At 42.9% G+C, this 144,179-nt stretch overlaps 1 long non-coding RNA gene across 1 annotated transcript; it reads right to left on the bottom strand.

The window, feature by feature from the left end:
- Window positions 1-49,407: 49,407 nt before the first annotated feature.
- On the bottom strand, window positions 49,408-108,708 carry LOC142601287 (uncharacterized). Its single transcript, XR_012834889.1, has 3 exons — window positions 108,653-108,708; window positions 67,224-67,424; window positions 49,408-49,507 (listed from the first exon to the last, which is right to left on the bottom strand). It is a non-coding gene; the product is annotated as an uncharacterized LOC142601287 (long non-coding RNA).
- Between the last annotated feature and the right edge of the window lie 35,471 nt (window positions 108,709-144,179).

Here is a 144,179-nt window from a genome sequence, read left to right as displayed (position 1 = left end):
GGCCAGTGATGGTCTATTAAGAAGTTCTGGGACCAGAAAGGCATTTAGTATAGATCTGGAAAAAGCCTCTACTTCAAATCCTTCAGACTCAATGGAGCAGAGACACAGTCCTTTGGCTGGTGGCAGCAGAGCACTGGCAATATTGAGAAAGTCAAGTAACCATTCATCACTGTAGCATGAGAGAAGTTTCATAAAGGATCTGAAAAGCCCTCCAAAGCACCCTGAACCCAGGCAGTAATTATGTCAAGTGTTTGACCCACTGAAATCACTATTAACCTCTAACAGAGGCACAGTTGTACAGCCAAACATTCACAATGTTAGTCATGTTTAAACAGCTTCCAGTAAAGATGACACAGGCCTATTAAAGGAATTTGCATATTCCCTCTGGAATTGATGGGATTCTTTCAAGTCTTTATCCTCAGCCTGGGCTGCCAACTTCATCTTTACAGTTCTTATCCCTTATTTTCCCTGGAAACGTAATAAATGAAATAGTGTCCCCATAGATTTATTCTTTCTTATTAAAGGAAATTTAGGTTGGTGAGGGTGGGCTGACCTGTGCTATGAATTTCCTAAATGACTGATTTATATATGTATATTTAAAAACTTGGCCATGAACCTTAGTTTGGGGTAAAAAGGAAACATTCTGTTCTCCTATTTTCCCTTTCAGGCACATCAAGGAAAAGATAGCAAATGTCATACAGAATGCACCGCCAATCCCAAAGAGTTTTCCAATACCCTGAAATTCCCATATCTCCATGTTTGTGTCTTCCCTTCTTTAATGTTGACATGTCACCTTCTCTTTTCTCCAGCTTTTCTCTATGTAACTCCATGTATATGCTCAAGGGATGCCAGAAGGATAAAGTTGTCCTTCCCCATACAGGAAGCAATCCCAGCAGACCAGGCTCCTCTCTGGCTCTGAAGCTGCCTAATGCCGCTGAAATTGATAGAGTTGTCCTCATTTGCAGCAATCAGAGGCAGTGTCAGGTCCTTCCCTTCCTCGTCAGTCTGCAGCTCTGACACAAAGCTGTGAATGAAATGACTTATCCTACGTGCAGTGAACTAACACTCTGCTGCTGGCCTAGTGAGTGGTGGGACCAGCTGGAACCCAGACAGGCTGGAAAGAGATAATGCAGCAGGAGGAACTCCCTCTCACACACACGCTCACACACACAAAAGGTTGACAAAGTTGTCAATCTGTTGATTTGACCATCTTAGTTCTTAAGAGCCATAACCACTGAAATGCATCATTTATAAATCAAAAAGGGGCCATAAGGACTATTGTAAGATATTTATTTTTTTTTAAATCACTGCTCTATCATTTCAGAATAACTTCACTGTATTTAACTGAAATCAGTGGAATTACCCTAGCATAAAATGGAAGTAATCTAGAGGTGAATCAAGTCTTTCAGGAATAAAACACAAGAACAGGAGTGTAGGAGACACCACATACCCAGCTTAACAGGAGTGGACCGGGGACAGAAATAAACACAGTCTTTGTAATTTTCTAGGTGAAGGCACAGTGATGACCATTAGCTGGATAGCTGTTTGTGCTGCTCCACTTCATATTCTAGTATTTTATAGCAAAATGAAACTAACTAAATTAGTCATTATGTTCCTAGAATTTTTGGAAGTAAGTTCTGTTTATAACCTTTACCTAACATCAGAAACATTTGAAGGTGTTTCAAACAAGGCATGAAGTAGACTGGTTTTACTCCTTCCCCTTCTCAGACCTCAGCACTCTGATTTTTTGGCAGAATCTTTTTATTTTCTTGTAGAATTCAAGCAATGCTACTCACAAAAGCATACCAGAAATTAGCACCCCTACATATATTTCAAAGAGACCAAGCTTACTGTATAGCATCTGCCTGATCCTAGATCTCTTGGCTAGTCTTTCTTGATTACCTGAATTGTGCCCTGGGTACCTACAAGTAATCAGAGGCACATTTCTCCTGCAATTTTGCGTTGTATTCAGAATAATCTTGTCTCCAGTTCCCCAAAGACTTCTTTATGATGTTTTAATTCAATCCTGACACTGCAGCCATGAGGTCTTGATGAGGAGCTGTGTAATGCAATAGAAAGAAGAATTACGACCGTGGCACTGTAGAGTCAGCAGCACTAGCACATTCGCTGTACCTCAGCAACCACATGTGGGCTGCAGGGAAAAAAATATGGAAAGACTATCACATAAGAACTTCACTTTCAAAATGACCAGCCCTGTAGCGCAGCCATGGTGAGTGGGCTTCTAAGTGTTCTCCTGAGAGTGAGGTTTTGACCTAAGAGTTACCAGCCCAACCCCTGCCTCTAGCAGGGTCAGGTTTTTTCACTCTTTGCTGAGACGTTTCCTTCAGCTTCTTTCATACAAGCATACCATTGAATATCTCAAAAGTCAGGGGAAAATTGAAGTTCTTGGCCTACATTGATTCCATAGCTCAATGCTTAACCGAAGCCTGAAGGCTCTCCTCCTCTTCAGCAACTATTACTATCCTTGTTCCCACTCTTTTTTTGCAACCATTGGGTATGTATGTTAATACAGCAGACTGGCAGCACTGAAGGCAGAGATCATGCAGGCAGAGCTAAATCTTTAAACCAGGCAGCTCATATACCCCTAATGGGTGAAGCTGATGTAGCATACATCTAAGTGAGAGCTACTTCAGTACCTCCAGCCTGAGGTGCAATCCATACCTTGCTGTGTCTTGCTGCAGCTGCACTGAACAGCACCTGAGCTTGGTAATGTAAAGCTAGTTTATCTGTGCTATATCTACAGCAGTAAGGCAAATGACTACCATACTGCACAGTACTCATTGAAGTGTAAACCAGTCTTCACACTTCTCTAGACGCCCTTTATCACCACCTTTAACAAACCTATTGCTCACTGTGTCTTGTGGTACTGAAGTATCCTCAGCACCCTAGCTGCCGTAGAAGGTGGCATTTGGATACAATGGCAGGCAGACCCCAGTTAGAGACTGTCAGAAGATCTGGGTTCAGCAACAGGTTCTTCAGAATGGGGGAAGCTGGTCCTGAAATCATGGGTTGGGATTTTGGAGGAGGTCCCATGCAACTTATGAAGGCTAAATTTCATTGTATCCTGTGAGAAAAGCACCATGACGGAAAGAACTTGGCAAAATGTCAAGCATGAGTAGAGACCTAATAAGACTCCTATAAAATTAATGTGAAATAACTTTGGTTTCATTTCAGTGCTGAGAGAAGGTTAGGGTCAGTTTTTTCTCTCCTGAAGTGATGCCCTGATTCCTCCTTACATTTCTATAATAAGCTTCTATGAATTCCAATAAAATAATCACCTGCAGGATTCAGTTTTATTGCCCTAGACAAATGCATCATCTTTACTCCAATTTACAAAAAGTATTACAGCTTTTGTGTAATAGTCCAGATCCTCTAAAAAATGGAGCAGTCATTTATTTTAACAGCAAGGCTTTTCTCCATCAAAAGGCTAGAGACATCACCATTATCCAGGTTTTTCTTAATTACAGCATATGGCAGGAAAAATTCTAGATAATCATGCTTGCACTGTAGTTTGAAAGTTGTCATTTCCCACTGGCTATATGTACCTCCACAAAAGAATCTAGTACAAATGCTGGAAAAGGAATTGAAACATTGTCCCACCTCAGGCATACTTTCCTTCCCATCTCCTTAGGACACTTACCCAGGAAATGGGATCCAGGTTGAGATCCTCTTCACTTAAAATGGTTCAATCTCATAGCTCCCACTTCTGAGGAAAGATACCTAGCCATGTTATCTAATACTAAGCTTATAAGCAGGCCCGTGCTGTGGAGGCCACTAGATTGTCACCCAGGTATAAAGTGCCTTTTGAGCTGAAGCTGTACTCATGGACTCCACCATTAACACTGACATAGCCATCATACGTATCCTCCTCATTAATTGAGTAGAGAAAAGACCAGGGAGAAAAATGAATGAGATCTGATTTTTATTACTGCTGAACAGTTTTTCACTTGATTTTGAATCACACACATCAACACATTTTTCTAGGAAGAAACACAAGTTAATGTTTTGCATCACCATGTAAGATAAAAGCCCATAAGAGAGAGTTTGAGGAGTTTGAGTCAGCATGCAGTTCCCTTGTTTCTGGGTCTCTGGCTCAAACCAAGTCCACAATAGTCAATATTTGTTCTCTTGTGAAATGCTCTGTGTGAAGGTCCCAACTACTTGTAGGTCTAACTGATAAGGCCAGTGCCTGCAGTGCCACCTCTTGCATGTCAGAAAAGCATACTGTCACATCAATTGATTGATCAAGTGGTTTCTCCACTCTGGCACACAGAAATAATTCCCTGAGAATGTCGACAAAGACCTCATGTGTTCAGCAACACCTGATCAGACAGATGAAATGCCCAACTCTCCTCAGCTCTGTTCTCTCTGAAGGTGGGTGGAACAGCCTCTTTGTTTTGTTTAAGCCCCCAAATACAGTGAAGTGTGTTGAGACCATCGTCATTCACTCAATGCACACACCTCATGTAATAACAGCCAGCCTAATGCATTGGGAATGGGAGAAGTCTGATCCAAGAACCTCCTTTTCAGTTTGTGGAAGAAGAATCATAATACCTCTGTATACTTAAATCTGAAATGCTCCCAAAGCCCTGAGGACAAAGCAGCAGATGTCATCAGGAAGAACATGGGCTGCCATGCTTTATACAGTTCCCTGACTTTACTAAATCTGCCAGCAACGCCCCGAGCACCACAGCAGAAATTCCCTGTGCAGACAGAAAGCCCATGTTATATTGGCCACAAATAGCTATCCTTCTCTGGTAACTTTCAAGATCTATCCATCTTTCTAGGACTGGATACATGGGCATAGCCAGTGTATATATCATTCAGTTCAAACCTTCATGAGACTGTTCTTTTTATACTGCTCCCATTCAGAATGAATTTGGTGCTTTCAAAGTTGGGCATTAATTGTTCCTTAATAAGATATCATCATAAAACATGCAATTTAGTGCTTCGTTTCTTCCAATTTCCATATAGGAATCTGACTGTGCTAAATTCAAGCTTTAATCCCCCTGGCCTTTCTTGTAACTGGTGCTATAGACTATGAAGGGTTACCGACCCATAACAAATAAATTAATAAGCTTGTGTAATTATATTTGGGTCATTTTATTTCAAACCATGAAATCAAAAGCTCTGTTCACATTAGTGCAGGAATTGCTGTAACTGGCCATTGGGGCTCCCTTGATACACCATCTGTGAATGCAGCAAACTGGCACATGTTGGACAGAAAGAATCCATGCTCATAGCTAGCGTGCATGATTTTTTCCATTACCTTTGCTGGACATAGACCTCAAAGTCTATTTCTCTCTGTTCCCTGTCTCCAAAGAGTAATTCTGCCTTATACCATGATCTTTGTCTTTTGCAGTCAACAGTTGCTGAAAAGTCCTCACATCGCTACTCATTAGTAGATCAGATTATCCGGCCTTCGACTGTCTTGGGATGAAGTGTAGAACATATGGGCACAGCCACAAAGGGGACTCCTAGAATGCCTAGAAAGCAGGACTGTGCTTCCCATGGGAAAATGTATCATAGCACTGCTGCTTATCCCATTCCTCTTGGCCTCCTATACGTCTTCTGGTAGAAGGACAGGCTCTTTCTGACAGCTTGAGTCACTGGAGGTTCTTATTTGGCTCCCTATGTTGCACAACTCCCTTCTTACCTTCCTGCATCCCCCACCCTCATTGTTGCTTTGTCTTTGGAATTTTTGCTCTTGGCTCTCTTTACCTCATTAAAAGTAAATTAGAAGGCTGGGGAAGTTCTGCAACTTGCATTGCTGCTGTCCTCAGGAATCTAACTGAGCTTGAAAAACATTTCTAACTTCCAGACATTGTAATGTGGTCACACAAGATAAGGCTGGTAGAGTTGACTTCTAAGTTACTATGATCATTGCTATAGCCACCTTGACCTGCAGCATATAGATATGAAGCTGCTCCTGCTGCATGCTTGAAGGGCCAAAAGAGGACAGTCATTCCATACATTTCCTCACTGCATAGCCTCCTGGAATATTATTTCTGCCCATAGCTAACAACATTCTGGACGGTCTGTCAATTGACTGACCACCTGGCATCTCTTGAAAAGACAGCTGCACACAGATGCCTTCTGAGGTAGGTCAGCCAGCATTTTCTGGGTGTGAATTGTCCACACACCATGCCGAGGAAGAAGGGGAGCACGTGAGGATCCTAGTTGTGGAAATAGAACGGGAAATGGCTCCAGAATGGAAGATTAGTTCACTGCATTGCTTATGATGTATTAGTCAAAAAATGGTATCTATGCCTGCATGGACTTTACAAAGTTAGCAGGGCTACACGTGCATGTGCATTAATAACACAGCAACTTTTAGACAATGAGTTAGTCCATCAGTAGCTATAAATGTGACAGCCCTTATGCAACCTCTGTGTAATAAGCCTTAAAAATGGTGGCTCCTGGATAGTAAGAGAATGCACCAAATGAAAGATCTATGTGCCCTGTGCTTATATACTTTTCCTAAGCATCTGCTAGTAGCCCTGTCAACCTCAGTGTGTTGAGCTAGGTGGCCCTCTAGTCTAGGAGAAGAGTTCTTCTGTCCTTCTAAAGAAGGATCTATGGGGAGATAAGTTACAGTGGCAGAAAAATGACATATCTTTTCCAGCTGCTTTACAGCAGAAATACTTCAATTCTGCCCTCAGTATGCTAGCTGGAGTTCCCACCTGCTGCAGTGCAACTTGTACTTGAATAGCTGAGGGCAGACCTTCTTGCATTCACATTTCTACATGCTTAACCTAAACTGAGAATAGTTTACCTATCTGGAATTTTAAATACAATTGCTTCATACAAGGTGATTTTTAGCAGATGTAGCCATTTTATGCTTATAAAGTTAGCAATGATTTTGCCACAAGAGGTTGTGTGTGCAGGAAAGCCACTGAAAGAAAATATGAACCAGAAATGAAAGTAAATCTAACCAGAAACAAAAGTAGCTGCCAGCTTCCAGCACAGTATCCCAAAAGTTTAACTGTGTGATCATCACCCTTTTAAACTATACAGAATTTGGCAAGAGGAAAGAAAAAACCAAAACAAACCAAAACAAAACACTTTGTGTCACATTAAGGGAAACAGAAAAAGATGATTGTGTCATTTAGTGATGACTTTCCTTGAACTTCTTTTTCCTTTGTGTCCAGCCCCCTGCAAGTACTGTAAGACATGGAGGACTCCAGGTCCATGGCAGACTTGGTGGATCAGCCAACAGGGGGCAGCCAGAGGACAGGAATTAGCCTCAGCGCCTGACACCCCTTTATTTCAGAGCCCAGAAAAGCAACATTCAATCAGCCTACCAGGAGCCTGCTAGTTGGTCTCTAGACTGATTCATTAGACAGACACCTCCCTCCCTGGCTCATCATTTCATTATGACACAGGAAGATGTCAGCCTTTCATGGGACAAAAGGACATTCTTAGGAATGCAAAGGACTGAAATATCATCTCATACCCTGGCACGCTTCCAGGACACCAAGGATGCGCAGTCTCCTTAATCACAAGTCCTTTTTTGGTCCTGCTGCATTTTAAGAGACTAGTCTGACTCAAAGACGATATCAAGTTCACCTAAAGTAGCCTGGAGGATTTGCATTTGAAAGCGATCCAGCCCAAGCTTAACTAAACTGGCCTTCCTTAAATTAAAAGCAAAAAGAAGGGTCTTGCTTGACAGTACTATCTTTTGCTTCTTAGCTTTGTCCTTGGGAGTGCTCACTGCTGTCTGCCTTCAAGATAATATTTTTGGAAGGTACATTCCTTTTATTTGGACCAGGACACTAAGCAGACCACCAAAAGGACATACACAAGCTATTTTGGAAGGCTGTGTTTTTTCTTTGCAGCCGTAGTCACACAAGTACACCTCTGCTTCATAGCACTGTTCCTGCGTTGAAAGCCAGTGTTCCGGGAGGACCAAATTAAACTGGGCAGCTTGGCATTGCAACCGGGCCAGTCGCTGGGTCCCAGGGAAGGTTAGACTGCCATGGCATAATGTTGTCAGAGGATAATATTAGAGGCCTGACAAGCGGAGGGTTTCTCATAAGACCCTATACCTGTGGTGAACTCCAGAGCCAAACACGACCAGCTCTCATTTTCATCTCACACGTGGGATAGTTACATTTTAAATATAAATAAATGATAGATTATCCTCCTCCCTGTGAAACAAGAGAAGGAGTGAGGAAAGGAATATTACCCAATGAAATCACCGGAGCCTAATCTTTTCAAAACACTGTTATTGAACTCACCCTACTGTCATTTCTCCTTGGCTGCCACAACTTTCTAGACCCCTTTTTCAATGATTTCCTATCCTTGAATTTTAAACTCAAGTCTTCTACCTCTGTTTATGATGTGCAGCATTTTTTTTCCCCACCCACAGGACTTCCTTTCTTCAAATGCTGCTCCTTCCAAGGCACCTTATTTATTCACCTATTCTCTTTTACTTCTATCACCCACAATTTTCATATTCTTTGATATTCTTAAGTAAAAAGACTTTTCCACTTCTCTCCTGCCTTTACTTTTCTCAGACTCGGTGTCAAAAACTCATTCCTACCCCATAACACTCTTCATTGTTGAACTCCATGTTTCTTGACACCTTCTAGCTCTGTTATTTGCCAACACACATGACAAAGAGCAGGAGCCACAGGGACATTCAGAAACACAGTAATTGGAAAAGAAAATTTTAAGATAGTGGCATTTCAGCATGGATGTTGCTTCAGTTCTGTCCCCACCATTAATTCTAAAGGAGTCTTTCATCCCTGCATTATTGTGTTTTCAAACTCTATATAGGAAGTTTCTTAAAATGCTTAAGCGATTCAGAGCACATATCCTAGTCAAAAACCAATCATGTCTCTTAAAAAAAATTGCTGATCACCAAGGCATATTTGGAGGGTGGTTTCCTCTATTCACTGCTCAAATTGCTACATGCTAGCTGAGCCATGAACGGATGTCAGCTTCCTGGAAACCCACTTTATAAGCAAGTCCCATTGCCTGCCCGAAAACTGTTCAGTCAGTCAGCCAAAGCAACCGTTCCACTTTCTTTCTATACTCTAAGGGGCACAGCTGGCATCTCCTATGCTCCCTTAAGTATCTCAGATTTGTGTATAGATAGAAGGAGACATGCTCAGTAGATTCTAGAGGAATTTGTTAACAGCATTAAAAAAATAAGAGTGAGATACTCAAGGTCTGCCAACCTTAAAAGACTGAGATGCCCCTAGCCCTGGAAGGGTGAAATATGTGTTTCTTTACATATTGCTGCTTCAAGCCAGCCCCAGTTTATTGTCCATCAAAGTCAATGGCTGTCCATCCACCTCAGTGGGCACTGCACTGGGCCCCAAATCAATAACATGTTTCAGAAATTCTCCTGAGAAAGAGCAGGAGCATTAGGGAAGTAGCACATGAATTAAAGTAGGCTTGATCCGCTTTAATGTGTGCTCTGAGCCTGGGGGCCACTAAGAACCTTCTGATCACATAATCTGCCTATCTGGAGGATCTGTATATATACAATGAGATAATCCTGGTAATCAAGAGTGTGGATAATAGCATTATTATTTTATTCCCATAAATATTCGAAAAGATAGGTTTTCTTCTTCAGTGCAGTCTGATAGGTAAAATTCCCACACTCATTGAAAAAGAAAAAAGATCTGCCAGAAAATCACAGAAATTAAAAGCAAGGATAAAGTGTCTCAGAAAGCAAAACACACAAAGTGGAAACATTTTGACTGTATATGTGTTTTACAAATCTTCAGGTGTAATCAAAAATCACTGAGAAACAACATACAGTTGATACTGTTTTATGAGAAGTGTCAGAAAAGCATAATTGTATTCACCAAGGCCTTGATCACATGTTGTAGTTGTGTACCAGGAACCCTTGGACCATGGCAGGTAGGGGCAGAAGGCAAAAGGAGGCTAAGGCATAGCCAAGACAGATGCAGACAACTCCTTTTGTCCAAGGGAAAGGGAGCTGGGAATTGGGGCAGCGGGGGACAGAAGAGAAAGCGTTTAGCCAGTGAAGGGCAGCCCAGGTCCGTCATGCTGGTGAGTGATCACAGCAGTTGCAGTCCTATTCTGGTGCCCCTGTAGAAATGCAGTATCTGCCTGAGCCCTACTTAGCCCATTATGTCACTACTAAAGCCAAAGAAAAATGTTGACAACTCAGAGCCAGGACTAAAGGATGGAGTGTTACTAATATAGTTCAACCAGTCAGAGCAGAAAGCCTGGTCTTCTCACAGGGCAGTAACAACACCTGAGCAGGAGCCACTTCTGTTGATTGGGTGAACTGCTTCTCCTAGCTGTTGCTTCTTTGAAGAAATAGACCCTTCATCTCTCCTAGTAGGAATTAGGTAATTTCTTTCTCATCCTAAGGGAACTGCAGCAAGGACAAGAGGTCACTGCTATGACAAAGCCATTGAGGTTTAGGAATAGCAGTTATTGACAACCATCTATCCAGTGAGTACCAGAATAACCCCCTAAGCCATCGAGGGAAACTCAGGTCACCTTCCATTCCATACATCTCTAGCTGTGGTTTATTAATGGTCTGAACATGTTTGCTATTTCTACATAAGGGTAGTCTGTGCTAGTAAATTTGTTTTGGAATGGTTTTTTATAGTAAGATGAAACGATACTTATTTTGTAAAAAAAAAAAATAATAAAAAAAATCTCTGCAGTGTAGCCAGTTTCACAAACTTCTGCAACCTTGGCCCACGTGGTGTAGATGAGGCTTGAAAGGGATGAACTTCCTCTACAGTCAGACATTCCTGTTTCTTGTTGGTTTTAAATTGTAAATTAATAGTGAGGTATATATCCACAAAGCAACTGGATTTATTTCAAAATTAACACTGGGAACTGGCTTCTCAGAGTTCCTGCCATCAGACTACAGCAAAACACTTTGTGATAAACCACAGTGCTACAGCTTGAAGTTGGACTTAAAGAATCATCTACATCATATACCATCTGCAGAGCAGGTATTACTCACCAGGAGCTCTTGAGCTACAACAGCAAAATAAATGTATAAGTTTCTGCCAGAAGGATTGTGCCAAAAAGAGCAGACTAACCATGGAATATTTTTTGCTATATGGTATTTACACAACTCTTATTATTGCTGTATTCCCCCAAATGACTCAGTTTTGAATACCTTCTGGAAAAGCATTCAGGACACACAACATGAATCCTTATCCTTATTTCATTCACAATTAAGTTTTTTGTTTAGGTTATGGTTTTGGTTTGATCCACAATAAAGACAAGGGACCATTTGCAAAATTTGGATTGATTTTGCTTTTCAAATTCTCATGACATTCAGTGAAAGCTTAATCCAGCACTATTGAAGTCAGTAGAAGTTGTGCCAATGACTTCAATGGGGAGTAAGAATTTAACTATGCACTACTGACTACTGTCAGCATTTAATTCTGATACTTGTAAACACAGGATATGGGCCTAAACAGATTATAGTCGGTCCCTGAGTGGCAGTACCATGGATTAAGCCCAGCTCAAGGGTCTTTTTTTCCAAAGGATAATTTGTTTCTAGAATCCAAACCCCAGGAGACTTGCCTTCTGTTTCCAAAGTATTCCCTTGATCTGCAGGAGATTAATACCCGTGCCCCTTCTTCTGTAGGAACATTTTTTGGGAATAAATTCTTTCCTCTGAGTCTAGGTCACTGACTTCACAGGATGAAATAAAAGGTTATTATTGTCCTTTTAGCTGATACCTCCAGTTTTGTTTCCCAACCCTGCAGTCCCCTCCCTGCCAGCACCACAGGAGGATCTCTTTTATGAATCTTCTTCCTTCCCTGGGGAGTCCCGATAAGCACTGTTCAGATATGTTAGATTTTCTTTAGTATTTAATTTCATTAGGCAATTGAGTCTTTTATAAATGTCAAGAGATTGTCTGGTTTGGTTTTTTGTTGGTTTTGTGGTGGGTTTTTTGCAAGACAGGATGTTTACATTCCCGGCTTTCACCTAGTTTTCCAGGTTATCAAGATTTCTGTCAGGTAGGATATTACTTTTTTCTGCTCCCTGCTCTCTACACAATTATCTAAAGTGCTTTGTGTTTTCCCACATGGGACCCACTTCTGATCTCCTTCACACAGGTTTTAATCTGCCTGCTCTAATGGAGTTACTTCTGATTTAGTTCACTTTGGTGAGGAATCACGCCTTGAGCTTCCACAGAGCTGTATCAGGCTTTGACTCCCTAATTGTGCTGCATAATATTTTTATCTTCCTTAAGGGCCCTTCTGGCCCCAAATCCCCCCTCTCTGTGAAAATTCCACCATCAGGCAGTCCTCATGTCACGGCCAGTAGGGGAACAAAGAGAAGGAGTGTCAGGATGATAGGAAACATGGGCTGTTTGTTATCTTCCATTCCATTTTCTTGTCAGCTCTGGCTTTCCCCCGCTGTAGGAATAGGAAGACACAGGAGTTTTGCCCAAATCCATTTCTGCTGGTGTTTACACTGAGTTGAGAGATTCTAATCTCTCCTGTCCAGATTCACTCTGCTCATCCCATCTGGATCTTTCATGGAAAGAATGATCTCACCTGCTCAATAGCTATACATTGGTTTGTTAGGGAAAAATCAAATCTGGTAAAGAGATTAAAGAGGTAGTACCAGAGACAGATGAGATATGTGGAACAGTTTCTTCTGGATGCATCAATTTTGCATCTAATTACAATCAATAAGCACCACAATGATTTTAATCCATTTCATGAACACGTGGACTAAGAGTTCATTTTTAGAGCCAAAAGCAGTTTATTCCCAAAAGTTACCACCCTGCCAAAGAAGATAAAACAGATGAAAGATACTGAGCAGGAAGTCAAATGCATGTATTCTCTATTAAAGTTTTCTATAATTGCATTTTGCAGGCCTTAAGTTAGAATAGATGTTGTGTTTAAATAAATTAAAAATTAAACAGGGATACACTATTATTAAAATCTGTATGCTTAATATCTGAGACAACCACTGAGGCTTCTTCTCTCTGTTGATTTATAAGATATATGGTTAGTTTTACAATCCAGAAACAGTCTCTAAAACAATGCACACATTTTACTAGTAGCATAAAATGTTCCTGATATTAGTATAATAAAATATTTTACTTGCAAATAAGCTTATAAATGTTTTTCTAAAGCAAGCAGTAAAATGTGGCTGCAAATGTAGTACAACTTCAACTAGAATTTCTCCACATAACCATTCCTGGTTCAATCCACCACCCAAACAATGATTACATTATACAGACATATTTGGCAAAATAACAGTGAATGTTTTCAAAGGAGGAATAACAGGATAATCTGTCTGAATACCTATTCAGATAACATATCACAAGAAATATTCCAGAGTTATCTTTAAAATAATCTTGGCTAAGAAGTGTTGCTCAAACTTCTTAATGTGAAATTATTAGTGAAGAAGTCTACAAGGCTACTGAGGTAGAGTCCATGAACAGAAATGTTCAGAACTCTCCTCAGGAGGCAAAGTAATTGGTTTTGTAGCCAACTTCTGCTCTTTAGAAGACAGAGGTGGAGCAGTATGCCCATTTTGGTGCGTAGACCCTCAATAACTGGCCCCACGTTTGTTTGTGTAACCTGACTGAACATCTTCATTCACAATAGCCAGATGAAAATTCAGGTTAACTTTCCCACTCTACCAAAAAGTATGAATCTTTTAGCGCAGTGGAGGCTTGAAATCAGTATCATCCATTATTGACTCTGTAGCTAACTAATGGCTTTGCACATTATTAGCATTACTAGTATGAATACAGCTAATGGATATTAATATGATATGAAAAAGTGCTCATTAAAAAACTGTAAAATGCATTTGGTTAGTAATTAGCACTTTTGAAAGCCTAACTTCTTAACTAATGCATTTATTTCATGTATTTATAATTGCAAAATTATATGTACTCATTTTTATAGATTACAGTTTCAAAAGAAATATGCTCAGTATAATTCCAATATAGTTTTTCATCCTTTTCTTTCTCTTTTGCATGTTTACAGAAAGTGCAAAGGGGGAAAATTTCATCAGTAACTCAGTGACGGAAAGCTAGCAGATGCAGCTCCTGCATGAAGCATTCCCCTGACAGGAAGGGCAGGATGAAATAGAGCAAAATGCCACATGGGAATGCCGTGCTCCTGAATGGACTCCAAGGTGCCAGGTCCTCTCTGTCCCAAGTGCTCTCACTTGGAGGAGCCACTGGGTTCACCGATATACTCAGGGTCTGCTGGTTGAGCATCATGCATCGATAATGAGCTTCATTTTAAATATAGCTTCAACAGAAAGACTTTTACTTCAGAGAAAAAAATATCCCCAATTCCCAAACACCATCATGGGGAAGATCCAGTTTCCTGATATAGACAGTCTGCTAGAAAGTGGTTGAACTTATCATATCCTGGAGGGGAAAAGAAACAAACAAAAAAAAAAACCCAACAAAAAGCAAGCAAACAAAAACCACAAAAAAACCCAACCAAAAAACTCAACAAAAATCGATCTGAGATAGCCAGGGAAAACAGAGCTGAAGGAGTGTTAGAGCTAGGAGATGCCATCCCTATATCAAAGTCTCAACTGGAGAAAGAGGAATAAAATTACAACAAAGGTTCCTACATCTTTATACTGAGTTTTAATTTTGACCAAACTAGAGATATAGTTACATTTTTCGGTTTGTGAATGGGTCATGTGAGACCACTTGAGACCACTCATCTGCAGTGACACTCCTGCGGGCCACGGGCAGCAGAGGCCTTGTGACTCCCTGTAAGGTCACCGTCCAAGTTACACGAGCTCTTGGTACTGAGTGGTCTGCCCAGGCCCAGTAAGGCCTTGCAGTTGTGGCCCTTTAACTTGGCATCTCCATGAGCAGAGGATTCAACAGGAACACTCGGCTTTTCTAATCCTCCATCTCTGAAATGCTGTGGTCTCTGAAACCACCTCCACCCCCAGCAGAGAGGGGCTGCCGCCATGCTGGCTGGGGTAGAGCATGCTCCCGAGCTGCTTAGCAGCAGGCCGAGGCCGCTTATATTTGTATATCGTTAGCACAGAGACCCTTAAGCAGGAAGCTTTCCTTTGTTTTTCACAACATCCTTTAAGCAACTTTTCAGGTTCCTATGGAAAAAAATCTCCTCAATGCCTTATTGAGTTCATTTGAAATTCCAAAACTAATGAGGCTTTTGTCTCCCTCTTAACCTAAGAACTATTGTTACCTCTAAAAAATAAAAGACATAATCTGCTAAAGAGCTAAAAATACTGAACTCTGACAGCCTTTTCAGACCTTTAGAGAGAAGATGATTGACACACTTTCACCTTTAATCTTCACAAAGAAAATGCTGAGGCAGGAGCTCCTATGCTCACCTCTCAGCAGCTCTTTCACCAGCTGCCTGCTGGTGGTTCTCACACCGTTCGGAGGGGACATGCACAGTTCGGGTAGATGGTTAATGGTCAGAAGGTGACATTCATGAAGAAGCTGTAACAATCACCCCAGGATGCTTATGCAACACTGGTTTTTTTAGTAGGAAAAGAAGGGAGTGCTTTCAGATAGGAGTGCCAAGAAGTCCAGCTACATGCCCTCTGCCCAAATCCCCACAGCTCCAGGACAAACAAAAGCTCTCCTGAAACACAGTTGGATCTAGGGTGCAGACTGGTGAGTCACTGCATGTTTTGAATTGAACAGGACAATAAAAAAAAAAGTAGACCTAGTTAACAGTATGACAAAGCTCTCCAATTTATCATAAAGAAAGTTTGAATAGTCACAGTGCAGTGAGCAAAAACGTCCGTTTTTCCAAAGCTTGCTGGTCAAAAAACACAGTCAGACATTTGCCTCACTTTACTAATAGCAAAATTGCATTGGGTGTCCACAGCAAGCTGCTGGCAGTGGCAGGGTTACAGGGTTAAGAGACCAGGAGCTGCCTTGTTCCAGACACGGTCAACTCCATCTGGCTCCACAGACCCACTGCAGGACATGGATGAGCCCATCGGATGGTGCCTCTGTGATAAGGTATCACAGAGAGAGACAGAGCGAGCACCAGAGGGAGAGGAGGAGGGAACAAAAAGGAATGAGAAACAGCAGAGGGAACACCAAGGTAAGAGGAGGAGCTCCAGGGTGGAGCAGATATTCCTGAAGGAACTGCAGCCCCTGGAGACCCTGCAAAGGAGCAGGTATTTCCTGAAGGGTGGCAGCCTGTGAGGAGAGTCCACATCAAAGCACAGGAAAAGTGTGAGAGGAGACACTAGGAGAGAAAAATGGCTAAACCACTATGTTCTGAACATAACTGCCCCCCAGCACCACTTGGGTAGCAGGTACAGGAGTCTGGAGTGAAGGAGTGAAGCTGGGCCTGAGAGAGAGGAGAGGAAAGGTGTTGTATATCTTTGTGTCTTATTCTAATTGGCAATAAATTAAATTAATTTTCTCCGAGTTGAGTCTGTTTTCCTGCAAAAGTAACTGATAAGCAATTTCCCTGTCTTAATCTTGACCCATGAGCTTTCTCATCCTATTTTCTCCCCCTGCCCTGCTGAGAGGGGTAGTGGGTGAGCAGCTGGTGGGAGTTCGTCTGTTTGCCCCAGCTAACCCACCACAAAAGGGAACCAGTCACAATGTGTCCAGCATACAGAAGCATATGGACTTTCTTAACCTGGAGCCTCTGCAAAAGGATATATTTAGTTTCAACCAAAGGAAATACTGGGAAAGGTAAGGGCTATTTAACAGAGTTCTTCTACAGACATAAAAAAAAATTATGATTCCCTAGGGGAAATACCAGTTCCAGCCTTTGCTGATTACTTTGGAGGAAGAGGAGGTGTCTGCATGCTCCCTGAATCCCCTGTCTTTCTGCTGTCCATCTTTTAGAAATGATTGGAGAGTGGAGGACAATTGAAGATTCTCCAGCAATGACACCTTATGGAGGATCTTTTTGATTCTAACAATATCCTGTTCACTACAAGTTGTATTCTTTCCACATAAGATGTAAACCTGCTTCTAAGTCCTGATTTCATTTCTGTGAGTATAGCAAGCTTTCCTAGCTCTAACTACAGTGAGACATTCTGGTCACTTCTCCCAGCAGAAGAGGACACCTAAACCCTGTTTCTTTGGCCAGCTGTATTTAGTTATTTTTAGTCTAAAATCTTTTAAATGTGAACCTGCCTCTTTCCTGGGTTCTGGGTTCTTTTTATGACACATGATATGTTCTCCAAAGCTTGCAGTACACACAGGGATGTCCTTCACCTTCTCCAATGGCTGTGACAATAATGAGGCTGCAGCGGGAAGGACGGTGAATCAAGAAAGATTCCCTCCCCTAAACACTCATTCTGGGGAGTGAAGAGAGGCTGAGAGAGAACATTTCTCCCATCCAGCAGATTGCTTGTGCTGCAGAGCTGTTTCCAACACAAAGAATTCCCCAAGCCTGTACAAGGTGCCATGAATTAGTCTCTTAACTCATTTGTACTCAAGGATGTTTCCATCCATTTAGGCTATCAAGGGATTTGGTATGCTTCTAATGTGTCATTACAAAGTCCTTTAAAATATTTCAATCCTGCTTTAAACTTAAACTCCTCAAAGAACTTTAACTGTGCAGTGTAAATTTATGAAGACCATATGAAAGATGTCAAGCTCATGATAAAAGTCAGAGATAATCCAGAAAAGAAGAAAGAATTAATTGGAGTACAAATTACTCTTCAATGTTCCTATCTGTTCCCAGCTGAAGAAATATCTCTAGCATGCCTCCAGGACAAATCTCCTAACAAATGTCAGACAACCTACCTCGTATGTCTGTGTACATTCTTAAGTCAGTGGTCACTTCCACAAAACCCTGCATTAAAGCCTTTCTGCTCTTCAACATGATCTTGTTGAGTTTTACAAGATGCAAAGAGCTGGAGTTAGTGTTAGACCAGACTGTCTTTGGAAAACCAGGTTGTTTGTCCAGGTCATGTTCCAGCTGATGGAGCTCTGCCTTTTGAACCAACACTGAGTCAATGGCAAATCTTGTCTGTGGCTGGGCACCAGCTCTGTGGCTTTTTGCAATAGAAATTAAAATCAAGTTTTAGTTCTTCACAGTTGACAGAAACTGTGTGGCACTAATGCATGAGTTATATCATACCAGCTACAACCTCCTGTTTAAATCATACTTCAGATTGTACTTCGGCCATTCACACTCCTTATTATCTCAAATCAACTAAATAATCTCTAAGCTGTAGACGTTGCTGTGGGTTGTCAGAAGAATTGGGCTGGCCACTCCCAGCATGGCTACCTGACATACATGAAGTACAACATTTATAAATGTTTTGAAAGTGCAGGATATTGGTCAATATAGAATTATTTCTACATTCTATCTAATTTCAACATTCTATTTCTATTGTGCTAGCAGAGTTGTAATAAAGACTAAATCACTTGTTAAAGTTTCACGTTACTAATATTGTATCCTGGGCTCTGTAATTAAAGGGGAAAAATTAATTCTGACTTGCTTCTTGTATCCTTTTTGATAATATGATGATGATTTTGGAAAAAAACTTCAGTTCCACAGAATGGGAATGCATTTCCCCAAACCTGTTATTTCTCTCTCAAATTAAATGTTTGTTCTCATTCTCATACAAGAATCATGCAAATCCCTTGTTTTCCTGAGTCATTCCTGTGGACTTCTCTCCATTAAACAAAGACTAAATGAGGTGGACAGCTTATCTAGAGTACCTCTACAGCATGGTTATCTAAGCAGGTTTAATCTCGAGGCCTCATTAAACAGCACGCAGTCTTGCAGGGCAGGAGTTGTTCTCCAGTTGTGTGGTTACTAACGCTTCCATGAGCCTGTCCTCTAATCTCAGGGCTGTGGTACATGGCTTGACATGTGTCCCGTAGCATCACCCTTTATAGTTCTTCTGAGTCTTCCAGGACTTTCTCTGCTGGCCTTCAGGTCCTCTTTAGACCAATTTGTAAGCTGACATCAGAGGAATGCTGTTCTTTCTCTCATGCTCTCCAACTAATGATTTTTTAAAGCCATCCATTTCACTTTGCATTTGACATGAAGGCAAGGAAGTACATTTTTAAAATCACCTATTTGGTGAGTAATAAAAGCCTCGAGCCATTAAATTCATACACGTTTTTCCTTAGCCTTTGCCAAGTTATGTGCAATAAAACAATTTGACTGTCCTTGACCACACTTGATTGTTGACTATCAGAGTAGCATAAGATATCCCTCAGACAGTCTGATTACATTATACAGTGAGATTATATTAAATGTGTCCTACATTTTTGGCTGGGACAGCGGCTAACCGTGAAGATAGTGGAGCCTTTGATTGTGAGATATTTCTTTTCTCCATCCTATTTAAGAGTAAGGTCTTGTGCAAATTCTTCATAAGATCTCCTGACAGTTCACATTTATTGTTTTCTTTAGCCTACATTTGTGTGCTGCATTTGTGGGCAACCCTGCCCGACAGTGACCCTCGCTCCTAAACAAACTCTGTTTAAACATCACACTGCTGGCTGTGTGAAACAGAGTGATTTTAATAGGCTTTCTCAGTGACAAAAATCCATTTCAGATCTTCTCTGGCCCACCCCTTTTTCATTTAATCAGTCAATAGAGTGCAAAGGGCTTATATGATGTATCCCTAGGAAAGGAATGCACACTTATGCCCTGCTTGATTTTTATTTTTTAGATGCTTTTATAAAACTATAACAAAAAGATCTTTCATTTGACATTCATCATTCACATTCATTTGTCCTTAACTCACTGATATTGAGAACAATCATTGGCTCACAAAATAGAGTAAAATTCACCTTAATAACATCTGCAGGAAAATTGTATCCCTGCTGTAATACCTACATTTCTGTTTAACAACGTGAACCAAGCCATAGAAGACACACACATATTTCTGATTTTTAAAGACAGAAAAACAAAATCATCCTCTCCTGCTGATGAAAAACTCAGTCATTTCTTTTTCTGAGCCATGACCTTCAGGGAATCTTCATTCATAACCAGCAAAAGACAAATAGTGGTAATGCTGAAGATGCACACAGGAATTTGCAAAGGTTGAGCCAGGTTCACCCTGGAATTTTCTGAAGGTGTCTTCTGATAAAGGCAATCATAGTGGGAATTATGAAGAAGAGGAGTTTATGAGGGCAAAAAGTAGCTCTCCCCCCGCTCCTGCTGCACACACCTCCCTCAGGTCATAATTACAGAGATATAAAAGGGCCAGGACATTCTGAAAAGTGGGGAATGTCTGCTGAAAAGAGAGTGCCAAGGCAGGAACAGTGTATAGACCATATCAATCCAGCACATTCCTCCTACAGCCTCTTCCCATGAAAGCTGCAAAGCCGTGGCTGTTTGGAAGATGTGACAGGACAACTATCTGTTTGCCTTCCCAGAGAATCTCACAGGTAGTCCACCACGTTTGTTTGGACAAGGAAACTTATTTTACACCTTCCCACGCTGACAATGTGACCTAAACTACTAGAATGACTGAAAGTTTTCCTATTGATCTCGGTATGCACCAAAGTGCCTCCTATCAATGAATGCTTCATTGAAACGTTCCTGTTAATAAATCTTGCAAGTCCAATGTTATTTTCATTTTACCAAGGAAGAAGTGAAAGTGAAGTTGAAGGACCTTTGGTCAAGGTTATGGAGAGTTTCTGTGCCAGAACTGGATTTCAGAAGCTTGTGTATTTCTAACCTCATTATTAAAAAAAAAAAAAATATCCCTCCAGATCCATCCATCTCTTAGGTGTCTTCTTTGCTTTCTTGCCTGGAGTTCAACCATCATTATGAAATTAAGTGCAAATTAAAATAAATAAAGCAGCTTAACAAATCCAGCACAAATGGTTGCTTGGCCATTCTCATTGTTTGGCTGAACGTGATCGGTCATTCACGTCACAAAGTCTAATGCTGAGAATCAGTTGCAAAGATAGGGAGGATTTTCTGCCCACTGACATCTGACCTTGGAGTTTTGAGTTGCTGAGTAGGAGCTGAAACCTGACTGTTCATACATTCCCAGTGCCCAAATTATATAGAGAAGAATGGAGTTTGCAATAAGAGTGGGGTTGAGAAAGACAAACGTTAAGTGTCAAGCACTACATTGAAAGGACATGCATCTCATAAAATAACGGTCTGTTGATGAAGTAGCAGACAACATTTTGTGTATCTATCTGCTCTATTTTTAACATGCACATTTTAAATGAGACTGTACCAGTTTGAGCACTTTTTTTTTCTCTCAAAGACTCATTATTACCATAATTTGTTCCACAGTAAAATCAAATATTCACTAATGTTTTTCATGTCAGAATGACAGGGGGGAATACTATTTTAGCACCACAGCAAATTCCATTAAATACAAGAAGAGTTTAAAGTCTTGTTGTGCATCTCAAGCTCCCGTTTTTAATTAGATCTCTTGTATCCTTATTTTCCACCGGGTGTGGGAATCCTTCAGAGCCAAACCCGTCTGGCAAAAGCACAAATCTTACTCACAGCTCATGGCTTTATTCGATTTATATGGAATTGTTACATATCATTATGGACATAATGCAGCATCTGGACTGTTTTTCACTCTCTTTCACTGTTCTTTTTCCCATTAGCATTAAGAAACAGTATTTTCCTTTTTGTGTATGTCCGTATACCAGCTTCTCCCCCCTCCCCAGCTCCCCAAAATGGAACTGCTTTTGAACTGCGGGCCTAGCACACAGAAGTCTGCAGAGATAATTTTTAATTTTATTTCTGTTCCACTGATGATGGGGGTTGCATTTATCAAAGCAGAAACATACAAGAAACACCTTTCAGAGATGATAGGATACCATTTCTGATTACAAAATAAAAAGAGGGTATTATTTTGCCTTGCAGAAGGAGAGCGATAAGGCCCGATATAGTAACTACTGAGAGACTGCAGTACTGCAGAAGCAGTGAAAGTCCTTGCTTTTATGTGATGGCTTGAATCAGCAATGCCTTTTGTGGCAAAGGCCAAGGTACTTAGCATGCCTTTACATTTAGCCATTCCACTATCCAGCACATCTTCTTTTGAAATTGTGTTTTGAACAGATATTTGAGTTTAACCAATTCTGCTCAGTAATTTAAAAAAAAAAAAAAAGACTCAAAAAAAACCCCAAAACCGAAGAAATGAAACTTTCATCATTCCTTTAATTCCAGTCATCATGTGGAATCTCATAAATCAGCTTGGCCTTTTGGAGAAGATAATGCTAATGATAGAGTGACTAGGTCTTACACAGTGCAGTGCTAATACTTCACTGACCTCAGGACCCAAGCTAAGACAACACAGCATCATGCTGTATCAGAGAGGGACTGTAGTGCCTCAGGAATCGCTGCATCATCTTCACGGCATGCAGGAACTACACTCTTGGACATGGAGAACAGCAGAGACTGCAGGGATGAGGCACCATTCAAGCAAGTAACTGTCTAGGTTAGCAGGCAGCCAGAAACAGCAAAGTAGCCATGACCCCTGCTTTGCCTACAGCAGAGTCCTGGAAATTCATGTTCTTGATGTGAATAGAAGGGAAGACCAGAATACCTATGGTGGCAACTACTACTGTGTTGGCTGGGCAAGAAGGATGAACTCTTTTCTTCTGCTTTCCTCAGTGGCTGTGGCGGCAGCAGCAAACCAGTTACAGGAGGGGTCTCTGTCCTTCCCCACTCAACCTGTCTCCTTACAACAGAAGAAGCTGGCCCAGGCCACACTCCCTGTTAGAGCTGATAGTTGAGGTTTTCCCGGACAGGAAACCTTGAGTAGTACACAACTAACTAGCTCAGTCCATCACCTTTCAAGCAGTAACCCCTCTGTTGAGGTCAACAGTCACTGCTTGACTAAAGCATCATACATTTATTTCCCCTGCAGAGAGATATAACCAGGACTGATCGGATTGACAAAGGCACCATCTTTCTTCATATTTGGCCAGGTGGTCGGTTACCCATTCTCACTGTTAAATAATAAAATTGCATCCAGTTTGCATTTGATTTTTTCCTGGCTTGGAGCTTCTTGTCTTTGTTCTTGAAAACAAACCCATTTTTTAAAGTTGCCTAATGGTAGCTTTCACAGTCTGACTAAGAGGTAATGGTTTCTTCAGTCAGGTTTTGGCCACTTGCTCATCTTTTCACTTTAGCATAGCACAGACATTTCTTTTCCTCTGATCCACCTTGTGTTTCCTGCACACAGGTTGTGCTCACAGCCCTAATGAACTCTGTATCTGGAACTGTATCAGGTGCTTTAAAGGCTAGACGGATTCAGAAGTGTGCTCTGTGGTGGCCAGTGCAGCACTGCTGTATCTGAACAAATTGATTTTGACTCAACGTGCTTGCTACAGGCTTGGGCTCACAGTAAAAAAATAGCTTAGGTGCCAAACAGAACAGTTCCCAGTCCGGTGTCCTGGATGGAGCTCAAGCTGTACAGAATTGAGATATCAGACTGCTTTAGCTGATCACAGTTCACCACCCTTCACAGAAAGGACACAGTACTGTTTCTACCAGAGGAGATATTACTGTGTCCAGTGGGGAGGCACACTTGGAATTGGAGACCCAGAATTCTGCTCCTGGAAAGCACTTTCCAGGTCATCTGAGAAGTTACCTCAGATGTTGGTGATTCTGTGCATGTGGGAATTGGAACCTGATAGATCATGTCCTTTGTAGACATTACCTTGATTGAAACAGAGAGAGGAAAAAGGTAGAGGGTTACCCAAAATATTTGCACAATAATTTTTCATAATTTAAAAATTATGAAGCTTCCAAATAACTAGGTTCAAGTCTGAGGAAGTAAAAGGAGCAGAATCACAACAGGAAGACTCCTGCCTGTGAGGAGCCGTGATCTAGACATCCTCTCTTGTCACTGGACACGTATGTTAAGGAGACTGTTGCAGTACTGCAGCTGCTTGAGCCTCTCTGTGCTGTATATAGTTACAAACCTATTTGACTTTTTCTTATTTTATTATATAGACTAGCTAAGTGCTGTTTTATGTAATGCAGGGAACCAGGGGTCTAGCTAAGCATGTGCAGCCATTTGCACTTACGCTAAAAACCTAATCCCCTCAGTCTGCCATATATGAACTTAAATGACTCAAAAAAAATCAGCCTTCAGCTCAACTGCTCCAAATCACAATTTATTTTACATTATCGAGGACCATGCTGAGGATCACCTAGAAAGAATAATAATTACCTCACTGTAAGCAGTGCTCTCAGAGCTCTCTACCATGCACTTATTTTGTCTTATTTAGTATGTATCATTTTGATCTAAAATCCTTTCTAAAAATACAGTCATTGCCTTTGGCTTTCATTCTACTTAAACTATCACATAATGCTGCACATGAACTGTTTTCTTTCATTATCCCAGGCCACCCTGAGATAGACAGCATGCATTAATACTGCACCTCCTATAGCATAACACATCTAAGCCACGGACTAGAACGTAGGACCCGGTGTTCCAGCAAGGGAGCCACATTTGCATTTATATGCTTGGCCACAGTGATGCTGGGGGACAGGGTAAGCAGAAGCTGTCACTTGACTCAATCTCTCCAAATAAATGAAGGGAAAAAAGACTTGATAAATGCATGATAATCACCACAACTGTACAGTGAAAGAATTATGGCAGGGAGGGTAAAGAGGAAACAGACATGTCTATTTGTAAAATGCCATCCTAACAAGGAGAGAGCAAGAGTTATAAGATCACTCACCTAAATACCTCCCAGGATGTCTTCTCTGATTAAGGATTTGTGAGAGTTATTGAGTTTTGAATTAGATGCACTTTAATAAAACAGTAGAATGTTCTTATCTGATTGCACCTGTATTGATTGTGTTAAAGAGGTCTATCCTCGGATCAAGGTCAATGATTTTACATAAACTGACTAGCTAGATGGAATCGCTAGTGGTATTTAGGACTCCCATAGTTTGTCCACCCTTTCAGTGTATGATACTTAACTGTAAAACTGAGACAGAAGAACTCAATGTTCATTCCGTATTCTCTCTGTCTGCTAGCAGTACAGTACTTACTTTAGTTAAAGTATAAAATTAATTTAGAAAAGACCATTCATGCTAGTAAACTCTCTAGCAACTCTCTTATCAGCTAGAAAAGGAAATTTTTCATTACACATATTTAAACAGCAATGCTTCACAGTTTTAAAAAGAAATGTTGACCGTTCAAAAATGCTTCTTTACCCAAGTAAAATGGGACATTAATCTGATTCATTGTTCCACTGACTTCAGTAGAGCTGATCCAGCTTTCTACTGTGGTCTTCTAATTTGGATGGTTTCTGAGTGATACAGTTCTTAGTAGCTATACGTGTGTGTGTGTATATATATATATTAATTTTTTTTTAAGTATTGTGCATATAAATATATATAAAACTTAAAATTGCACATATCCACCTACTCACTTTTAGTCTCTTAGCTTGCCCTGCTTGGGAGCATGGGTGCAGATCTCAGAAACTCAAGAAGTAAAGGCTGCCAGCCAATCTCCAGCTTTATCTAGGAGTGGATAACAAGCCCTTCAGACCTTAGCTAGACCAGGGAGCTACCACAATGAGTGAAGGTCCTAGCAGGCTGCTGAGGCTAGCAATAGTGTATGAGTGTGTAGATGTACCTTGTGGGATGACCTCAGCTCCACCATCAGCCATGAGAAGAGATCAACTTTGCGCTTTCAGACCTGGCAGGCAAACCTCTTCCTAGCCACCCTTACCTGCTCCTGACCCCACGGAGGGTGAAGCAGAGGAAGGGGGCTGTTCAACAGGCTGCTTCCTGCTGATGGAGACACACAGCAAAGCAGAGCTGATACCGAAGCTGAGGATAAGAGCCTTTTGCATGGGCACAGTGAGCCTGCACTGTAGCTGAGAAGGGAAAGAGGCAGCTCTAAGCTGCTCCTTCAAAACTCAGTCTGAAGAAACACTTGGCTTGCAAGTTTTGCAGATGAGTGATGGCTTGTTACCAATAAGCAGGTGGAGAGATATCCAGGTAAATCTGTACCTCCTCAAATGCTGCAGGAGCGTTCTGCACTTCATGGCAAGTGATGGAAACTGAACATTGACAGCAAGTGGAGAAAGCTCCCATCACATTTATAGGCTGGGAAAAAGGGCTGGCCAGGATCCACAAGCTGGTTGCTATTGGAGAAGCTGCTGACAGGCCAAGGAAGAGAGTCTGAAGGGTACAGCTGCAGGGGAAGAGATGGGCTCGCTGCTGAGAGAGGCGAGGGAGCGTTAGCGGTGCAGGTGTTGAGGCTGCTGCTAGAGGCCCAGATGGCAAGAGCTTTCCTGAGTAATATTTCCAAATGTCGCAATTGAAACACATGAAGGGGAGAGGGATCGCAATACCCATTAAAAGCAAGTTTTGGTCATGACAACATGAAGTCTGTCAGCAAGGCAAGGAAAACCTGCCACCGCAACTCCAGATGGAAATGCATCCTGTCCGTGTGACATACAGCTTAAGAGCCTGTTAGGTAACTGCTAGTCTTTCTGGGCAAAATTCAGCCCCAGACACAGATGCAGCAGGGAAGCAGGATTTAGGGGAAACAAAAGTTTGCCAAGGGCATCTGGAGCCTTCTCTGGAAAGTCTCATACTTCTGTACATCCCAAGCTTCAGAGACCACCTGGCCAAGCTGACAAGCACCCAAAGGAGGAAAAAATGAATAACACTCGCTAGCTACCTTTGAGCCAAAAAGAAGTCACATTTGCTATCTATGGTGAAGGACACAAGTAAGAATCCTGTCTCCTCTTCAGCTGGCACATTTTCACAAAGGGTGGGATTTCATTTGGATGATGCATTGACTTCCATCTGCTTGCCTTATTTTCCGGGTGCTGCTAAGTGCTGGGGAGGAGTGAGTGTGTTCATTTGTGAGTTTTCTGCTCCCTGTATCCTCCCATTGGAGTGAGTGCAGAAGGGAATTAGGAGATGGTGCTTCTCAGCCAGAAGCAAGTGGTTCAGGCAGAACTGTGTCCAAGCACTAACTGGTCACACAAGTTTCTCTGGATTAGTTGTTATCACATTTGCCTCAACAGCTGAACGTTCTCTGTCCATCAGTAGGTAAAACACACAGTGAATTTTGCTCAAAATTGAAGCAAGGATAAAACACTTATTTCTTATCAGTGACAAGATCCCTTTTCCTTGCAATTCTGCTGAGCTACTAAGATACAAGATACCTAATCCTTTTCTTTCATGCGTTAGCTGCTTGTTTCATTTCTCACTAATTAACTTAATGCAAGAAAGAATCCGTAGGCTTTTGAACAGGCTCAGCTACTTGTTTCCCTGCTGTAGCAGTTACAGGGCCTAATAAGCAAGGAGCTCCTGATGCAATTCTAGGCAGCGACATTGCTCTTTCACTGCTGCTCAGCAAGGATTTTGATTTTCTCTCATTTGCTAGGAATGAGCAGAGATCTCCTTCCAACAGATGAGGTAGTATGCTTAGAAAGGTCTGTGTTCTGGGGCTTGGAGGAAAACTAAATGAGAAAGTGAGGCAGTGGCTTCACAGGAATGTAAACCATCAGATCAATTCACTAAATGAAACATAGTAAGTATGTTGCTTCAAAGAAATTTGTACCCTGACAACCGCAGATTTTTCAGGCTTGAAGTATGATGTTAGCCATTTCTCCTAGCCTCATTTTCACTTCTAGGAGCTTCAGGAATGAGGTACAAAAGCTAAAGACCGACTGTCTTCTCATCCTATGAGGCGAAGACCTGCATTTGTGGGAATCCTCAATGATTTTGAGAACTTGTCCATGCTGCCTTTAAATCAGGAGGCATGGGTATTGCTAGCAGAGACCCCACAGATGCTCAGGCAATGTGCAATGGAGAGGCCAGAGGTAAACTCCTGGGCTATTAACCTATACTGAGTGGCATGCTACAAGAGTTGCACTGCCGCTGGTACCCACGCTAGAGGATTTTAATCTAGACCACTTTTACCCATATAAGCTGCCTTCATTTTCAGAGCAGTCAAACCACTCAGTGCCTTAAAGGAAAGTCAGAGCAGCAGCCCAAGTACATCAGTCAAGAGAGAGCAATGCTGAAGAACTGGAGTAGAGTCTTTGACTCAGTTTCTGTAATGACAGAGGCAAGTTCTTCAGTGTCAGCAGATACTCATATTTGTCCTTTCCCCCTGCACTACTCAGACAACGGGACATGGTCAGGACTTCTCTGCTAGGAGTAACATTTGGGCTGCCGGAGAAATTCGCTGGTGCTCCAGAGATGCAAATGCAAAACAACCTCTCCAGCCATTTCCTCTCTGGATAAGGCTCAAGGAAACTGTCCCAAACCTCCTAGACCCAGGGCTTAGGTCGAATTTGCCCAGCTGGACACAAATAAGGGGCTGTGAGTGGGGGGTGTCAGGCGCGATTTTGCTTTGGAATTGGCAAAGCTTTGAATTCAGACTGGTTATCCTTCGTGGTTTCACTTCAGCGCTTTATCACTAGTTTAACCCAAGCAATGGCAAGCACTTATTTTTCGCAGCCTTCCCAGCACAGCTCTGCACACTAGTGCTGTGGGTCGCCAAGGGCACCTCAGAGAAGGACAGAGAAGACAGAGTGAATAAATGACAACTTTTTAGAGCTCACAGTGACACACTTTCAATCTCACCAAACAGTCTGCATTACATATTTGTGTCTGTCTTCACAAGCAGCAGAGCTGGAGACATGCCTTTTTTTCCTTTTTAAATGAAAGGGAAGACAGAGTTATCCCTCAGGATGTCTGTCTGCAATCAATAAAGATACAGCAGTAGGCACTGTGGTTGCAATAAGCCAGAACTAGAAATAACAAGCCAACTCAAATCAAGTATCTGTCAAGTTCCCGTCTTCTCCTAAACTAGGAATGCAAATGTCTCCAGTTTCTATAAGCACACATTGGAAGCAATCACCATATGTGTTAAAAAAAAAAAATAATCTGAAGCCAGGCAAAGAAAGTTCAACGTATGCGCATAAAAGGAAATATTTCAGATCTCTCCTTGGAAAGCTTTCAGGTGTGAAAACATACGGCATGCTTTCACATCCAAAGGACTAAGTCCCCATTCCAAAAATCAGCATTGTCTGTGACGCACCCTCAGCAGCCCAGCTGAAGGGGCAAATGAACATGGGGCCGAGGAGACACAGTACTGCCCACCCAAACGGTGTCTCGGCTGGCCTCTGACACTGCCACCCATGCTGTGCCTGCTGTCTGCATCCACTGAGTACTTATCTCCAGGCAGCTGTTAAATAGGCTGGCACCTTTTGTCAACAGCGACTTCAATATGAAAAAATCAAAACACACTCAAAAAGAAAAATAGAGGAAACTGGAAAGTACATTAAACCCCAACTGGAACAACAAAACATAAACCCGGGGCGGGGGAGGAAGAAATAGAAGATGAGGAAATTTATAGCAGCTGTTGCTGGAGCTGCTCACTGCAAACAGCAAATGCTTCCAGGGCCACCCGTTTTACCTTGTGAGACGTCCGCCTCTGTTGTGGCAGGCTTGCTCAGGCTCAGTTAGCAAACCCAGACACCCCGCTCAGGCTTATAGAGAAGCATCATATGCAGAGGTGCATAGTATGTTTAAACTTTCCCCTCTCCTCTTTTAGGAGTTTGCGTGTTCTTCCAAACAAAAAGAAACAGGCAGAACTGGAGTCATCAGAGGCAGATAAGGCAGAAATCTCTGGACCCAGGTGGCTGGGTAGACTGGGACCCAGTTTCCCAGCTGTTCTATATCTCCACAACCCTTGGACATAACTTCATGCAATGAACCACCTCTCCTTTCCTCCCACCTCATTCTCAGGTGAATTAGTAGAGAGGAGGAAGAGGACTACTTCCAAAAGTTGACCTAAGTCTGGCAAGGATAATCTGTCAAAGGCTTTCTATAGTTACAAGGGAGAGACAGGCATCATCTAAAGTAGGATTTGGAACAGGAGCCCAACTTGGCTGATTTAAATCACTTCTCTGTGATTCAAGCCTGATTCCTCTTCCTGCCATGTGGCCTGAAGGGGAAAACTGCAATGAGAACGAGAGCCCAGCCAGGAGGCAAAGCTACAGAGCCGCGAGCACCAGGAGGCTCCAGCTGCTCCTGGAGCTTTTTATACAGTTTTGACTGGGCTGTCAACTTGTGCTGGTGGGCTGCTTCCTCCAGCCTCCTGCATGATTTTCTTTTGAGCATCTGTCTTTCCCGGCTTCTCTTTCTCACTTCATTTTCCCTCCTTTTCCATTTCAGCTTCGCTTCTCCTCAGGAAACCTCCTACATCCAGCCCTTCCCAAGCCTCAGCACCAGCACACTGGCTGCTGTGACCGCGCAGTTGTATCCCGCTGTGCGCTTCATGTCTCCCTTCTGCCATGCATGGCCAGGCCAGTTGCACGGCACGGGCTGCAGTGCAGAGGGCAGGACCTGTCTGCTGGCTTGGTTGTGCAGCGCCTGGGATGGTGGACCCTGTTATTGGCAGCTTGTAAGGCACAACTGTGGCAAATGGGATCCCCAGAGAGCAGCACATGCAGAAAACCATGCAATCATTAACTCTAAAACATGATCATTCCAGGCATCAGAGTCTTAAGAAGATGCTTGGGGAGTCCACAGAAGGAGACATGAGCATTGAACTGAACACCTTTTCAACTCCACTTTGTATATGTTCACTTTATGAAGGTCACACACACACACATACCCTGATTGTTTGTTTTTCATGAGACTCGGGTAAACACGAGGCAATGCTGCTTTATGTCAGCAAGAGTGAGTAAGAGCAATAACAAAGGCAACAGGATAAGGAAGCCCACATCAATAAGATGAAAGCATCGTTTTTCTACTTTCTGGAACTTTCCTACTTTAAATGCCTTGCTTTTATTTTTCATGTGTGTTAATAATTATAAGCCAAGAAACTCAAGCCTAATACATCCAGGTTTTGTGCCAATTTAGCTCCTTAAGGGTGCATGTTTTAAAAAACATTGAAGTTATGGTATCAATACAGATAGGGAGGCATTATGAGCTCCTCTGCATTTGTGGGATCAGGCAAGACTGACATAAACATCCTGATAATAACACAGCTGCATATAGGGTCTATATACTGCTTTCAATACGTTAGTTTCAAGCCTATATTTAAAGCAGTACAAAAACTGCATGTAGGCAAACCCTTGGGAATATGTTTTTACTCTTCAAACAATTGTAATCAAAGGAACAATACTGACCCCACTGCAGTCAGTGGGAGTTTTACTGCACATTGTTTTCAGAAGTTCTTTCAGCTCCTAGAGAAATTTCTGTTAAGTCAACAGGCTCTCATGGTACAAACAGCTTTTCAAGGTTAAAAAAAAAAAAAAGGAAGGAAAAAAAAGGAAACACCAACTGATCAAAGGCAAATCTATGACTGCATCGCCTACATACACATTAACACCTCATTAACACTACTTGTACCTACAGAAGAAATCAAGCTTAGGAACAGCTCTGGCACAAAGTAAACAAGTCCTAGGTAGAAATCATAGAATCATAGAATGGTTTGGGTTGGAGGGGACCTCAAAGATCATCTAGTTCCAACTCCCCCTGCCATGGGCAGGGACACCCTCCACTAGACCAGGTTGCCCCAAGCCCCATCCAACCTGGCCTTGAACACTGCCAGGGAGGGGGCATCCACAACCTCTCTGGGTAACCTGTTCCAGTGCCTTCACCACCCTCATAGTGAAGAATTTTTTCCTAATATCTAATCTAAATCCACCCTTCAGCTTAAAGCCATTACCTCTTGTCCTATCACTACACGCCCTTGTAAACAGTCCCTCTCCAGCTTTCCTGTAGGTCCCTTCAGGTACTGGAAGGCTGCTGTAAGGTCTCCCCGGAGCCTTCTCTTCTCCAGGCTGAACAACCCCAACTCTCTCAGCCTGTCTTCATAGCAGAGGTGCTCCAGCCCTCTGACCATCTTCGTGGCCCTCCTCTGGACTTGCTCCAATAGGTTCATGTCCTTCTTATGTTGAGGAGCCTAGAGCTGGACGCAGTACTCCAGGTGGGGTCTCACGAGATCAGAGTAGAGGGGCCAAATCACCTCGCTCGACCTGCTGGTCACACTTCTTTTGATGCAGCCAGGATACTGTTGGCTTTGTGGGCTGTAAGCATGCTACCGGGTCACACTGACCTTCTCATCAACCAACACCCCCAAGTCCTTTTCTCCTCAGGGCTGCTCTCAATCCAGTCTCTGTCCAGCCTGTATTTTTTCTTCCTGCTTTTTTCTTCTGATAGTACCAGAAGTAGCAGGTCCTTGATTGCAGTAACTTTGTTCTTACTATTTATGAGAACAGAAATGAAAGATTTCAACATTCTGTGATAAAGAGTTCCCATATGAGAACTCATAATGATCATGATAAAAACAACAGCAGCAAATTGAAGATAACAGGATGGGGGTTTTCTAAACATAGTGCCAATTTTGGTAACCAAACCAGTATGGTTAAAATATCAGAATAATCTTTTGCGGAAAAAAGCATCAAAAGAATAATCTAACTTTGCAAATGGTTCATAGTCCTGAAGGTGAGACAGCATGAGAAATTAGTCACATCTTGAAATTCTCCATTGATAATTCTCAGCTCTCCTTGCACTTCCGTTTTCACAATATAGTGCCTTACCTCTGTCAAGAAGCAGAGTTCCTGCTTCCTCTTCCTACCTCCACCTGCTCCCAGCCAAACTCCCTAGACACTTTCCTTGCCATATCTCCAGCTCAGCCATCTTTGCAAACCTCTTTAAAACACTAACCTGGCAAAAAACAAGTCCATTAAAAATACATGGAGCAAGACCAAGATGTTTTGCTCCCTCAGCAGCCTGGGGAACCACAGCCTGGGCAAGGCAGAGTTAGCAAGCTCTTAGCTTGCACCTCGCTTGCTGCTCCCAAACCTACTCCACTGGCCAGTGTAGTCAGGGTGAGGGTGTGTTTGTGCATATGTGCACAAGTTGCTGGGAAGAGAATCTTTCATTCAGGTAACCCCTTGTATCTCTCTTTCTGTACATTTTATTTCACCAGGACTTAAGATTGAGATAGGATCTGCTGTGGCTGTGCCCTGTCTGGGGTTTTACTGGGACATCCTCTTACCTGATTGTTAGCAGGCAGAAAGAGAAAGCCTTCCTTGGGCCCATGCTGAACCCGCACCCATTTCACTTCTCTAAAACAAAATTTTTTAAACCAGATCAGATGTTCTTATACTGACTTAGCTAAAATCAATTCCTAATTGATTAAAGCTAACTTGAAATAAAATTGCCTAGGCTATAATAAAGGGTGTCCGCAGCAATTTACTTGACTGGATGTAAAATAACGCCATCAATTAAGCAGCTACAACTGTCGAGGTTTTCATGACTGGGTTTGCTTCTTTCTCTGTGCTCAGGAAGCATTAAGTGCAATGGGGACCTAATCCCAATTAGTGCAGCAGAGTGCTACTGTGGGAAAACAGTAAGCAATCCGGAGAGAAGCTCATCATGCAAGGTGCCGGGCTGGAAATCTGGGTTCTGCTCTCAGCTTTCCAGTTAGCCCCTTGCATTGCCTTGAGCACGATATCCTCCCTCCATGCTGGATATGAACAGAGAAGGCAAATTCCTGAGGGCAGGAGCTGTCTTGTACCTTGCATTTGCAGTCTTGTCTGGGTCTTTGGAGTGCCAGCATTAACCACATATCTAAACAATAACCAAATATCTAAACAATAACCAAATAACCAAATGATGAACACCATGCCTTGCAGTTTCTCAACAGCACAGTCAATTTTTTTAAACTTGCTTGTGTCTGTGGGTGAGAGAGAAAATGAAGCCAAAGGTTGCTTTTCTCCTTTATAGAGGCTTCTGTCCTGCTCTAAAGTCACATACAGATGGGGAAAAAAACAATCTCTAAAAAACCCCTACCCCCAAAACCTGCTGATGAAAGTCAGATCCTGTGATTTGGGGTGCTAACTATACATTTGGGTACTCTCGTAGGAAGAGATTGCAGTACAGCAGAGGTTTAGCACCAGCTTATAGACGAGGGTTTGGGGAGGCATATAACACTTGGCTGCTTTCCCTGTTTTTCCTGCGTCAGCTGGAGCCCCCCTCGCCAAGCTGGAACCCGCACCAGGTTCAGAGCACTCCCAGTTTTTAGGAGACAGCTCTAATATGCTCCTAAGTTATTTAAAACCCTTGTAAATAGGGGTTTGAAGCACTGAGCACCAAATATCTTCCCTCTGCGAGAGCAGCACTTTCTGCCTGGTACTGGGAATGAGGGTGGCTTAACATTGGTACCTTCAGGGAGATGCATCCGCACAGGCTAGCAGAAGTTAAACAAATTGTCTCCTTCAGTCCTCTGTGCTGCATATCTTTTCTCTGCCAGCCCACAGGGAACTGAAAAATACCCAAACTGCTTAACTGCTTATTCAGAACAGACGTGAGCCAAAGCTGGAATTGGTTATGCAAACGATCCTGAACGCTGGATTTGCTGGTAAAACAGGATTCATGTCCAGGCCACCCTGTCTTTGTTTCTGTAAAATAAAAAATCAGACAGTGATTTTCTCCAAAACAACCGAAATGTTTCTACATCTACTTCATTTCCACATTTTGATTCCCTGCTTTGCCATCCGTCCCACACAGTATCCTTTCCCTCCTCCTGCCAATCACTGCTTCACATTTCCAACATTTAGATGATTTACCTTTCATTAGCCACATAAAAAGGGTCCTCCTTTTTATTATGTTCCTCCTCAAATCAAAATCTTACACTGATATCAGTACAGAACAATGATAAGGAAATAATGAACATTTTAAAGTACCCTAGTTATGTAGAAGCAATTTAAACATGTTTAAAATCTAGCTCATGGGCAATGAGAGATATTTTATAAAAAACCACAATTGATTCCTTTGATTTTTTTTCCCATCAGTAACTTCTTTAGCTACTCAAGAAATTATTTAAAATCTTTTTTAATTTTATTTCTTTTTTAGGAAATATAGTAAACACTGATGGAATTCCAGTGGAAGATAAACAAGTCACTTACTATTTCCAAGTACAACCCTGTAGCGAGATACTTACATTTGTGTGGGTACATATCAATATACATGTGTCGTGTCTATGTGTGTGCATACATGCATGTGCATGTGCACATACATTCTTTGCACACTGAATTATCTATATATTAGAAATAGATTTAAGTTGCACATTTCAGTCTAGATCCAAGTTTGAGTCTTCTCAAGTTTCAGAGATGTTTGGATCTAAGCCTGATTTTGAATACGTAAAAAATTGAGTCCTATTCAAAATTAAGAATCCATTTAAAGCTCAAACATTTCTCACCAGTAACTTTTCCCAGAGTGGCAACGACATTTGAGCTTTGCGGATGAGTCAAGGTCACATGAAAGACACAGGAACATTATGTCTCTACCCAGATAACATAGCAAGATGGCATTCAAATAAGAAACTAGGACTTCTGCTAGTGTAAATAAGCATATTCTTACTGAGATTCCTACCATATGGAAACCAATATACCATGCAAAGGAACACAACAATTTCAAAATCACATTTTTATCCTTTGTTATGAAAGGGAACAATACTAAGTCGATAAAGAAAAATGACAACTCTTTTGATTCGATTTCTTTAAGCATTTGACAGGAATTTCAGTTCTTCCTCTGTGGAATCAATCAGCCTCATTTGTGTAGGTTTTTCACGCAGTAACAAAGGACTGTGTAACATGGATGTGCATAAATTATCAGAAACCCTCGCGAAAAAGTCAGGAATAGGAAGAAGGGAGCTTAGAAACAAGTTGCTATATTAGAGACACTTTTTATTTTGCAAATGACCACATTCCAAGTTGAATTTGTCCCTTCCTTATCAGCCTTAATATAAATTTCTCCTAGTTGCAGTTCTGACACTTTAACAAAATAAATTATTACACTAACATGCTAAAACATAGTTGTATTAAATGGCCTGTTGAAGACAATTAAATCCTTGTGAAGGCATGCAGAACAAGACTCCGGAGAAAATTATTAAAACGCAATCCTAATAAATAACTGTAATCAACACAAAATTTGAAGCCCAAATTTTGAGTGTGCAGCAACAGGCAGCACATGTGTCTGAACCTTGGAAGGGGAATGATGCCTTGTGTTTCGGAAAAAGAGCGTGATTACAGTCACCATAGGCAATACCCACTGTGTGTGTCCAGCCTGGGGGGCCGCCGCCTCCCCCCACGCCATTACCTGCAGGACACGTACCCACCTCACAAACCTTCCTCAGGTTGTCCGGCGCTGAGAGGCGCTGCCTTCTGGTCCCCCTCAGCCATAGAGGGTCACCATCAAGGGATGCACCGAAACCCCTGGCTGCAGCACTGCCATGGGGCAGGGAGAGGGGGCAAGCAATGGATAAATGGCACAGTGGCCCTGCCCTCACACACACCACCCTGACTTTAATCAATACAAATCTGAAACCCAAGTTTTGGGCGTATGAAGGAGTTAGACATGAATATATGCCTGCCAATGATATGCTACAAGCGCTGACGAAAGAAGACGACACCTGTGCAGCCAATAGTGGAAAGCTGCTCCACTGCCATGGCTAGGCTTTTATAGCAGAGACTTTCCTTAATATACGGACGCCGACTGCTTTTCTCTACCAATTCTAGCTAAGGCCTGGGCAGTCCTGAGCATCAAGCAGGCTGAACTGTTGCTCACACACCCTCACTTAGGGGCAATAGCAGCCACGATGCCTGTGTTCGGCTCTACAGCACTCGGTGTGACGGCCAGCCCTCTGCCTCTATCAATTTGATTTGCAGGTTACCACAAGGAACTTCAATAGTTTGCACTTGAATAATAAATACATAAATAAACTGTCATGAATAACACTCCTGGGAAATCAGCGATGAATTTCCAGGTGTATTTCTTACTGGAGGGGTGGGGAAGAGAAAGGGAGAAGATGAATAACTGGGAGACCATTATGCTCCAAAACTTCCCTGGTCATGGAGTATTGAGAGAATAAGAAATGCCGAACTGTGGGCTATTTGGAGATACATTTGTCAGTCAGTGCACAACTTCCCCAAAGTCTGGGTTCTATATTTGGTTAATGCTGTTAGAGCTAGGAAAGACTATTAGGAAACTGAGAGATGAAAATTATATTTGAAATTAGTATTTCTGACTGTTTTTCCTTCCTCCAGGTTATTTCTACAAATCAGATGTTGTGAATTCTTATCTTGTTCCCAAATCAAATAACTCCAGTGAGAAGCAGAGAAAGGGTTTGAAAGAGGAATCTCCAGTGGTCTGTGCCTCAGAGCTGTGGTTTATTCTCTCCCTCCTCAACTTTGAGGCAGCTTCATTAACTTGGACTTAGATTCCAGCCTCAGCTCCTGTTGTAGAGAGGAAAAAAACAAAAAAAGAAAAGGATGAAAGAAAACCTCAACATGATCCAGCCAGACCTTGAAAAGTTAGACCCACGGAAGAAAAGAATACAATCGGAACTTGCAAAGACATTTTTTTTTATTGGCCTTGTAATTTCCTCACTAAACATGCTTTTAGCAGCCTACCCCGCTCAGAATCTTAATTATCTAGTAGCCCCTCATAATGGCCCCATTCATGGCTTTGCAGAGCAAAAGCACTGTGATATCGCAAACACAGGAACTCAGAAGATACAGCATGTTCCCGAGGAAGGGCTGCACACCCACAGATAGTTGGCAGAGGGAATTTGCTACTTGGAGAACATAATATAATACAAATATGCAGATTTTTTTCTTTCTTTCTTTTTTTTTCCTGAAGCAAGGAAGAAGAGATGCTGTGCCTGAGTTGTGCGTAAAGGAAGAAGAAAGCCCTCTGATATACAGTTCTGAATAAAGTAGAATATTATAGGCTCTCCATCTCTCTCCTCCACCATTTCCGACTGTTCATTGACTACCATAAATTAATATGATGTGATATATTGTATGGGCTGGAGACATTTTATGAGCTTTTGAAATCTTTTCCAGGAGGAAATGTGAGGCATCACTTACTGTTCAGGCTTTTTTGGTTTTGTTTGTTTGGAAATGAACCACAGGCTGAAAATATTTCATCTGAATCAAAACAAAGAATAATGAGTTGGTCAGCATCCTTGAGAACTGGACATTTTTAGTGATTCAAGTACATACTTCTACAGACCCTTTCTATGACAAAAGAAAGAAAGAAAATACTATTATATCAGGAATATAATTGCAAAGTTTTCAAAAGCTACTGAGCGTTTGTTACTTCTGAAGCCCCCACTGATTTATTCTCTCCAGGTACTTTTTTGCAATCAGTTTTGCTTCTAAATATTGCAGTCTGACTTTGTCTAAAAAAAAAAAATTAAAAAAGAAAAAAAAGAAAACCTCATAGTTTTTCTGAAGAGAAACTGTATTGTATGCAAAATACAGCCCAGACAATTATACACAATCACTTACATCAAATAAAAATCTTGCCAAAAAAGCTGTAACTACTGCAATAAGCAGTAAAAGAATTTAACCAAAGAAACCACGTTCAGAGAAAATATTAACTCTATATGTCCATGCTTGTCTTTGGCTGACAGTTTAATTAATATATTTGATATTCCAATAGAAGTAGTCCCATTTACTTCAGGATCTGCTGTCCCAGGCCTACTCATTAAATATTGACCAAGGTCCTCAGGATAACTTTATGGAGACCTACCAATATTTATTTCAGCAAACGTACTGCCTCCAAACTGGTGGGCTAGCCAAACACCATGAGCCATATTCCTAGCTGCAATGGCAAAATAAAAGTGACCCCAGAACAATGGTAAGCGTTATGGAAAAAGGGTGAAAACCCTGTTTGTCTCGGACCCTCACAAGATCAAAGCAAAGTTTACTTTTGCCCCATCTTCATCCAGCCTGAAAACTGTTTTTTTAATAATAAACCTATTGTATCTAGTATGTGAAGATGTCATTCAGGTCAATTTACATATGATAAATATCTAGATTTAGAAACAAACAAACAAAACACCCCCACAAAACAGCAACAGCTATTGTACTGGATACAAAGAGGCATTTGGACCTGGGAGGGTGGGGATTTATAGATAATACCTCCCTGAAGACATGGATGAATCCACTCTTCAAGCAGTAAGGCAAGGAAAAAAACCTTACAAAATTGGTTTCAGGGACAGGACTCCTTCCCAGAGTCCTGTTTTTAACCACCAGAGAGGCCACCTCAGAGAGGACCACAAGCCAGAGACACCCCACAGGTATCCAGCAGTCTGTGCATGAACTACATTAGGAACCATCTTCGGGCTGGATGTGCTCCAGGAACCTTACCACATGAGTGTGTACCAACCCACCACCACGTCGGCACCTTGTAAGAAAGGAACATAAGAGAAAGAATCAGCTACTTTCTCTCCTTTGAAAAATGTCTCCTCTAGAAGAGGGTGAACAGAGGAGTGTGTGCATGCCAGACTACCCAACTGCACCTGCCCTAGACTGATACAGTAGCATCAGTCTCCACATTTCATGAATAATAAATGCCTATGTTAAAGGAAGGGATCACTAAAAAGGATAGATTGAAGGAAAGCGTAAGTTAAACAGCGAGAAATGCATCTGATACTTGCATTTACCAACCGGAGCGCAGAGTTTTGCATCGCTAGGCAGAAAGAACAAATTGACCTCTTCACAGAAGTGGCGCACTGAAGATGTTTAATGAATTGCTTCAGAAGCAGAATCAGTTCTGAACTGAACACAGGTATCTCAGGGAGGAAAAAGACACATAAAAGCACTGTGCAAACTGCTGACAGCACTAGCTATGTGAGAGACAATCAAGGTACTTAACGTTTTAAAACACATGCCCTGCATAATAACCAATGCTGCAGAAGCCTCAGTCGCTCTTCCAAGCACTGAATGAAAAGGAACGTCTTTGTACTAGGATCGTAAAAGATATCCTTTAAGCCTCTTGCATAAATGCACATGTTCTGAGTCAGAGAAACGTTAACTTATATTCTTCATATATCCAGGGGACATTTTCCTTGAAGCTGAGGGGAGAGGGAGAAGGGGGCATCACACTATCGATTTGCTACAAAAACATTTAACCTTTCGTAGCTGCTGTCAGCATTTCCAGGGGTAATACCAATAGTGAACGAACTGGAGGAGTGCAGAGAGCTTGCTTCAGATGCAAGACTTGGGAAATCAGAGGTTCCTCTCTCAGCCCAGGGTTAATTGTTTTAATGGCCATACCCAAAGGGGTGTGGATGCAGGAGAGAAACCGGGGGGAGGTCTCCACGAGTTCAGGAAATATTTCCTGCAAAAGTGACAAGAGGCCGCTCTGTAATTCCTCTGAGCCATCAGGTCTGAGTCAACTAATAACACTCACCATCTAGAACGTACACGGTTCTTCTAATGAACATTCCCTTTAATGAGTGCTGTGCGGTATCACAGAGAAAGTGCTCAGGCTGTGGGTGGCTGGGGACAGCCACTGCCCGGTTTCGAGGCCCTGCAAAGGCTGCTGGAGCGGGGACAGGGGTTCTACAAGAAGCAGTAGCTGAAAAGACCTGTAATAGCTTGTGTAGCCCTCCGTTTCTGGGTCACTAGGTCGAGTGCAGAAGCACGCAAAAGTGAGCTTCATCTCTTTAGCAGTCACCTGCTGCCTACGTGAAGTGAGGCAGTTGCTTCAGCCCCGCTCCTCCGAGCAGCTGCTTGCTCTCACTGCGAACCCAGGCTGGCTCCCTCGGTGACAGTCTCCGTACGGAAGCGTGGCAGCAAATCGACACAGAGCTTGAACTGCTTCCTGACGCCTGCAAAGCCTGATTTATGTCAGGCAGGTGATGTGGCCTCCTCACAGTAAATTGCAATTGTCTTGAACTTTTGACCAAGTTACCTACACTCTGCCCACTAATGTATCTCCACTGCGCGTACTTCACACACCCCGCTATTGCAGCTGCTCTCTATTAAAGGAAACCAAGCGAGCAGAAGCACAAAGTCTCTCCTTGTCCCATACATAAGCAGATCCTCACACGCACGCTTCACAGCAAAGGCAATCAATGTTCAGTCCCGAAGCAACTGCAGGGCTCCACTGCCATAACTCGTAGGTGGGCAAGGGCTGAGCCCCTCCAGCAGCGCATGGGGCTGGCACATCACCCTGCCAGAGCACTCGCCCCCCTCGTGCTTGGCAGCAGGTACAAAGCCTTGGTATCGTGGAGTTATGACTGAGTTTTCTAAAATGTACTGGTTGCAAATTTTTGTTGTTATTACCTCCTCCAACACAGTTTGGGCTTGCAATATTAAGACAGCTTGGGTTTACATACAGAGGGAATACAAATAGCTTTCCTGCAAAATAAGTAATGAAAACACACCATTTGACGGTGCTGCGTGGCTCACAGGATTTATGGTCTCCCGTTTGGGATGAACTGTGCAGTTCTCTTGTGGTGTTGCCATTATGAATAATGCGGCCACGCTAAACTCACACTAATAAAACCTGAATGTATCACCGCATTGTTCAGCACTCTGTATAGGAGAAACCCATCCATTAGTGAGGCGGGCACTGAAAAGTCTTTGTGACAGGAGCAGCGCAGGGACGGCTTCACAGCAGCTATTCAGAGCCACTTTACAGCTTCCTGAGCACAGCCCAGGCTGGGCTGCGTGCCAGCAGAGTGGGAAACGGCTGGCAGAGGAAGCTGTCCACTGATTTGTACATCACACGATTCCTCCGGGGAAAAGGAACAGGTACCGAGAGTACGTGCTAGAGGGTTCTTGTAGCATGTCCACAGCCCGTCTTTGACATTAGTTTCAGTGCACCTATGCCTTTGATGATTCCTTTGACAAAGCAAAACTGCTAAGACTCTGTGCAAATCGGACAATCACCCCACCACTTTAGCTTCTGCGTAGCTGTTGGTGACCACCGGAGCCTGCGTGGACACCAGAAATGCTCAAACCAAAGCAAAGCAGGCAGCCTCGCCAATGAGAGGGACAACGCGGTCCCCCGAGGCAGCACGCTCAGAGCGGGGAGGAGTGGAAGCACCGCAGACTTCCCGCTGCCACCGGCCCAGTTGCAGGGGCAGAGCTGATGACCACAAAAGGCATGACTGCTTAATCAGAGCAGAGGTGAAACCAAAAGCAGTGAAAGCATCTACCAGCAACACCATCTGCTTCCTAGCCAAAAGCCTCCAGCCTTCCTTGATAATGGCTGGCATATGCTGCTTCCTGCATGTCCCATGACTAGGCTGGCTGGCCTCCATTTGTCCTGCTTCAAACCGCTTTCGTTTGATGAGCGCTTTAACCCTTGAGAGTTACCCAAGAATGTACTAACACCGTGCCTTAGGTTTCTTCTGCATGAAGCTCCTAACAAATACTAAGTTGAACTGCCTTCCTTTATGGAAACCCATGACTTTGCTTCTGTATTTGCCTTTCCTCGAAGCAGCGATATTTAGGCATGGAAAACAGTCCTGCGAATTCACCTGACTGCTGTGGCACAACGAGAGCCCTGATGAGAAAGTTTGAATTTAACATCTTTCGGTGGATGACAAATCTTGGCCTGCCTGAAGCCTTTGAAAGCCCAAAATGCAATGCAAATTAAAGTTCGAGGAGCCTAGAAGAAAACTATTTTAGCTTTAGGCTTTCGACCAAGCAAAAAAGAGTTAAATTTTTTTTTTTAAACAGCAGTTCAATCATTTGCTTTCCCAGTATTAATGAACGCCTTCTGCATGTTTCCCCAGATAAGGCTGTGATTCACGTAGCAGACATACCCCAGAAACTCAAAAGGTCAAAAAGATGGCAACAAAGAATTTTGTTAATATTACCTAGAATCCACTCTGTTCCTTTGGCTATTTTAGTATCAGTAAATAACTCCCTCTGTTTTCTGACCTAAGCAGTTCCATTTCAGAAGCTTCCCAGCCTGGATGTTTCTAAAATGTTACCAAATGATTAAACACAAATCCTCAAATGAAGAGAGCGGGTTTTATTAAATATCCCAGAGCAGTGCTGTCTGCCCACACTTATGCCCATGTCTGGCTGCTGGCTGATAAACGCCTTGGCTTTAAGATATTACTTATTAGCATGCCTGTATATTTCCACCTCACACAGTCACCCAAGGGTGATTGCTATCTGTTAATTGAATTCCGTGCCAGCAACTGTGTCTTTGTGTGCCTGCCATTATAATTTCGAGGATTGTGACTTCATTTCCTATTTACAAGTTGCAGCGATAAAAAAGTGTATTTATTCATATACAAATAAACACATTTTCGTAGCTATATGGCAGGGGTAGGTGGAAATCACATGTGAAATGCACAGGTGTGTGTGTTCTTTTGCCTTCCTTTTTCTCTTTCTTTTTAAAGACTTTCTGCTTCCCACCTGAAACAGAGCTTGGGTGCGGTGGTGATGGGAGAGGGGGCCAGGGGAGCAGAGTGAGAGTCTTAAGTCTAGAGCAGAGCAAGCTGAGGCTGTAGAAATGCCTGGGTTGATGCCTTCCAAGGGCTGGACTCTGTGTTGCAGGCTTACAGGACTCACACATCTACTGCGCTTTGTGCAAGCATCTCGAAGCCATTTCCCATCATCACTGCCTTCATAACAGTGGTTTATGGAATGCTTCTCCCATTGCTTTAGATGAGAAAATGTGATGTGTACATGGTTTGACTCTCCAAGACCACACTGTAAGACTGGGGTAGGACTAGGAGAAGAAGCCAGCAAAAGACACAGGACCTCAATAACATTTGAGTGAAGGCTAGCATGTCTGACCTCTGGGCCTGCATCTTGGAAGCAAGAACCCACATCTCAGCTAGCTTTTGCTGGCCTCCAAAAAGAACCTGAAGCTTTTGAGGAGACATTAGTCCTTTTGAGTTTGAACAAGTCTGCTTGGGCAAGCAAAGGAAACTTCTGAACCACCAGCCACAGTTGGCTGCTATTGTGAAGATAGCTGGTCTATAAGCCCTTTCATAAATGCATTGAGATTCACCTCATAATCCCTCTTGGCTATCTTCCCCCTCAATAGGTCTGTCAGAAAGTTGTTCAAGAATCTCAGTCTTTGGAAGATCAGAAGCCAATTTCTCTATTAAGATCCACCACAAGGAGGTAGTAGAGAAGTGACTGTGAAAAAGCTTGGAAAGGGTTGTGGCCACCTCAGGCTAAGGGTCTGTGGAAAACCAGGGTGATCTCTTTTACCCAGCCAATTAATATTTCACATAAAACACAGTCAAGCCTACAGCCAAACAAGTCCTTGTTGCAGTGTCCTGTATGGAGGTGGATTTCTTACTACCCAGGTTATGCTTCTGAGCACACCTGCTGTGAGCACTCCTGTTTCCAAATTTCTCCACAGACAGCACCTGAGTAATGAATTGGAGCATCCCTATCTGTTATGTTAGACACTAGCCAAATACTATTTATTTAGTAAGAAATGTTGTGAAAGTATTGCTTTTCGATAAGATTTCCAATATAAATATATTCCTGGAACTTGCCTACATGAGATCCTCCTTCATCACTGTTTTGCTTTATCTTTTTCCATAGCCAGAATGTGCTGAGAGAGAAGTCAATTAACATAAGCACCCTGGGAAGTTATAAAATGTTTTGTGAACCAGAAAGAAAAGATTTGGGATCAGATTCATTTTAGCATCCTGAGAAATCTTTATCCAAATGGTGTTACTGTAGGCCAACCCGTCCCCAGTTTAAGAGCACTTCTCTTTAATATTGCTTTTATTAAAAGGCAGGATGCATATTGCTATAAATTAGCTTAAGAAATAATTTTTTCCTGTAGACAGTTGTATACTTCATATTCAACACTGCTTCAGCTAACACTAAAAAAATTGGCTTCATATATCCCCCCCAAATTCTCTATAAATTATTTTATTTTAAAAATGAAATACAGTAACCGTTCAGAGAAAAAAAGTTTTCCAAGGACAAATTGTTTGCAATGTAATAGATGGAACTAAGGATGCCATCTATTATTGAGATCATTCAAATTAATCTGTAAATTTATTTTGGCTGCTTATAACTGGGGCAAACTTTATTCACTTGAACTAATTTGTTTGTTTGTTTGTTTGTTTGTTTGTTTTTAGATCGGGTGTCATCCTCATAGCAGTTATAAATTCTGCTGAAATTAAGTTTCTGGGATTTGCTTGCTTTCATAAAATATAGGAAAGTGTGTATGCACAAAGGCCATTAAATAACATACTTACCAAAACGCAAACTTATTGAAGTCTTCTAATAATCAAATTGGACAATGACAGAATTAACAGGGTCGAAACATTTCAAGGTCATTGTGCAGGTGATTTGATTTAACCCTTGAATAGGGTAAATTAATATATGCTCTGAAACCAAAAGAAAAGAAATCAGGTCTACAGTGAAACAACTGGCAGTGAGAAATACCTTCTTCAGATTTTGAATTGCTCACATTTTTTTCTGTCAAAAATATCATCACAAATAAAATGTTCCTACGAAACATTTCAATTTCGACAAAGCAGCATTTTCTAGTGGAAGATACTCTGGTCAAAAAAAAACCTTTCAACAAAATGTACTCCAGGCTCAGTCTTTGATTATACGAGAACACAGTGCTCTTTCAAATGTCTCAAATGCAAAATTAGTCCTGCTCAGTGTATAGCTCGAGACTGAGAGGTGAATTAGTGCAGGGCGTTCTCTTGCTGCAAGCTCTTGCTGTTGGGGTGGGAAAATCAGAAACATGCTCACTGAGCCAGGTCAGTTGCTTAGGTGACCAAACCCAGGGAAAAGTCCTTGTCTGGGAAACATTGCAAACTTGGCCTTGGTCTAATCCCAAGGCTTGGCCGGAGCCCGGAGCCTTGGCCTGCGACACGGTCACGCACCCATCGCAGCTGATGGCAGCTGGGGGACAACCGTAGTGTGGCTAGTGAAGGCCATGTTATAAGGCACACATGCATAATTGGGGATTGAATTAGGATTGCACCTTACCTCTGATGCACCATAAATTTGAGTGCTTGGCTTTGCAACGTTAATATTTTTTGAGTCTGTAATTTTTGTTGTATAATTGTATATAGTACATAATTACTCATAATTCATTACTGCACATGCAACTTTGCAGACAATGTTTACACATTAAATCTCAGCTCAGTGATTGAATAGGGAGTACAGTAAAAATAAATATCCATGTATTTCATAAATATTTGCATAATGAGCTATTTAAATGCAAGAGATTCTAACATATATAAACAATTGGAAGTACTGTATGCGTGTAAGTCTAAAGTGGATGCAAAAATATACACAACCCCTTGTAAAATTATATGATTTAGGTGTCAAACATAGCATATATTTTAAGGCTTTATGTATTCCAGTACTATAGACTGTAAATACACATTGTATTAAAAACACATTGCTTGGTACAATTAGTCAGTAAACTGTATAACCGAAAGCTTTGAGTGACAAAGACAGTGGAATAAATGGACATTAATGTCTGTCCAGTTACAGTGAAATCTCTTCGTGGTCTGCAGACTTAAGACATCCAAATGGTTACAGAACTCAGTCAGCATAATCAATCCCAGTTCAACCCACAAGTACCAGAGGAAATAATTTTCCTGTTGTTACAAAGCTGCCACGTAACATGATTTGGAGCTTCTCCTGCAAAACTTTTTCCCAGCTCAATGTGCAGCAGGTCATGCCATGGGAACGGAGAGGCTGCGTCCACCAAAACGCACTGCTTGGTTCTTCTCGTCTAAGTCCAGTCTGAGACCTCTGGACCAGTGCATCAAATGGCACCTTAAGGAGGCTCCGTGACCCCTGCCACAGCATAATGTGGTTCAGTGTGGCTTCTGCAAAGGAAATGTAGTGGTGTAGGATGGAGGGAACAAAAAGACTTTCAAAGTGAAAGCTTTTCTTTGTGTTAATAACCAGCCTGAGCTAGCTGTCAAGGAGAGAAACAATGAGCGTTGTACTTAGTAGCTAGGCTGCCTACTGACTAATTACTGCCTTTGCAGAAATCAACTTCTGCGCTTAGGACCAAAGCAGTCAGATCATATCCACAGTCACACATCTGAGCTCACAGCTGCTTAAAGATAGTGAATAGTTGACTGTTGCTGTCATCTCCCTCAGGCTTCATGACTCAAAGGGACACTGCTAACACAATGCAGCCCACTGCATCTTAGAGCACTCCACATCTCCATGGTGGAGGGCATGGGTGGAGGGTCCCCCAGCTTTGAAGGGACACCTGGCTGGCATGGCCAAGAGGAGATGGATGCACTGCTGGCTTCAGTGGGACCTTGTTGTCCCAACATCACTCAGGTGCCAGGCCTGGTTTAGAGCAGCTGTCAATAGCCTCCTGGCCAAAGCAGCCAGAGACCTCGGGATGGCAGGGACGTCCCAGGCACACCCTCATCCAGAGGTGGTACCCCTGCTGCCTCTGCCATGCTTCAGGGTGCAGAAAGACCACCAATATCCTAAAGAACTTCTATTGCAACATCCCAGGCCCCAGACCTTTGTGCACATGCTGAACTCCTGGCACCTGAGAAGTTAATAAATGTTTGAGTCACTGGGAAGCTAATTTAAGATAGCCCACAATAACTGGGTGTAGCAAATAATTAGTGGACTGAAGAAATGGAAGATAATATGAGATGCCTGGGTGTGGGTGTTTATGTGAGGCATAGGGAGCAGTTTTTAACTCAGATGCTAAGTTATCTGGGCCAGATTTAAGGCTATGGAAACTTCAGTATGAATTTTGGGGAGGGAAGAAATTCATGTCATTCTCTTCTATGGGACATTTAGTTTCAACATTAAACTCAAACATATTTTCATTAGTAATGCTCCCAGTCATCAGACAGCTCTGAATTTTTAAATCCTCCTTTTCGAACTCCTACACTACATTTCAGACATGTTGTGTCCAACTCATAACAAGCCCTGCACCAAAAGAAATATTTTCTGCACAGGCATTCCACATGCTCAGAGGCAAAAAAAAAAAAAGGGTTTTCTGAAATGCCACGTGTAAGAAAGCCATTTGGGTTGTGGGGGAGAGTCACTCAGTGTGCAAACCACAATCAGAGTCATATTTCTTACACCTTCCAACAATCAACCCACAAAGCTAACACTCCTCAGAAATGCTTTTAAGAGATTTTCTACTCACCTGGAATAAAGATAACATTTACACTGCTGATCCTTGTTGAGCAGCTATTCTTAAAAACGAGATGTGTTCTTGACTAACCAGTTTCCAAAAGAAACTTGAGCAGCTAAAAACCATGCCTTCTGCAGACCAAGGAAAAAGGCCAGTCAATTAGTATTCCACCCATTTCTCAAAGTCTCATAATATGAAATGCTATTTTTTTAAAAATTTGTTATTAAAATAATCTTTAATTAATACAGGACAATTTTACACAGAAAGAAATCCCCCTTTCCTTCACCCCCCCCCCCCCCCCCCCCCAAAAAAGGCTCTGAAATTAAATTATTCTGGTAGTGGAAAGCATCTCCAGATCTTCATCACAGCCACATTTGTGAAGAGGAAGTGTGCCTGTCAAAACCTATGTCACAAAACAAATCACCATTCCATATATCAGACTCTTTTCCAGCCTTCTCTCTCATTGTCCTTACTTGTACATGCTTGTAGTATCTGCTTCAGCCCAATGCTCTTTTAAGAACGAATGGTTAAGGTGGGCTCAGCTCATGTCTAAACATCTGGTTGTGCCACAAGATGTGCGTGTCTTGACAAAGGGTGGTTGGGGTCCAAGGGATCTCAGACATCTCCTGTCATCCACGGTCTTCTCCTGTACTCCTCCAGAGCACTGCATTTACAGGAGTTTGCAGCTGTGTAGCTGCACACTTACATTCAAGGTACATTGCATGGGACAGCTTAACATTCTGAGCAAAGTCTCTCTCATCCCACGGGCTTCTTCCGAAGTACAGCTCCCCAGAAATACGTGTGAGGAATTAAATACCAGACTGTTACCTCCCAGCACGTTCTCCAGAAGCGAAGGGCGGAGGAGGAGAAGACATTTCAGCACAGGGCCCATGGGTGTACAGATGATGTGCATCCACGGATGGCATGTGCATGGTCAAAGATCTCCTGTACACTTACAAAGGCGCAAGCACCGCACATACCCACTTGGATTTGCTCATGTCACCCTCCCAGTAGCCCATCTGCTTTTGTTACTGGAAGGCCTCTTACACGGGACAATTGCTTCCCAACAGAGGTGCCTCCTGCTCCCACATCTGCCCCTGCCTGCTGCCTCTCCTACCCCTTCCCCTTCCCTCCTCCTTGGGACCAAAGCCACTGCCATCGGGTCCTTCTCCGTGCCAGGCGCCAGGCATTGCCTTTCGGGCGCTGGCTCTGCAGGGGCAGGCAGCGAGTGGTGCAGGAAGGGGGGGCAGCAGCTGTGCTGCCACCGGCTCACAGAGATCAGCTGTGCTGGTGGCAAAGGTCTCCCATGCAGCTGCATGCTTTACGTGCCTTGGGACAGCTGTGCGTTAGGGCCAAAGTTAGCCTTTCATTGTCAACTGTTTCAAGCAGACATTTTAAAAAGCAAACCACCTACCTTGGCCTCTTTTTGCTGTCTCTTTGCGCTTTCTCTGTTGCCAGCGGAACTCTTAAAATCGTCTCCGGATGAAGCAACCTTCATCTCCACAGGACAGGCAGGGCAAAAGGTCCCCGCTGACAGCCCTGAGTTTTGGGGGGGGGTGGCTTCAAGCACATATGTGTCCTCATGTTTTTCAGAGCGAGGATGGGACAGGCTAAAAGCAATCAGGCATACGGGCTTCTCGTTCAGCAGGTAGGGACAACCAGCCTGCTGGTGGACACTGAAGAAGGAAAGGTGGTGCAATTTGGAGGCAAATGATCTGGGTCTGCACTAGCAGCTCTTTATAGTCCAGCAATGAAGGGTCTAATTGAGGCTGTATAATTATCTCCTCACTATCTAAAATGAAATGTGTAGTCCCTCGGTGGATATCATTGATGAAAAGCCAATTGGGGAAAAGGTTGAAATACACAGCAGGATCAATTTTATTTGTAATAGCTTTTAACATTTCATCTATACATTTAACGGGCTGAAGCGGGTGGAAATAAATATTATGTTAGCAACTGTGTCATGGAATGAGGGTTTGCTTATGATTAAAAAAAAAATAAAAGGAAAACAACCATCACCATTTTATGGTTATCATAATTTGTTTCACATACATTTTTTCAATACGAAGGTGTACTAAAATATTTAACTAATGTGTTTTTCACTGTGCATTTTCTTTAGTTACTTGCATGAGTAATATCATTATGCGTTCATGCCAATACAATTCTGATAATTAATTTACCTGATGGCAATTTCTTAATGATTTTGATGTCAAAGTGCCTATAAATTTCTAAAGAGATCTTCAGAGCACCTGGACAAAGACTGAAGAATGTGGTTTTAATCTGTGTTAATTGTCTTGTAATACTTACATGAGTCTGTCTAAAAAGATAGGTACAAATATATAGTAACACATGCAATTATCTCTTTATCTTTGCATCACTTCCATATAGTAAAAATGTACTAAAAATATTGATCTCAAACCTTATTATGCATTACTCTGCTTCTTGTTTTATTGATATTAACAATATTTGCCTCCACATAAAGCTTATTTTGCTGACATTACTACAACACAGTGCAAACTGAAATCACAAACCAAGATGATACAAATTCAGGTTCAGACACCTGTCCTAAGTTCCCCTACTGCAGAGCAGTTCAGAGTTCATGCTTAAAGAACCAGAAAGATAAAAGCTTAATTAATGCTTTTTTTTTTTTCATTTTAAAATATGGAATATATGCACCAAGCTGTAGGCAAGAGAACATCATCTTTTATATGATATCATATAATTTGATCTCTTAAATATCAGGCATCAATAATAGTACTGATGTAAATAAATAAATAAAGCAAGATAACGTAAAAATCTGACATGTATCATGTCTAAGGGTCTTTGTTTTATTTTGAACCTATAAACCTCGGGTAAGGATCAAGACTTTTCCACTGAAGTTTTTACCCAGTGGATGTTTATTTTTCTCCAGTGTAATTTGATGCTGTTGTTGGCTTTGGCATTAATATATTAAAAGTTAAATTTATGTCAGCACCAACAGATCAACTATCAGATGTTGCTATTAACTTTGACATCAAAATCATTAAGAAATTGCCATCATGTAAATTAATTATCAGAATTGTATTGGCATGAATGCATAATGATATTACTCATGCAAATAATTAAAGAAAATGCACAGTGAAAAACACATTAGAATGACGGAACAAAATGTCATTATTCTGGCTTCTTGACAACTAGATGCTATTAGTTTTCAGCACAGTGAACTTTAAGGTTAAAAGAAAGAGTCAGGGAAGTCCAGTGCAGGGCTCAAGCTGCTTTTATTTGTGCCTTTATTTATTCAGAGTACGAGACTATAGGATTGAAAACTAACATTTTTACACTCGTCAAAAAAAGCTTTTTACATCACTCTGAAAAAAACCCAAACAAACAAACAAAAAACAAACACCAAAAAAACCCACCAAAGCAGCTGAATCCAAAGATATATGTTCTTTTGTTGTTGCCAATTTCAGGTCTCAAAGGACCTCAGGCACAGAAAGGTTGCTGTTGTTAAAATGCTAGGATTTTTCTAAGCACAGGAGAGTAATAATTAACCTGAAAGTATTTAGGTTATCTCCTTCCACCCCCTACCCAAAAGGTAATTATTACTGATCAGTGCTCAGGGAGAGACAGTTGTGATTATGATGCATGTGCATGTTCTCTTAATTTAATGTGTAATGGACTGAGTTAGCTTTTTCGTCAACAGCAAAAGACTGTCCACTCTAATAGAATAAACATTACTAACGACTCAGTGGTGCGTGCCAGCTTACTCACCAGCTGGACACATTTCTTTTAAATGTCTCTCTCCATTCCCTCCCAAGTCAATGGAAGAGGTCTCTCTCAGTCATGGTTTGGTACTTGATCCAGAAATGATATTATAGCAATAATGTAAAAAGGCAGTCATTTCTGGGCTTCTTGCCTTCCAGCTCCCATCTTTGCTAGACAAAGGAAACATTACCACCACCCCAAACCAGAAGTTCACATCCTAAAAATAAAATTCATTGTTTTGAACAGTTACAGCATGGGGGAAAAGAGCCTTATTTACCCTCCTGTATAGAAGACCACTTCTAATGACACTCAGAAGAAAAGGAATATTTCCCAGATAAAGTGGAGGACTAAGAAACAGGTCATCTATAAGCTGTTCTTTGCCCTATCCTAGTTCTTCTACATAGTTTCAGGCACGTCACTTAAATGACTTGCCTTAAATTTTTCCCTCTTTCCAAAGAGAGAACAACAGTGCCAACACAAAGAGAAAAACACAAAGGCATGTGGCAAAGGATCCACAATTTTTTTTTAAAAAAAAAAGCCACTCCGTAAATTAAAACTAATCAAGCTACCTAAGTGTGCACAAACATCCTAGAAATTTCTCAGAAAACCTGTAAAAGATTCATTTGTGACCTGACGTCCAAATTCTGCAGCTGAATCTGCCAGCGCAGACTCCTGCATGTCTGAGGAGTCACTTCTAAATCTCTGTTTGGACTCTCCTTGTCACTGCACTCCCTAATCTTGACATAATGAATCTCAACTCTGAAATGGGACACAACGGGCAGGCAATCCACGTACCGCCGGAACCAAAGGTTTGGTTGCTGGCTGGATCTCTTGGCAGTTCAGAACTTATTTTCTCCAGTTTGCTTTGGGGGATGGGGAGAGGCACAGAGCAAACTATTCTAGGGCAGTCAAGATCTCTGGGAGCAATCTGGATCATAATTAATATCAAGGCAATGGCAAATGTAATTTAAAAGAAAAAAAAACCCAACAAACCACACTTGAAAGCTATTCATGGTTTTCTTAAAACTTTGTAAGTTGCCTTGGGGACAACTAACTTTTCAAGTATGCTTTGACTTTTTATGGTGAAATACAGACATTTTACTTGAAACAGTTTATTTAATGATGCCCTGAGCCTTTTACTTCTGTTTAACAACCCAAGCTTTGCTTCTAATCCATCAACAGATAGGTCAAACTTGTACCCATAATTTAAAGTTATGTTAATAAGATCTATGACATGTCTTGCAACATTTTATTGATAATATGTAATGTATTATAAGTATCATGAGCTTGCAGAGCTGCTGTCACTCAGGGATTTTGCGCATAAGGTATTACATCTCAAAAGCATGCTGCTGCAGTGAAAAAAAGACTTTAAATAAATAGGCTGGCACAATTCTGCCTTCAAAGGGACAGTCTATAAATTCACAGACAAGATTTACTGTGTAATTCAAGCCTGAATCAACACAGGACTTACACTGTGTAACTGAGAAGGGACACACCATGTGGTAGGGTGTTTATAGTGTGGGCAATATTGTAATGCAGAGGTTGTTTTGCAGACACATCTTTTCCTTTTCTAATTACACTGATTGCCACCTCCCATTTACAATCACATACCTGCACCGAGTTTAACTGCAGTAATTGCTACATGATAAATTTATATAAGGAAAATATTGAGTGTCTATTTAGTGCATTATAATGTAATTTAGCAGCTGGGGGAAAAAAAGATGGAAAAAACAGCATCATGTGATTTCCTCAATTCTCCATGCAACATGGCAAAGCAGCCTCTGCGCTATGTCTGCACGATCTCTGAGGTACAGTATCTGCATCTGGATTAGAATGAACATCTGTAAATGCACTAGCTAACTTCTAGTTTATGGACACATTTACTTGCATGAGTTTACTGTGTCCTGCAGATGATACTTTTCGCTCTCCTGCTGTTTGTCGATGGTATAAAACTAGATTCCTGGGAAAGGGCAGACGGTACATTACTTAAGGAGCAATAAAACCCTGAAGTGATGGTCCTTGTGACATCATCTAAAGATGTAATTCACTCAAGGAATTACTTTTCTCCACCCAAAAATTGAGCAATGCGATGTACTAAGAATTAGCTTGCTTGTTTTCCTGTTAAAAGAAATAGTTTAAAATTACAAGCAATACAGAATACCCTTATCCAGTTAATTCTAGCTTTACAGGGGTTAGGACCCCATGCAATTTAGTGTCAACTGGGAAAACACGTCTCCGTCCAAAGAGTTAATCCATGTCTGTGTTACGGCACCAGCATGTGGTGGTGTTATATGATCAGCAGAAGTCCTGGCTCAAGTCACCCACCCTCAGAGCTGTCCCTGACTTTCAGAGGTCAAGATCATGTTACCTGTCATCTTCTCCTACATGAGCAACGGAAACGTGTTCTCTCCGGCTACTTTCATCTCTGCCTGCAGAGATGTTGCTTGACAAGTCAGGGTGTATTAAGGATGTGATCTGCTAACCAAAAATACAGCAAAATCAAATGTTACACCCTGCAAGCTGAATTGGAGTTGCAACTCATCGATCCCACTCGAAACCAGAACAGAATCACGCAGCCCAGTGTTTAGGCAGGTGGAAGAAAAACATGCATAGTGTGTCTGTCCTTCAGAAATATTTTCTGCGGTTTTAGCTAGTGTAACTGGAAGATTTCTGACCTGAGTTGCTTTGGAGAGCAATACTGCACTCACTTTTCTAAGAGGCAATGTTATAAATTATCATTTCCTGCTAACTGAAAAGGAGGGATTATGGACAAGTGCTTGGAGTGGCATATTAAGAACTGCAACTCCTCAGCCCTGCTGCGTGCACAGTTCTGTATCTTAAGTCTTTGGGCAAATAACTTTAACCCCTCCGCACCTCAGACTACGAACCTGTGAAGCAGTCACTCCCACATGAGTGCTGAGTTTAAATACATATTTTTAAAGAGCCTTGAGATTCGCAGGCACACCATAGTCTAAAATGGCAGATACCTGCTAGCCAGATTCACAGGCTATGAAGTATCAGGAAAAGAGCAAATGCTGAAGAGCCAGCAAAGCTAATATCTATAGCCTGGCCATGCTGGGGACTCTGCAATTACAGTTTGTTCTTTCAATTAACCTCTCCAAATACACAGAAGGTGTCACGCATCCTCACAGCTGTTCCTGTGCTCACGCTCTCCCAAAATGACCACTGATCTCAGTGAGAGCCTGGCTGCCTCAGGGTGACCCAGGCAGGCCCATGGCAAGGGCCAAAACCCTTGTGATTTCTCCCCGGGCTCCCACGCTTGCCGTTCCTTGTGAAACACAGACAGAAGTAGTCCATGAGCTGTTAGAAGCAGCTGCTGAGACCTGGAGCTCCTTGGGACTCACTTCTTTACTTTTTTTTTTTCTATCCACAGCTACTCTTTCTTCTCAGTCTGTATCACATGAGCACTACCCTATAGTCTGTTCAAGCAGCTTTTGAAGAAGTGTACTGAACGTGATGAGACTGGCTGTGCTGCAGAGCAGGCAGGGCAGAGCCCGCCAGGCCCTCACATCTCCCCCTCAAACCGCAGCGCAAAAGCAGGTAACAGGCTCCCTAAAATGGTGGCTTCATCCATCTCACAAGTCCTCACACTGAAGCAAGAGTGCCTGCCTCGTCCTTCACCTCAGCCCTCCTCCACATGATTTCAGTGTAGGAGTGACAGCCCCCATGCAAATCCAGCCATGCCTGGAGGGATGGATGGGATGGGATGGGATGGGATGGGATGGGATGGGATGGGATGGGATGGGATGGGATGGGATGAGCCGGGCAGCACGGTGCCCAGGCAGCAAAGGTCTCCTCATTTTAGACAGAAGGATCCTGATTTACACAATCAGAGACAAAAGCATAATCAACCCTGCTCTGATTAATTGCAGTGGAAATGGTAAGGAGCTATCAATGCAGCAGCCAAGAGAGCTTAAAACTAAATATAACTGACAGGAGGGGAAGAGAAGGTGAGTCTTTGAAAACACTTTTCTGAAACAAAACAGGAATTTAGGGAAAGTTTTCCTCTCCTCTCCCCACTCCTATGGCCTGTGCAGTGAAATGGAAGCTCCTGCCTTCCCTCTCTGAATAAAAGTGCCGCTCGCCTCCCTGGGATGAACAGCTGGGACCATCCTGCTATCACCTCCCTGCTCTTCCTCACCGCTTTAAAATTAGCATCGCTATGATCAGGCGGCAGCGGAGGAAATGCTCACCCACTGCTTGCCACGGCGTTTAGAGCTGATCACTAAAACACCACCTGCCTCCAGGAGCTGGGGAGTTTGCAACACCCGGGGCTGGAGCTTGCCGCGCGAGCAGAAGGCTCTCACCCACCCGGAGAGCTCCCGCCGCTGCTGGCACCGCGGCACGTCTGCCTGGGCTGGCTCCGGCTCTCGGTGTGAAGCAGCCGGGGAGGCAAAAGTGACTCTACAGACATAAATAGCAGAACCGGTCTGAGCTGAGGAAGATGATTCAATGAGATATTTCGGTTGCATTTTTACGAAGGCAGCAAGACTCTCCAGAGAAGGTATTTTTAGTGGGCTGAGACCCACGATACTGATCAGTAGGCACGGAAACTGCCAGTGCAGGAAACCTGTAGAGTAAAACCATCCTGAGCGTGTATCCAGACAAGGTGCAAGTGCAAGTCAGAGAAGAGCTTCTTGTAAATTTGGAGCTCCAGCAACTTCCTGGAGCAAATTTCTCAAAGAGTCCTCAGCAACGTGAAATGTCCATTCAGCCCTTCCTGGCTCATCCTGATAAATGCTTAGTTTCTGGTTTAACAACAAATTGAAATTGATTAAGCCAGCATCGATATTGTCCTACAAGGTACCAAGAAACTAAATTCATTTTGGATAAATCCCAAGAAAGAGCAACACTCATGCACGGATACACACTCACTATTTAAAATAGGTTCATCTGGGATGCATAAAACCTGAAAAACATTCATTAGGACTTGAAAAGGAAACACTATTAATCAGCTCTAGGCTTCTTATTACTCAGTGGAAGAAAACCTCAGTCAGATGATAATTTTTTAAACACACATAAACCCCCGAAATTCTCCTTGGAAAAATTAGTCAGCTAACTTGCCATAAATATGAGGAGGTGGGGAAAAAAGGCAAATAAAAGGGATTGGGGGCTGGATTATTATTATTTTTTAATTTGCATTCAACAGGAGAAAGATTTATGCATGAGATGCAAATTGCTATGCGTTATTTACACATCTGAAGAAAAACAAATCTTGAATGTAAATGCATAGAGGGCATATTTTTAAATATGAAAGTGGTAAAATTATTATAATGTTTATAACTCCCACACTGTTAAAAAGACATTAAATTGGGGAAAAATGAGCCCTTTTATTTAAATTATAGAGTCCTCACCAAATATTAGGGCAGAAATCAAATACAAACATCTGTGTGTTTCCATTCTTAAGAGTCTTTTAGAGCAATTTGTTCACCTTGCAGTTGGTCTTATCCGGAGTATCCCAGTGGGTTAGCAACTGCAGAGGGCAATGGCCAGTTACAGCATTTCTGTTTCCATCATGAAATACTACATATGTCTTCAGAAAACAAAGAAAGAGAAATGCTCTTATAAAAACAAGTCCACTCCATAAGCAGTCCTTCTCGGGTGGTGGGATACGTGCAACTTGCTGTTAGCCACTCCTGACAAGGAGCTGAATAGCACTGAATCCTGCAGTGAAAGAGCAAACAAAGCTAAAAGACTAGGAAGAAAACAGTAAGAAGGGGAAAAAGATGAGCTGAGAGTAAGTGATGGCACCTAGAATACCCAGCATTGCTTAGTTGATCCACATCCACCGAACTGTGCATTTTCCTGTTCTCCTTGGAAAATGTAAAGGATCTCTATTATACAAGTACTGCTCAATCTTTCTTGTATTCACTTCTGCAGGGGAAAAGCTATTATTGTTGTTTTTACCAAGAGAAAATCAAGGTAGTAAGACCTAGGTTATCAAACCCCTTTACATGCTTGACTCCTGTCAGCTTCTAAAACCTTTGATTATCTGCACCACAGACTCATTAAAAAGTAAAGAGTTAGGTATCTTCATGTCCTTGCCAAAAAGCGACTCACAACACTTCCAACCTGGGGGGCTCAAAAGTCATGAGACTAGACTCCATAAGCTGAAAAATAATCATGGAATTACGGTTTTAGCTTGCTTTATGACATTGTGAGAGCTGGATGGGGATTGCTGTTTTCCTTCAGCTGCCCTGTGTGAGATGGACCTTACAGTCACGTTTCTTTCCTTACAGCACGTCTGCCCAGTGGGAATGCGAAATTGAGACCTGAGCACACCAAAACCACCGTTCCCGTAACACCAGGCAGTGATTGCCCTGTGTAATTACTCTCAGGTAGCTCTCCCCATGGCTCTGCATGACAACAGCACAAATTCGGTGGGAGTCCAAGCTGTGTCCGGCAGGAGAAGGAACCCTTGCAAGCACACATTTCACAACCACAATCAAAACTTTGACATAGAACACCAAAACTTTGGCAGAGGGCTTAGAGGGGGACTGAAGGACATTTCCTACCCGTTCAATCAGGTCAGGGAATTTCTAGTCTGATTAAGACGGGTCAAAATGAAGAAAGCCCAACTATTAATCACAACCACTCACTTTTTTAATATCAGTTCAGAAACACACTAAAAACAAGGGAAAAGGCATCCACTTTTGCAGCCAAAGACTTGGAGCAGGTTTTTGTGGTTGTGGTTTTTATGGCTATCCACATGGCTAATTCACATCAGGTTTTTTTGTTGATCTTTTAATATTTATGTCCAGATGCCCCTGTAAGCTTCCAGATGTTTTTGCACAGACATCAAAAATGTTTGCATAGCAATTACCAAAAGAAAGTTTGAGGCATTTTCAAAAAAAAGAGCTGAGAATGACAAAAGAAAGTGGCTTTTGTTGTGGAAAGATTTCATTTTCTCCTTTTTCTTTTCTTTAAATTTTATTTTATTTTATTATTTCTTTATAGACCATTTGTTAGCCTACTAACCAAAAGTGGAACCCAGTCCGTCTACTTTGAGCGTCCCATTTAGGTGCTGCCTGAGAAAAATTCAGGTTTCTGATGCCAAGATGATTCCTACATTTTCTAGCAAATGCAAGTAAGTAGATACCTTCGTGGGTCTCCAGTGGGTGACCTATCCATATATACAGCTTAATCACCCCTTCAGTCTCCACGGACCATATAAGACTGTAGGTGTTCCTGAGGCTTAAGCCACAAATGTTCCTCTGCCATAGAGAAGAGACTGAAGGAGTAGGAGCTGTTATGTGCCTGCTGCCCTTGGGATCAGTCCTGAAGCAGCGGGGCTCTGCCGTCCTACGCCGTGTCACAGCACAGTCCCGCAGGCAGCTCTGCAGGCTCCCCGGGGAAGGAGGTGGAGGTGAGCTGCCTGCCCATCTCTGCTGCCGCTGCACCACAGCTCTGGCTCAGACAAAAGTGCCTGTGGCACCAAAGCAGCTGCTTCCAAGCACAGGTACGCAACTAAAACAGAGCCATCGGGGCGCGTTCAGGCCAATTAGCAAATTATCTAAAGCTTGCGAGTGTCTGCAGGGAAAGGACTCCTGGGAAGGATGAGGCTTTGGAAAACATGGTCTAGTGGAGGGTGTCCCTGCCCGCAGCAGGGGGGTTGGAACTAGATGGTCTTTAAGGTCCCTTCCAACCCAAACCATCCTATGATTCTATGATTCTATGAAGCCAGCGGGCTGGACTGCTCACAGGGCTTCTAGGTGAGATGGAGCCTGTCTGGGTGGGAGTTAGGTGGACTTTAACCCTTCACAAGTTTTCTGTGCTCTGGCAATTATAAGACAACTTCATGCTTCCTTGTGATTCTGTGTTGTGTTGGGAAAAAATCAGCCTAAGCAAAAATAATCCAAATGCCAAATGTGGAAAAAAAAAGAAACAAAACCTTTCTTAATGTTGATGATTATATCTTATGCTCAGAACAACACAGTGAAAAAAGAGCTATGCTGGGCAAGAGTGAGAAGATGGCAGAGAGAGGTGATTTGTTTAGCACCAACGCTCAAAGTGACAGTCCAGCTGCCAAGTCCAGTTTTTTCTGGGAGAGAAAACAGGCAGTCTCGTTCTTTGTGCACTCTGAATGTTTGCTGCAATACATATTTTGGTCCCACAAATAATCAACAAGAGTTTTGTCAGTGAGTTTGATGGGGCCAAGATTTTCTTTCGGCTAGGAACCGGTGACTGGGCCAGCAGCAGCAGCTGCAGCCGACCACACTGCTCTTGTGAACTGGCGCGTCCCAGGATTTGCCCATAGAGCTCTGCAGAGACAGAGGTAGGTGGCAAACACGACTGCATGAGTTATATTTGTATTTAGTCAGCTACAAGTGAAATTACACCATAATGTACTTAGGGAAGGATTTTTCACTGAGAAACAAATATTAAAGTGTGAGAGCGTTTGTCAATATTTTCTGTTAATTGACTAAGGGTTGGAAGCGCCTATCTACACCCCAGACAGCAGTGTGAAGTAGAGATAGCCAACTGCTTTAAACTGGCTTAGATACCAGAAGAAATACATCTGCAGCAGTGTTATTTCAAACTACCACTCAGTTAAAACTAGCTCAGGCATCTCCCTCAGTTACCCTGTAACATGCAGTATATTCTGATGCTATGATGTGAAGAGAAATTGCAGAGAGGAAACAGCTGGGAGAGCATAAAATAAATTTAGAATTATTTTTCAGAAAAATATATCAGAACTTGCTAGAGAAATTATTTCCTAGGCACATCTTTCCTAGTCTCAGCTCAAGTCTTTAGCACAAAAAATATGTAAAAAGAAAAAAAAGAAAAAATAGTTCATCTGATTAGCATAATGAAATCCGTGCAGCCATTACTCAGCACTGCTACTGTCAAATGTCTTCTCGAGTCCATAAAACCAAACACAAAGACCTCCAAATGCAATCTGCAACCTTTAAAAGGCAAAACAAAACTAAGCAAAATCTGAAAACTGTGGGTCAGGTCTTCAGCTGCTGAGAATCACTATGGTTTCCTTGCCTGCAGTGGAGCAATGCTCACATACATCAGTTCAGAAAAAGCTGTATGGAGTTGCACCGGTCATCATATCCACTGGAATAAAGGAGGCTCCTCAGACCAGACCAGAAGCCCTCATAGAATTCATGATTCTCAGGCAAATCAGGTGTCTTACCGATATGACCTAACCCCAAATTTATGGGCTGCATCTTGCAAACATAGCCATCCCCTGGAAGCTGTACTTACTCCAGTCACTACCAGCACTGACCATGAAACTCCATTTTATGATTCTCAGCAGTAGTCACATAATTATGTTGTTCACCTTTTGTTGCTTCGCATTTGCTGATGATTAGTCCAGAGTCAAGATGACTTTTTTTTCCCATAGCACCAGATCGGAGCAAGGTGCATTTTTGTCTCTGTTTATTACAATTATTTTTTTTTTTTTATATCTTCCCTTGAAACATCAGGCTTTGATCACTGTCAGGGACCAATTAATGAGCAAGATGGACTTTTGATGTCCTCTGGGAAGGCAATTCTTATGATTCTTTTTCAATGGTGATATCTGGTTGCATCCTACTTTAAGAGCCTATTTCATCATACAGTAGTGGCCAAGAGACATGGTCCTGGAAATCTTTATTTGTCATATGGGAAGCAAGACAAAACTTCACCTAGACATACATGACTACTTTGCCTACTTTGGTCTTGCCCAATGCTCCCAACTTGTCATGGCAAGCAGTGTTTGACAAAGGCTTAAATGAACGGCATGTGCAGGAAGCCTACAAAATCATGGGAATTGTTCATTTAGTAATGTCCCCTTCCTTTGTTTTATAGTGTTTCTGATAATGAACAAGTTTTAGAATGAAAAATAAGTTGCACTATAACATCCATAACCACGGGATTAAAGTGACTGGGGCTCCTTTAAATAAAAGATACCAAGGAGATATGGGCTCATCTGTAGTAGTGCATCAGGATTACCCCAACTCTTCCTCCCCTTTGACTTTGCCGCTTCTAATCGGGCGGCTGGTGATAAGAGGGGCCGAGGTGTACGTGGTCTGGTACGATAAAGCTGCCTGGAGAGCCACATGAAAAAGGGGAGACACATCTCTAGGCTGCAGCCGAGAATTGGGTCTCCTTTGGTCAGGACCATATCCCGGCTGTATCACCGCATTGGAGTCTCTCTTCTGTGGAGAGGAGTCATCGAGCTGTGCCTAGCGTTCGGGGTCACGGCGCGGGAGAGGGCAAGTGCCTGAGGTACAGCCCAGGGCACAGCAGGTCGAGAGGAAAGGCACTGCACAGCCCTCTCTTACAGCCCTGCGTGGTTTGTCTCTTACTTTCTCACAGGTCCAAAAAGGCATTTAAAAACTTTCAAACAGGAAAAAAAGAGAAAGGGATAAAAAATAACATTAATTGCAAATAGTGGCATAAAACCTGTGGCATTCAGTCAGCCTTTTTCTACCAGGTAGTAACTTAACTGGCTGTTTTTAAAAACTATTGCCTTGCCCTGTTAGACTCAATACCTGTCACATGATTAATGTGCTGGTGTCTTATTAACTGCTGTGTTAGAGGAGCTGCCGTACTCACCACCACCCCCCCTTCTCTCGCCCCTTTTGTAAAAACCTCATTGCAATCCTGCTGCTCTGACTGGAGGGTACTACACCTCCCGACAAAACATCATAAAGAGCAAAGAATTACTGTTTCCCAGTAATCCAGCCCATAAATCAACCCTTGTGTTTTGTTCTGAGGACGGTGAGGGACTCTGCAAGTGCTCCCTGCATTCACATTCACAAGACAGACTGTGTCTTCAGAAAGAAGAAAGGGGGAAAAAAAGGGAAAAATAAAGTCAGGAATGGCTAAATCATTCCAGCGTCTGATTGATCTTATCTGGACCTCCCTTGCTGCAACAATAATTTGAGACTGTCAAAAATTGCCACCTTATCTGATTGGTGGTCTTACCAGCTGCTATTTTATCGGGGCCCAGCTGGATGAGGAAAGCAGGACGTGGCATGACCTTGGTATCTCAGCACCTGACCTCAATATCTAATCAGTCGGATGTCTCGCTGAGGCTGCCTCGGGATGCTGTGCATGTCCCCTCTGGCACCAAGTCATTCAAAAGATGTTAGCCCACCAGCACACACACAGAGAGCACATCGTGGCGTGTCACTGCCCTGCCTGCTAGTGCTGCAGCACCTGAGGTTTAAGGTGCTTTTCAGTAGAGCTTCAGCAGCCTTTCTCCTGAAAAGCCTGGTTTGCAGGACCGCCACCCAGCCAGCAACGTTTCAGCATCCTGCTGGCATTGCAGGCAAGGCAACGCAAGGCCTCCAAACTCATTTCACTGGTTTTATGTAAACTATGCAGTATATGTCTATCAGCACAGTGATTGTTACCTATAGAGCGTCATGACATAGGCACTGCCTCATAACCTGTACTAGGAAGAACATGTGGTTTGTTGCTTCAGATTGGAAATTGAAGGACAAGGATTTTACCCCAGATCTAATGGGCATTAGCTGTGTGATTGAGGAAAATTATTCTACCTCTCTGTATTCAGGTATAGATGGGGGATTACACTTGCAAGACCCACATCATGGCAGGGTTATGGGGGATGTCTGTTAGCCCCAGGGCTCTTCCCCAGTGCCGAAGGGCAGAAATTCTCCTTCCGATCCATCAGAGGGGCAGGGTGTCTGCGCGGCACCTGTGATCCTCTGCCCAAGGGAATGGTAAGCGGATCCATGTCCTGACCTTCACCAGCCCTGCTCTTCCTTTTCTTCTTCACACTGGGGCTGCAGGAGAGCCTCCCACCCACCCAGCACACTCCCGCAGGAAGCTACACCCTTTGGGACAGGTCCCTGGGACACTGCCATCCCCTCCTCTCCTTTCTGCTTGATCTTCCACAGTGTTGGATGTTGCTTGAGGAAGTTCCTCTTGAAACAGCAGAGTCACTGCCGTAGCTCTGTGCTCCCCCGTTCAACAGGCGCGGTACGACGGCATGCTGTGGGAGAAGCCTGGGCTGCTGAGATATCAGCAGACAAGCAAGGAAAAAGGCTGCAAAGAGTGAAACCTGAAACACAGAGAAATTAACCATCCAAGGAAGATCAGAGTGCTCTAGTGTGTCATTTCTGAAAAAGAAGATTCAGATTTTCTGTTTCAATATTATGGTTTTCATTCCTTTATATGCATACATTTATTATACAGAATTTTTAAAAGGCTGAAATTAGAATTAAAGATTTTGATTCTGTTAAGCCTTTGGTATGACCCTAATTTCCTTTTTTTTTTTTCCTTGGAAATTACTATGGCTTTGTTCGTTTGCTCCTGCTCCCTTTTAACAGAAAAATCCTCCGCAACTGCAGAATTTCTCATAAAACAGCAACTTATTTCCCAACCAGCTCCATCCATCACCTCTGCTGCACACAGTGACTACTAACTGGGGTCTTGGACACGGTCTTCGCTCACTGCAACCAGGCACAAACCCTGGTGTTTGTGCACACAGGAAGTATGAGAAAAAGGTAGAAGTTTGATGTAGAAAGAAATCTCTCACGAGCTCTCGGGGGGTGAATTTCCCTGTGCAGTGAGTAGAGGCTACAGCAGGGGAGACCATGGGATGGCAATTGTCAGGCAAACTGATGGCCCAGGCATTCTTTGGCCAAGTCTTGGCTTGCTGTTGCTGTTCCAAAGTGCCAAAACATTGAATTGCACGATGTCTGTGACAGCTCTAGTATTAAAAGCTCAGAGACCTACATAAGTCTTGAGTTTTAGTCCTTGCAGGAGTTGCAAAGTTTATTTTCAACGCTAGTATAATTTGCCTCCCTGACCCTTAAGTAACAATAATAATAATAATACTAAGAAGAAGATGAAGACGAATTTCCTATATATTTTTGTTCCGTTTGGGCTTTGCTTCATCTTAGTGAACTGTGGCTGAGCAGAGTCATAGGGTTTGCTGTCTCCTAAAGCCAGCTCTAAACGCCTTTAAGGGAGAGCAGATGCAAGAGAATCATTACTGTATTTATTTATTTTGACAAATAAAGAATATTTAATAGGTTTGGAGTCTGGTTGTTTACAAAAAGGAATGGAGTGTGACAAGACTTGTGGCTTGGAATAGCGAACGTATTGAGGAGGGCTGCCCGCTGCCCACCGACTGCACACAGAGCACACCCCTGGGCAGCTTTCCTGCACTCGTGAGGACTTTGCAGCAAATTCCAGTCTAAAAAAAGCTACAGAACGGATAAGCAATTGCACCTCAACACACACAGATGCATACACACAAAAATGTCCCCTTATCAGGACCTAGATAATAAACCTGAGAATGCAGCCAAGTGCATCTTAGTTGATTGACAATACGTAACAGATTGCCTTAAAGTATTCTTTGGGAGAAGCAGAACATACAATTAAATAAAATTCATTATTAAAAGCACCCCCCCCCTCGAAAATAGATGTCAAATTCTGACTAGACAAATGCAGTATTTCAGGTGGAAAATTGAATGGACTTAATAGGAGTAATATGAACAGTTGGTCCTGGAAGAGCTTATAAACTGTAAATATTGCTCACTGCCGATGCTAACACAATGATGAATGTATCAAAATATTAGTATCAAAAGACTGCTGGAATATATTTGCAATCTTGTGGAAAGCGGGGAGGGAGGTAGCTGTCCTTCCCATGGCTTTATATTAATCTCTGGGTAGTGGCTGATAGCAGGGGCCACCAGCACTATAATTAGATTTTGGAAATGTATATAGGGAGGAGGAAATGGAATAATTAAGGTAAGCTATCAGATGCCTGTCCTCATCCTTTTTAAACAAGTCAGAAATATACCCCGCACTCCTTCAGCATGCAGCCTTCAAGGGGAAAGGTGTCAGACACTGTAATTGGTAGAACTTGAATGCTGCTATACCGGTGTCCCTTTTTTTAAGGAAACCTATTTTCCACACCAAAATTGATCCGGCAAGGTTGTTATCTCATAATGCACACCTAGAGAAGTACTGTGAGGCCCGAGGGTAGGGAATAGCAGGGCACTTAGCCTCAGCTGCACAGCCTGCAACGCTGCACCCTCTCTGCGGGAACTCGCTGCGAAGGCACGGGCTACATCGCAAAATATATCTATATGTATGTGGAGAGTTTGGGTTTTCCTTAAAAACGCACGGGCAAGGCGGGGAAAATGCGCTAATGGTCTGGCAGCCGAACCAGGGGAGCGTTTGCTTCTCCTTCTGGGGGTGCTGGTAGGTGGGAGAGCCTCTGCCCCCCCCCACTCACATGGCACCTCTGAAGGGCATACCGGCTTTTATTTCATTATCTTGCCCTCCTTAAACAACAGAGAAGAGCCAAGGAACCTCAACAAACACACAAAAAAGAATACTTTTGGTGTGGAAAATTATTTGACATTATTCTTAAATATTTAAAGGACACTGTCTGCTGGTTTGGAAATCCAGTGAATAATTTAATACTGTTTGACAGAATCTCTTTGGGTCAATTATTCAGTAAGTGGATTAATACATTCTGACTAAAACAAAGCACATTGCGTTTTGGCGGGCATATCTCGTTACATCACATATTCCATGTCACATTGCATTGCAGAGGATGCCAGCATAATCAAATGGGGCAACTTGACTTAGACAATGCAATCAGAATAATTTCCAAATATTTTTCAAAAGCTTCCTGTTCCTGACTTTTTCTCTACCTGGTCTGTCTATATTTATCTGTCTAAAAAGGAAAATAACACAGTAAGAGATCTGATCAACTTATAAAAAAAAACTCTAGCTGGAAACTGCCAGCAACTCTTGACCTCATTATAACCCTAAGCATCTTATCTATACCAAACACTTTAATTTTAGAATAGCATCTTTAAAGCCCCAGGGGAAGAGAGAGAGCATCTCTTGATGCTTGACAGCAATTCTCTAACACTGACATGGTCCAAGAGAGATATTCTTATCAAATCCTTCTGAGGAAAGCAGCTGTACTATAGGATCTCAAGGGCAATGGGGATACAATACAGGTTAAAAAAAGAAGGATCCTTGGGATTTCAAGAGATATGTAGAAGGCTTCAGAGGCAGCATCTGTCTCACATCAGAAATGGTTTTATAGATAAAACTGTAATGGAGGGTCCTGCTTATGTTTCAAATCACCAGCAGACACATCTTCCTCTCCTGTCCTTCGACTTTCCATTCTTCCCCAACGTGCTGTGAAGAAACAGGTGGGACTTTCTTTCCAAAATCCTGTAATACGAGGTGGGTAAGATGGTCATTTTAGAAAAGCTAATTAAAATTTGGAATTTCTATTTTGTGGGCAATTCTCAGATTCTTCAATTTTCCTTCAAGTAGAAGGGGGATAAAAAGTCAATAATCTCATAACTTTGCTGTGAAAGAAAATATTCCAAAAGCAATTCTATGTTTATGCATTTTTTATAATTCTAGTATGAATATTGCAACACAGCGTAAAACCCAAAACCACGCGGTGGAGGACAAATACCCAATTTCATGGGAGTGATCTGACTATAACATGATATTTACTTCATTAAAGTGAGATATTTCTGCAAAAATTTTCCACTTCCTGCAGTCAGCATTTTCTGACCAAATTCCTTTACCAGCTCAAAATTATAAAGACATATATGCAAAAAATGCATTTGAAGGTCTGAGTAAAATCAGAATAAAAATCATTAGAAAAATAAAAGGTACCTGTTCCTGTGCTCTCACAGCAGAGATGCTAAGGCCTTATACCATGTAAATGAAATGAAGAAAGTTGCAGCCTTGCACACCCCTGGCAAGCCAGAAGAGATTCACGCTCTCCAGCTGCGTTCAGCAAAATCCTCCACGTAGCACGGCTCGGATGGCACCTGGCTTTGTTCAGTGGCTGCTTTAGCAGAGCAAAAAGCACATCTAGGAAAAAAAGATGAGTTTTCTTCATAAAAAACAGATGAGATTTCTTCTGAATGTTTTCTAAAAGTGATTCAACAGGATTTTTTCCTACTATATGTGTGAATGGGAGCAGGGATGAGGTCAGGATAAGCTGGAGAAGAAGCTTGTAAGAGTAATTACGAGGAGTCCCTAGAGGTTTAGTTCAGACCAGCACTGAAAAGTTCCCATGCTCATGTGCATCTTTGCCAGACTATCTGAACAATTTCCCCTCGAGAGCCATACAAGAGCCTGTCTTCTTCAGGTCTCCAGCGCAAGGCTAGCAGTCCTTCCTGCAGTCCCATTGCGCAGAACCACTAAGGCCACAAGCAAATTGGCCTTCTCATACTCTTCAGGACCAAAAAAGTGGAGGGTCAAAGGCAACTGAAGAGAAAAAAACAAACAAACAAACAAAAACACAACCAAAAAAACCACCCCAAAACAAACCTGCAAAGCTCAAACAAGCTGGGATGTGGAAATGGGCAGGCTCTTAGTCTAGTCAAATTTTCTCACCCATTTTTTTTTGTGTTTTGTGTTAGGGATCACAGTACAGCCCATGGTGATGCTTCATACTGGTCATTTTAGACATCCAAAGTGGTTTTCCCCATTCTATCAACTGGAAAATGGAGGCAAAGGGAAAGTCATTGACTTTTAAGAGTTTAGTGGTTAGCGGCATGAACCTACACAGACCTAGCGGTGGTAGCTGTTAGCAAGGTTCAGTGCTGGAATGGTTGACCTGAAGCCCTCAGATTTGCACTGACAGATTGCAGCGCTTCCACAAACAAACTTCCACATCCCAGGCACCCCCAAAGAGCTCCTCTGCAGCAAGGTAAGAAGTAGCGAGCATTAATGAAAAGGTACAGCCCGAGTTCTCCTTTAAACTGTTCACTAATAAACATTAATATTGAAAACCCCATAACCACCTAAAAATGCATAACATCAAGGCCTCCTATCCTTGACTTTTATGCACATAACTCTACTCTGAGTCAGCCTCATTAAGCCTAGCTGAATAATTCGAATTCTCAAGTGTTTGGAGGGTTGAGGATTGAATAAACATAGCAGAAAGCTCACAGATCCTCCTTACATTTTAAAAACATGTACTTCCAAAGAGATATCACAAGAAATACTTTAAAGACAATACTTGAATAGGCTGAGATGAGAAAACATATGCTACTGAAAACCTCCGGCTTGTGTCACTCAGCCACCTCGCCTGATGTAGGGGTGTTAAAGTATGGGGAAATGCACCAGAACCAATGAGTTTGACATTTTCTAAATTCCGTCATGTCATGTTGAAAAGAGATAGAAATTCATTTCACAGAGAGTTAAAATATACACACAGGCAAATATATACACACATATACATATATATATATATATAGGTGGGGAGGCTCCCGTAGGCAGAGGCAGGGGTCCCTGCGCCCGAGCGGGGCAGCCACCGGAGCGCGGCTCTTCGCCTCAGCCCCGGGGGAGGGACACAGGCTGGGGGAGCCCCAGGGGGCTTCTGCCGGGTCTGCAGTACCCCCCGGCGCATTGTCAGCGGGGCAGGGAGTAAAAGGGGTCGCTAGCTGCAGCAAAAGAAAGCCCGAAAAAAATGGTCTGGGCTCTGCCCCGAAGTGAATGCTTTGGCAGGGGAAGAAAGGGAAAGCATTACCAAGAAGGAAAAAAAAAAAAAAAAAGGTGTATGCAGAAATGTTTTCAGGGGTTTTTTAAAACCTCACAGGTAATGATTCATTTTAGAAACACAGACAGTCTCCTGCTGTTTCATACAGGCAACAGCATCTTGTTGCAAGGACAGGAGAACCAGAGGAAGAAAGAAAGATCAGAATCAAAAATTAAAGTGGTCAGGTCAGATGCCCAGCTCCAGCTGTGCAAAATGCCTGCCTTGGCTAACAGCATTGGTTTTAAAAGTGTGCTTTTTAGGATTTATTACTACTAAAGTGTCTGAATGTCCAGGCTGGAAGGCAGAGAGGTGAGCCCAGCTGCCTGCGTTTCGGTGACGCAGAAAGAGCTACCAGTGCCTATGTCCAACCTCTTGAACAGCACTAGGAAATGGCCTCCCCAATAATGTGTGCTTCATACCTTCATCTTCTGTTTCAGCTACAGAACATCAGTTAGAAAGAGATCCAGTTCTGACAAAAGATATATCACTTCCACAGAAAATAAGTAAGGATCTGTTTTTCCTTTAATATACCTGATTTTTACATCATGAAATTGTCCTGTTAAAAAAAGTGAATATTTTCTATATTTCTGATTCAGGAAAGTATTTGAGTGCTTTCTCAAATAAGGGGTGTATTTGAAGCACACGTTGAAGGGTTTTTCACAAACAAGGATCTCATTTCTGAACAAGATGACAGGGAGACCAGAACTCTTTGTGTGGATGAGGTTTAACCCAGCGTGATCTGCTGAGATCAGGGGAATCACTTCCATTATTCACTTGTGCACAAACAGAATTAGGGCTCCAGGCTTACTGAAAATAAAACAAATGCTGCTCTATTTGAAAGTAAAGCTACACAGGAAAAACACTTAGCAAAAACATTCCAATAAAAAAAATAACTAGGAAAGATCAAAGAAACAGTCATGACTTAACCGACACCCGTAACTTTATCTCTAGTTACAGGGAAAGGAGGGTTACATGAAGAGGGACATGCTCCCAGAGGGAGGAAATGTGGCATTTGACAGGTGCAAGAAGCCAAGAAATTATGGGATATGTAGAACAGAAGAACCATCCTTACAAAATCGTCAAGGTTCAGTCTGTAGAAGATCAGAAAGAGATGCTTAAGATAGAACTAAAAGACGCAAATGCTTTTTTTTTTTTTTTTTCTTTTCAGGAGGAGGGTAAAGGAGGGGGGACTATCAGTAAGAAAAGGAACTGAGTTGGAACTGTAAATCAAAATTTGCATTCCAGTGCTATAAAAGTATGGTGGGACATTCTGGCTTCGTTTTAATCATGTAAATGAGTTCAGGGTTGAATTCTGCTCTTACAACCAGAAATGTCTGTAATATAATATCACACGTGTTCTGAACACTGTGGGCTGTCTAGTCTGCTGGAATTTGTCTAAACAGACCAACTTTCTTACTTGTCCTTAAATTTTATCATCTCCTCCACAGAGAAGGAAGAAATAGCCATCAGCCTGTGAATATACAAAACAGCGATACCGACAGCAACGCGAGGCTCTAACACGATGCGTAAGTGCCCAACAACACCCCATGTCTCCCAGCGCGGTGTCGAGCAGCTCTGGCCAGGCTAGCGGCTGCACTCTGTTCACTCTTGCTCTTGGATTGAGTCTGGTCTCTACTTGCACTTCTGCTCTTCAAGTGAGGGCTTGTGATGGTATAAGCAGAAATACTTCATTATCTCTTCTGCCGTAGGCAAGTGCGGCTGAGTGCAAGTGTATTCCCATTAAGTCGTGCATTAACTGTGTGCTACTAGAAGGGAACTAGGAAACCACTACACAGTCTCCAAATTGTTTTATTTCTTTCCTCCCATCCTCCCCTTACTAGGCATGGATTAAAAGTGCAGTCTCTTTGCTTTTTCTGTTCTAAAAGGGGAAGGAAATGGCAGCTTGAAGCTGAGAGCAAGATTTCCCCATAATATAAAACAGTACACTGCCCCTGATGTGAAAGGAATTACGCTGATTTACATCCACAAAGACTGTGGCTCTCTAGCATACTAAATATCCTGTGCTAGTGCTGCACCAGGTACTCAGCTGAGGTATACAACCGTCCAGTGCTCACAGTACTGTAAGGAAATATTGGGGGGGGGGGGGGGTAATAAAAAAAAAGCAGGCATTGTAATGCCATTGTGTTTCATTATGTGGGTCTCACAGTGAAGACAAAAGTAACAATCCCATCAATGTCAACAGAATCAGAATATGGCCCTCAGAGAATATTTTATATTGTTACATCCTTTCATGACTCGAACAAAATTTCATTCCTGGATAACAGCCCTGGTTTATGATAGGAAATAAGTGCTCTGTCACACCCCGATAATTAGTACATCACAGGCAGAATGTAAAACCAGGCAGTAAAATGACACTAAGTTTCTGGCAGAACTTTGAGCCACATATAAACCATAAACAAGATGATACAGACAAGACATGGTCGTACTCCTTCCTTTCAGAGGGGCTGATAATAGAAAGGTCAATGCCTCAGGATAAAACAAAATACTGAAGACAAGCTCACACTGGAAAGCAGTTACAACGCCATTGCCCTGCTTCATATTCACACAGTAAAAATCTCAGCACAAGCAGCTTTGGCCATATGCCTTTCTTAGTATATAAAGAACTTCTTAAAACACACTGAGAGTTGAATGGATCTCAGCGAGGCGACTCTCACTGACCATATGTGATGAAGGAAGAGTCTGCTGTGAAATGTGTTTCTTCCTTTTTTTTTTTTTTTTTGAAACAGAGATGTGCATTTCAGTTTTCTGCAATTTCTTAAGCACTGTTCTGAAAAGGGAGAAGGAAGAAAGGGAGGATACAAACCATGAACGACACAGTGCAGATAAGAATGCAGACCCTGGGCAGCAATGGAGACCCAGGTTTCCACCCACTGCAGCAGGAAATACGTTTCTCACACTGCACAGGCATAAATCATTATCTAGAAACTTTTAAATTCAAAAACAATTTAACAGAGAGATTAAACCAAATTGACACTTATATACTCAGGTGGAGAGGAACACGTAGGTCTTTTAAAAGATTTAAAAAAAAATAATTGCCATGGAAATGAATTACTCAGTAATAGGAGATGAAACTCATTGCAAACTGCTGATTTGAGAGCATGTCCAAAATGTGCAGAAGGCCAGGGAATGTCCGATTAAATGGATGTGTGGCTTCTATCTCACTTTCTGGTGAGCAGGGGTCCACATCCCAAAAACACCAGTGGGTAAGCCAAGGAGCGATAAGGCTCTGACCGAGGACACTGCTGTGACCGTTCACCCCCAGAGCAGCTGGAGGAAGGTTTGTTCGCTAACAGGGCCCAGGAGAAAGTTTACAGCAAAAGCACAATGGGAGCGACACACCAGACTGCGCTTTGGCGTACACAGCTTCGGTGCCATGCTGCATTCCACCAGTGGTAGCTCCAATTCAGGAGTGATTGCTAATATTAACTTTTTTAGCCTAGTTTCCTAAGGAAATGAGGCTTAAGCAATCATTCTGGCTGGCTGGCTTCCCTAATAATTTTGAGCCTACTGACTGATGCCAGCCAAGTGGAATAGAGGGGCAGAGCTCTCAAAGACAATTAAGTTCCTACAAGTTTTGTAAAAACAGATGTCTGGAGAGGGAAAAGGGAGAGCAACCAAATTTTATTCCCTGCTAAAGGAAAGGCTGCAGCATGAGATCATTTAGGTATGAGAGGATCCACATGGAAGAGGTCTTCCTTTGGATGGAAGAGGTCTTCTGTAGATGCTTGTTGCACCAAAAGTTCATCGGCCACTGACACTTTCAGAGACACCAAAGTCGTCCCCAGATGCAAGCCTGCAGGAGACCTGGCTTCATTAGTTTCAAAGCCTGCAGAACCACTCGTGCCCCATCTAAGCACAGTTTCATGCTGACTCACACTGGAAATTTCCCATATGATGCTATTCCCTACATTTCCTATTGTCAGAAATTCTCCTCACAAGAAGACAAATGCAAAGGATTTTTTTCAGACTACTGAGCCTATCTTCCTTACTTACTGAAAGTTAGTTCATAATTCTCCTGTTTTCCAGCCTACCTTTGGCTGTCTTTTTTTATGTCAGTCAATAGTTGCAACACATTATAACACTGATACCATCAGCAACACCTTTGTAACATTCCCTTTGAATTCATTATCTACTTAGCACAGGAATGATAATGACCCGTTATCTGCTACATCAAATGGATAGCAAATACCTCCGTGTATTCCCTCTGTGTGTAACCTATTGCTACATCAGCACCTAAAATTCAAAACTAAAAAACCGAGCAGACCTGAGGATCTGTACCTGGGTGGTGCCACAATACATCTGGTGGATTCCATTGAGCTCATTTATAGTTTCTCTCCTGAAGAGTTAAAATCCAACACGTGAGGGCAGACTTACAACACCAGTTTAGCAGCCCCCTTTTCCAGAAAGTGTACGTCCCATTTAAACAAAAAAAAACAAAAAAAAAAAAAGAGAAACAAAACCTCATCAACATCTTGACTAGCTCCTGTTGAAAAATACTTTTCTTTGAGAAATCCAGGACATTCCTCTTTGCATTAATTGCCAGCTTATTAGCGGAATGAATGTTGCCAGTCTTTTCTCAAGCTGCTTGGAGGTGAAGAGCCTCTTTCTTTCCTTTTACCAAAAACAACAACAAAACATCCCAAGAGAGAAGAAAAGAGAAAAAGGAAAGGGAGCTGCTGAGAGCCAGGCTACTTATTCATCTTCGAACATTGGTTTCCATGGGAATAAGTTTGGTTCTTTGTGGAGGCTGAACAGCCCCATGCAGTCTAATGCCTCCAACATTACATTTGTGTGGTCGACTTTCCTTTGGCCTCCCCTCATCCCCTTCCTCCTCATCTCTGCTCAGCAACAAGACTGGTGCAACAAAAATGAAGAAATCATTCAATAAATTGGCTGAATTAGGTTTGCATCAAAGCCCACTGAAGCCTTTCTACTGCCACCAGTGAAACTTGGATGAAGCCCTCAGAGCACAAAGCACAGTGGCTTCCAGTCAGCTTGTCAAAATGGTTACCCAGCCTTTGTCTGCCCCAACTTTTCTATTTTGATGGTTTCTGTCTCACTTTTGTCCTTTGTCTTTGGGTTTGTTGGGGTTTTTTTTCCTTCTGCAGCTCTTTATTTTTTCTTAATTTTGACAGATAGTGTAGAACATACAACTCTGGTCACATCAGTGTTCAAAAATGAATCATTACCTATACACCATGAAGGGCACAGGTTCACCAAGAAATGCAGAAGGACTAAATAGACTGGAAAATAGATTTTGGATGAACACTAATTTAAATCAGGAAGCATTTTTCCTACATTAAACTCTTCAGAGGTTCACCTGCTTTAGTCTTTGCTTTAGACCAAGGAAGTGAACAAAAGTAATGCGGCATTCCTGTTAGAAAGGGAAGTAGATGAAGACTGAGTGTTCTCAGCCAGGACACAGCAGACATTCCAGAAGAACTCACGAACTGCATATTTAGTTTGATCTGACTACAATAATTTGCTAGTCTTCTTGTAATCCATTTTGACATAAAATTAAAAAAAAAAAAGAAACTGTTTATAAATCCATTACTCAGAAGCTGCCATGCAATACATTTTCATACATTAATCCTCATCATTTTGCTAACTGTCATGATTTTTTTCTATTAAAGGAATAAAGCAAAAACATGTTTTCATAAATCACTAATAAAATATTTAGCACTTCCTATTGCTCCACTTTCAAAACTCCTCCTTCTTAAAAGCTTCTAAGGTCCAAAGTTTTTTGAAAAAATGAGCAAAAGAAAAATATATTAGAAATTCATGAAAGCCATTCACAGGCAGGCTGTCTGGACTACGGAGTTTTCTTTTGTAAGGATACTTTTTCCGTTCAGATTTTGAAATGTATTTTCTTTGCAAGATAGAGACACTGATGGATTTTCAATTTTTAAATCTAAGATTAGGTCTAATTGCCTAATTTACTTTACCTATCCCTCAGAAAACTTAGCTGGAACTGCAGTATTTTATACAGTAACTCAGGATGTGTGGCTTGAAAGAAGCTATTGAAGCGCAGAAAAATTGATCAATCATTTGATTGTCGATTCACACATCAGTGAATGACAGGTAGAGCCATTTTAGTCTTACCGTTCCTATAAGAATGTTAGCAATTCAGGCCAATGAAGATCCATTGTGATAATGGAAGTAATAATGAAAGCTGGAGCTTAGACCATACGCTAGCATTCATGGCAGTACATCATCTCCCCTTACTCACAATAAAATGAAATGAGGTTATTAGAAACACATGAACAATAAAACTACCTTAAAAACTACCTTCTATGGATCAAGGTTTCAATGGTGCAAGTGTGTTTCTTTCTTTCTCTCTAATTCAACTCAGCTGAGGCCTTTTGCCGTCTTGCCGCTGCATTTCAGTCTGAGGGAGAAGCAAAGCAACCAGCAAGACATGTTTTCTTAACAGGTTATAGTTATGTGTTTCAAGATTATTTCTCCAAACAAAGGGGAAACACAAAGGTAACATTCGGAATTTGCCAGGTCTATCCGAAAAAATTACAGATACCTAGTAATAAAGTGAGAGTGCACAGCATTACTTTAGTTAACCATCAAATTCCAGGAGAGTCACTTTAGCCCAAATTGAGCAAGTTTAAGCAGAACATGAAAGGGTAGTCCAACTTCTTGCTCTGAGGGCCTCCAAGCAGGGAAACATTTGTTGGTATGTGTTCTGACTCAGTTTTCATTAAATCCTACTTCTAAGACTAGGTGAATTGACACATTTGAGACATTTTGTCAGAAATAACTAAAAATGCAGAGGATAACTAGAAAATTTTATGGCAATTCCCACTTCTGTTATTCTTTAGCTTCCAAGACATAACTATCCAAAACTGAGAAACATAAACATTTTGTAAAGAGACCCACCATCAACCCATTAGTTTCAATTCAGCATAGACCCACTGGGAGATTATAAGAGGAGTTAATAAGGTCCAAGTACTAGAAAACTACCAAAGCTAAAACTGCCCAGGACCTTCAGAACATGAAATTTGATGAGAAGTCATCACTGAAGGCTGAAACAAAGCTAGGAGTCTAATAGAGAGCATTTATTGATAATTAACTGTTTTGATTATGAAGTTATCTGGGAAATACATGTACAGTATACATTGTGTCTCACTGTATTTAATGCCAAAATAGCTAACCAAAACTGTTTTTGTTAGAGTTGTACTTACTTTCCAGACACTTTGAACAAAAAACAAAAAAAAAAAAAAAAAAAGAGGTGCTCAGGACAGCTGGAGTCAGAAGACAATGTGTGCCTCTGCTCTGCTTCCAAAGCTGCCCCTCACCTCCCCAACACAGAAGCTCCCTCAGAAGACCTTGCAGGGATGGTAACCTCCGCTGAGGAGGGTTCCGAGGAGGTGGAGCAGTCACCTCCTAAAACAACCCGGATGGAAGAAGGAGCAGGTGAGTGTCCCTGGTTTTAGACACAGACTCCCTTTCCAAATACAGCAAGGAGGAGTAGGATGTGGGGATGTTTGTTCTTCGACTGCCTACTTAGCAGTGCGAGTGCCGGGGCAGTGCCCTGGAAGGGGAGACCTCCATGCAGCTCCCTCTTCTGTTGTATCGCCCCTGAACCACCAGAACCAATAGAGAGAAAAAAAATACATGATTATGCCTACACTTCTACAACCTTGTGGTCAGGGCATTTACCTGAAAGGTTGCGTACCTGGGGTCTAGCCCATGGCCCAACTCGGGGTAAATCCTGCCACTATTTCATCACGGCCCAAAATGTCATTTTGCAGTGAATAAATAGAACTATCCACCAATGAACTTGTTAAGCCTTATTTTTTTCTGTTTTTATAAATAATTCCAGTTCCTAATATGTCGTGTAGTAGTCATAAATTGGCGAGGACAGAATCTCACACTCATTTTACTAAAGGACAAACATTATCTCCAAGGATGTAAAATACAGAAGGAACTCTGTAATTGGAAGCTTCTACTGCCTGTGCAAATTTATGTCACAGAGGAAAAGATTTGGACTCTCTACAAGTTAGAGTTAAAATTTTAATACCTAGGGTTTTTACTTTGATGATTGTGTCTTGATTCATCATATTTTCTCTCTGTAAATAGCTTGTAAGCTAGAAATTTCTGCAAGCCTGTCAACTTTCTCAAATAAATCTTTTTTTTTATCTTATTGATTTGTTTTCCGGAAGTATTTTTCTTTCTTTCTAATGTTTTATTTATCTACCAGTGTTCACATTTTTATCCCTAGAAACATTTCATTTGTTTTTTGTTGCTGCTTATTTGGTTTTTTCCTTTTGTGTTTGTCTGCAGAAAAACAACTTGCATTTCAATAGCAATACTTTATACAGCTGAGCATCCCAAAGTGCTTTACATTTAATTACACACTCATAGCAAAGTGACTATATGACAAATGTGGCCTTCGGGATCTCCAGAAAGGGGAAGGAAAGCAAGTCTTTCACAATCAGACCATCGTGCACACACATGTGGCACTTTTCTTGCAAATGAGCACCACTGCAGATTCGATAGGTAATGCACAGGAGATAGCTGTAAGGAAATGAAAACAAGAACGGAAAAAGAAAGACACTCCTCGTTCTTCCAACGTAAGAAAAGGTACCAGGCACCTTCTGGAATTCAGTGTCTCATGCTAATTCACATGAAGAAATGTAGAATATTTCTTTTCACCCAGAGCAATACAGAAAAAGACATGTAATAAAAGGCATGCATAGATACCTTGTATTTATTTTGTTCAGTTGATAGCATGTGCTGTTTTATTTCTTTCCTTATCCTCTCACATGTGTTTTCTTCTGCAGCAGTTTGCAGAATAGTTTGCTGCTCATTAAATGATGAACAAGAAAGCAATCCATAAAATGTTTGCTGCAGAACAAAACAAAAAGGTATTTGTAAATCAGATGGTAGTTTTAATAATAAAATTATCTCATTTTAGCCTCATATCTCTTACTTAGTGAATAAAATTAATGAGGAATGTAACTAAAATGCATCATTTTTTATGACTGCTGCAGAAATTTTCAGTGATTATGAAGTCAGTAAGAGGTGTCTTTGGTCATACAATACTTTTAGCAACAGTTGTTCAATAATTTAAACAAATTATTTTAATTTCTCATCCTGGGACACTCAACAGTCTAGCAGTGTGTCAGCCAATTCAATTAGATGTGTAATGTAATAGCTTTCATTCCTTTAGTCAGGTTTTCTTGATAGCTGTTTTCTGAAATAACTGGACAAGAGAAAAATTTAATCTCAAACTATTTAGTAAATATGAGTCATATTCATGTATTTGTCACAGACTGGCATTGTGGGATTATCATTCTCATTTCGCAGATAAGAAAGCCCTGGCTAAGGGGGGCAGTTAATTTTCTTGGACAAATTGATGTAGAAAGTCTACAGCTATGCCTAGAATAAAATCCCAGTCCGGTGCTTTATCCATCACATATTACTGTTTCTCAATGGTGGATTGCAAATGTTCTTGCAATGCATAACACTGAAATTGTTACATCGGGCTAAATAAAATAAAATCTAGTTTCCCCATTGCATTATGTTTAAAGGTCACATATTCGCTAGTAACTATTCAAAACACACATTCACACCAAAAACCCATAGCTACTACTACTATCCTTAGCAGTGGGTTTTGGTCTGGTTTGGTTTTGATTCTCACTTTAAAATAAAGCCAAGGAGGCAGGATCACAAAATTGCTTCACCTGAGATGGAATGTCACTATGTTGAACAGAACAGCAAAACGCTGCATTAGGACCTAGTGTTCCTTCCCAAGTATTTTGGCCTGTTGGAGAAGGCTGAGAAACACAAGCTCCTTTCACAGATGCTCCAGACTGAAAATCAACCCAAAACATCCAACCCACAACATCCCCTAGCTACACTACAACGGTACCGATGCGCAACAACCCGGAGTCGCCACGCGCAGCGAGGCGGTCGTGCCAGCAACGCACAACCTGTGCAGCGCTTCCCCGGGTGCAATTTTGCACGTGTGCTGTGGACCGTCTGCCACGCGCAACCCAGGGGCTAGCCCCACGCACAGCACCTGCAGCACTGCAACACGTGGTGCTGCGGCACCTCTCACCAGCAAGTCCACGGCATCCTCCACCGACTTTCTGTGCACTATTACCTTGTGATGGCACTGAGGTAAGGTCACCTGCAATGGTAAGTACGCCTGGTCCTGTGTACCACAGACCCCCAGCTGTACTGGATGTTGACCATGAACAGCTTCTGTATATTTCTAGACTTAGCCCCATGTCTCAATAATTCTTACAAACATGTCTTCAGCCTCTGAAACCTGAGCAAACAAAACAGAGCAGGCAAAGGGTTACTATAACAGTAAAGGCTATTTTCAAGCTAAAAAGCAACAGCAAAACGGCTTTTTTAGTTCACAGCTCATCTCAAGTCTGTTCACTATTTTTAATATCATTTTCTGTTGTTGGGTGGTTTTTTTTAATATGACAGTCTTTTCTCCCACAATCCATCCTCAAGCCCAATATGTGATGCCATATGCAACGGTTTTGCAGATGGGCTTCACTTTGGTCGCTGTCTTCCACCCTTACAGCAACATGCCAATGTTGTACTAAGACAGCGAGAAAGAAAAAATAGGAGAGTAGGGGGGTTAGTCTATATCCCTTCTGCCTTTAAAAAGTTACATTTGTGACATAAAATATTGTTTGAGAAATGAAAAATTACTTTCATGGGATAACATAGTTCTAAATGGAGTCGACAGCGTAACACCAAGGCAGTTGTAAGCCAAGATGCTCACAGGTGGTGGGTCCTTCGAAAGTCTCTGGCTCCTCTCCATGAGCGGAAACACTGAACAAATTTACACAGAACAAGATGAAGAAGTGGTTATGGGACTCAGATTTATAATTTGCCTTTAGTTTCAAAGCGGAACTTGGGCCTACATTTGCATTTGGTGTAAATGGTATTCCACCACTGAGGACTGTTCTCAAGGCTATTTTCCATCTTAGGGCACTGCTAAACCAAAACTAAGCTTCTCCTTCACTCATATCTTCTAACTACTGACTTCCAGGGCACTGGGACCCCAGAGCCAGTGCCCTAGAGGTGGGAGCAAGGAATTTGGGGCAGCAGCTGGGGGCCATCTCTGAGCAGTAAAGGCCAATGACAAACCTGTAACTCACCATCAGTAGTTAGTCAGTGGCTAACTGGAGATTTACCAGGTACTTTGGTCTCACCATCCAAATGAAGAGACAGTTTTCCTCTTCCTCTCCCACCCTTTGCTGTGGCACTTCTCTGTCTCTCTCATGCAAGCAGACCCTCTCCTCTGACCTAAGGCCCATATATACGGATTTGACATTGGCAGCTTTTGATTAATTTGACCCCACTGTTTGCTTTTCAGATAACTGTAATTCCCTCCTTTCTTTCAACATAAACCATAATTTCTGCTTCATTTCATGTCCAGTTTATAGCTGCTCTTTTCTTTTTGCTATTTTTCCTGTCTACTCTCCAGTGATGAGCCTTACCTATTGGCCCCCCATGTACAAACACTCTTCAGAAAAAGTTATCCAATTCCTTTTATCCTTATTTTTTTTCTGATCAAGGCACAAAGCCAAAATATTACATTTAACAAACAGAGCAATATTTTACCAAGCTTTTACTTATAAACTGGAAGTCAATGCAGCACAAAAATTGCTCTGCTAAATGAGTGCAAGAAAGAGTTTTCCTGGCTTACTCGAGTATAAGGAAGCTGCAATGAAGAGAAGAAAGATTACATATTCCAAATCATCTCAGCTACCCCCTTTATCATTATTATTGCCTCCATTTTCTACTGCATTTTAGACTATATTCTAAATGGAATATTAATATTAATTTCTTTCTTCTTCATGAGAGTTCAGATAATTTGGTATAATTAAGGGAGAGAGGATAGGAGAATCTATTGTGGGGTTATAAATCTCCAAGGAATGTGTTAGTTCTGCATTTTAGTTCTGCTGAAAAATGTAAATGCTTCAATTAGTGTAAAAATCAGAGGCTGCCTCTCTCATTAACAACAAGGCCTCTAACCTCTCACCTTGCCCATATCCGAATCAGAGGATTCTGAAATGGGAAAGTTGGCCCATTTTCCTAAACACAGAAATTGCTCTAAAAAAAAGTAACCAGAAAATATCTCCCTCCCCCTAAAGAGCTAATTATTTTCCAGAAAAGGGTTATCCAGAGAAGTTGGTGTCCTGTTGACATCCTGTGATGAGGAAGCTGGTGTGCTTGTGGACAGCATTACAATAGACTTGAAGTGAAGATAACAGGGCTGGGCGTCTGCAGTACTGGGATGAATCTCCTCAATCTAAATATTCCATGTTTCATAACAAACCTGTCAATAAGGGATGTGAGGGCAGTTTCACTGCTGTGCTATACTATCCTACAGCTAACACAGCCTCCAACCTCCTAAAGGCTGATTGAAATCGATTCGTACACGGGTGGAATGCTACAGATCTCTCTTCTCAGCCTTTATAAAGGGAGATTTAGTAGGAGATTTTTTATTTATTGAGAGATTCGTATTATACCAAGTTCAATATTGCTCCAGTCCGCAGTTACCCAGAAAGGCACACTTATACAAATGCCTGATGTATTCAGCGTGTATGGGACCAAATAAATCAGGGGAAAAGAATATACGTACTACACATCCATTCTGCACACATTCATTTCTAAGCTAGGGGCTGGGACGCAAGGACGAAAGCACTGCCTGGACTGATGATTACATTTCCTCAGTGAATAAAGCCCACATGTGCAAAACAGTAATGCAAAATTACCTGCTCCCTTTGCATAAAGAAGGTTCATCTGCAATGATTTAATTAATTGAAGGATTAGCCTTCTGCTACCATTTTTGACCTGAGGTTTTTCTGCCAATTTTCCTTTCACTGGAGGATCTTCTAGGCAGTATGACACAAGTAATCTCATAGCATTGCAGCACTCTGGTATATTTTCAAGGCCATCAGCCCTACTCACAACTTCTAATCCTTAATTTCTATCATGCATTATTCAGGTTAACATTTTATAAGGTTTGAATCAGTTTTTAATATATGAACTGGTTCTGATAGGGGCCCAGTTGTCCAAATGCATTCAGGATGTTGACCCAGTTTGCATAGAGGAAGCTTTGTTTGCATAAAGGAATTAATATGGAGAATGGCCATATTATCCCCTTGTGCCACACCCTGCAACCGTAACATTTCTTGATCACCCTTCAAATCCATTCTAAATACCGCTACCAAAAACCTTCCTGACCCATCGTTTGTTCCCCTCTGCTTGCTCTTGATACCACCTGCAGTCACGCTGTCTCATCACACCTAGCTGATCCCAGTTCTGCTCCTCCAGTGATATTAGCCTCAGTCAGTCCATCTCCACACTACCCTCTTTTCTGGTCTGTGATAAATTCCACAGCAGTTTAATACTTCAAAATAATTTCCTAAACCTCTTCTACCATTTCTCCTTCAAATCAATCCCACTGATACCGGTACAAGTACTTGAGCTGTCTCCTTTTTACCCTAAGTTCTGTTCATCTCAGGTTTTCAAAATACTTTGTGCCATGGTACTAAAGACTATGCAGGTTCAAAATTTCACAGAAAAAACACCATTCAAGAGCAGTGACCATAACGTACTTAGATCAAATATCCTCTCTGGAGCAGCAAAGGTCAAAAATCCACCACAACTATGCTAAACTTTGAGCAATGGAAGTATATGAAAATGAGGAAACTTGTTAAAAAAACAAAGCTAATAGAGGTAGCTGAGAGAATGAAATCCTTATGGACAGTACAAGGACTACCAAAAAACATACTACTGAAAGCAGAGCTTCAGTGCATACGGTCTGTTAGGAAAAAGATGAGAAACAATAAAAAGAAGCAGGCATAGTGGAGCGGTGAGCTAAAGATTTGGGAAGTAAAAGAGTTTATTAGAATTGAGAAGGCATCATTCAAAAAGCAGAAGCTGTATCCAAATGAAGAAAATAAAAAGGATCATAAACTCTGGCAGATTAAATGCAAAAATATAATTAGGCAGGCCAAAAAAAAAAAAAGAGTTTGAGGAACAGTTGGCTGGAGCAATCAAAAGTAATACTAAATTCCTTTTCCAGCACATCAGAGCAAAAAGCCTGCCAGGCAGTCTGTGGAGCCCACTGACAGCCAGGTTGAGTACTCAGAGAGGGCAAGGCTGTTGCAGAAAAGCAGAATGAATACTTGCATCTCTGCTCGCTGTAGAAGAAACTAAAGATATTTCCTCACTAGAAGCCTTTTGGGAAGTCAATGCTGCAGAGGATCCATCTGGAACATAAGTGACTGTGGAGAGGCTATCGTTACGTTAGCGTAAGTGCTAATGAGTCGTTTGGACCGGATGGTATTTAGCCAAGAGTTCTGAGAAAACCCAAGAAGGTAATAGCTGAGTCACTAATAGGGCTATGTGATTCCCACATTAACTTTCTGGGCACCATGAACACTGAAGGCTAGCAAATCTGACGTCAGGGAGGATCCAGAAAGCTACAGGCCTGCAAGCTAGTAACTCTAGTGCACAAATTTGTAAAGGCTACAATAAAGGACACATATCTTTACCTAAGATATGTGTCTAAATGCAATCTATGTGGAAGAGCCAATGTCAGTCCTGTAGTGGGAAATTCTGCCTTGTAAAATGCATTAGACTTTTTTGAAGTTAAGGAGCATATGGGTCAGGTGAGCCAGTCAAGCAAAGTACAACTGGATTTTCAAAATGTTTTTGACAAGCAAAGTCTCCCAGGAATGATTTCTAAAGAAACTTAGCAGCCATGGGATAAGAGGGAAGGACCTGGTAGGAATAGATTACTGGCCAAAAGACATGAAACAGAAGGTCTGTCCTTGCAACAGAACAAATACCCTTCACACTGAAATAAAATGATGGACTCTGAGCTGACAATTACCATTTGGGAGTGGGAGCTTGAGGTTATGACAGCTCCATGGAAGTATCATCTCACTGCTCAGCAGCAGTCAAAAAAACAACTCAAATACCAGGAATAAAAAGCAAAACAAAACCATAATTATGATTCTGTTCATCTGCAGCTTGAATGTTTTTTCAGTTGAGTGTACCCTCATCTCAAAAAAGGACACATTTGAGCTGGGAAAAGCTCATATAAAGATCAACTATGATAAACTATGGAATGGTTTATAGAGTTCTGAAAACTCATTAATGACGTGGAGTGGATAGGAAATTACTGTTTGCTGTCTATCCACTGCAAGAAACAGAGTGTCAAATAAAGCTTATAAGAGCTAGACTTAAAGCAGACAAAAAGTGATGGCCCTCACAGAAGAGGTATCTGTACCACTTGGCACATCTTGTTCAATATCTAAAGTGTCTGTTTTCTGGAGCAAGGTCTTCATGTTGTTCTGTATCTACTTCTTCAGATCCAGAGTCCTTGAATTGGACTTTTTGGAGCTATTTGTACAAGTAATTAATCAGATACATTCAGCCTACCTCATGAATGTATTGATTACAGACTTAGGGGTCAGTTCAAAATAGGGAACTTGAGCAAAGGACTAGACCAATTCATAGTTTCTAGTTCCCTCTTTGCACAAATTCAAAGTCATGATAATACTATCAATCTTCAGGAAGTTGTCTCAGTTTAGACCAGGAATGGCCAAAGGTAGAAACAAATGCTAAGAAGATAAGCTATAAATTCTTGCACTGCAAGCAATGCACACACATCAGTGACTGAACTGTGAACACGAAGACCAGGCATGTGTAGTAACAGTATTTGTGTGTTGCTTAAGGCAGCCATTTCCAGGGTGCCTGCCACGAGAGAGCCTCCTGCTTTCATCCTGTCCAGAGATTACTTTCATTATTTCTTGGTTTTGCATTATCCTCTGCACTCCAATTTCTTGTATCATCTTTCTATTATGGAAGGTGATGTGGGAAGGCTCTTGCTCTACAGGTGATGGTCCAAAACGACGGGAAGAGGGAGTCCACTCCAGATACATTCCCTGCCTAGAGAAGATAATTGACTTTCCTTGACTCAGAGCTAATGAGAGAAGTTAAACATAACCAGGTGCCCCGTGGGACTGCACTTTTGTTGAAGATGGGGAAAACTCTCAAAGGAAGAGGGAAAATGTCCTCTCACATCCACTGATGCAGATCCAGAGTCATGACACTGATGTCATGCCCAGGTTTACACTGATGCAGGATTCAGTCTTGGGAGCCAGTTCAGACTGATGCACCCCCACTGCAAACTGGGTGACACCTGGGACTGTCAGACATTTACACAGAAGCAAACGAGACCAAGATTAGGTGACAATTCCAGGCAGAAGCCTAGTGAGGTACACAACCAGAGGCTGGTTTTATTTGCAACATGAAACATGTCAGGTCTGTTGAAGAAAAACAGATTTTTCTTCTGCAGTTCGCCTGGTGTGATGGTGAGAATCAGCACCACTAGGCTTCATATGTCTGTGACAGCATAAAGAAGAGATTTCCCAGCAACAGTGCTTGAGTGAAAAACAGTTCAGTGTCTACTGGCTCATATAGTTGCCTTCTTCAACACGCTAAAAATTACATAATTTTTACTTTAATTACATTAAAAAGTGTATGTAATGGATTCCTCCATTCCCTTATAATTCAGGTACACAAGCAAGATCAGAAGCTGTAGTCTGAGATAACCATACTATTTGTCTCTGTTGAATTTCCTGTACAATATTAGTGAAGACAAATTATTTTTCATTGTTTGAATCGAAAACTGTTTTACACCTCTTTCAAATTTCCTTAGTATCCGAGCTCAGCATATGAGCACAGGATTTTATTAGGATATGTCAGTTCACCATAGCCACTCTACTAAAAAGAGCTCCTCCATAAAAGTTTCCAGTTTACAAAGAAAAATAATATAGCAGGTGTTAACACTGAAGAAGAAAATTGGGACAGAAAATTAAGGTTATTAGGGAAGCTGAGAATTATAAAACAGCCAACAGGGAGTGATTTCAGAAATCACAGTTTAGCAGCAGAGCAAATAAACAAAGACGCCTGTGACTGAAGTCATCAAACTAGAAAATATTCTAGCAAAGTAATAAAATGAGAGGCTCCAAATGGAGCCTGGTCACCTAACCTCTGTATTCTTTTCCTTTTAGCTCATGATATACAGCAAGCCTCACTGCCTCACAGGGCCGAGCCCTGGACATACACATAGACAGAAAAACAGAGTTACTCCAGATGTCTTCAATTCTTGGGACTGGATTGAGGGTTTGACACAAAAAGCTGTCCGACAGCACATCACTGTGTGAACTGTGAAGTGATACTGGGACCTATTCATGAGCTTTTCCTTACCTGAGGGTGCAGTGGCTGACATGGTAATGTGAACCAAATTTTGCACTTAGCCCTGTGCAGCGCTGGGGCAGCCATGCCTGCCTGCAGGACTGGGAAAGGAGACACCTTTGCCTTCACCCTCCTCACTGCCACCTGACACATTTGCAGGCAGGGAACGTAATGACCCCAGGAAGTATTGCTCTTCCCACTGTCCTAGTACTGGCTGCAGGGACACCAGGATAGTGCGGAGACACTCTCAGGACCCACTTCCCAGAAGGGCTGTACGGGGCAAGTGCTCTACTTAGTGGGCGAGGGAGAAGGTGTCCCACATGGCAAAGAACCATGTCAGTGTTCTCTGCCCACAGAGGCTGTGGCTACAACAAAAGTACCCAGCATTACAAATATTGAAAACAAAAAGAAACCTAAAGCAGTTTGTATGAACCCCATGCATAAGATGAACTCTTCTGAGTAGCATAAATTACAGCCACAGGTAGTGGGCAGCGGGAAGAGTCGCATGTCAGCATTTCACCGAAAAAAAACAACCTGCGTTACAGCCTCTAGACTGTAAGTCAGCCTTGCTGAAGCAGACAATGGCGTAGATGTTAAGGCCAGCAAGATCTGCTACAACAGTCACGTCGCCTGACCTCCTGTGTAACACAAGCCATAGGATTTTATCCAGCAGTTCCTGCAGCAGTAACACCTACTCCTCCCTGCTGCAGGGGTGGCTCCTTACAAGTCCCTTTCAAAGGAACTACCAACAGGACTCTGAGGGGAATGGACAGATATCAGACAAAAATTTGTTTGTTTGCTTTTCCAAGAGGAGCAGCCAGGAAAGCAGTCGCTAATTGCCACTGTAGGACTGCATCACTGCTACCCACTGAGCATCGGGCAGTCAGGCTCCAGCTGAGCAGCGAAACCAGGGCAGCAGTCACACCACGCTGCGGCAGGACTATAGCTCTTTCCTACTTCACTGACATTCGTGTTGCCTTCCTCTCACCCACTGAGTATTACCATCACAGAGGCTAGAGTTTGAATGTGTTTAAAGCTTTCTTAGCCACAGATCATTAGTAACCAATTCCACTTTCCACTAAGTCCCAATTGTTTTTATACAATATAGCACTCCTTTTTTTCTCTCCCCTCCCTTCTTCTTTCTTCCTCCTCTTTCCAATTTTCTTGTGGTAAAACAGTCCCGCCTGAAAGCAATAAGCTCCTTTCAGAACTTAAAACCCTAATGGCAGGCATTTGGAAAAGAAGCTCTAAAGGCACCATTATTCCTCACTTTGGCTTCACTGCTGGCTCGCTGTCCGCACGCATTAATGCCGAGTTTTTTCCCACAAAAGTGGTGTTCCTCAGATAGCCACAACTCCACATTAACTGCTTGGTTTTATTTATTCCCAGAGGAAGCTAGCAAACGGACAACTCTCAGGACATTTGGGAGGCCACCATGAAGTCACTGAACACTCATCTAGGTATGGGAGGAATATAAATGAAGCAATGGTTTAGGTAATTGTACCCACCAGCTATTCATACTTTTTAGATATTCCCACTCCAGCCATGATGTCCTCTCCTCCTTCTCTAGCAAAGCTTTTCTGGTTCACAAACCCACTTTCCACAGCTCTGCATCTCAAGGTTCACATGGGGCCTGAAACAAGACTGCAGCTTGTCATTGCTTTTCCTGTTTCTGTGGGGCTGTAGTGTCCAGAGGTGGAAAAGCCAGGTATCCACTCCCACTGCTGTTACTCGCTCTCTGTGCAAGCTCCAGCCATCCATTAGCTACCAACTGGCAGCTGTGAGAAAGTGGTCTGTACCCTGGCAGGTGGGCTGCTGGCTGGTCTAGGTAGCATCTCTCAATAAATTGCTGGAGAACAGCAGGACATCACCACTGAGGGGGAACCTGCTTGTGTCTGGGGCCTGCCTTCACCAACAGGCCATCAGCTTTTGCCTGCAAGACACATGTTTGAATATCTCCATACAGAAATGCAGACTGGGCTTGGGTCTCACTCTGTGGATGCAACAGGCAGCAGGGGACCCAAGGGCAAAGACACCCAGGGGATGACCCAAATGGTGAGCCCCACTTCCACTGCTGTCCTAGAAAGGGTAAAGAGCAAATGACAGGGTGCACACATCCCTGGAGGGATGGCACTAAGTACTTTACCATAGGTAAAGCCCTCAGGTTGTCAGTCCCAAGCAGAGACAGGACTCCACCATGCCCCACTGCTGTCAGCCCAGCGGGCACTTCAGGATACACACAGCTCCCCTTGTCCACAGCAACCTTCTTCCACCGGGATTGCACGTGCAGGGTAAGGAGAAGTTGCCTCCTCCGTAGCCGGTACACCAGGGTACCAGCGAGTGCCAGCCCAGTCTCCTGCAGTGCTGTGCCAGGCCATGCCCCGCCATCAGCGAGGAACCACCACACACGTGCTGATGTTAGCCCTGAGTAGGCGCAACCCTCCAAAGAGCATGGAGAAGAAACCGTAAGGTCTCTAACCCACCACAGCTAAATGTCACTGTCCATCCTCACACTTTGTGTGGAAGAAGCCTCTTGCAAAGCTGTGGGTCCCAGCGCAGAGTCCCCATGCCTATGCCTCTCGTGCCTTAAGTCCAGCACAACCCACCAGAAAATAGGTGGCGGATCATTGCAGTGAGGCCTTAGTATCTGTTTGACGTGCAATCCATCCTTGAAAGACAGACGCACTGCAAATGAGTTAATAGTCCGCGCCCTTGCAATCAGCGAGGCAGGGCGCGCTGCGCCTCGGGAGGGCTCGGCTGTTTGTCTTGCCGGGGGCGCTCCCCTCCCGGCCCAGCAGCGCCCCGGCACACGGTTACCGTCCGGCCCCGGCCGCGGCTCCCCGCCTTTCCCATAAACAGCCACCTCGGTGCGCGGGGGCAGCGCTGCCCCCCGCAGCCCTGGCACAGCTGCCGGGGCGGGGCGGCGGCGGGGCGGCCCCCTCCAGCTGCCAGAAGGGCGGGCGAGAGGCGGGCAGGAGCGCGGGGGGCTGACGGAGGCCTGACGGAGGCCTGCCCACCTGCTGGGGCGTGACGCCAGCTGCAGCCCAACAAGGGCGCCATTAACGCCGCCCAAGCGGTGGGTTTCTCTGCCTCAGTACACCCGACTGAGGGGACCTCAACCGAGAAATTTTCATCCGTGGTTTGCAAAGTGTTTCATCTCCAAAGAATCATGATTTAATTGCTGTTATTATCTTCATAACGCTGTCCAGAGCATTTTTCCAGTGGTTATTTAAAGCTTATCTAAAAGATACTGATAGCAGTGGAACGCCTGGTTAAAACCGCAGTCTCGACATGCCAGTAACAGAGTGTGGTAAAAATAACAGGTCTCTTAAATCAGTCATCATCTTTCTCTAACTTGTTGTATTAGTGTATTTTTGGATCCATGCATGGCATGCACAGCACATCATTACAAAAGAAATGCAGTTAGAAGCTATATAAACAGACAACTGCAAGTTACTGTCAGTCTTTCATGGGGGAAAAAAAAAGATACCTTGGTAAAGAACAAAAATCACAAATTATAATTTTTATAAAGATGTGCTGATGAGAAACCTTGTTGTAGAAAGCAAGCTCTCCAAAACATGTCGCTAAAACATTGTAGACATTGCTGATGAAAAATTGTTTAAAAATCTCTCGATCAGTAACAGCTTCAAAAATAACAGCATGAATAATATGAATGTTTGGTGTAAGCAAACAACTGCACAGGATATCATTAGGTATATAGTCTCTCTATATTTTTCCTATCCTGATTTGGTGTAGAGAGAAAAGCTGGAAGCACAGAAGAAGTGATAAAGTGTGTTTTAAAAAGATGGAGGATTTTTTTTTCATGCAAATCCCTTGTTTCATCATATTGCTAGTGACTCATGCATAAAGGCTTAGAAATCTACAGGAGGGGATGAGACACGTCTCAGAAACAGATATGAGCAAATAATTCACTACAGGATAGTTGTGTTCTTTTTAAACCAACTCAGGTTTCTTTATTTAAAGAAATTATTTGCAAACAGGTCATTTGCACTATGAATTTATTCCTATGTTCCCAATTGTCTTAGGGATTGTTTGTGAAAACAAATTTTAGACAATGAATTTACAAACTGATCATTCAAAATGCTTAACTGCCGTGAGTTGCCAACCACTTGGCATTAAAAATAATATGTATTATTTCTACTTTGTAATTCACTTTCCAATTTGCAAAGTCAAAAAAGTATCTACCAGAGTTTTGAATCTCTCAGGATCACTTTGGGTAAAGATAAGGGATAAGAAAAGTTGAGGAATTAAAGGTCACTTCATGTCTTTTTATGTCCTCCTTCCACACAATCACCACAGCCCCTTGTTACTCAGCCCGTTGCTTGCAGTCCGATCCCCAAATGGTGCATTCCTTTATAACTCATCCAGGCAGAAGAGGCACGTCACATTTATGGACTAGTGGGTTTTATCTCTCTTTCCCGTCGTGTTCTTCCCAAGCCATTTGCGCTGGTGAGCACTTATCCGCCAAGGATGCAACCTAAGTCTGTTCTGGAGAGTTTAATCACCCAAGTTCCTGTGCTGGAGCTTTGGAAAGACACTGGGAGGCCTCCCTCTGCTGTCCTACACCATGGAGCACCACAGGCCGCTTCACACATTCGTTTGTGAACAGCATGAACTGACCTTGATGGTCTCCCTCCTACATCATCTACCATCTCCAGAAATCCCCTTTAGTAATTGGTTTTGAGACTACTTGAGTTCCCTTTAACACTTACATAAGCTTGAGAAAGGAGCTGTTGAACGTAAGAAACAAGGCTACACAGAGCTCCTCCAAAGATAGGCAACTCCCTGGGCTGCAAGACTGCTGGGGAGCAGGCCATGGCCCCTTCCCCTGCTTCTTCTGTGTGTAAGCCAAGGAAAAGCAGATTTCTGTTACGGCTACTACCAAGAAGGAGTTGGCAGCATGTAGAGTAGCAGCCACAGTTGATGTCTCTATTTTCAGGATCCATTGCACCTCTTCAATGGCCTCTGGAGCTGCAGTCCAGGCTTTCTGAGGCTTTTCCTCTGGTTTTCTGAGCCAGCCCTACCCAGCTTAGCTTGGGCCTTTTTCTTTAACCCTTGGCTTTTGCTGACCTTACCGTGACTTGTTTCCATACCCTCCTCTTCAGCAATTCAATGTTGCCAGTACTTGTGAACCCTGCAGAAGAACTGGTGAAGGGTGACACAAATGCCTGAGCTGAAATACTTGGATATAGTTACTCTAGTGACAGATGTTGCTGTAATATCTGGTATACAGAAGCAAATATCACAGAAATATTTTTCCCCATGGAGCGGTTTCATTATCCTGGCAAATCCTTTGAAGCCAGGAAAATGCCTATGCAACAAAAAATAAGAGAGACGTATATTATGAGAGCATCAAATCTCGGCTGATTACAGTCTCCACCTTACCCCAGAATCATTCTTCACGCAGGGTCCCCACACTTTGTCCTTGCCACGGTGTATGCTGAGGAAGTGAACTGGGAAGCAAGAGAAGAGATGAGATTACCTGTTACAAGAGCCTGGACATTACCGTCCTTTGTGAAGGAAGGCAAATGTACCCCACGATAACATCGGGAAATCAGTGGAAAGTTCACTGATCCCAGACAGACCCATGGCATCCCTCCTTCTTGAAGAGAGACTTGGGATTTAACACCACCATTAAATCAAGAGTTCTCCCTACCAACAAATACATTCCTCTTCTAGTGCATTGAAACAATTAGGTAATTTCCATCTCCTTCCCTACAAATTGAATCTCTCAATAGCTCAATTTCTGCAAGTGCCATTGTTTTCTCAGGCGTGTTGAACGTCATTTTGCTGAGCCGCCATACTCTCCGAGTACCCAAGCCTCTCCAGCACCTGAGTGTTCAACACTACAGCTATTTCTTGAGTAGCGCTTGGACATGTTTCAAGTTGACATTTTAGATTGCATAACTCCTGGCGCAGCACTGTGAAGATGTCTCCTCCCATTGCATCAGAGAGTGACCTGCTGTGGCAAAGGCTATTACTTCCTTTGAGACTATCGAGTCTGTGGTGCCTCATCGAATTATACAGATTCCAAGAGGAGAAAAAGTAACCGCTGTGTGCTCCAGGCCCTGAACTTTTCAGAACAACACATCTGGAGAGCCTTCATCTACATATGCGGCTCTAATGCCACATCTCTTTGGCGAACACTGCATGCATTGAATTCTGCTAACACAGGATGACAGACAAGTAACAATAGGAGCTACGTTGACTCGGTGCTTGTCTCATCCTAAAATAAAATACTGTGTGACGGGCTAGCCACAGCTGCACACTTACAAAGAGCAGTCTGTGGCTTCTAAGCAAAGCAGCTGAGAAGTTAAAAAAAAAAAAAAATCTCAGCTTCCCCCTCCTCACTCATTTCCACACACACGTTAGATCTGAGGCCAAATTCCAATGACTAAAGTAGGCATATAACTAAGAATGACCTGATTTTTGGGAGGTTCTGAGGACTTGCATTGCCCAGGGACTTTACTGCTTCAAAACTGTGTTTCTTGGGGAACACAGAGGCTCAGTTCCTCTGAAAATTGGGTACATTTGAGCAGGTGCCGTAACGTTAGGGGGTTTATTGCCTCAATCTTGTAATTTGTTCTTCTGGAAACACTTTAATATGAGAGTGTAGACAAATGAATACTGAAAAAAAAAATTTAAAATCAAACATTGAATGTCCGGTCTCTGTAACCATGCTGAGTACCACTGTGGGGGGCGGGTATTGCACGCCGCAGTACAGAAGGGGCAGCGGGAGGCTGTGCAGCGGCAGGAGTGCTTTCCCATCAATATGACACAGGCCATGTGCTACAAGGGGCAGTACAGGTAGGGAGGGCAAGGGATGACCCAATCCTACTCAACTCCCAGAAACCCTTTCTGAGCAGTACCCTCCCTTCTCCATCCAGGTAACTCATACTAAAGATGGCAACTTTTCAAGTCAAGGCTGATCATCCAGAAGCCCAGGCACGTGAACGAGCAAACCTCCAGTGGGCTCTGGATCCATCTGAGGCAGAAAGAGGGTGATGCTGAACAAAAAGGGTGAATTGCAGTCATCTACCTTCTTTTCCCCCTGCCTCACTCTGCATGTTGCTTGTGGCTAAGGTGGCAGGAACAGACTAATGCTTGCTTTCAAGGGATTTGAAGAGAGTTCTTAACTGTTTAAAGAAGGCTTAAAAAATTGTAATTCTTAAGTGACTTTCCAAGGCTGGTCACTGAAGGTTACACAGGGCTAGATGCGAGGTTGTATAATCCTGTTTTTCAAATGTCAGCAGGAAAAAAGTAAAATTCTCCTTTTGGCTTTCTCCAACCCCTGAGTAATCTGATGCAGCACAAATCAATATGTTCTTGAGACAGCGTTCCATGGAAAATGTAAATTGTAATGTTATCTGATATTTGGGTTGTACAAACTCAAGCAAATTGCAGAAACTATAATCCCAGGCTGTGAATCACTGCTGCGGATCTAATCGCTACCATTCTTTTCTGTCCATCAGCTCTGCCGTTTGCAAAGCAGTGGAAGTATGGATTACACGTGACTGACTTGTATTTTCTGCCACTAACATGCCCTGATGGTAAGAAACTGCAGTGTGACCAAACAGTTAATCAGAAGCAAACCCTGGTAGTTGTGTGCAAATATCCTCACCTTTCCAATGAGAGCAAGTTCAGGAGTCCACAGCCAGCACACATCTGCCTGTACTTTTTAAAGCAGAAAGCATCACAGGGGAGCAGACTGCTTAGGACCTGTGGTTAGAAAGAAGCTCACTAACGCAACAAATGGTCGAGCAGACAACACAAACCAACATATGCCAAACTGTTTGAAGCCTGATACAGAACAAAAGGCCTGCCTCCTCAAATGAGGGCCAGGGCTGCGGAGTCCAGACAGAAACACATAGCAGCTGGCCAGCCATGCAGAATGAAATCCCCCAACAACCGGTTTCATCATAAGCAGCAGCTGACTGATCACGATTGACAGGACAGCTGACGAGAGGGCTCATTCCTTGGGTTCCTCCCTCCCTCGGTCTCAGTCGACATGAGCTGCCGCTCCGGTCATGAGAGCCTGTGGTACGTGTTTGTGTGGCAAAAACTCATGTCCATGGGGAATCAGACCTGTTTTTTGGTACAGTCTGCCAGGAGGCAAGAAGAAATTCCTGTTTCAAGCTGGCAGAAACCAGTGAAGTCAATTTCTGCATCCCAAAACACGCCCTCAGCAAGTCTTTAGCTGATTGGGGAACACAGGTAGGTCTGCCCCGCTTCTGCTGGGACTGAGTGGTGCTTTGACACGTGGCCATTATCCCACAGTGATAAACGCATCTGACGTCACACGTCTGCATTACCGTCTTCATCACTGCTGCCACAATTTTAGGCGCTACAGTTGTCAGCAGAGATGCAGGTCTGGATGGCCGTGCCCGTACTTTATTAGTGCCTTCATGAGCCTTTCTAAGCAGCGGCTCAAAGAGGGCAGTCTCACAGCCCATGTACGATACAAGACAGGAATGCAGAAGCTCCTGGGAAGAAAGGGAAGCCACAGAGTCAGAGAGGACTTTCTTGTAAGGTGAGGACTTTGAACAGGAATGCAACGAAATCCTCTGATGTGAACTCTTCTTCAGAAGGCTGGCAGGCTTCTCCAAACCCACCCAGGCTGCTGAACAGAACAGAGCACCCTGAAAAGTCCTTGTGAAGCAAGTGACAGGATAAACCAGCTTACAGGAGGGGAGCATGTCAGAGACATGCAAGCATGGGAGGGACTATCAGCTGGAAAGTCCGATTCTATATAATGGCTGTAATAAAATTAGGAAAGTCAGCCAAAGACCTCCTAGAAAACAGAAATTTCAGCATCCGCATGCTTTTTGGTTTGCCTACGTGCTGTGTACAGCTCCATGTTTACATACAACCCGTCCACTCTTCTCCTCAGAAGACCCACGCATTTTAAATGGTTCTGTAATTATATTTCTTCATAGCAGCAGACAGTTTTGAAAAGAATATCAGACAAGCCAAGGGAACAAACTCTTCTTGGACCGTTTCCCATCCCTGTTATTTTCATTAAAAAACAGGGAGAGCATTGGTGCACCGAGACTACGGCTGTTTGCACTATGTGCCTGACTCAGGAAACAAGCAGTTTGTTATTATGGTTATTTCTGGCAATTCAGGCCATTACTGCTCTGAAACATAAAGCAATTCCTATTTCACCTCAAGTACTAGTCTACAGATTCAAAATGTGTGTGCTAAGTCTTAATCTACAGGGTGTCCCACCTGACTGACTAGGACATAAATCCAAACAGAGCACAGCGAAAAATTACAATAAGTTGCCTGCATCACTTCAGGCCATATTCATCAAGCGATGGCTTATGAGTGCTGCATACTGAAAACACACAGGAGCTGGGTATTGAGAATTCTGAGCCACTGCCCATCATTTCCCTTTACCCGAAGTTCCTTTTAAAAAAGGCCAGATCCTTGGCTGCTGTCAATTAGCAGAGCCTCATTCAAGCTGATGCTGAATTAAACAGGCTAAAGATGCGCGCCCTGACTCAAGCAGAAAAATCTCTCCCCCACAATTACAGCAGAGAAGCTCATCTTTGTTTAAACATGCAGTTTTACAAAGGCTTTAACATCCACATGCTCACAAAGATTGGGAATTTTGTGGGCGTCAGTGTAGGTTTTGTACACCAGATTTGGGGACATTTACGTAACCAGCTCCTAAGAGGAGTGTACAACAAAGCGGGGAGGAGAGGGGCAGTTTCAGTGGCCACAGATTGTGGCTGTGGTGTTTGTCTCTCCCTCCACATTTGGGCCTTAATCACTTAACACACCCAAAAGCTGCCCTATGGCATCCGTTGATTTTTGAGAAATAAAATGGGAAGCAGTATCCTTAAAATCAGCATTTTTAAAATACAGGATGTTGCCACCCCACTGCCACAGTACTTCTCCTTTGTGCAGCTCCCCATTTATCCTTCATGCACCCACTCATCCCTGATGCCTCCTTATAAGCACCTCTGCTTCCAGGGCAAGGTAGCAGCTCTAAGACAATCAAGGAAGCTGTGAAAAAAAGGGTAAGGTGGGACTGTTTTCCATATTTCAGGCTAGAAATCTACATGACTTATTGAAAACATACCAGGGAAGTTTGTAAGCCTGTCCTTTGCCACAGGATCCAGGATTTCAGGCTAAAATATGGGAAACCCCATATTAAATGAGAAGTCTGCCAACCCTAGGAGCTCACCCATAAAGTGGATTACTCTGTGCAGCGACAGAGGTTTTCTAGACTACTCATTTTCACATGAGCTGATAGCTCAAGGGGATGTTCAGACAGTGCTCGATGCCTTTGAACCTGACCTACAACCAGCCAATGTCAGTTCAAACCTGACTGTTGGCAGAAAATGCGGGGGGGGGAGGGTGGGAGAGGAGCGAGGCATGTTGTCATGGTCTGCCTCTGTCAAAGGAGTTTGTAGTTTGAGAGAAATCAAACCAGCAGAGCAGAAAGCTCAGATAGCACTGAAACTAAATAAATAGCATGTGTGCCAGGGAGGGGGAGAAGTTCAGAGCTGTGTGGGGAGGCAGGGGAGGTCTGGGGAACGGGGAGAAGAAGAGGGACAGGATTTGGAGCGGCACAGCCATGCTCCCAGCCCTACCAAGGTCCAAGGCAAGGGAGTGAATGTCCCTCTCTTCTCCATGTCCCTGTCCCGTTCTCAGCAGGACTTGGGCAACCCTTGCCCCGTGTCCCATCTAGCGAGTGTGGTGACCCTGTCACTCCTTTTGGGAGCCAGCACTAGGAAAGCCCTTTCCAGCTTCCCGTGAGACTGCAAAACAAAGAGTGCGAGACTAAAAATGCACGGGGTCAGTGCTTATCAGTGTCCCAAGCACTGGCAATGGGTTGGGGGGGCGGCACCACTGAATGAGACAAATGCAGGGGTTCACACCCCTCACTTCTGTGTCTCTGCAGAAGGCATTTTCATTCAGCAGAGTACACCTCATGGAAATGAACAGGCTACTTCACACTTCTTCAAAAAACTCATTCTGCTTAAAGGTCAAGAGTCCAAAATCCACACACTCAATTGGGTTTCCTTGAAGCTAATAGCACAACATAAATTTGCCATCCAAATACAGAAACTTGCCATCACCTGAATGATTTACAAAATGCATCCTAAAAAAATAAAATAAATAGTCTCCCTGGAGGTTGAAAGATTGTTGCTGGGGGCATTTCTTTGGAATCAAACTGTGGCTCCAGTCAAAACACACAGGAACTCAGTCCCACAACATCCATCACGGCTGCTGTGTGGTGCCTGTCACCTCCTCGGCAGGAAATGTGGAGCAGGGAGCTTGGCAAAGGCTTCAGCTCTACAAGGAGGATTGAATCTCACAGTGGGATGGTGCAGCCCTAGCAAGGTGCCCACTGGGCTGCTCTGGTTGCTTCCCCATGTCAGCTGGAGGCTGGGGTTTTGTTCCCATAAGCAGACCTAGCTGATTATCGGTCTCAGGATTTGAGGGGTAGCAACTAGCACGTGGGAATCATTCTGCACCCCACCCTGTGCATGTGCTGGGGACTCGAAGGGTCCTGACTCCACTTTCTGCTGTTCTCAGAGATGGTCTAAGGGACAGCAAGAGAAACTGAGCTGAAAACCGTAAGAAGCCAACCAACACATATTGAAGACACAGTCTCCCCCCTTCCCCAGTGGGACAGGGAAAAGACTGGAGTGGGCTGCTGGGCTTGCAAGGAGGGAATGTGATAAAGCAAGCTTAGCTGAAACTGGGGCAGGGGATTTCACAGATGGGTGACATACAAGGAATGCAAGATCTACTTATATGTGCAGTTAAATAACCCCAGAAGCATGCAGAACTCCAGCAGGCGGCTGCCTTTGATGCATATATAGCAATAGGTGCCAGCTGACAAGGAGTTACGGGCTCCTAAAATACTCACAGATTAAGAAGACAGGAAAGGAGGTGAGCTGCAAGTCATAGCCAACAGATACACATGACAGCAGGGTGGAGAAGGAAGAAGATTCACATGTTTAATGTGGGGTTTTTTTGTTACATGGCTGTCACATTAAGATTTATGGAGCTAGACCTGCTTGATGGTTTCCCCTCTCTCCACACGATAGAGGATGAGACCTCAGCACTTACCACAGTGTGACCAAGAGTGGGGAAGAAGCCCACAGCAGCCACACAGCCTCTCCACCCCAGCCATAGCAATGTTTCGGCTGCTGAAGTAGCACAAAAGAAACTCACTTCCAATTAAAGTGTTTCTCTTCCATTAAAAGGCAAAGAAACTAGATGAAGGCTGCTCACACATTGTAAAGTTGTTTACAGCCAAGACGACCTTCCTACCTTGTTTAGTTTGGAAATAGCAATCTAAAAGGGAAAGTTTCCATAACCTATTGCCAGTTACTTGAATCAGTGATTTCCAAAATGTGGGCCACAGACAGCTGGTTGGTCACATGTGGCTGGCACTCCTCCCTTCTCATTGCTACTTCAGCCCGAGCACCGCTAAAAATATACCAAATGGTTTCCTAATATTGCGTTCCCGTGTGATCACTAGCTAGTGTTGAAATGGGGATGTAAGAAAACCAAAGATGTGAGAGGTGGAAGAGTGGTGCTCCATGTGTTGAGAGATGGTAAAGGGAGGCATGGACCACTTCAGGGGAACGTGAGCTGCAAAACCAGACACCCACTTAAGAAAGAAAATAGATATGGAAAACAATTGGATGTACTGGGAAATTTTATCATTTCGGTTAAGGCTATTGAGAAGTGTGTAGATTGTTTTTATGGTTTGGTGGTTTTTTTACATTGTCTTCTGTCTGTGTCCATAACCTCATCTTATTTTGGGACGACGTACACTGTGCCACGGTGTGTGACTCTGCTCACCTACCACGGTGAGGCCTGGGCCCCAGGGTGTGCTGTCAGACACCCAGTGGTAGAGATGTAACTTCAGGACATGCCACTCTTGACAGACTAGTTAATAAATATCTGTGGCATCTGAGCAACACACCGTTTTGCCATTTGGCCATCTGAGGCTGTGCTGGGCGGTTACAGAGCAAGTTGCAGAGGAACTTCCCACCCGCCGGCCAGTGCCCCAGACCTGCAGACCATTGCACGACCCGAACACTTCTGACTCCTCCTGACCACAGGCTGTGCGCCTACCGTGCGTGGGTGGGGTGCCGCGCAGTGCAGCCGTCTCAAGAAGCATCTGGATCGAGACAGATCTTTAGGTCTTTCATATCAGCAAAAAATGGGAAAACAGGCCTGAGAAGTTTTCCTGACAGCATAAGGGATTCCAAGGAGGGGTGTGGAGGGTGTGTAAATCTGTTAAAATAAATTTAGAAAAAGGACATGGACCAGTCAAACCTCAGTTTATGTTTCCCGTGTGTCACTTACATTTGTTCTTGACAAAAATGGGTGGCACTGCTCTGAAGCCCCAGGGCGCCCAGAGCCTTAGTCGGGCAGTTTATTTGGAGCAGTATGCCAAAACGCAGGCTGTAATGCCCTGCAGATCCCTCACGGCAGATTCCAGACAGGCCAGGATCCTTGGGAAGGCTGTGCGATGATATCACCCACCTCCACATCGGGAGGGATCTGGGAGCTGGTTTGAAGAAGATCTGGGGCTGCAGGCAGGACAAATAAAGCTCTCACATGCTTTTCAGCCAGGCAGCTGCATGTAGTTCAGCAGGAAACTCTTTGTATTATGTGACCAGGTCACAGACATAAACAAAAGGGCACTGAGAGACTGAGTCAACAGCCGGGTTCTCATGTCCATCTGTGTCATATTCATGTCACTAAAAATCAAATGCTCACAAGAGGAACTTGACATCATATGTGCATGCTGCAACATTTGCTATAAAGGGAACAGCAAAACATTCAAAAAAAGTCATGCAGTTGCAAAAGTTTTACTGCTACTAAAACAATAGCTAAAGGGTAAGTTTTCAGCAAGAAGCAGACAGGAATTTAACCATGCTGCTTACACTAATCCCCCTGAAATTTCTCTTTAAGAGAATCCAGGAGTGGACTATTCATTTTAAGAGAAATAAACTGGGGGAAAAGACAGCAAAAGTTGAACAGTCACCTGAGAGAAGCGAGGGAAAGCACATCAGGATCCTCCTGGGCCACTTCTGGAAGAGATTTCACCTCCCATACTGGATTTAGCTATTCAACTTGTTGAGAAATGTGGGTTATTGAGTCCCCATAAGGGGTCTGATGAAGTTGGAAAGCAAGAAAAGTCACTGTAAAATGACAGCAACGTGTTGTGGGGAGGAGTGGGAGCAGGCTCTCGGAAACAGCGATGCCCAGCATTGCTGTTCACTCGCCTCCACAGCACAACAATGAAGGGAAGGAAACAGACTGGAAGGACACAGCTTGGAAGAATCTGTTAAATGCATTATAAAATGCACTGCTGTAAGACTGTGGTTTAATTTGTCCAGATTTGTGTTTCATTCTTGAAGGAGTCCTCTTTCCTCCATCAATGAATGGTGGATCAATATGAAAAATTTTGTTGACTCTGGTAACAGCACCCTTTAAATAAATGATGGGACTTGTCTTCCTTAACACAGGAGATTAAATGGTGTTGGGTCACATCCCTGTTCCTCTCCTGATTTCAGTGACAGCCAGAGCAGTAGGCAACAGCTTCCCTCATACAATACGCAAGTTTTTACAGTCACAGGAAGAAGAGTCCTCTTCCTCCTCCTCCTTGCCATTGGAGGCCTGAACACCTTAGGGAAGCTTCCCGAGAAAATGAGAGGAAGAACATAATGACAAATTGGGCTGGCTGAGTCAGCAGCGTCCTGTGCTTGAACAAGCCCCCACAGTGCTTCGGCACAGAGAAAGAAATCCTCCCACATTTCTTTCAACCGTGTCCCACTGGGGAGTGAGCTGCGGAGAGCATCTCTATAACAGCACCTTCTTGCAGGTGGAATTACAACTCATCCTTGGAGTCAAAGTATAGAGTTAAAAGCTGATGGAAACTCTGGTTCTGTGGAAAAGGACCTGTCAGATAGGGTAAGCATCTGGTTGTAGTCTTGCTGTTGGAATTAAAACTAGCCTCGGAAATAGGGAAAGTGAGGTGTTACCTAGGGCAGGAGGGGGCTGAGGAAAGGAAGCAGTCCAGGCATCATGAGGAGCCAAAGCACCATTGCTTGTGCCTTGTGTGGGGAAGAAGAAGGGGACCAGCTGCTCAAATGACTGCCCTCCATCTCCCCCTGCAGTCAGATTCAGACCAGGTTGGTTGCTTCTGCAGGGAAGAAAACTGCAGTATATTGCTGCTTCTGTGGGGAAACTGCCCTCTGAGCAGAGCAGCCAGCTCCCTGTAAATTATCTTGTGCTTATCCAGGATGGGGGAAAAGTTTTTCTGGGCGCCTGTGATCTGGCTCTGTATGAAATGGCCTATTGGATCATGCTATGACAACTGTCAATCCCAAGACAGTTACAGACCGGTCCCTCATCAACAGAGGTACTGAAATTTAGGAAGAACTTCAAGTGACCCGCCGAAGGTTACTGGCTGCCTTCGTGTCAGCACCAAGATTGGAATACCAGACCAGCTGGCCTCCAGTCAAAGGTTCAGCCCCACCTATCCTATATATAGATTATTGTATCATATGCTCCCCCTTATTGCTATGCAACTGGGTGTCAGAGCAAAAACACAATTAAACACTGGACTTGGGCCCTGCTGAACCAGATGTTGGGAATGTTTTTCTCCATTGTGCTTGTCTAAAAGATGGCCACTCTCAGTAATCAATGCTCAAGCTATTTTTTCTAAGAAGGCTTTTGATGCTGACTTCTTAGGAAGGGAACTTGTTGCAGTCTGCTCTTTGAAGAATCTTAAATAATTTGATTGCAGTAGGAGCTGATTAAGCCTTCTTGAATCAAAGCCCAGTATTGCCTCAAGCTGAGGAAGAGACCCATAAACACAGTTGTTTCATAGTCAGTTGTAACCCTGTTTGAGAAGAGGTGCCAGTTCATGCCAGCGAAGCCTGGCCTCCCGTGCTCCTACTGCCATCACTTAGATGTCAGAAATCCTTAAGGAGTGCTCAAAGGCTTTTCTCAAGGCTTGGGATGATGGTCTCACTTTTATACCTGGTCTAATCCTCCTTTATAGTTCCTCAAATTGGTGGTCAAGATCCCAGTCCCACAGACGTTACCTTTATATGTGTGAAATTGTTCTGTATGACAGCATCTTGAAGGCGCTGAGACGCAGTCGTCTGTTTCTGATGTGCCCTAAGGCAACATCCTGGCTATAGTAAATCAACAGAAATTTGCCATTGACTTTGCTCAGGCCAGTTTTTTTGTCTTAGGGGTCTCGATCATCCTGATGACAAATCAGGGGAAAATTTGCTCTAGGTTGGAGACTTGTTTTCCACAGTGTCTCTCTCTCACCTTATTATCACCAGTGTGTAAAATAGAGAGATAAATTCACCTACTGAAGAGTTCTTCATTCTCATATTTTATGCTTTTGATCCATACAAGTACCCAAAGAAATTGGTTTCCAGCTATTGGTTTAGCTCAGCTTCTTCAGAAACACAGGGGGGACTGCCACCACAACTGCCTGTGAGGAAGCAGGGCCCGATGGTGCCATACTGCTTTTCTGTTGATATATTTTCCCCTCTCTAATTTTTATACATACACCTATTTTAACTGTAGGTACACAAATACAGAATTTGTCTGTTTGGGACTTTACGTTACTTTCATTACAAAACTGCGTAAAAAAGACAGCAAATCAATTTCATAGTCAGTGCTCACGCAGCAGGAGACAATTCATACTGACATCTGATACCTGCTGGCTGCTGCTTCCAATTATGCCAGATGCCGGAGAGCGGGGCTGTCGAAATAACAGTGTCGATGGTGCAATCAAACTAGTTAAGATTCTGGAAGTGTGTTGTGCTTGGTTCAGTGCGTCGTCAAATTCCCACCATAAGCAAAATAGTGACACCTACTCCTTTTCTGTTAACTTCTTAACTGGCAAAGAGAGGCACATTAATTCAATGTAAAGTTGTATCTTTGGATATATAGCTGAATCTTCCCCGAGGCTAAATATCAAAAGATTGGAAGGAATGTGAATGAAAAGTGAAATAAACATGATAAGGATTTATAATAATACATTCTTACTAGATCCTACTACAAGGCTGCATTACAGCCCTCAAGGCAAGACCACGCGTACTGCCTGCCCAGCGTCTTGCAGTGAATGCGGCTGTCATCAGATCAAATTTGGTGCCTTCCTGAAACTGGTTCACAGCTTGTTGAGCAGGAGTAGTAGGACAATAATAGGACAGGGTGTTGCTGCGGCATTAACTGACCAGCAGAGACAGAGAGGGCTACTCTTTGTGCGAGGCAGAAAGCAGAGGACAAGTTTGGCTGGAGCCACAGAACAGCCTGGCCATATAGTCTGCTCTCTTCTTATCTCCCTAAAAGTTAAAAGACAGGCAGAAGACTATGGCACTGGCAAAGCATGTCCTCCTTCACACTGACCGCCACCTCCCAAAAAAGCCAACCAACTAAAAAAATTGCACATACACACAGAAGGAAAACATTGTCCCCACCCCTTCCAATGACTGCAGCATTCCCTGATCTTCCATAAAAAGATCTTCTGGAGGAGATGTAGCCTTCCCTTCCCTTCCCTTCCCTTCCCTTCCCTTCCCTTCCCTTCCCTTCCCTTCCCTTCCCTTCCCTTCCCTTGCCTTCCTTCCGGCTTCAAGCTAAGATACCGCTCAGTGAGAGGCCTGTGAGTTCAAACTTGTCAGCCTGTCCTGTGCAAGATGGGTCATAAATCACATTGTCCAAAAAGATGAGAACAGGAGCACAGGACAACAGTTTAGCACAGTCCACAAAAAGACTCCACCAACAGCTCCAGTTGGACTTACCTTGTCAATTAGCACAGACAGAGGCTTTCCCTAGCGGATATTTCATAGAAAATTATGAACTACACATCACTGACAGCTATCCCTAGGATTAATTATATTCCCTGCAGAGCACAGAGGATGCCGCTGAGGCAGGGCAGTGGGACACCCCAGGCTGACCTGTACCATGCCGCAATGAAGCTGTAGCAACTTTCGGCATACGACCAACTGCATTTGAGTGATAAAATCACTATGCACGTGCAAATATACAAGCACCTCCTAACTGGAGACTTCCAGCCTCCAAAAGAGACTGAAATGTCTGGTTTGAAATATCTTTATTTTGCAAGGAGGCATCACCTGATGTACGGGATCTCCACAGTCAGTGCAGTTCCCTTTTCCATTCACAGACCAGGAAAGCAACTGCACGTCTGCAGTGGCAGCACCTACAAACAGGAGTGAAAAGGCCATAATTTAAACACTGTATAAAAAAGGCTCAGTTGAGATGGCTGGCCATAGCACCAGAAGTATTCTGTTCTGAATTGGACAAAATCTGCTAGATTTATAAGTAGATGTTCACATTAATGCTGTTAATATATTTACAGTAATCATAAATGCCAACTGATGCTTTAAAATGCTTTCATCAAAGATTTTTAAATCTACTACATCTGTGTTAATCCTCAATTAATATGTTTTTAATATGTGATGGGGCTTTTATTAACAGAACAAATAACTGTCATATTAAATCTAAATTAAATGCATAGTTGGGACTCTAATTTAAAATGTTAGTCTTAAATCTTTCAGACAACAAGACCTATGGCTAAATTAATCTCAAATACTACGTGTCATTGGTAATAATTTTATAATGCACCAGTGCCTCAGTCTTAATTACACACCAGGGTACTTTACTTTAACTCAAAAATGGGAGAAGTTCAACAAAACTTCAGCCTCTTCACCCAGGCATCTCCACCTCCTTCAGAGGAAAATTCAAACACACAGGAGAATGCATTGAATCTTCAAATTATATCCAGTTCTGCTCATTGACTTGGATGGGATAGTGTGCCAAAACTACTTAATTAGTTGTGGATGTTAATCACTGTATTAATGACATGAGGTAGAATCCATATGTCAGTGGCAGAATGTAACATATACATTCTGTGAACAATTCGTTATGATGAGCTAAAGAACAACGTATTCAGTTTAAATACCTTAATTGAGAAAAAACCTCAAGCATGGTTCAATTAATTGCTCAACTAATTACTCTTGTTCCAATAACAGACATTGATTTGCTCCACATTATATATTTGAATTTTAGACTTACTGCTGCTAATAAAATTAGTACTTAGCTTAGATCTAATATAAACAGATTTAATGCACATCCAGGAGATATTCAGCATTTAGCAATATCTTATTTTTATAGCATTCATCAGTTGTCTGTCTTTTTCCTTTCCACTGCCTGCAAAATCACAAATTATTTTTTTCAGGATATTTCCAATCCAAGTGTAAGTTAGTAAAAAATAATTGGGAGTAAGGAGAAGAGGAGGCAATTTCTTTCATGAAAAATGTATATTAAAAACTTTTGCAAGAAACACTCTAAAATGAAGACAGATGATGGCTTATTTTCCTAACTCAAAACCTATTTACACTTAAAAAAAGTTTTCATTTCTAAAACACATGGGTATCAAGAGGAAACAAAATATAAGTTTCCGTAGTGTTCAGAAGCTCCACATAGGGGAAAAAAAAAATCATTTTTATGTGAAAAACTATTTCTAACTAGATCCCAGTCATGTCAAAGACTTTCATTTTCCAGTCAAAAATTTTTAACAAACATTAAAATGTTAAAGGATTTTACAACATGTTTATATCTGGTCCTTACACTGCACTAACTTTCTTGCCGAGCATCTAGATACTACAGTTCCTGTTTTATTAAAAAAAAACACAAACAAACAAACCAACCCACAAAGAGACACAAGCATTTACTCCAACAAGATTATGTTATGTCTAAAATTAAATTATAAAGAACAAGAGTAACTACCAATATGCGGATGCGTGGAAAAAAGCACAAGCACTGTAGTAATAAGATCACACAGCTAATTTCAGGCTCCAGCGCCTTACAGCTTCTGGGAGGCAGGACTTTGCCTGCAGAGGGAGTGACCGGGGAAGAAAGATCTAAGATTGGGCTGGAAATTTTTTAAGAATCATTTCTCTCTGTGTGTTTTGTCGTTTTGTGAGCCTCTCCCAGAGTTACATTGTACAGGGAAGTGAAGATGAGGGAGAGGAAGCAAAAGATATCTTCCAAAATTTGCTACTGATTTCCAAACCTTGAAAGAGGCAGAACTGCATTCAGTTCCTCAGATAGTGTTCACCTCATGCCTCCTTCAGCATCCTCAGGCATCCCTAGTTCTTATGTACATATTTTCAGACCTCTAAAACACCACTGAACCCTGATTAATTCTGATTAATTGTCCAAAGACTGAATCAATAATAAATGAGCTCATTACAACCAGTTGTCCCTGTGGGACTGTCACAAGGCTGATAAAGATCAGCCAGTTGCAGGAACAAGCCATCACAGATCCTTACTCTTCCCTAAAGAACAATTTATGTTTACACTAAACCTCAAATTGCCACTGATGGATAACATGCTAAATGTACGTACCTTAGTTTTTACAAGAATCATAAAATATTTAGCTCCACAATATTGGCCAAAGGAACAAAGAACCGCAGCAGAGCAGTGCTTCTGCCCCTTTCTCTTCCTCAAGAGAGACGTGACGTACAAGAAATAGGATAGCAGAGGTGCTGTACCATCTTCCGCCTGCTTCAATCCACAGAAGACAGTGTCTCCTTTGAAAAAAAAAAAATGTATGATAAATGTATAGGGAAAAAATAATTTTGAAATGTCATGTCCTACTGTTCAGACAGGGGTATGATAGATGTATAGATTTTCATGTCTTGCACATTGTATTGCTAGTATAAATCATGACAGCAGTGAATTAAGACATAAAGGGGAAAGAAAGAAAGAAAGAAAGAGAGAGAGACTAGGAAAAGGGAAGGTGGTCTCATGAGCCAGGGATAGTGGAACAAATTCACTGCTGCAGGAACAAAATCACTGAAGAGAGCGAGTGCTTCTTTCAAAGGAGCTTCACCCACCTGCAGCACGATGCAGCTTGGTCCATTGACTCTTCCAAATTTAAAGCAATTCCTAAAAGCTGAACTGCCAGTATGTTCTCTGCCTCCAGGAAAAATGAGAAGCGTTACTATGAACGGCTTTCTGAGGTTTCTGATACATGTCAAGGTCACACATATGTGTATGACTGTTTGCAGTGAGTTATTGTTACTAACCGGCATGGTTTCCTTTACAGAAATGTTCAAGTGCTCCAGAGTTTTTAATGATGAGCTTTGACTGTGCTTCTCCGTAGATGAAAAAGGGGAGAAGTAACACGAAAGAACTCCTTCAGCAGTGAGAGCTGGAGGATTGGCTCAGTGGTGGAGCAAGAGCATTGCCTGGAAAATGCCTGCAGAGCCCCTAACATGTCGCTAGCCCTGGGTGTGCACAGAAAGATTTGGAAACCTTTCCTTGCACATTTTCTGTATGCATCTGTTCTCCTTCCAGCTCTTCCAGATGATGAACTATCGTCCAGTGATAAGAGTTTGAGTCTGAAGGCTGTTCCAACTTTACTCTGTCACAAAACTGCTGTATGGCATTAGAAGATAAAAGGAAAAACAAAAGAGTGCCACACTTAGGCCTTAGGTTTCTCAGCACAGGTTTCATAACTATTGTTATGCAAATACCTCCAAAATTTCAAAAATGTGTACTTGCTGTGTTCCCTTTTCGTGATACATCCTAAATTTTAGGGGTTCCAAAAAGAGTAAATTTTAGGCAAGTATGCTTTATTAATAGTTTATAATTGATATTAGTTTATAACTAACACTGATTGAAAGATAAAAATGGAAGGTACATATTACTGAGCAGTGATTTTTGAAATCAGGCCCCTGGTCACATCGAATTACTTATGCATCTGATCAGCATGATCAGTATAAAGATCAAGGATTGTTCAGCAATAATTCTTTGCAAGAACTACCAAGGAAGTGGAGAAAGTGCTGGGCTGAACTCCTCCAAGAGAAAAAGCTCAAATCTGTAAAAGCAATTATTCACAGAGATCTTATACAAATTGGAAAAAGCAGATACCTGGTAAAATATAGTTAGAGTAAATCTAGTTACTTTGTAAGTGCTTCAAGATCTTCAGCTGCCAGGTGCAAGCATGATGCAAAATATTACTGTGATTCATTTGTTCTAATGGCACACGTGCAATAAGAAGTAAAGCAAGTGTTTTGTCATAAAAGTTACCAAGTGGCTATATATGCTGTATTTAACTGGCCCTCAACCAAGCTTATATTCAGAGTTCATGGTAGGAAATTTGTTATGAAAGTTTAGATAGATCATAAAAAGCAAAAATAGGAACATTTACCTATGTTGTGCCAAATCATAGCAGTTACGTTCATTCTTGGACAGCAAAGAGTGGCTAGCATCTGACACTGCTGTGCAAAGGGTCAAGCATCAACCGTATGGATCCCTCAATTTTTCCCTCAGAAAAGGAAGAAACAAAAATCTGGAAGACATTCATTTTTTTCAGACCAGGCATCCTTCCAGGCTTCTCTGGAAATGTATATTTTCTTTTGCTCAAGCCAATGAAGCTTCATCAAGGAGACAAAATTCCCTCCTCCCGGCCAGTGCAGCCACTGGGCCCTTTTCCACAGCGAGCGCCGTTTCCGCAGGTGGAACAGCCACTGATGTCCCGTGTGTGGCTCCTCCGCTGGCAAGTGCGGAGCAAGCAGTGAGGAGCTTACGCTGAGGAGTGCACATCAGAGGGAGTGATTTTCTTCAACTTGTTTAAGGATTTGAAGACTTTTCCCCAGAGCCTAGTTATCGAGAAAAATAGCAAGAAACAAGAGATGCCACAAACACTTTGTCAACTTCAGATCTTTCTGGCTTAAAGATGTTAGAGCGAGCTGTTTCCAGCTATGTCAGGCCAGTGCAATGGTTTTACTGATAGACTGAGGAGGAACAATCTGTTCCAATTCAAACGCATTGTGTTCCATAGAAAGCTGGATTTTGCCCAGAAGGAATCCTACATAGGAGCGTTTTAACAGCATTAAATAGCATCTAGTAGGTCAGACTTACCAGCACGTGCTGTATTTCCACAGAAGTAGAGACGTGTAACAGTTTGGTTTGTTGATGTGGCTGGTTAGTTCAGGAGAAACCAAAACCTCTTCAAAATGTGCTTAGAAAACATAGAAAAATCTGTCTGCAGACACAGCTTTCTAAAAATCATAGCTGCTGTGTTGCAGACACGGGGTATCTCTGTGCCATGAATCAATGAATCAAGGTGCAGCTTGTGAATTCTCTTTGAAATCATGGATTTTTTTGTACATTGAAACCTTCATGAATATTTGCTATAAGTCCTTGCCCTGTTTTGGTTTTGTTTTTTGGGGGTTTTTTTTGAGTGATGGCTACATCTCTGTGTCAGAATAGATTGCTCAGTCAGGACTATAAGCACCAGCATCGGTCTTGTCTAGGAGGAACAAAATTATAAAGAAACATTTTCCTCCAAGACTTTTGAAGAACGGAGCAGGGCAAGGGAAAGCAGGAGATGAGGTAAATCTCAGGCAGGAGAGGGAAATCAGAAGGCATTTGCTTGTACAGCAGGGCACCCTTTTTCCTGCAGGAAAGCTAAGAGCTGATCATGGGGAATGCTGGACTGCAGATGTTAGGAAAAGAACAGCTCTGTGCTTCTGGGATCTCAGCTCGGAAAGCAGTCCTAGAAAGACTCCATGCCACAAAAATGTTCCTAGAAACCCAGATCGGAGACAATCCCTGGACTCTGCCCAGATTAAGACAGCTTGAAGACACGTGGCTCCAGTTTGGGGGATACACCCGGAGTGGGCTGGTGCGTATCCAAGAGGGAGAGGCTGAGCAGGCTGTGACAGGGCATTAGTAATAGCTGTTGCCCTGCAGCACTTGGTAAGTGCTTTGAAGACACTGGAGACTGAACAGCGCAGAGAGTTTCCGCAGTGAAGATCCGGTCCTTTTCCTTGGTATTTTACTCACAAAATAATCTAGCCTTTCCTAGGTAAACATCCCCCTGTGTTTGTGGTACATGTCAGAAAGCACACAAATAAGAAAAAGCAATACTGTTGGAAAACTCTCGTAACAAATATTCAAGCCTCTTGTTTACTTTCTCATGCTTTCACAATGTGACTGAATGCTAGCCATGCACCATACAGAAAAAAAATGTCTGGTTGTGCAGAAATTTTCCCCCATGTGTATTTTTTGCCCATCTAACACGGAGAGCTCATCTCAATGTTTCTATTATATGTCAGAGCAGTTTGTGACATCTTATTTTCAGTGGGTATGCTGGGTTTTGGCTGGGATAGAGTTAGTTTTCTTCACAGTAGCTAGCATGGGGCTATGCTTTGGATTTGTGCTGAAAACAGTGTTGATAACACAGAGATGTTTGAGGTACTGCTGAGCAGTGCTTACACAGAGCCAAGGCCTTTGCTGCCTCTCACACCGCCCCACCAGTGAGCAGGCTGGGGGTGCACAAGGAGTTGGGAGGGGACACAGCTGGGACAGCTGACCTCAACTGACCAAAGGTATATTCCACACCATATGACATCATGCTCAGCATATATGGGACTGGGGGAAGAGGAAGGAAGGTGGGGGACATTCAGAATGCTGGGGTTTGCCTTCCCAAGTCACCGTTATACGTGACGGAGCCCTGCTTTCCTGGAGCTGGCTGAACACCTGCCTGCCCATGGGAAATGGTGAACGGATTCCTTGTTCTGCTTTGCTTGTGGGTGCAGCTTTTGCTTTACCTATTAAACTGTCTTTATCTCAGCCCATGAGTTTTCTCACTTTTGTCTTCTGATTCTCTCCCCCATCCCACTGAGGGAGGGGAGTGAGTGAGGAGCTGCATGGTGCTTCATTGCTGGCTGGGGTTAAACCATAACAGTCCTTTTTGGTGCCCAACGTAGGGCTTGAAGGGTTTGAAATAATGACAGATTTGATTGGAATGTGCTAGATCAAATTTATAGCTGTTATTGCTGTTTAGCTATTAATTGGCAGGCTCCTGTGCTTGCCATTGGGCTTGCTTGCCTTACTGTGTAGTAGAATCTAGTGCTCGTTAGTGGCTGCTTTTTGCTTTCGCCGCTCGCTGTAGTGCTGTACCGCTTATCATCCTACTGTGCCGTGCCTGGGAACATTCTGATAACAGCAATGGCGATGCGCCTGGGCTGGCAGATGGCCAGGGCATCCCTGCTGTTTCTGTGTTGCGGTCCTGGACAGGCTGGAACTCCTGTGGGAACTCAGGTCAAATGTGGACGAGGGCATGTGGGAGCAGGACACCCCCAAAGTGTCCATGGCTGTGAATAAACCCATGCCAGAGCAGGTACATCTCAAAGCGTCTGTGGCCATGGTTATGTCTGTTCCCCAGCAGGTATACCTCTGAAGGGATTGTGGCCCAAGGATTAGTGCACACTGGAGAAGTTATTCCTCAAAGCATCTGTGGCTGTAGATAAGTCCATGCTGCAGCAGGTACATCTTCAAGCATCAGTGGCTGCATATGAGGTCATGCCAGAGCACCTCAAGGCCATGGATAAGCCCACAACAGAGCAAGTACACCCCTGGGGGGACTGCAGCCATGGGTAAGGCCATGTTGGAGCCAGTTTACTTCTGAAGGGACTGTGGCTGTGGGTAAGGCCATGCTGGAACAGGTATATCTCTGAAGGTGTTGTGGCCCATGGATAAGGCCATGCTGGAACAGGTGCACCTCAAAGCAACTGTGGCTGTAGATAAGTCTATGCCACAGCAGCTATACCCTGGAGAGACTGAAGCTCATAGATAAGGCTCCACTTGGAGCAGGTACACCCCTAAGGGACAGCAGTCTGAGAATAAGTCCAAGCCGGAGCAGGGGCAAGGGGAAGAGTTCATTGCAATGTTAAACCCAATGGTCTAGTCCAAAGGGACTAGGGGTAGAAATTGTAATGGCAATACCTTTAAACTGTTGTAATCTGGGATTTGAGTTGCATGTTATAGGAAATACTATAGCAGGAACCACCTGAACCAGTGGAGGACAAGCCTTACAAGCAGCAGCGCAAGAGCAGCAGTGACCTGACCTCAGCTGACTTTGGTGCCCAGTAACTCTATGCGACACACCACCTCTCCTGTCATGAGTGATCACCATAACAGATGGAGCCCAAAGTCATGGACTAAATGAACTCAGTAGACATTTTAAAGATATTTTACAGGGATGGTCCACAGACTAAGGGAATGATATCTGCATATTATATCAAGGACAGGAAGAGGGTTGTTGGTTAATGAGGTTGTATTGGATAGTGTGGTACCTGAGCATGGTGTAAGTGGTAGGGAATAAGGGGTGGAGAATGTGCTCATTTTGGCTGGGATAGATTTAATTTTCTTCATAGTAGCCAGCATGGGGCTATGCTTTGGATTCGTGCTGAAAACAGTGTTAATAATATAGAGATGTTTTCATTATTGCTGAGCAGTGCTTACACAGAGCCAAGGCCTTTGCTGCCTCTAACACCACCCCACCAGTGAGTAGGCTGGGGGCGCACAAGGAGTTGAGAGGGGACACAGCTGGGACAGCTGACCCCAGCTGACCAAAGGGGTATTCCATACCATATGACGTCATGCTCAGCATGTAAAGCTGGGGGAAGAGAAAGGAAGGGGATGACATTCAGAGTGATGGTGTTTATCTTCCCCAGTCACCGTTATACGTGACGGAGCTCTGCTTTCCTGGGGATGGCTGAACACCTGCCTGCCCATGGGAAGTGGTGAGTGAATCCCTTGTTTGGCTTTGCTTGTGTACGCGGCTTTTGCATTACCTATTAAACTGTCTTTATCCCAACTCACAAGTTTTCTCACTTTTACCCTTCTGATTCTCTCCCCCATCCCACTGCAGCGTGAGCGAGTGGCTGCGTGGTGCTTGGTTGCTGGCCAGGGTTAAACCATGACAGTGGGTCAGTGAACTTCTCATTTAAAGGGAAACAAAACCAAAACTCAGCAGCCCTTATCTAATGAGAATGCATGTGGATGGCTTTATGCCAGAGAACCTCAAATTTTCTGTTTTCTTGCCATTTTTGGCAAATTGTTTGGAAGCAAGATTTCTGCTTGCTAGTATCATATTAGAAAGCACTGAAGGGGTTGATACAATGGAACAGAAAACTTGCTTCTGATGTAGCATCCAGAGAGACAAAACAACTAAAAATGGAAACAGGGACAGTTACCAGATTATGGATAGGTCTTTTCTCACAGGCTTCCCTGGAGTGGGAGCTGCACAGAATCCAGCTGTCCCAGCTTCAGCGGAGTCTAAAGCTGGTCAAAAATACCCTTCTCATGTCCAAAACCTTCCACTTGCTGCTCAGTTGGTTACAAGACTCATTTTAAGATCCTGTTGATTTTTAAAGCACTGCTCAATTTAGGCTTCCATATAACTAAATGAGGTTTTGGTTCCCTGTTGCCCAGGTCATGTTCTGTACTCGGTAGATATTGGGCTGCAGCTTATACAGAAACACTGTAGTGCTATAAATCATTAAGTGTCAGAGTCTTTTCATATTATGTCCAGCACCCCTGGAACATACTGCTTGCAGAGATTCAGGAAACATCAATTCTGTAAATACTGTCATATCAAGGTTAAAAGCATATTTCAACAATAATTTATTTTCTAATCCTCGTAGTAGTAATTATTTTGGACCTCAATCATAATATGTCCCATTATTTTCAACATAGCATAGTTTTAGACATGTATGTGTTGCAGTCAAAGTGAGGTTGCATGAAATACAAAGGTAAAATTTTCCATACAGCCTGTCACGTGGAGTCCAAGGAGACTTCATTTCTGAGCTGAAAAGATTTCCCCTTGTTTTGCTGGTCTGGTTTGCACGGAATTCACAAGCAGCAACGCTCATGGTGCTGCAAGCACAGAACCTAATATTCACACAGGCAAAAGCACCCTTTGTCACTCCTCATTGTGAATTCAAATGCATTGCCTGAGACATCACATGAGGTCATAAAAACCCACAGCTATTAACTTATAGACAATAATTACTGGATCTGACCTGAACACAGCATACAAAGTCACAGGACTGCAGATAATCAAATCAGACTTTTCTGTGAATACAGAAGATAGATATTTCCAAAAACAAACCAAGGGTCGGGCCCAGAACACGTGGGAATGATGTAAAACAAAATTAATGGGAACCAAGGCAAAAGGCAGACCAGTCCCTCTCTCCCTTTAGCGTGCAGATGGCTTTTCCAGACATGGGAGCAGCCTCGGAGAGCTACTCTGAGCTATGCCTGCTCACTCCAGCCCTGGGACCACAGAGGACAGGCTTCGGTCTGAGGGGGCAAAAGGAGCCCACTGCAGGGACTTCCTTCTCGGTTTGGCTGTGGTGCCAACCATTAGGGCTGGCTCAGGCTTTCTGCCCCATCCGGGTACCCTGGAACTCGGAGAAGTTTTGACATTTCCTACACAGACTTCTGGAAGAAAACTAGACCCCACATTTTGAAACCTTCAAACTGTTGCTAGAACTAAGGGTTTTTTTCTCATTAATTCTGGAAAATCACAGCAAGTTATCTATTGGCCTTGGTCCAGTAATAACATATTGTGGGATCCTCTTTGCTGGCCCTAGAGAAAACAGATATCAATGATGTAAACATATTTCCCACAGAAAATATTGAAGATTCTGCCATGACAAAGTTAAAAATAAAATTGTCTTGAAAAAAATTTTGAAAGGGTAACAGAAAACTAAGAAAAAAGGTATAGCATCTCAGGCATACATAGGTTTTTCCAACTGAAATGGGAGGGAAAAAAAAAAAGAAAAGAAAAAGCCTCACTTCCCATTTCATACCCACTTCTGAGAAATCATTTCCCTCCAATTCAGGTTGACCTTCTGAATCATACCTGAATGTGATTATCCCCTCAAGGACCCAGAAGAAATAATATACCATGGGTGTCACACACGAATGACTAGCCTTTACCTGGCCCATCCCACTCAGCTTTGCCTTTGCTATTGATGAAACATCATTACAAAAAAGGTCAAAATAACAAATTGCTAGAATATTAGAATAAGATATTTTCTAGTCAAGAGATTCATTTTCCCTGCAACATAAACAGTAACATATGCTACAACATACCCACAACAAGAAAGCTAAATGTTAGCTTCTACATAATAAAAATACAAATTTGCCAAAGGTCTGGGCACACTTACATAAACTAACAACATGTGAGTCGGGGAGTCTCACGCAAGTACTAGAGCATATGGTAAATTACAGTAGAAAGGCAGGCAGGCCATTAGACCTTCAGATTAATTGTGATTATTTACATACTTGCCTCCTATTCTTTCTTTCTCTCTGCTCTCGTGTTCTGTAACACTGTCCCAGGCTTCTAAAATTAAAGCCAAACTATCAAAGCTCAGCGTTTTCTCAGTGCTGGAGATGGGCTCTGCTGAAAGAAAGGACCCTGAAGCCCCGGCTCTGTGAATTTGCGTGCCAAAGCCAAGCCCTTTTTCCCTTCTGCAGAGGTGACACATCCACTGGAGCGCATTTTACAGGCATCCCCATTTATTCCCATGAGGGAAGATAAGCTTCGGTAGGTCTCGCTGCCTCTGTTTGGTGTTGGTGTACAGCTCCAGCCAGTGCAGAGAGCACAGCCCCGTCAGGCCACGGCTGGGGAACAGGAACAAGAGGAACAAGCGGCGGCAGATGGTGCGGAGCAGCCCCAGCGCAGGTGCCGGAGCACCTGGCCCAGCCCCAGCTGTCACCACCGCAGCTCCCAGCCTCTCCCCTCCCAACAAAGATGTTATCGGCATTGCCGCGGCCAGACTAAGAAAAGCAGGCAAATTGCAGTAGAGTTGACCAAAGGGAATTTTGCTGTTCAAAATACACCAAGAGGATATCTGCAATGCAGCTCTAGCAGGCCAATGTATTTAATGAAGCAGCAGCACAGTGGTTTCCATGTCATTTGTGCTTTCTGCTAGCAAAATTTTTCCCCCTCTTTTTTTCTCTTTTCATTTTAATCCCTCCAGAGGTTTGTGTGCAAGAGAGGAGACCCTGGTGCTCACGGCTGAGCAGGGGCTCATCAGCTGGCTGCAACCAGGTGACATTGCGCTGCGGTCTGCCATCCTGCCTTTCACAGCAAGGGAGAGCCTCACAGCGCTTGAAAGTCCCAAAACGGCATCAGGATCTGAGCAGCCCGGGCTTGACGGATACATTTCACAGCCCCCTTGGCTGCCCACCTGCATGAAAGGGGGCAGCTAGAGCCTGCTCAGTGACGCGCCGGGCAGCTCTGTGGGCGAACTGATGGTTCTGGTGCCCTGACAGAGCGGGCCCAGCTGTGCAAATGTGGGCAGCCCCTTTCCCGCATCCTGCCAGTTCTCCAAGGCCAGATCTGCAAGGCTGGCCGGCCACGGCACCTGTCATCTCACATTAAAGCCGGGGACATTTGAGGGGCAGAGCGAAATCAAAGCTGCAATCCGAGCGGGGCTGAGCCGTCCCACACGGGCACTGTTGAACAGTGCCTCCTCTGTACGGGACAGGCTGGGCTGCTGCGAGCAGGACACCGCTTTTCTACCTGTGCACGCATCCCGCCTCTGCACAGCGACGGCTGGAAAGCGCTGGTCTGGCAGCCACCACCACCAGTTTTTAGCGCCAGCTCTTTTCACCCAAACAGCCCCTTTGAGAGACTATCAGTTCCAATTTGCTGTCAGCCGGCTCACACATCCCCAGCTTTCCAACTTCTTTCTTCCTCTCTTCCTTCGTACATATATACAGAGAGATACGGATCTAGATATATGTTTTAAAAGCCAACTGATTTAGATGAGCGCAGACATAAAATCAATCCCTGAGCCTATGGTCTAACCACACCTTTGTATGGCTTATAATGGAAAAGTCAGTAGTAAAATTAAAAGTGTTGTTAACTTCCAAACGGCACTTTCTGTTGTTTTATGTTTGGCATAACTGACCAAATGGGACATGTTCACTTTTAATGGCGGTTTTATTTATTTTTCCTACAGTATTTCTTTAGTACTTTTTCCTTTTATATGACATATTAATACATAATTCAGTGGGTTTATGTCTCCCTGCACAGTCTGCATGATTTCTTGTGCTATTGAACAGTACTATTTATGACCAAATGGCCAAAATGTCTTTTTTTATTAATCTTTTTCAGTCATGGGTTTGCTTGTTTGTTCTTTTGTTTTCCTGCCATTTTCTGAGCCTGCCAGAGTGCTCAACTCCCCAGTTTCCCTGTCTGGAACAGCTCACCCCAAAGGGTCAGAATTTGCATGTTTACCAAGAGAAGTCCGTCAGCCAACAGAGGTTGAAAATAGAGCAGAGGCATCAATGTGCACAGAGCTGTTATCAGCAAAGGCCCTCTTGCATTACTGTGACACAGGAGGGGACGCGCGTGAGCATGTGAGCCACGTGCCCCCTTTAAGACCAGCAGCTCCATTGCCCGTTCCCAAGCCAGCCATCCCCAGGAACCATCCCCCCTTGGTTTTGCTGGGCCACCTTGCTGGGGCACCAAAACCAATGTAGCACCACGGGCTGCAAGCCCAGCTCGGCGGGCAGGTGACCAGACTGTATGCAGCAGCCTCAGTGCAAAGAAACCAAGCACTCCCTCCTTTGTAAACAATTGTTTCAAGCATGTCCCACTTGGTTATCAGCATCTAGCATGCACTTTTTAATTGAGTAATTACTTTATCCACAGGTTAAGCACTCGGTGAATCCGATCATTATATCACCATGCAGTCAGTACATGGTGTATATCCTTAAATGCCATTTCTGGGATATTTTCCATCTGTACATCCTCCTCAGGCAATAGCAGAGGACATAGAGACCTTCATTAGCCCTTATACGGACTACAGACATCCTGCTTGTTAGTCTATTATCTAACTGCTTATCAGTCACATTCTCAAGCTCTCATTATTTTACTTTCACACTGCCGTAATTAGCCTCTGCATTTTTCAGGCACTCATAGTCTTGCTTCAGCCTACACACAGAGATTATACAGAAAGGAGGTTCAAATACTGATGTCATAAATGTAAACCTTTTAAAGGTGACCTGTAAAGAACTGCTGATAAAAGAAGATGGGAAGTTTCTTTTGTGTTTGTTTTCGTTTCCTTTGGGTATTGGCTGCTTCTCCTCCGAGCCCTCTGAACATTGCCAGGGAACAAATCCTGCTCACCTACGTGGTGCAAATAATTTCATTGATAAAAGGCAGCGGCTCACCAAAGGTGAGCAGGATTCAGCTGAACTCAGGTAAGGAAGATGCCTTCTTCCTTGTTCCATTCCTTGCAGGTATCTTTTCTCTATTTTTTTCCATATTTTTAAGGCAAGGTCTCAAATGTTGTTCTTCCGACCTAGAGACAAGGGGAATTATTTGGAAATAGTAGGGAGAAATCTATCCACTGCTTTCTCTGAGGTCTAAGGTTTCCTTCTCATAACTAAGCTTTTATGATGATAACATATGATGCTGGACAGTCCATTGCACCGTGAAAGGCCTGCAATGGTATCGGCAAGTGTGAACGTTCGAGCAGGACTTTAATTATTGTCAATGCAGGAGGAGCTGCTCCCTTGCGATCTGACTGTCCACCAGCAATCCCTCTTGGTTTTCTTGTGGAAGAGTGGAAAAACTAATAAGCAAAATATGCTGCTGCTAAGGAACAGACTTGTCATCAGCACCGTGTATCATAGTAAACAAGAAATCCAGCAAATGAGGAGTAGTCATTTCTTCACATGTATTGCTCCTCTAAGGAGACTGGATTCTTGTGAGTTCTTGGTGGTCCATTCACAGTGTCTTGTGTCTTTCTTTTGGTTCTACTGACTTCTTTTAAAATAATTTCTGGGTTTTCCCAGGATCTCACCACATCTCACCAGTTCCCAGGGATCAATTCCCAAAGCAGCTTTTCTCTCTCAGTCCAAAACACCTGCATCTTCAGTGCATCGCATCTCCTGTTCTCCCCGCACTGGAGCTCAACCCAGTTTACACAATTCTATGAGCTGATATTTCAAGTATATCTCTCCTTGTGAAACTGAAACAACTTCCAGCTCATTTCATCAGCTATGTTTCACCTTATTCAGCAATAAGCATCTGCCAGCACAGAGAACAAAGTGTGGAATATAGATAAAACCATGAGATTAATTCAGTTTTACCTCTCTGTATTTTAAGAAAACAAATCATATTTACTATTTCATTTGTATAATGCATCCTCCCTACTATGCTCACTTCTATCTTTCTATTGTTAATACTATCAAAGGTACTGACCTAGGCCTGGGCATTCCAGCTCCATGTTGCTCAAATTTTAAATGCTTTTTATGAAAGCCACTTGCATAGCTATAATTGTGGTCTGCCAGGGAGGTCTCCATTAAAAACATCACTTCCAGGGGTTACATCATTCTGTTATAAAAATGAACATAGCTAAAAGGTACTCCTTTTCCCACACCAATACTATGCAGAAACAGAGTATTGGCGTCAGTTTATCACCTCTTCACCTTCAGTATACTGCTAGAGAGCATTAGCAGTAGAGCAGACAGCAGCCCGTGTAGTGGGGTGCCCACTACCTCCCAGTCTAAGATCATACTTTGAGTCTCCCATAACTTTGCCCAATGTTACTGTTGAGGCTTGAGACTTTGGAGGTGAGTTGCTGCATCTTAGAAACTGAAAAGCCACGTTAAAATTTTAGCAAAGGTGATTTCAGCTCTTGTCACAAATGACGTAAAAGAAAATAGTCTTGTTTTGCTCGTAATGACAATAGTCCCATCCTCTTGCATCCTTCCTCCACAAGGAGTGGGACTGCTCCACTGAGAGACCTTAGCTGCACCCTCTGTTTCACTGCAGGGATCAGTTGGCTTGACAGAGAGAGAAAAGCATCACCCAGGAATTAGAGAGGTGCCTTTTGCTATTACCATGAAAATCCACACACATTTGGCCAAGTTATAAACCACAGGTGGTCACTAACTGTGTGTTCCTCATTTTCTGGATGCCTGACTTGAAACCCTGGGGGCTGATTTGCAAAGTGCTGAGTGCTGGAAGCTGTAATTGAAGTCTCTGGGAGCCGTGCTTTGAACATATATTGAGCTATAAAAACACTAAGTACTCAGAAACATCAAACTGGGCCCCCAAAATCAGTGGGTCCTTTGACCTTAATCTCCCTGTGACTCAGCTCCCCATCTGTAAAATGGGAATACTGTCACCCTCTTGTCTCACAGGGGTGCTGTGAATTCAGATTCACGTGTGTCTATAAAGTACTCAAATGCTCTGCTGAGAGAACAGCTGAAACACCCAAGAGCAAATCAATAATTTTGTATTCGGTACACTGTTTGGATGGTGCGAGGTAAATAAGGCCTGGGCCACACTTTGAATGAAATGGCCAGATGTCTCTGAGCATCATGCAGTAGGGGAAAAAAAATAAAAAATATAAGCTCGTGTAATTAAAGACCATCTTGTAATGTGTTTACACAGGGGACCAGAGTTGCAGTTATGTGGACAACTTTAGCTTTGGCATTTCTAGAGCAAGAAAAATAACATTGCTACTGAGGGATGTTGTACAGTGAATTGCTGACACTCAACACTGTGCAGGAGGTAGGTGAAAAGTGCAATGATAAATATATCTCACAAAACGTGTAAGTTAAAGATCATTATTCAGGTGGCAAAGCAGAGCTAGGACATGCTGGAATGAAGGATGCCTGCAGAGCCTTTACTCACTGCCTCCACATTAGGATACCACTCTTAATTACATAACCATATATTTTGCCTTGGGAACCATTGCCTCAGCACAGACCGCATTTCTTCAATATTTTGTTTGTATTCTTCTATGTACTCGCCTAGCTCTTACTCTGCTGCACATTATTTAGTCCCTGCTATGAAGGCAGAACTATTAACTTCTGTGTGAGTTCCTTATGGCTCTGGCACTAATTCACAGTTAATTTACTTCCACGGTACATAGAGGCAAGTCACGGGGATATTAAGCCAAAAGGAACCACTAATTTGGGACTCAGTTTGATTTTTCAGAGGGGGTGGAAGACTTTGCCAATCGATGCGGTGGCTATTTGCTGAGAGCAGACAAATCCTGAAACTCAAGGACCTGCAATGCTATTCCAGGTACTCTGGAGCAAGGGAGGGAGGCGTTTGCTGAGATGGACACAGATAACTGTATTTACTAACACAAAATGTGACCTTCTTGCTCATTTCTGCCTTAATCTGTCCAAGCCTCTCCCTCACAGTCCCCCTCTCTTCACCAAGATGCTTCCATCCTCTGTTCCCCAGGCACTTAGAGGCAATTAATTCCTGCCTGGCAAGCAGGTCCCCATCTCCGTCCCCTGTGTGTTGCTCAAAATCTGCCCGATCCCGCACACGCTGCCCCAGCCTCCTCCCCAGCAGGATTTCAGCTCCTTTGGCTGAGCTCCTCTCTCAGCCTCCCTCACCCCTCCAGCTTCATTTCTCCTCTCTTTAGGACATCTTTGTCACTGAGACGTGTTTACTGAGCTTATATATGCTGCAGATTTTCATAAACTTAAGAATTTGGCTAAATTTGTCAAATCATCAGACAGATAGAGAAGCTACCCCTCTAAAAACAATGTGAGCCCCCAGTCAAAATACTGTCTTTCAGTCCTGATGAGTGATTGCAAAGAAAAGTCGCCCGAATTTAGCATGTACTTTTCCCTTAACTCTGTTAAGATTTGCTTCTCCTCAGAACGATGAGCTTCACTCTTCAGCAGTCACCCAGCAGAGAAAATTTCAGCCCAAATCAAGGTTTGGGGAATAAAAATAAATATTAAAGAAAAAAAACAAAAACCTTCTAATAAGGAGAGCTAGGCAGAGCTTGCAGCCTTACCAGTTATTTATTGGAACCCTCCAAGTCTAAACTGTACTGTAAAAAGCAGATTTTTGGAAGACACTTTTTTGGGGGACATATCATAGGTGTGTTGTGTATCAGAAATTACTTTACTGAATTTCTTTTACTTTACTACTGCATTGTGTGCCTGGAACATCCTGAATATAACATGTCAGAGGGTGAAAGAAATTGTTGCCTCTTCCAGTAAGTGGCTGGGAAAGGAAAAGAAAAAAAGGAAGGAAGAATTTTTTTTTTAAAAAAGGAGTGTGTAGGGGGGGAAGACATAGAGTTTCATCAGTAGCTTTGATGTAGCCAACCAGCAGCATTCAATGTCACTGGAGGGCAACACCAGTGTTTTGCCCCATGCTAAACTGATCAGACCTGAAGCCTTTTGGAATGGATCTGTATGCTACAGATGCTGTAAGGTACACTCTATCTTTCCTGTTAGCGTTAAAAAAAAAATAATAAATTAAAACCCCCTCATTTATTTACTCAACAACTCATTCTCCAGAGGTCATTGTGATCCATATTCAGCTCTTGTGACAGAGCACAACTGCAACACTGGCAAAGTACTTGAGATTAATTCTAGTAGTGTGTGTGGGTGGGAGCGGGGAGGAGGGAAGTCCAAGTTGTTTTCTTTTCCACACGATGGGTAATAAGAGCAACGTGAAACTCCAGGCTTAAATTTTTCACAAGTGCAAGTAAGATTTCCTGTTCTGGTTAGGTCCATGAGAAGGAGAAGTCTGACATAATTTCATCCCTGTCTAAATTTGTCTTTTAATTTCATGTTTTATGTGGGAAAGATGGCCTTCAGATCTCAAAGGGAAGGTCCATCAAACCACTGATCCCCGAGGCAGCCAGCCCCACGTAGCCTTCGCACACAGGCTCAGACCCAACCAGTCTCCAGTCTCAGCCACAAACTGGCTGTAAACAAGAGTGTTTGGGACACCAGAGGGGTAGGAAGTTCCTCAGAACTTCCAGCCACATCAGAAATATTTCATGTAATGTCTGTCCAAATACCGAGCAATTACACCAAGTCAGAAACTAGTGGCCAGGCAGCTGGGCCAGACGTCTATTAACCCCAGCCCTGGCCTTCCCTTACTGAAGTTCTGTGATCACCAGTCGTGGACATTTCTGGGCAAAGATTTGGCCTCTCTGCAGTGGCCTGGCTTCCAGTGCATCACCCGCAATATGACTGTAATGGATGTTCACAAGCAATAAACGGGTCAGGTGTATGAAGGGGAAACACAGGTGAGAGACAGGAGGCAGAAAGGGCAAAACTTGGCACTTCTGCATGATGTGATGGCAAAGAAAGAAATAGTTAACTGCACAATGGAGTGGTAAGTCAAGTTTTCTGTCTTTCTGCTATCTCCTTAGTTTTTGCTTTTACTAAGTTGGCTATTTACCCCCGGTATTGCTGCTTGCATGTTCCTATAGTTCAACTCAAGTGATGTCTTATCAGCCTTCTGCTACTTATTCAAGTTACACAAGTCCCACTGCTCTAGGGCTTGTTAGATAAGGACAGAAAGGGAAGGAGCCTAAAGACAAGCACAACGCAAAGTGAGTGGGTGCTTTGAGTAATCCTTTCCTTGCCTTGTGGAAAAAAGTTGCCCCCTTATCCTCCACCCCATGTCAAAATTTAACCTTGGAAATAAAGATTTCACAGAAGGAAAAGCACTTAAATAGCCAACTGTTTTGATGCTTCACTTCTCCCGAAATGAGCTGTTGTTTTTGATATACTTATTATACCACATCTGTCTTCTAAATCACAGAGCAATATTAACATCTAGCTTTTGCCATAAATTATGAACATCTAAGTAATTTTCCTGAATTTTACAAGTGAAAATGTCACCATCTCTCGCTATCTATCTCTAGCACGTACACTGATGTATGTATTTTACCCTTTTTTCCTCCAGAAAAAGAAAAAAAGAAAGAGCAAGCACTCAAAACCATCGGAACAAAGATGAGCTGTTATTAGCATTACTTTCAAACTAAGCAGAAGTTTGCGATATTAGATGCCATTCCCCTTACCCCATCCCCCATTCATACTGTGTAGAGGTGATATTCGTCTTGCAACAAAAAAATAAAAAGGGGGGGAAGGAAGAAAATACCACATCTTTGAGACAAATTTTACAGTGCTCTGAATGATATGTGCGCTTTTTATGTTTATGAAACCACCATCTAGCGAAAAATAGCAGCCTAATATTTTGACACGAAGGTCATTTCAAAGTTTTACTGCCTGCAAGCCAGATCCATTTTGTTGACAAAAGGCTCTCTCAGGGCTCTTTAAGGTGCCCCAGCCTGCTCGACTTTCTCTCTGTCTAGCATTTCTATTTCCCTTCCTCACCCCCTCCCACCAGACTAATTACCAGCTCATTAAGGCTGTCCTAATGAATTATGTTACAGCATTAAGAAAGGGCTTGGAATAAATGCTCATTTAGGTATGGGAGGAGGGACAGAGAGATTACTACTTTTGTCAGCCTTGCCAGTTGAAGCTAACTTGATCTGACCACACTTAACATCCAGATCTCCTGCCTCCCCCCCAAAAAAAATCATAAATATTTCAGCTGAAATGAATTTTAGATTGATATAAACATGCTCTTGGGAGGAATTGGCTTCCTAATGCCACAGAAAGATAAATGCTCGGGAAGGTTATACTACGTGCACATCTGAGCTTGTGCTCCATGAGCTGTGCTGCCTGCACCTGCAAAGGGATGAGGAGTAATGCGGGGTGCAGGATGTTCTCCCCTGGTTCTGTGTGGTGGGGCAGCAAGGCAAATGCACTTAGCGCTGGCCAGCATTTATTAATTAAAAGCACTTCTGTCATATTTGGATGACACACGAAGCTAGGCAGAACAGCCTCCATTTAACATCGCTTCACCATGCATAGTGAAATTATTCCCATTTCTTGTACAGAAAAGCAGCGTTAGCTTCACAAAGAATTCCCCAACCCAGCCAAAACCGGGAGCTGCGGAGGGCAGTGAGGGTATCCAGTTCACAGGTCAGGACCAAACTCCTAACATGCTGCTTTCTCAGCCGGAGCTTTACCAAGGAGTCCTTGCCAGCATCTGCACTTGGCTTGAACGCCTGAAGTGCCAACATGTCTCATTTTTGAAAAGCAAATTTATATTTTATTAATATTTGTTGTTATTCTGGCATATATTGGTACCTGGGCTTTGGCTCTGGCTCTCCAGGGGGATTTTATGGTCTGCAATACCTCTCCCACAATGTTTGCTTTTCTCTGTGTTGGGTCTTTTGATGTAAGCAGATGTAACTCACTGCAGAAGAAAAGCAAGGACAACGGTGCCAGAATTCTTTCCCTGAGATAGTGATGATCAAAAAAAAAAAAAGTAGTGCTTCAAATAGGCCTGAATTTCCTCAAAATACACTACCAACATTAATTTTCATGACATGCATGTGATGTTTTCAATTATGGTCAAGGTGGCAATTTCCACACACTTTAAAATCAGGTCTGTAGCTGGTAAACATATGCTAACTATACAAATAAACATAAGACTGCTGAACATGAGACATAAGTAATTATTCTATTCTCCTGGAATCATCTATTTTCTGAGAGCTCTAAGTACTTTCAGATTTTGGCGAAGAATCATTAAAAGCAGATCAGTTAATATAGTGGCCTCTGTATTACTGTGCTTGTATATTACTTTTTTTTTCCCCAAATGCTTCTTCTTCAGAAGTCACAAACAGCAGAAAAAGCTCATTTTCAAGGAAATCTTTCAGCTGTGCCATATTGAATTTTTAATGGCTTCATTAGCACCAAGCCAAAGTAAATATACATACAAGCCTATGAACTAACATTCCCATGCAGACCTCAAAATCTTTTTAGCAGCAAAGGTAATAATTTAAGCTGTCTCTTGAAATAAGAGGCCACAGCAATCCAGAGCTTTTGTACCTGTGAATAACTGGCTACTTTTTAGGAAGAATTAGCTGCCTTTAGGCAGCTTGTACACCTAAGAGCAGCTGCTGTCTGGCTGCAACACACTTTTAAAAAAAAAAAAAAAAAACAAACCAAAAACGCACACACCCTCCAGATTTAGGAGATGCTACAAGCTGACCTTTATTTTATGCCCATTCATCTTCTAGTCATAAAAATTAATAGTAATTGCATGCAAACTTATGCATACAGCTCCCTACATTACACAGACACAAGTATATATGTTGTATAAACAAACAGAAAATATTAGAGAGAAGCTTTTTCCACACTAAGAGACAACCTAGCAGCCAAGCAGTAGATTATTCTTATCACTCTTTTGCAGTAAAGCAGGAAGGAGAAGGCGAGAGCACATAAGGCAATTTCTGCCGGAGCAGCAGATGACAGAGCTGTTGCAGGACAAACAAAAAAATACAGTAAATTTTCCTTTCCTCAACACATCTCTCCCTCATCCCAGGTCCCTTAACTTTTTTTTTTTTTTTAATTTGGCCCTTTTTGGTCTTTATTTCCTTCCTTCTCCTTTAAAAAGGCAAAGGAGTGGCTGATAGGGAAGAGAAGGAGTGGTGGGGAAAATGTCCTCTCCCCCCCCTTTTGGGGGTAGGTAGAAGGATGCCAGCAGTGGAGTGACAGAAGCCGTCCAGCCCCTGACAGCAAGGCAGGCGGGTGAATTGGGTGGTTGCAATATCAGCTGGGGCCATCGGCACGTCCCGCTGCCTATCAGTGCTGTGCCTGGCAGCTGGGGAGATACATTTAGATAAAGCAGCCAGCAATCGTTGATAACAAGTCCCTCAAATGTCAGGCAGCACAAAGGGCAGCATTGATTGCTGCTGTACAGCCCGCCTTTCCTTTTCTTTGGTGCTCTATTTTTCCCCCTCTTTTTAATATAGCAAAGACTCTGGCTGGGATAATCTGCCTGCAGAAAAGGCCATTGTGCTGCTACATGCATTGTGTTATTCACTAAATAGAATTTATCAATGTTTCTCTGATTCCCTTTCCTTTCTCCTCCTCTTCCCCTCCATCCCCCAGCTGCTACCCAGTCTCTTCTTCACAGAGGCGGGCCCAATCCAGCAAAGGACAGACAGCAAGTCCTAGATCAGACATATGGGCTCTTTGAAATCTGTGGCATAGATTTCCTCCTTTCTCCCACAGCTTTGGATGGGTGCCCAAAGCTAACACTCATCTCAGCTTTCATTTATTTTTGACATGAAACAGACATAGCTGACATTTTGGGGCCATTTCATCCCCAACGTTGAGCTGATCTGAAAATGCAAAGTATTTTGAATCTCAGGTGTACAAGATGTTCTCTCATTTGAGCTACCCAGTCTAGTCCTGGCAATCTACAAAGCTCAAAGCCAACTCCTTGAGATATGCAACTGCATTTGGCAGAGGCTGCTGCCCTGGCCAGGGACACCCCACCTTCTGCCCTGAGAGAGAGACAGGATTTCACAACGAGAAGCAGCTCCAGCATAAGACACAGTGTAAAGGGATGAACTGAAGGTGCATTCGACATTAAGGGGCTCCTGTGCTCCAATTGCTGATGCCTCTAGTGGTTTTCTTTGATTTTTCACCCTCAGCTGCTCTTTCCAGAAGATGGGAATAACATCTTGCCCACTCCCACATCCCAGCAGTGGGCTGCAGCAGCCATCCAGTCAGTGTTTACAAAGCAGCAGAAGTCACCAGCAGGCTCCCAGAAGGTCAAGCAGTGACACATTTCCAGCCCATTGTCTTTCACCACAGCTCCCTTCTCCATATCTGACAGAGGAGAAAGGGGATCCAGCCTGCAGCACGAGGAGAGGTCTCAGTACTCAGACATGCTCGCTGCATTCACATCAACATGCTCCCCCTCTCACTGTCTTTTAAACTGATGTGAATTTAAAGCCAAATCTTTGCTTCAATAATGAACAGACTGTTCCCAGCTATAAAAAAAAATTACAATCCCTGACACTTTATAATCATCATTTTAATTATTATAATTTTAGAACTCATACTTCACCAATAATAGGGCTCAAACAAAAAGCGTGGTGTCCCCAGAGAGATAAACGACAATGGGTTTTGTCTCATATGCTTGCTATAATTACAACTATTTGATCTGATGCAGCTTTATGCTTTTATATTTTCAGCATTGGTGTTTTGAATGTAAACCTCTCTAAGGGTCCTTCTGAGTCCTGAAGGATTATATCTAGTTCACTGTGCAGAAGCGTTTCCAATGTTTGACAATATCCACCTTGAGCAGCCACAGAGGTGACCACAGCCACACATGACATCCCTGGGCAGCAGCTGCTCTGCAGGGAGAGCAGGTTCTCAGCAATAACAGCTTTATCACCTCCTGAAAGTCAAGTGTGCAGAATGAGTCCTTGGGAGGAGAGATGACATGGGCATTACATGGTGGACCCGTCCCTTCCTTGCAGCGGGGAACAACATCATGTTCCCTGTTTACAAGGGTAAGGCAACATGTCGTCTGTCCTCTGTCAAACCAAAGGTCTGCCTTGCAGGTCTCCAACAACAACAGCAGCAGCTGCTGCCTGGGGCCGAGCATAGGTATCACTGTGTGGTTGGACACAGAGGGGCACAGAGTTGCACTTCTGGGCTATATCCTCCCGGTGTCTATCTGGGGATTGTGCTTGCAGCTCTGTTTAGAGCTGCTTAGCAGTTCCTGATGGATTTTTCTACCCTGAATTTGTCCTACCCTTTTTGAAGCCAGTTTTGCAGTACAAGTGAAGTTAAGTGTTCCCTTTTTTAAAAATAAATACTATTTTGATATAAGAAAGGAAGGTTGGCAGAAAAAAAAAAGAAAAAAGAGATTTTCCCCACAGAAATGGGGGTTGCACTTCCTCTAGCACAGTGATCTTTCATACTTTTTCCTTCAAGTCTGGAAGTGAAGGGGACAGGAGAGAGAGTTTGTCTTTTCAGATGCAGCTTCTTTGATCAGCGTCATTCACTCTGGAGAATGGAATATTGAATTCCTTTTGCAGTCAGGCTGTGCTTAAGCTCTTTTGAGTCTGGCTGCAGTTTGTGGACTTTGTGAAACATGAGTATCCCTCCCACCTCCCCTCTGCCTTTCTTCCCTGACATAGGGATTTTCAAAGGGCATCATACTGCTTGACCTGAGAAACAGGATGTTCTAAAGTGTCCCTGGCCGTTGATCCCATGCACATGTCGGTGCCAGGAAATTGGGCAGAAGTACTGGAATTCTTAAATTGGAGGGCTGTGTTCTCACCCCCAAGCTCACGGGTAGAAGATGCAGGAGAGGGAAGTCATAGCCATGTACGGTCCAGGTACTAATTCAGGAGCAATCTCCATTGCTAAAGAGAAAGGACCTGAAGCAAAAAAATCTTTTAAACTCTTACGATTCAATTTTTGGCAAGGGACAGTATTTTCAATTATCCTGAATGTCTGTTAATGCTGATATAACCAAGTCTGCCAGTTTTTCCATTGCAAACCACAAATTTCAGGAGTGTGTAAAACTCTGCCATGCAAATACGTAGTCCGCAGTGAAACTTGGCAGATAAAGCTTCAGCTGGATAAAGGTTTTATAATAATCTTTGTTTAAAACAAAGTTAATTAAATTTGGGTTTAAGCAGAATTTCAACCATTTCTAAGTTACAGAATAATGCCAGGATTTAATTGCACCTTTTATCCAAAGATCTTTAAGTACCAAGGCATCACGTAAGCCGCAGAACGCAGTTGGGAGGTTCGTTCCCCCTTACTCTCACCCCAGAGCAGGAACAGGGAGGAGCTGGCCTGGGTGTCCACCCAACAGGCTGCCTGCAGCTCTTGGCACTGCTCTGCGATACCCAGCTGTTTCAGCAGCTGCTGCAGACAGAGGGGAGAGTGGAATCAGCACCATGCAGGTCCCGGATGGCTAGCCCCTCTCCTGCCCCTCCACCCAACCCGGAGCACCCTCTCCATCAAAAAGAGTTGCTACATATTCACTGTATGCTGAACCCTTCCTCTGTGCAGCTCTATTTTGGCCAGGTGGAACAGAATACATGATAAATCAAGGCCAGGGAGTTTAAATGCTTCAGTTAAATTGCACAGTAAATTAAAGACAAAAAAAAAAAATCAGGAATACAGTGCTGTTGTGAGTCCCAGTCAACTTCTGTACTAGGGACGGAGATATTGCTCCAGAGACTCTCATTTTAAAATGTATCTGATCCCCAAGCTGAAAATCTAATCAATTCATCCATACTGTGGACTAATTACTTTTGCTATTTTGTATTGCAGTGAGGACAGGGAGGGAACAAAATATATTTGGTCTGCTCAAGAGTGGCTACTCTACTACATACAACATAGAAAAATGACTATATTTTATCAAGGCATGAAATTGCTTTAAGAAACAGAAATAAGAAAAAGTCATTTCGTGCCAGGAGTGGAAAAATACTGCCACGACAAGATACTTTCTAATAGTACTTAGCACCAAGTTTTATAAAAACAGATCCATCTTCTCCCTATTTTATGGCTGAGAAAACTTGAAGCAGTTTTGGCTTGTCCTAATTCAGTGACAAATGCAAATTTCAGTTCAAGCTGACCCAAGCCCCATCTTGTTGTGTACACCCAACCCTCGCTGGTTTGGTGGGACACATAGTCTCTTGGCCCTTTCGCTCTGTAGGCAAGACTACAGCCACGAGAAAACCACAAGGATACGGGAGAGTTTCCAATATCTATGCTTGCTTATCAACAAGGAGGAGAAACACAACACTGAAATTCTGCTTCTTGGGCAAGACACCAGTGGCCTCCCCAATAGCACGGGACTACTCTGAAACCTCACTGGGACTGCAAGCCTTTTACACGCACACCACCCAAGAAAAGCCATGCAAGCACCACTCAGCAAATATTACATTATCTTGATTTTGTGCAACTCCTTGCTTGTATGCTTTACCCATGATTCAGCTTCCCCCACTGACAAAGGCTGAAACAGGCCATTGTGCCTAAGTTTCTTTCATGACACAAGCCTAAGCAAATTGAGGTAGGGCACCCTTTGAGAGCAGTCATTTTGTCCCCTCAGGAAAGCGGCCTGCTGATGTTTGATAGGCGCAAACAACAGTGCCTCCACCAGGACCTGGCCTGCAAGGAGCTCAAAGTACTTCAGACAGAGCTGTACAAATACTTTAGTTAGCCCTATATAATTACAGTAGGGGAAATTCTTAGAAAAAAATCTTTTTATGTGGATTAAACCAGGGCAGGGCCTATTCCTTCGGGGGGTGGGGGGGTGATCTGGGAGTGCTGATGCTGACCTGCGTGGTGGTGCGCTGGTTTCTGACTGGGACCTCTGGGCATTACTCCAACACAAGTAACACAAGTAAACTCTGTCCCAACCTCAGAAGCCTGTGGTTGGGCACCTGAAGGTGCTGGTGTGATTTGGGAACTTGAGTTCATTCCCCTCTGACATCTTTTGCAGGCATCTCAAAATTCCCATTGTACTTAATAATTAGTTGTGTTTTATCCTGTGTCCTTTTTAACTGTTTCCAGACATTGTCACACAGCATGGAGGAAGGCCTGCTGAAAAGCATGGTTCTGACAACATTGTGTGAACAGGGCTCTAGATTACTGAGCTGCTGGCAGGTGGATAGGAAGCCATGGAAGATACCAGCCCCAAAGGCCCCGTTGATAATATGCAGCTACAGCTAGAGGAGTTCATGACATTTTTTTTCGGAGTCCCTGTGGAGACTTACTGCCAAATCCTGCCAAACAGCACCAGCGATGGGGAGGGTACAGCCCTGAAATACTGCCATAGCCAGCACCAGCAGCAGAGCTCCAGGGGCAGTTGCAAGTGACTTTTCCCAAATCCATCTGCCACTCAGTACCACTGTAGGGTGCTCCCATCCAAGACCCCCAATGCAAGGGATTGCCTGACCACCTCTGCTTCCTGCTGCTCTTGCTGCAGTAAAACCATTCCGGGTATTTCTTACCCTCAGGGGTGACTCTCACCTTTTTGCCTTGTGCCATCCAGGCCTGGGCAGGAGTTGCACAGGGAAGGCTGAATGGTGAGCGGAGCTGTGCATGGTTTAGTTGAAGCCTGACGAAACCTGTCTTAATACAAACCCCATCACAGATCGCCGTACACAAACCCTGAACTCAGAGACGTGAGCTGCGGAAGTTACTTCTATATGTGAATATTTGAAAGACATCCATAAGCTGTGAGGCCATTTGCAGCCTCGAAGCGTACTAACATTCAAAATGCTAATACAAAAGGACGGTGAGGTACTCAGAAACATCTCATTTTGTATTCGAGTACATACCATATGGGGCTATAGAGAACAACCATGAAAGAGGAGGTCATGAAGCAGTCAAGAATAGAGTTCTGAAAAGTTTTATAGAAGTATTATTTATGGTCTAAAATTATGTTGGGTCTTGGAAGTAAAAAAACTAGAAGAAATCCATACCCCTACAGGTTATTGAAGTGGGCAATTAGGTAAGCAGAAATGGGGATTTATTGAAGACTTAACTGGTCTGGGGAAGTAGAGTGTGGGAAACTTGAAAGGAAGCAAATCCTCTTTCCTTCCATAGGAGAGCAAGGAAAGAGGGAGTAGCAGCAGAGGGAGGAAGCAAGGCAGCAAGCTAGCTCACTGAGACCTGGAGTCACAAGGAGCCTGAGATCAGACTATGTTTTTGTTCAGATCCACGTGCTTATGTGGGATTTTTACTTGGGTGGAGGGAATGCATGAATTTTTGACCCATTTTCTAGTCCTTTGTACTCCTCTGGTGCATAAGGTTTCTACCATTGCAGTGTCTTTGCAATGACAGTCTGCTTGGGTTTCAGTCTGCTTGGGTTTTCCCTCACACATCTGCTCACTCCCTCACCACCATTTGAGTAGCTGTCACCTTCTTCGTCACTGCAAGGGAACAAATGCCTTCCCAACCAAGCGGGGATCTGACATTCTATTTCTGTCTCTCTCCTCTGCAACACAAGTGCTAGGTATTGGAAACAAGGGACTAAGATCAATTGTATCAAGTCAAAAAAACCAAACCACAGAAAATAAACATTAGAAACCCAAAAAAATGCAGGCAAGTTTAGCAATTCATACACACACAAAGAAAGATCCATTTTGACTAACTTACTATAAGTTGGTAAAAATGCTAATGTTTGCAGAGACACAATGCTTTCATAAACATATATTTTATATAAGAGAAATGAATTTTTCATCTCTAATCAGGGTTGATTTAGAAAGCAGTCAGCATGCTTCTGTGTTTTACAACCTCCTCTTGAATCTGATACCTAATCCGAGTCTCAAATGCAGAGAGGCAGAATGCCAATGATCCAGGTAGAAATGCAAAAAGCAGCAGCAACTCTTGCCTGTGGCGTTGTAAAAGTCAAACCACTGTAGCAGATCCTACCACCTAATGAGCAGGAAGAAGGGGAGCTCTCACTTCCGAGATACGTGCTTCCTTAAAAGATTTGGCATCAAGGCTGCAGCTCGAAGGCAAGAATTCACTCTCGACCCCCCTCAAGCAACTGGATGAAGCCAAGCTTTGAATGTCAGGCCCTGTCAGTGTAGGCACAGCACAAATGCCCTGCAGTAATGCCACCACCAAGGCAGCACTCAGTTGTCAGAGTACCAGCAGCACAATTCATAACAAAACCAGCAAATACGACAGCACTTGAATGTGAATCTGGAGACAAAGCAGAAACTGCAATCGATGGAGAACACACAAGTCAAGACTGAGGAAAAATAACAGTTTGCAGAGGGCCTTTTAGTGCTCTTGCCGTAATTCATTGTTGGATGCCATGAAAGTGAAGGACTCTGCCCAGGCTGCAGCAGGGCTGGCAAGGCTGGGCTTTTGAACAGCAGCTCAGCAAGCAACTACATGGCCAGCACTGATCTCTGATCAGTCCTGGCCAGACACCCTCCTAAGTACAGACTTCTTGGACACTTAGGACACGATTTCTCTCAGCTAACTCCGGCTACATAAAGGGTAAGCACATAAGAATAACTAAGTCATCTAAAGCTTTCTCTGTAACAAAGAGCAAATCACCTTTGGGTGACAAATCACCCTGCCTATTTCATAAGTCCTTCTAAAAAAAGGGCTGAGTTGTCCCCACGAGATACCTCTCTTTTAGCTATGGAAGGTGCCTAGACAGTTGGCTTAGACCCGACGACTACATTTGAGATGGCAAAAGTTATTTTAGAGGAAACCAAGCCTAATTATTGAGCCTATGCTCTGGCTGGGCCTTTTCATTGAAATCCAACTCACATACTGGTTTCTCTTATTGTAAACATCCAACAGAATGAGAAAAAACCCTATAATCTTACTATAAAACTAAGTAGAGCTTCACCTTTCTGCTTTTTAGTGCTTTCGCACTGTTAAAATGGGAGATTGGGTTCCTATGTTCTATGCAGTTTTTAGTGCTCTGCGTGGAGCAAACCAGCTCGGCACATCAGATATCTAACATATGTTGTTTACATAACACTTTCAGCTGTGTTGCTGCTCTCTCTGAACTCCGTAGTTCCCAAAAATTTGGGATCTTGCAAATTGTTCTGTCAGGAGGAAGCATTTAGCATTGGAGCCTGGTGTCTGTTATAGAAACCCTGCTCTCTGACAAGGAACACCAAGTCCTGTTTGCTGGGTGTCACACAACAGGAGATCGCTTCTTTGTTTGCATCTTCCTATCAGTACACAATCTAAAAAGTCTAGTCCTGTTTGCTGGCCTTTTTGGTGTCACACAAGGTAGCTGCACCCAAAGTTTTCTTTTGTGCCTTTCTCCCTTGTCATTTCTGAGGCTCAGTGGTTCTTCTGTACTGTGGATACCTGAAGGGTCCGGGATGCTCCTCTGAACTGGGCACTAACATGCCTATAGACCACCATCTGAAGAGCATCATGATGCCCCAAAGGGTTTAATAACATCTGCTGTTTGAAGACTATAGTTGTCCCTAAACTCAAATGAGCTATCATTGGGTCACGCTATATTGGGTCTCAGGCTGTGGTGACAGGAACTTTTTTTTTAGTGTGTGCATGTGTGTTGTCATAGATTGGGTCAAGATAAACCGGGACCTCTGGATCACTGCAGTGATTAAAACCGTAATTAATAATATTAGCAGCACCTTTCTAATTTCCTGTCTATTAATTCTAATGCATATTCCCAAGATAGATTACAGAGGGATGTAGAATAGTTTGGGTCTTATTTAAATCATATAGTTTTGGACTCATGTTCTGTTACCTTCTGTATGTAGAATATGTAATGAGAAAACCATGTACACAGCTATCTCCAGTTTCTTGTCACTATTACAGCGCACTCACAGGGTTACTCACATCTTTGTTATGAAGTTATTAAAACTACAGGGTACACAGAGGCAGCCTGCTTCTATTTCTAGTACCAGCTCAACATCGTGGGGAAAGCACCGTCCTTTCCTAAGTGGAGTCAGGCTCCCACAGAAACTATGCTGTTATCTTGGATTCACCCTCTCCCAGCATTAAGTCCCCGCTGGCCACTTGTGGAGGCCTTAAAGATGCATTTTCTGTCTTTGTAAGAGCCTGCCTTAGTAAAACAGGCCTTTGTTCTCAGACTGGAGCTCGAAAGTAAAACAAAGGCTGGCATCCTGGACGGAACAAGTCCAAAGAGGTGGTCCACACCACTCACTCCTCTGAAAAGTACATCTAAAAGAGTCTTTCACCCTGGCCAAAGCAAGAGTGTTTCCTATCTGCAAAAGTGGATTGAACTGCTAAAACAAAATGGTAAATAAGAGGAGAAAGGGAAATAAAGGATAAAGAAGCAAGATCCTCTCTACAGTTCAAAACAAAACAGGAATCTTATTAACATTTAAATGAATAGACTATCTGGATTGTGAAATCCTTATGAACTGTTGTACTCTGGACAGAAATTAATCTTGACCCTCATTACCAAAAGCCACCCTGCTTGTGACAGAGCATTTGTGAAGCCAGAGAAGCAGATGCTCTCCAGACCAACATGTCTTTGGCTGCCTGCAGTTGGCAGGGACTAGACTTGGTGAACCAGGTGATTTTTGTGCTTCTATTTTCCTTAATAAATAACATTAATATATTGGCAACAACATAAAAAAAAATAAACCCAAAGCAAGCCATCAGCACAGCAGTTAGCTGCTCAGGTCAGCACCCTGCAGTGAGCAGTAATCTGCCTATTTTGTATCTGAGGAGATAAGAAATGCTCGCCCCAGACCGAATAGCTACCACGTGCCTGCAGAGCCCCCACTGCCAAGAGAAGGGTTGTCACATGCATGGGGGCAGCCCTGCCAGCAGCAACACAACCGAGGTCTCTGCTTCATGCTCACATCCCAGCTCTGCTCCTCCTCACCACAGCACAGCAGGACCCAACCCTGCACCCCAGCCTCTCTCCAGCCCTGCAGCTGCACTGATGGGGAACAGGACTGTGAGGAGGGGTGGTGGAGGAAGACATGGCTCCTCCTGACTTCCAATAGGAAACCGCGCCAGGCAAGAGAAGCAGTGGGGACCAGTGCCTTCAGGGAGAAGCAGTCTTGGGAGAAGTGCTGCAACTGTGCCTTCCCAAAGCTCTTGAAACTCTAGAGAACTTCCTGCTCCCTGATATTTCATTGTCCCCTCCCTCCAGAAGTCTCATTATCCCTCTCCAAACCTTCATCACCCTAGAAACCATCTGTTCAAATGGAAATTATTTCTAGCATGGGCTGTATTATGCAGGGGATGAGCACAGAGATCCCACAGTGGACTTCAAATCCTTGGACAGACATCTCTGAGTCTTAAGCTATCTCTTCATAGCATGAGCTGTTGACTTGCAGAGACAGCTTCAGAGTCATCCTCTATTAACATAATGACATGCGACATTCTTGCTGGTACCATCCCCACACTTTCTTCTAATCCCCCGACTGGGCCTGCTGAATGGACGCAGCCGTAATTCTGTGGCATTGCCAGCTCTTAGGGTTTTATCATTAATCTAGTGCTCTAATCACATCTGCAGTGAGGACTCACACAAGCATCTTTCCTGTGATTGTTTCTTTTCTAGTAAGTTTTTAAGCTCTCAGGGAGAAGAGCTGAAAACATGAAATGAATATACATCAAACCATGAAGCACAGAGGAATAAAAAAAAAAACAAACCCCTGACAAAAGTCGTGACTTCTCAGCTCAGCATGTATGGTGAGGGCACAGCTGATTTTGGCAACCCAAGAGGCCTGGTTGCTGTGATGCAAGATACATGCCCAAAATTTAAGAAAAAAGTGTGTGCGCCAGTGACTGCAGAGGAACTGTAATTAGTCACAGGCAATGACAACAGAACTTCTCCTGAGAGCACGGCATCAAAACTCACAGGTCTGAATAAAGGTGTTTTGGTTTGGGTTTTTGTTTTTTTAAAAAAGCAGCTATGATCAAAGAGAGCATGCTTGCTCATCCAAACACAAGCCTGCGTCAAACTGAACCTTGTTTTTGAAGATGAGTTTCAGTGTCTCTGCTAATGCTCCTGCCCAGCATGAAGGCAGCCTCAGTCTGTGTCTTTCTAGGCAAGCTCTGCTGAGCAACTTGCCAATGAGGACTTACATGAGGACTCAGCTGCTATAAAAAAAAATAAATTTAAAAACCCCTTAGCTTGTATTGTAGCATTTTTAACTTACACAGACCAGCTCAAACAGTACAAATGAGCCATTTGCATAATCACACTTCAGAGTGGAAGGAAACGGACATCACTGCAAAGCCACTGGCTCTGCTCCTCCCCTAACCCTCAAGCGGGACCAGATAGAGAAGCCACCGCAGAAGAGCTCAGCTCATTAACAACAGAGATAGTAAGAACCCCAGACGTCTCAGTCTCAAATGTACATGAGCAAGCACAGCACTGACACGGATGCAGCCACCTGAGTGTAATTTCAGTGCATCCTCAATCTCTTGAGCTGTACTGACTTAATGCAAAGATATATTACCTCAAATTTACAATAAATACTTCAGCATTTATCCTCTGCTTCTTGTCCACAATATTTACTGATTTCACACAGTGTAAATTCAGAGACTGGAACATAATCTTAACTCAAAGTAATTCATGAAGACATGGCTATTGAATCCCAGTGGACAGAGCTTTGGTTACAAAACTGGAAGTTTCAAAACTTCCAATCATTTTGTGGACAATTAGTGATCAAAACTCCAGTTTTATGATAATTTAATTAAAAATAGGTTTTCTCCCTAAACTTATCTACAAAGCCTTATTTTCAGTGTGCCAGCAATCTCACATCTGAATTCCCAACATCATGTGCTGTACCTGTGAAGCTGAATAATACTGTATATCTTAGATCACCACCTGAATGTTCTTTTAGGCAAAAAAAAAGTACAAAACATAAAATTACATGAAATGACACAGAATTAATTTTAAGGACTCACTATCCAATAGAAGACAACCCTCCTGTAAGAGGCAATGGCCAGAGGATTTTATCCAACATGAATCTAAAGAAATCAACTGTGCCTGGTCCTCATAGGATGCCTTTAGGCAAGTCCTGGTATTGCAGAGTCATCCAGTAGGTGATTACAGCAATCAAGATGTCGGAGGACTATAAATGGTGTGACTTTCACAGCCTACCAAAAACCTGAACTTTCTGTTCTGAAGGAAGGGAACAGAACTGAGAGGCAGTAACTGCTGGGCATACCCAGCCATTGGAGAGCAAACTTGGGGAATATAAAGTAGTACAGGCAACATATTGGAGTTTCAATAAGGACAAAATGGAGCAATAAAGGATAAGAAACAAACAACCCAGAATTGGATTACCAAGTACAGTCTTACTAGATTCGTTCTTTATATCCTACTTTATATTGCATTTCACCAGAGGACACAATTTATTATGAGCTGAGGAAGGAGGGCTACATGTGTAGGTGTGTGTGTTGGGGGGGATGTTAATGAGGAAAGAACAAGTAAGTTAATATACAAACATTTCTTGAATTACTATTTCTTATTTTAGTCTCAGAAATATCATTAATTCTAATAGTTTTCTTTAAAGAGTGTAGAGAAATGTTTTTTCCTTTCAGCCATTTTGCAGGGAGAAGGAAATAGGCATAGACTGTGATAATAAAATACCATTATCTACTATCTTCAGAAGATTTCAACATTGCTTTGAAGCTGCTGAGATAGACTTGGGCATACCCATTAGGACCTCTTTTGGTGAGAAAGATGGGACAAGAAGTCTCCTTATTCCAAAGGCTGCTCACACATGAAATCTGCATTTCTGAGTGAAGGAGAAACCATTCTTCTCCTTTTACAGGTAGTGAGAGCCTTGGCTCATTGCTGTCTCTTCCTGCCTTTTACCAGCAGCCAGCTCAACTGGGCCAGAATAATAAGACAAGATCTTCTACACTCTTTTGCAGCATGGTACTATCAGAGCAAGGGTCACAATACCAAGGCTGAGAAGTCTCATCTCAGTCTACTGCTGGGAGAAGTTGTAAAGTCACAGCTCAGTTCAGTGATGTCAAGCAATGCATGTCATTTAAATGAAGCGTTTAAAGGACTAGAGTAAGGTCCTACTATTTCAGCCAGATATATCCAAGGAGATTCTCACCATTACACACCACTTCTGCCCCAACCCCAAAAGTCTAACTGCAGCATAAGGCCCTCCTAGCTGAACATCAGCTACTCTATTAATGGGGAATTAAAATGATTAATGGAATTAATCCATTATGTAGACTGAGCACATGCTGTTTCCATTTGTAGATGAAGTGAGAAAGCAAACAACGTGCCTACCAAGGGAAAGACTTTCTGACCCTGCACCATCTACTCCCCTTCCCAGAACAGGCAGACAGCAAATTAAGTCTAAACTCTGAAGTGCTTTTTTTTTTAAAAAAAAAAAAAAACAAACTACTTGACTTCTGCTGCTCACCTCCACAAGTCCTATCAATTTTGAGCTACAGCCCTCTCCCCTCAAAGGCCCAGAGATGCAATCACATATTACGTCCAGGTTGGTTCATATTATTTTAGAGATTTTTCTAAGAAATATTTTCATCAAGCTAAGCAGCTAGTGCAACTAGTTTTCCCTTGTGTGCTCCGATAATGATTTTTACCTAGCAGCAGCTGGGAACCAATAGATCTGATGTCTTTCTGGAGAAGCTTCTGTTCCTAGGAAGGTCAATCATCAAATAGGATTCATTTTTCACCTGAGACAAGAGAGATGTTGAGGTCTTATAGATCTGTGTGATGTTAAAGTTTTCCAAATAGCAGGGAACTAGCTTTCAGTAATTACCTCTCCTTTCAAAAGGAACTGTAAAGGCATCTTTGAGTAGGCTGTATTTATTACAGTGGTAAAAAGAAAACAGAGTAGAAAACAATGAGGCAATTAGTAGAAGTTCCCTTTGTTACCTGAAATATAACAGCAATTTAAATATGTGGCTTCCATTTCTGTGGTTCGGGACATCATAATTATGAGTGGAAGACCTATTTCAATGAAATATTTTGTTGCTGAAAACCAGCGATTTCCTGTAAATCAAAACATCTCTAGTAATGCAGCAATTTCAGCCACCTACCGGTGGAAAAGTAGGAACCTGCCAGATTCAGTGCCAAATTGCCAATGCAGGACCCTTGCAGACCATTTGGCTAAATGCTTCTGAAACAAGGTGAGATGGCTCCCTGAGATCCCAGACTAAGCCAGTAATCCTTAGCGGGGAGATGGGAATCCCAGGAGCTTCAGACTCCTATCCTGCCCATCATAAAGCTGGCAGCTCAGAGACCTTGGCTGAACCAAGCCCCACCCAGCCTCGGATTTGGATGCTATGCTGAAATTCTATTTCCAAGTTTTCAGACCTTTCCCCCCCCGCCCCCAGATTTTTCTTTCCACAAACACTTCAAAAAGTTTGCTTCAATCCGGAGCAGATTTTTTCCTCTCCCAAATATCCCAAAGGATAGGAAAGTACAGGTTTCATTTCAGCTGTAAACATAACGCAGTTTTTGCTTTACTAGTTATGCACTATTTCATAAGTCATCCTTAAGCAGCTTGCTCTAGAGGACTGTTGCCACAGCAGAACCCTGCATCATATTAGTAGTACTCTTAGGATCTTCACGATAGTGCTGGACAATAGAAATCTAATGGCAAAGGAATTAACATAAAAGCAATATCTCCTTGTTTACGAGTGACTTCTGGCTTGCCTAAATACTGGCATCCTACTCTTCAGAAGTCCTGCATACTGAAGGCAGCTGTTTGGTATTTTCCTGAGGGAATGGTGTACAGAGGAGAAAAGCAGAGGTAGAACAAATTGAATCACAACATTTAGGCCTTGAGCTGCAAAACACGATTGGAAAGGGAAAGCAAACCTGACGTACTGCTTCCCATAAGGTACTGCTGCCAGAAGAAGGAAGCAGAAGAGAAACCATGTCAGGACTTTTCTGGCTTGCTTACTGCCAGGGAAAGATCAAAGTTACATGGAGGGCCCTAAAAGCCATTTATCTTTTTTGCACTTTAGATTTGTCTGGCAGGACAAAAATGAGAACAAAAGACACAACCACACCATGAAACTTCCAAAGCAAAATTGTAAAGCGAGAGAAACACAGCTATTTCAAGTTTTACTATTAAATGGACCACACTTGCAAAGCTTTCCAAGAACCCAGGCCAGATAGTATGTAATCAGAGTTTCTAATGAATCTGAAGGCTAAGATGGGATTTTTGTTCAGACTCATGTAGTATTGACTTCTTGCTTGGTCACAGTTTCCCATCTGCAACCAGACAAAGGTTAGTATATTACCTAGAATCTCCTTTAAAAAAAAAAACCCTTATGAATACTTCTGAACACTGAAATGTTAACTGAATGAGAGGACAAATGGGCTGTAGTCCTCCACCTACTTTCTTCTAGTTAGCCCTGCTACTTGAGGCACTCTTGCGGTACTTATATGACCCTATTCCAGGCCCACAGTCCCCTGTCTCAGGCTTTGGCTCTGCTATACTCACCATCTGAGATGATACAACCAGACTAAAATCATTGCATGAATATCCACCTGTATTGTATCCATGATTTAAAACAAATTATCTAGTCACGTGCATTTTCCAGTTCTATATTATGCCCACAAACAGCTGAGCTGCCTGAGAGATGTCATCAATAGTAAAAGCAGGAAAGAATAAGCAGAAAAAACTTTTAAATATAGTTGTAGGATATGTATATATGTCCTGCCACAATGTAATTAAAGCTTAAGAAGTTCATAAGCCCTTGTTAAGTTATTAGAAATTGCATTAGCATGACAATGGTGACTCACTTCTTCCCATGTCATCTAAGCATTAAAAACTGTGGGTGGAGGTGAGGATTTATAAAAAAAATATTTTACAAATAACTATTAGGACTATTATTACCCAGAATAAATGTAAAGAGCACAATGGGTTCTTATTATTCAATCGATTGAAGAGTCACAAGATGAAGGAATTAACAATGCTAAATGACTTCTTTCTCATTAATAGGAGAATTAAACTGTACAAGGTGTAGGAAAGAGACAGTGGAATCTGCTGAAGAAAGTTTTATTGAATTCAAAACTTGTAAGAACCTAGGCATATCAAGTGGAAGAGCATTGGAGTACTTCCAGAGGTCAGTTGAAGCATAGGTATACACACGGGAACTGTGACATTTTTCGTTGAATGAACATTGCTATTTTACACCTGCACGGACATCACTAGTTAGCCCCAGCTCAATAACCCCTGGTTCAGCTAGGAAGCAGCCTTACCATTGCTCCTCAGTAGGCACCACAGAAACAGAGATGAGCAGAGACCACCTAGCAGACAGCCAAAGAGCAACCATTGAAAGTAGCACTTCTGTAAGTGTTTCCTATAAAGGGCTAAAGCATCCTTTTTTCACCAACATTATTTTGAAAGAGTAAAATGGAGATGGTAATTAGTAGATGAATCTCCAGCAGCCACACCTACCAACAGATAAACCCGTGTTCTGGCTTCCCCCATATAATTCTTCCTTACTGGAACTGATCTGTTCCCATAAAAGCTTATGATTACCATGTTAGGGAAAAAAGTCCATTAGGACTAATACAGCATAAACAACTTGTTGCTAACACTTTTCATTGGTACTTCAACACAGAGGTAAGATCAAGTGCTGGCATCCACTTGTGCTGCAGCAGAGCATCAGTGTGTAAAAACAGGGAGACAGCCCCTCAAAACTTGAGGAAAGGAAACCCCTGCTTTAGGTTTCATTATGAGTAAAGCTAATGGAACAAGATCAGATAGGCATTTGTCCACCCAGTCCTATATGTTATTAAATCTGATGAGATATTCTAGGACAACATGTTCAAGGTATTGTGGATACAGACTCATATTTCAATCTTACCATGTTTATCTATACACAAAAGACCAAAATTATTCCTTCTGCTAAGATAACTATGTTAGATGATAGAAAAGGAAACTGTGTGAGAGACCACGTGGTTTTACTTCTCCTTTCCTGCCTGTATTGGACCTTATACAAAATGACCTCGTCTTTTCAGAAAGATAGTCAGTAGGCATTTATAGGTATACAGCAGAGAAAGCAAGCAGCATGATAGTTACACACAAAACTTATTTGGTGCCTAGCAGTGGGCATATAAAGGGGATTTGACAGGCAGATTTACAGGTAAGGAAGCAGCAAGTCAGAAAGCTCCTTCAAATGCAATGTATAACATAAATAATTGAAGTGAAGTTTTCAGAAGTTTTTGTTTCTGTCCCCAGCTCAGTGCCAGAGTTTTTGGAAACCAGCTTCATAAACCAATCACAATGATTTTAATTAGAAGTGAAAGCAGCTTACAGTATGCAAACACGTGGTAGGTAGCAAGTACACCTACAAGCTGATTAGTATCTCTTCCTCAGAATTCTGCAAAGGAAAAGCCAAAATCCTACTGTTATAAAAAATAAAAAAGCCCAGGAGACAGACATAAAATGAAAGAATTAATTCATGTGTAACACATGAGATTTTGGTGGGGAAAAAATATATTATTTTTCAACCATGCAAGCTCCACGTATACACACAAAGCACATTAAACCACCATTATTTCCAGCTAACCACACTTTCTGCCAGAAGTTGCCCCCTCTGTACAAGTCTGTTGACAGGACCACGTGCCTTTGCTTAGCCACACCTGCTCCCAAACTGGCATTTTTGGGTTTGTTCCACACTGTTTGCACAGGAGGAGCTGAGGCAGAGGTAAGTCCCCTGCCTTCGCAGGCACAGGAAGGACAGCAAAGGACGGTAGTATCCGTAGACAATAAGAGCCATCA

The sequence above is a fragment of the Balearica regulorum genome, chromosome 3 (assembly GCF_011004875.1).
Source record: "Balearica regulorum gibbericeps isolate bBalReg1 chromosome 3, bBalReg1.pri, whole genome shotgun sequence".
Classification (NCBI taxonomy): Eukaryota; Metazoa; Chordata; class Aves; order Gruiformes; family Gruidae; genus Balearica; species Balearica regulorum.
The sequence above is the reverse complement of the archived record's forward strand: the minus strand, read 5'-3'. Positions and strand labels throughout refer to the sequence as shown.